Source organism: Mesocricetus auratus, unplaced genomic scaffold (genome assembly GCF_017639785.1).
Source record: "Mesocricetus auratus isolate SY011 unplaced genomic scaffold, BCM_Maur_2.0 Super-Scaffold_100007, whole genome shotgun sequence".
Lineage (NCBI taxonomy): Eukaryota > Metazoa > Chordata > Mammalia > Rodentia > Cricetidae > Mesocricetus > Mesocricetus auratus.
The window spans coordinates 93,662,643-93,784,538 of NW_024429191.1; the positions used below are offsets into that span (position 1 = coordinate 93,662,643).

The 121,896-nt window shown below is 50.4% G+C and overlaps 6 protein-coding genes and 1 long non-coding RNA gene across 22 annotated transcripts in view; 2 read left to right on the top strand and 5 right to left on the bottom strand.

Moving 5' to 3' along the window:
• Nucleotides 1–9,077, bottom strand: part of St6galnac1 (ST6 N-acetylgalactosaminide alpha-2,6-sialyltransferase 1) — a 17,566-nt gene extending 8,489 nt beyond the window's left edge. The window contains exon 1 of one of the 2 annotated variants that reach the window (XM_040750096.1): nt 8,152–9,072. In XM_040750096.1, coding sequence (XP_040606030.1) covers nt 8,152–8,594 — 443 coding nt within the window. In that variant the 5' untranslated portion in view covers nt 8,595–9,072. Of the gene's footprint in view, nt 1–8,151 lie in introns of both variants that reach the window. The other variant, XM_040750097.1, reaches the window with a different exon arrangement.
• A 34,647-nt stretch (nt 9,078–43,724) lies between these two features.
• Mxra7 (matrix remodeling associated 7) lies at nt 43,725–67,615 on the bottom strand. Of its 3 annotated transcripts, none has more exons than XR_005878535.1 (5): nt 67,280–67,615; nt 55,810–55,873; nt 51,717–51,810; nt 50,309–50,398; nt 46,103–47,401 (listed from the first exon to the last, which is right to left on the bottom strand). XR_005878535.1 is itself a non-coding variant. In XM_040750098.1 (5 exons), the coding sequence occupies exons 1-4, from the start codon at nt 67,598–67,600 to the stop codon at nt 50,365–50,367; spliced, it is 513 nt and encodes a 170-aa protein (XP_040606032.1). In that variant the 5' UTR covers nt 67,601–67,615; the 3' UTR covers nt 46,103–47,401; nt 50,317–50,364. The 3 variants fall into 3 exon arrangements, 2 of the variants coding, with proteins under 2 accessions (XP_005069932.2, XP_040606032.1); XM_040750098.1 differs by having other exon boundaries at nt 50,317–50,398; XM_005069875.4 differs by lacking the exons at nt 46,103–47,401; nt 50,309–50,398 and adding an exon at nt 43,725–43,956.
• Nucleotides 67,616–72,615: 5,000 nt separating this feature from the next.
• Nucleotides 72,616–78,908, bottom strand: Jmjd6 (jumonji domain containing 6, arginine demethylase and lysine hydroxylase). 5 transcript variants are annotated; one of them, XM_040750108.1, is made up of 7 exons: nt 78,669–78,908; nt 77,908–78,296; nt 76,402–76,688; nt 75,695–75,792; nt 75,111–75,199; nt 74,261–74,399; nt 72,616–72,999 (listed from the first exon to the last, which is right to left on the bottom strand). In XM_040750108.1, exons 1-7 carry the CDS (start codon nt 78,795–78,797, stop codon nt 72,868–72,870), a joined length of 1,263 nt encoding a protein of 420 aa, XP_040606042.1. In that variant the 5' UTR covers nt 78,798–78,908; the 3' UTR covers nt 72,616–72,867. The 5 variants fall into 5 exon arrangements, 4 of the variants coding, with proteins under 4 accessions (XP_040606042.1, XP_040606041.1, XP_005069930.1 ...); XR_005878536.1 differs by having other exon boundaries at nt 72,862–72,999; nt 75,111–75,204; nt 75,657–75,792; nt 78,669–78,907; XM_040750107.1 differs by lacking the exon at nt 75,695–75,792 and having other exon boundaries at nt 75,111–75,204; nt 78,669–78,903.
• A 270-nt stretch (nt 78,909–79,178) lies between these two features.
• Mettl23 (methyltransferase like 23) lies at nt 79,179–85,841 on the top strand. Of its 2 annotated transcripts, XM_005069871.4 has the most exons (5): nt 79,179–79,464; nt 84,199–84,303; nt 85,031–85,268; nt 85,337–85,421; nt 85,521–85,841. In XM_005069871.4, exons 1-5 carry the CDS (start codon nt 79,381–79,383, stop codon nt 85,684–85,686), a joined length of 678 nt encoding a protein of 225 aa, XP_005069928.1. In that variant the 5' UTR covers nt 79,179–79,380; the 3' UTR covers nt 85,687–85,841. The 2 variants fall into 2 exon arrangements, with proteins under 2 accessions (XP_005069928.1, XP_012968616.1); XM_013113162.2 differs by lacking the exon at nt 79,179–79,464 and having other exon boundaries at nt 84,215–84,286.
• A 175-nt stretch (nt 85,842–86,016) lies between these two features.
• On the bottom strand, nt 86,017–89,240 carry Srsf2 (serine and arginine rich splicing factor 2). The gene is given in 3 exon segments (XM_005069868.4): nt 86,017–88,065; nt 88,068–88,329; nt 88,593–89,240. Coding segments are annotated over 3 exon segments (666 nt in total). The 5' UTR covers nt 88,955–89,240; the 3' UTR covers nt 86,017–88,023.
• Mfsd11 (major facilitator superfamily domain containing 11) lies at nt 88,753–110,179 on the top strand. Of its 8 annotated transcripts, none has more exons than XM_040750099.1 (14): nt 88,753–88,885; nt 90,120–90,296; nt 90,757–90,812; nt 94,414–94,521; nt 95,252–95,331; nt 95,440–95,536; nt 96,992–97,050; nt 97,551–97,695; nt 100,369–100,409; nt 103,028–103,093; nt 103,530–103,655; nt 106,944–107,118; nt 108,533–108,668; nt 109,277–110,179. In XM_040750099.1, exons 2-14 carry the CDS (start codon nt 90,201–90,203, stop codon nt 109,439–109,441), a joined length of 1,350 nt encoding a protein of 449 aa, XP_040606033.1. In that variant the 5' UTR covers nt 88,753–88,885; nt 90,120–90,200; the 3' UTR covers nt 109,442–110,179. The 8 variants fall into 8 exon arrangements, with proteins under 8 accessions (XP_040606033.1, XP_040606034.1, XP_040606035.1 ...); XM_040750100.1 differs by lacking the exon at nt 88,753–88,885 and adding an exon at nt 89,470–89,863; XM_040750101.1 differs by lacking the exons at nt 88,753–88,885; nt 90,757–90,812 and having other exon boundaries at nt 89,885–90,296.
• Nucleotides 110,180–111,033: 854 nt separating this feature from the next.
• Nucleotides 111,034–118,028, bottom strand: LOC121141570. Its single transcript, XR_005878537.1, has 3 exons — nt 117,671–118,028; nt 115,990–116,091; nt 111,034–111,980 (listed from the first exon to the last, which is right to left on the bottom strand). It is a non-coding gene; the product is annotated as an uncharacterized LOC121141570 (long non-coding RNA).
• Nucleotides 118,029–121,896: the final 3,868 nt, after the last annotated feature.

Consider the following 121,896-nt stretch of genomic DNA (forward strand, 5'->3'; position numbering starts at 1 on the left):
CAGATACATACACGTGTATGTATTTACTTTCACACACACTTTTTTTAAAAAGTAAGATTTCGTGTGCCCCAGGCTGACCTCAAAAATCACTGTGTCTCCAAGGATGACTTTAAACTTCTGACCATGCTGCCTCCACCCCCCTAATGCTGGGGTTACAGGCATGGACCACTATGCCCAGTTTGTGCAGTGCTGGGCATCAAACTCATGGCTTTAGGCCTGCTGGGCAAGCCTACCAACTGAGCCATATCTCCAGCCCAAGGGAGTGAGCCTTCTCTATTAAACGGCTCACAGCTGTATGGGAAGATAAAGAGCCACTCTTTGGAATCTGTCTAAAGGTGAGGGTAGCACAGTGACTCTGAGGGACGTTCTGGTTACTTGGTGACTTGTTTAAATTTTATAGGAAGTGGAAGCAATGACCCAGGTAGTGGCAAAATTATGTGATCTAGTTTCATTTAATGCTCTATAATTAAACGTGCCTATAATGACTATAGGTGTGCCTATGTTGAGTATATTTACAGGTGTTCCCTTATTCTCATGTTCAGAGTTCAGTGAAGGTTTGAGAAGTCTTCATGTGATGCTCTGTGTGTTCAGACTCCAAGGGACCTTGTACATGGGCGGGGTCGGGTTGAGAGGAGCACTTTTCTATAAAGCCTCTAACTTAGAGGGACAGAGAGTGCTTGCAGACAGTTGCTAGGCAGAAGCAAGTTGATTACATAATTCTGATCTACACGGGAGATAGAGATACAAGATATTGCACTCCAAAATAAAAATATTGGGATTGGGGGAGACAGTTCACTTGGTGGCATGCTTGCTGCTAAAACAGGAAGACCCAAGTTCAAAGCTCAGCACTTCCAAAGAGCTTGCTGTCCTGAGGGGCAGAGACTGGGGGATTCCCGGTTGCACCGAGGCCCTCATTGCTTAGCCAAGGGCTTTCCTCCTTGGGCGCACACACTGAGTGGTCTCATTAGGAAGTGCTCACGGCTCATGCAGTGGGGCCAGCTGGCTAGCGCTAGGTTCAGGAGAGACCCTATCTCAAAAAACCAAGTAAGGAATGATTAAGGAAGACATCTGATGTCTGCTGCTCATCTCTACACCCGCGTCTGGCCCTGGAGGTGGACTTGGGGATCACCGGAACTTTGTCTCCTTTCCCAAGGTGGTCCTCACAGAAAGACTCTTTTTTCTGCTTTTCACTATTACTTTTTTGTTTTGTTTCAGTTTTTTTTTTTTTGAGACAAGGTCTCACTCTGTTGCTTTAGCTGGCCTGGAAGTCACTCTGTGGCTCAGGAAGGCCTTGAACTTAGAGATCTGCCTGCATCTGCCTCCCAAGCGTTGGGACTAAATGTATGAAATGTGTGCACCACTGCGTTCGGTTTATTATTAATTCTTCTTCTTCTTCTTCTTCTTCTTCTTCTTCTTCTTCTTCTTCTTCTTCTTCTTCTTCTTCTTCTTTTTGTGTCTATTGAGAACAAGTGGTGGTGACTTTTTAGGGATGACAGGACCCAGGCTCTGACCCTAGCTCCAGTAATGTTGTCTCTTACCTAGTTTCAACTTGTTTTACTGGTTGATCTTGAATCTGAGAAAATTCTTGGTTAAGTGGACAGTGGTGCACACTGGGTAGAGAAACCCCAAATGACCCTGGCTCAGCCCCGCCCTGCACGCTTCAGCCCTGCCCCGCCCTGCCCGTAGGGGAGTTCCAGGCCAGCCTGGGCTATGTAGTGACTTCCAGGCCAGCTATATGTTCAGATCCTATTTAAAACAAACAAGCAATATATTGAAGCCATCCCACCTTAAACCACTAACTTGGGCTGGCAGGCTGGTATAAGCACTTACCACACAGCCTGACAGCCTGAGTTTGATCCCTGAGACCCACATGATAGCCAATAACCAAGTCCTGCAAGCCGTCCCCTTACCTCCCTATGTGGACCACAGCACACTTGAACACATGCAAAATGGTTTTTTTTTAACATGTCTCTTGACACTATTGCAAGGACTTTACAAGGCAGTCAACAAGAGGCATTCAATTAGCTGCCTTCTGGTTGTGGTGCCAGAATGTGTGTGTGCAAATGTGTGCACTCGTGCATGTACGTGGCGGCCCGGGGCCCACACAGAGTGTCTTCCTCAGCTGCTCTCCACCTTCTGTATCGAGGCAGCCCCTCACCTCAACACACCCTTACTAACACAGCGTGCAGCCAGCTTGCTCTGGGGAGCCCCAGCCTCCAGTGTCCTGAGGTTACAGGTGGGCTCCATGGGCCTAAGAAGACCCTGAGGGGAAACGGCTACATGCTGATCCAAGGAAGACGGGACCACAGACCATGTCAGAAGATCTCCCACCTAAGCTAGGTGGGTCTGAAGAAGCCCTAAGACAGGGAAAATGGTGGTCTCCATAGCAGCCCAACTAATGGCTTAGAAACTGGCTACCTGTTGGGGCTGGAGAGATGGCTCAGAGGTTAAGAGCACTGACTGTTCTTCAAGAGGACCTGAATTCAATTCCCAGCAACCATATGGTGGCTCACAACCACCTTGAATGAGATCTGGTGCCCTCTGCTGGCATGCAGAAGATTGTATACATAATAAATAAATAAAATATTTTTAAAAAAAGAGCACTACTGGCTGCTCTTCCAGAGGACCAGGGTTTGATTCCCAGCACCCACGTGGCAGCTCACAACTGTCTGTAACTCCAATTCCAGAGGATCTGACACCCTCACATAGACACACATGTAGGCAAAAACACCAATGCACATAAAATAAAGATGAATAAATTGTTAAAGTTGGCCGCTTGTTCCTGCGACACACCAGCTGTCCTGGAGTCCTTGATGGCATCCTGGGATGGAGCAGAGAAGTGTGACCCCCTGGGATTAAATTCTGCAGCTTGCTGGATCAGTGCTCCGAGCTCTGAAATCAGAGGGTAAGGGAAAATTTGCCTGTTTCTTGGCTAGAGAAACGGCTCAGCAGCTCAGAGCACATGCTGCTTTTGCAGAAGACCCAATTTGGTTTTTCCCAACACCCCTATTAGGAGGCTCACAACCACCTATAACTTTAGTTCCAGGGAATCCCACTCCTCTGCGGGCGGGCACCTTCACTCATGTGTGCACAGAGACACACGAACATGCACATACTTAGAAATAATAAAACGACGCATTTAGAAAAAATAGATACGTTTCTTTTTGGGTGTTTTTATCCTGCATGTGTGTGCACCGCGTGTGTGTCTGCTATCTGGGAAAGCCAGAAGAGGGCATTGACTTCTCTAGAAGCCCATGGAATTACAGGTGGTTATGAGCCACCGTGAGGGTGCTGGAAACTGCAGCTGGGTCCTCGGGAAGAGCAGCCAGTGTGCTTTACTGCTGAGCCATCGCTCCAGCTCCATGCACACGCCTTATACGCAAACAGAATAAAACTAAAACGTCCCAGAGATCTTGGGTTCAGGTTCACTGGGTCTCCCACTAGTCCCACGCTCCTGAGTGGACACTGACTTGTTGCATCCTTAGATTGCAATGCCCCCACTTGCTGAAGTGGCCTCTGGGCATCACAGGAACCCTGCTGTCTCCATGATCCTCTGGCACTCCCCATACTTGCTGGGACCAGCTTGCTTCAGCACTAACAGCACCACCACGCAAAGACCTCACACTTTCAGACTCATGTCTTGCTCCCTTCTGTTGGGCTGTATATCTCTTGAGAGCTCACCAGGAAGGGGCGGAGTAAGAATGGCACCGAGGGTCAAAATCCCCTATGTTTTGCAGCCCCAGGTTGGGTGCGACCAGCCTTGACCTTTAGGGAATCTCATATTAATCTTCTTTGAAAAGATGAACAAACAAAAATCATATAGTTAGTTGTAAAGATCAAAGCCACACAGAGAAGGTCCCTGGGGCGCGCCTGATGGAATGACTCCAGCTCTGAATCAGTGTGTCATAAGAGAGGGCGTTGCCACCGATTGACCCCCATAAAGCAAGGTAAGACTTCCATGGCTCTCTTTCATCGTTTTGAACTTTATTAAACTGTCTTGTGTGTGTGTGTGTGTGTGTGTGTGTGTGTGTGTGTTGGCGCATGTGCGCTTGTGTGTGCAGGCAGGTGGGCACCTGAGGTCAGCCTCTGGCGTCTTCCTTGGAAACCTCTACTTTCCTATTGGAGACAGAGTCTCTCCTTGGCTGAGAGCTTGCCGAGTTAGGCGTGGCCGGCTGGCTGTAGATCCCCAGGGTTCTGTGTGGCGATGGCTGACCTCACCCAAGGCTCTCCAACTGCAGCCTCCCCAGTGCTTGGGTCACAGGCACGGCCCTCTCCACTTGCCTGTGGCTAGCTGTCTTTCGATGACTTTGCTGCTTCCGTCCATCGGCCCCTCAGGGGCACTGTGGCCCCTCAAGCTGTAAGACTTGGGGTCATTTTTTGCACGCACGCTCCCACCTTTTGCACTTCCTCCACAACCCCTTCAAAGCATATCTTGAGGTTTACTTCTTTCTTGTCCGGGATCCTCCTTCAGTGGCTGAACTCTCCTTCCTACACTTATTGCCAGAATTAACGACTTAGGTAATCCCTTTGCCCCGCTGACCTTGATTATCACACTGGATGGGTCCAAAAATCCTGCTCTCAAGAGGTAGTCTTTCAGCTCCAAATATCCATGGCCACCGTCTTCTGATCCCGCCCTTGTCCAGGGCCTCCCTGCTTCCCAGGCAAGCCCTCCATAGTGGGGATGCTACTCCCGATTCAGTGAGGCTGATAGGTTGTTCGAGGTTAGCCCCATTCTCTATAGATTGTTCTAGGTTACCCCCTTTCTCTGTTGACTCCTCCCTACCTGCAGGCCGTTTACTGGCCACTCAACCAAACTGCATTCAGTTTTTGAAGTCTTCAACCGAGGCCATCTGGACTTTTTCAGGGACCTCTCTCCCCAGAAACTGCTCCCTCTGTCAATCATTCGGAACTTAATTATATTTAGTTTATTGAACATGTTTCATGTCACAGTCACTTCAGGTGATTTTAAAATTCATTCTAGTTTTGAGTGCCTATAATCACAGCACTTGGGAGGCTGAGGCAGGAGGATCAATGGTTTGAGGGTAGCTTGTGTTACATAGTGAGATACTGTGTCTGTCTATACTCGATCTAGCTACCTATGTAACATCTATCACCTATCTATGTATCTATCTATCATCTATGTATCTATCTATTTATTTATCTATCATCTATCTATCTATCTATCTCTGTATCTATCTCTGTATCTATCTATCATCTACCTATCTATGATCTATCTATGATCTATCTATCATCTATCTATGATATATCTATCTATCTATCTATCATCTATCTATGTATCTATCTATCATCTATGTATATATGTATCTATGTATGTATGTATCTATCTATCTATCTGTCTATCAATCATCCATCTATCTATTCCCTCCCCTCCTCCTTTTTTCTGTCCTGGGAATCAAACCCAGGGTCTCATAGATGCTAGGCACTCGCTCTACCAGTCAGTCACACCCTTCCCTAGCCCCTTTTCCTTTTCAAAGCCTCTTTGGGTCTTGTACTCCACGACCTGGCTTGGGACAGAGATGTCCCTGCTTGCCCCGAGGTTCAGCCAGCTGGTTGGCTGCCCAGCTCTTGCTGACATGGCCTCAACAGTCAATGTCTGAAGTTTCCCTGGGATGGCGCCTCTGCTGTGAGGCCCCCTGAGGGTCTTTCCCAGGCTCCTGTCTCCCATGGCTCCCAGCAACATCATTGGCCACAGACGCTTTTCGGGGAATAAGAGTCCCACTTCTTGACCCCTGACACAGGAAGTGCTAAGCTCCTGATCCACAGTTGCCAGGGCCGTGGAGACTCGAGACAGGACAAAGTAGTTACACAATGCACATTCGGCCTTCAGAACTCTCTAGACCAGAAACGGGCACCAGTCTATTTACCCACGAACTCGGGAGCCTGTGGCATTGGCTGGGTACAGGGGCCTGGAGTGGTGCTCCCGCAGCCCATGCCTACTAGAAGCTTCTCTCTTAGCAGCATTGGAGTTCTCCAACCACCTCCACCTCCCTGTGCAATTCTAGGGATGACCTTTGACACTATGACAGCAATCAAGCGACAAAAATAAAATAAATAAATAAATAGATAAATAATCACATAGGGCTGGGCATAGTTGTACAGGTGTCTAAACCTGGTACTTGGGAAGCAGAGACAGGCATATCTCTGCGAGTCTGAGCCTAGCCTAATCTACATAGCAAGTTAGACCAGGGCTATACAGAGAGACCTTGCCTCAAACAAACAAGAGTCCCAACAGACACAAACACATCTTCATGCCACCAGCAAAAATAAATATCTTCAGCCGGGCGTTGGTGGCGCACGCCTTTAATCCCAGCACTTGGGAGGCAGAGGCAGGTGGATCTCTGTGAGTTCGAGGCGGCAGAGGCAGGTGGATCTCTGTGAGTTCGAGGCCAGCCTGGTCTACAAGAGCTAGTTCCAGGACAGCCTCCAAAGCCACAGAGAAACCCTGTCTCGAAAAACCAAAAATAAATAAATAAATAAATAAAAATAAATATCTTCTAAATAAATTCTTGAAGTGAGCAAAGGTATGGAAGCATTTGCAGGAGACTTAGAAGACGTTTTGCGTTTTGGAGGAGAGCATTGAACCAGCCTTTCCCAATATCACAATCTAATGACCACATAGGGAAGACAGGCAAATCTTTCCCAGGTAAGAAGTGTTCCTGAGCATGGTGGCTCACACTTGCAATCCCAGCACTTGGGAGGTAGAGAAGCTAGAGGATCAGAAGTTCAAAGTCACCCTCAGCTACATCACCTGCAAGGCATCAAGCTCAGGTTACGGGATGGAAATGGTTGGGTTTCAGCCCCAGCTCTGTGACAGGCAGGGCAGTGTACAGTTGAGTGACTACCCTTAGCTGTCTGCCTTCCTCCTGGCGAGCAGTGAGAAACCGGAAGCGTGTAGAACAGTGCCTGGTGCCTACGTACACTGCAGAAGGGTCTGCTGGGATGGTGTGCGTGAGCACGGCCAGGTATTAAGCAGTAACAGAGTCAGGGAGGCCTTTACTTCCTGATTCATTTCTCTGTATTTTTTTTTCTTTTTTAAACTGGGTCTCCTGCAGCACAGGCTGACCTTGAACTTGCTATGTTGCTGAACTTGAATTCCTGATCCTTCTGCGCCTACCTCCCAAGTCCTAGGATTCGCCATCATCCTAGTTTGATCCAGGGAATCAGACTGGGGCTTTGTCCCTCCCTGCCAGTGGAGCTCTCCACTCACTGAGCCAATTCTCAAGGCCAGCTTCTGTGTAATTTCCTCGTCTCTAGAAGACAATGCATGTTTTGTTTTCTTTTTCCTTTCTGTCTGTCTGTCTGTCTGTCTGTCTGTCTTTCTTTCTTTCTTTCTTTCTTTCTTTCTTTCTTTCTTTCTTTCTTTCTTTCTTTCTTTTTTAAAGACAGGATTTTGTCTGTGTAGCAGCCATGGCTGTCCTGGAACTCACTTTGTAGACCAGGCTGTCCTGGAACTCACAAGAGATCCACCTGCCTCTACCTCCCTAGTGCTGGGATTCAAGGTCGCCGCCGCCACCACCACCACCACCACCACCACCACCACCCAGCTTGAATGCATTGTTTTCAAATGTGGACTCTGGAAAGAGGGTCTCACAGCTAGAAACATGGCAAATATTCTAGAAGATCTTGTGGAAGATTCGCTTGGGGCACAGATTCAACGACTCCCCTTCCTCCCCCACCCCTCTCCAGTGGAAGGTCTTAAATTTTCCTGACTCACTTGTCAGGGTGAGAATGCCCTTGAGACACAGGAAATACACAGGCTAAGTCTTCGCCTCAGGTCAAGGAGAAGGGCATGTGAGAGCAAGTCCTTCTTCAGTGGCTCTATTACTCACCAGCCCTTGGGGGCAACTTGCCTGGCGCTTTGTCTGCCCTCTGCAGACTCAGTCCACGGAATTCCCAACTCCTGCCCGCCTTCTTGCACAAGCTTCCTGGTACCCCAGTCACCTTGGTCGCCACCACCACCTCCATCTGCATCCTTTCTGAGTTCCAGCCCTGGCCTTCCTTCCAGGGGGCACTTCGTCCGCAAAGACTCCTGACCCTAACACCTCAAGTGGACCTCAAGGTGGCACGGAGTTCCCCAGGCCTCCCCACTGGGTAGTCTGTCTGGGAATCACAGGATAGGCTCCTTCTTACCTGGAAGGCTTTGTGCTAGGCTCCTTCACAAAGGAGGACGCAATGAACAGCAATGCTAACGCAGTCAAAAACAGGACACCTAGACTCCAGGGATGCAGCCGCCCACGACAGGTCTTCATGGTGCTCGGCTGGTTCCTACAGGCAGGACTGACGAGGGCGAGCCTCAGGATGTGGACGTCACATACCTCGTTCAGGTATCTGGGATAAGAGTGCTGACCTTTCCTTCCATCTGGCCACTTGGGAGAGCAGAGGAGGGAGAGGAAGGGGTGGAGTCTGGCTTTAAGCTGGCATGAATTGAAGGAAGAGAAACTCCTTCTGTTCAAACAAGTTTTTTTTTTCTTTGTAGTCTCTGAAGCCAAATTCTGGGGAATTATATGAGACCACGCATCCGTCATAAACAGCCTCGATCTCATCCGGTCACTTCCTCTCCCGGCCTCATCCATAAGCGAGAGAAGCAGTGGGTGGCACCCAGCACACTCGGGTGCCCTGTAGGGAGCCCACACAGTCAGCACTGCAGGTCCGCTCTCTTAGCTTCTCTGAAACTGTGACTGGTACAGCACCCGAAAGTGGCATGTCTTGAGACTTGCTTGCATCCAGGGGCCGTGGAAGGCTTCACAAATAGGAGCTAACAGAGGGGCTGGGGAGAGGGCTCGGGGCTTGAGAGCACAGGCTGCTCTTACCCAGTACCCACACGGGGGCTCACAACCATCTGCAACTCTGGCTCCAGGGGATCTGCTGCCCCCTTCTGACTTCCATGGGCTCCTGCACACCTGTGCACAGACATACCCTCAGGTGCAGACTTCCAGAAAAACCTAGAAGAATCGTAGATTCCTGCTTCCAGGGATGCTGAACCGCGCAAGCATTCAGCAAGCCAAAGGTCGCTTGGAAGGTGGAGTTCTGAGGGTTCGCGTGCTCGGGCTCATTGCTCACAACTCACTGCTTCTGTTTCTGCCCAAAAGCCCTTGGCCCTCATCCACATCACACACCAGTGAGCACCTCCTCCACCCTTCTAGGGACAAGAGAGGTGCTAGCAGGCTCTTAAGAAGCTGTGACTTGTAAGAGAGCTAATGGGTTTCAATCCCACAATACACACCGCAGCTCCTAGCACCAGAACAACGGAGCCCCTCCCTTCCAGGGAATCCTTGTGTTCTGTCTCCATCTCACTGTGCTCTTTCTTTCTGTCTGTCTGTCTGTCCCTGTGTGACTCTGTAAGCACTTTCTGAATAGCTTCCTGTCGAGTCATCACCCTTCGGGCTGGGGTGATGACCCAGTTGGGAAAGTGGTTGTTTTGCAGGGGTGAAGACCTGATTAGTTAGTTCAGTCCTCAAAAGCCACATGAAAAAAACAAGGGGGGGGGGAGCCAGGGGTTGGGAAGATGGCTCAGCAGGTGCTTGCTATCCAACCCTGACTTTGATCCCCGGCACCCAGGGAAAGGCAGAGTGAAGGAACCAGCTCCACACAGCTGTCCTCTGACATGAGCACCCCACGTCCAGTAGTCATAACAAAGTAAAATGTAGGTAAAGGAGCAAGGCAGGGAGGTGCACATTTCTAATTCTGGCAACTCGGAGTCGGGACGGGCAGATCTCTGGGCTCACAGGACAGCGTAGGCCACTCAGTGGTGGGAGCCCAAAGTGGGAGCCATATGCCTGGCAAGTTAATGGGAGCCCAAAACAGGGAAAATAGAACTTGCAGGCTAAGGGGTTCTGTTTGCAGTTAAAACAGTTAAGAATAAGTTCCGGTTTGTCCTGTGTTAAGCCCTCGCAGGGTAAGGTTTCTATTTGTAATTGAGAAGTTCCCATTTGACTTGTATTTCATCCTAAATAAAAAAAAAAAAAAAACAGAAAACAAGTTCCTGTCTGTCCTGTGTTGAGTCCTTGCAAGGCGAGGTTTCTGTTTGTAATGAAGAATAAGTTCCTGTTTCTGAGATCTGATGTAAGCTGCAGGCAACCCCTAATCACGTGATGTACAGCCGTCCCCTTGTTCCTTCCCCTTTCATCGTGTCTTTCCTAAAAATGTGCAACAGCCTACTCTCTCCCCCTGTGAGCGGCTTGTATCTCCTCCAGGAGGAACTTCAAGAAATCCTGAGGTAGCTGACTGGCCGGTCCCAGGCGCACCCCGAAACACAGCTTGGTTTAGTTTGGCAACTGAGGTTTATGCCATGGGTCTAACAATGGGTACCTGCCGTGGAATAATCCTTCTGTACACTGTGAATACGTATTACTCTCATTGGTTAATAAGAAGCTGACAGGCGGGGCAACCGGGCAGGTCGTACAGGAGAGGCAGACAGACCCAGAGGACGCTGAGAAAAATAAAGGTGGAGTCGGAGGAGTCACCAGCCAGATGCAGAGGGACCAGGAGATGAAGGCACCAGGCTAATAATGGTACCGCCATGTGGCAGAGCATAGATAAGGGACAGGGGTTGACTGAAATGTAAGAGCTAGTTAGTAATAAGCCTGAGCCATTGACTGAGCATTTACAGTTAATATAAGCCCCCCCCCAGTCAATTATTTTGAAAGTTGCTCCTGGGTATTTGGGAACAGGTGGTCGGGACAGCAATAGTCCATCTACATATGTATGGTGTCCAACATTCGGAAAGAATTTCCAGAGAAAACCTGACAAAGATTTAAAAAGGGATCCTAAACACATAAGAACAGGGTCAAACTCAGCTTTTTAGTAAGCTCTTTTCCTCCAGTGGGCTGTTTGCTGGCGGCTAGCAAAGGCACGGCTCCTTTAAGAGATGTCTTCCTGACTCAGTGTTAGCAGCAAAACGAAAACAAAAACAAAACACCCCCCCCAAAAAAAACGGTTCTTTTAAGAGGCCCTACTACCAAACACTTAAATGGGGTTTATCGGCAGTGGGCGGGTCACTACTCAGGAGCAGTGTGGACCCAAAAACTCTTCCGAGTTGGGCAGTCTACGTGACTCCCCCTGGTGCCTCTGCATGGAGGTTGGCACTCAGAAACAAGGAGTGCGGCAGAGCCAGCCACCAAAGCCACCACTTTGGCCCTAGTCACGATGCTTAGCAGATTAACGACTGGTTTGTGATTAGAAGAAGATAGAGAAATACAGTAAAGACAGTCAAGTAAAAAAAACCAAACAAACCTCTAAACAGTTTACAGTGTGTTTAAAAATGTACGTAGGCTCGGGAGAGAAAAGGAAAGGGTGGAGAAACTCCCTTAAAAAAAGATGGAGTAATGAAAAATGCATGAGCCGCATAAAGATGGGAAACCCACAGAGTCTGAGTCCTGTGTGCTGTTGTGTTGTCTTTGAAAACTGTTTTCTTTGCTGCTAAGAGACACTGGGTTATGAAAGCTGCTAGATTAAACCAGCCTAAATATTCTAAATATATCTTGACTTCAAAATGGCAGTCAGAAGATGTATTTCTTTGGGGAGAAGCTATGCTTTAATTTCTACAGGACACGAGATGCTGTGCATTCATTCCACTTAAAGAAAATCAGGTCTGATCAAGGGAGGCGCCCTGATTCTGACTATGGACATAAAGAGATAAACCTAGGAGAACTACAAGACACATGATGGGTATTTTACCGGCTCAAACACATTAAAAAATATCATCTTTGGCTGACTTGTATACAAAGCACCGTTTATGCTTGTATTAATGAATACATGAATGCTACCTTTGTGTGTTTTCAGAGCAAGGGGACCAGACACCAGTGAGAATGGGTAGCCCAGGTGATCCAACATCTCAAAATGCCTGTTACAGTCTCCTCAGAATTCTGCATCCAGAACAGCTTCACGGCTGCTGGCTGAGCGGATCCAGCCTCACAGAGTACTCCAGTCAGGACTTGACCACAATCCTGAATTTTCTGAGGGTCCCCCAAAGATTACCTTTGTGTGATAAAAGTTTCAAACCAGGACAGACCCCTGACAGCCAGGTTCTCCCAGCATTCCTCAGCGCTACCTGCTACAGGGTATGCCTGGCATACCTGGCCCCTATCCTGAACTTTCCAGCCCAGGGAAATGGGCTTCCTATATAATGCAACCATTTTGGTCCCCCCCCCATTTTGTACCTGTGGTCTCCTGGCTGCTGCCCCTGGTTCTTCCCTCTTCCTTCTTGAAGATGGAGTTTCTGTCCTGCTTGGTCCTGCAGCCATTTAGTCCCAAATAAATACACTGAGGTTTATATTAATTATAAACTGTTTGGCTGATGGCTCAGGCTTCTTATTGTCTAGCTCTGTCTTAATTATTAACCCATTTCTATTAAACTATGTATTACCACGAGGCATGTTACTCCTTCGGTGGCTACATGGTGTCTCCCTTGCGACACACTCTCTCTGCCTTCCCTCTTCCAAGAATTCTCCTAGTCTGGTAACCCCACTAATACTTCCTGCCTGGCTACTGGCCAATCAGCATTTATTCATCAACCAATAAGAGAAACATATATTCACAGCATACAGGAGGACCTCCCCCATCACCCTCCTCTCTCCCTCTCCCCACACGGCACAGCGGAGACTGGTCAAGTCCACTCTGGACTCTCCCAGATGCCCCTGCCTCTGGCTGTGCTCTCCCTCACGTCTACAATAAACTTTCCCCTCCACGGTAGAAGCAGTCCTGTCCACCCCTGTTTATTTCCTTCATTCAATAAAACCTTTTTTTGTTGTTGTTGTTTCCTTCTGAGACACGCCATCTCGTGCATCCAAATCTAGATTCCACTTTTAGTAAGTGACGGAGGCTTGCCTCTCCCTCCCTCCCTCTCTCTCCCAAATGCCAGCATTAAATCGCCTGTCACCAGGCCTGGCTGCCTGAAGGTCTGGAAGGAACAGGGGACAGAATGGACAACGTTGTTCTGAAAGTCAGCTCTCTGGAGCTGGTGGGGTCGGGGGTCATCCTCCTCCTGCTTCCTTGTTTCAGCTGGGGCTCCTGTAACGGAAGACTGATCTACGGAGGAAAACGAGAAGTCTGGAATGCACGCAGCTCACGTGTGGGTAGGCAACCAGAGAAAACAGTGACTCTTGGGCTCAGATGGCTGCTTCTGTAGCATTTCCAGTGAGGACACGGGAAGTGGCGTAGAGGCGAGTTAGTTACGAGAAGTCACCAGGAAAGGCCCAGGCAAACAGGTTTGCTGTGCAAATTCATGTTGGGTTTCCCTCTCCCCTGTGAAGCCCTCTTGAGACTTAATCACCCTTCTCTTCCTGGTATAAAAGATCACCTCCATCCTGATTCCCAAAATAAACAGCTCAGAGTGATCTTTATGCCAAGGTGGTTCTTGGAGAGTGGAATCTTCCAGTCTCCTACACAGGGAGCATGTTCAGAGGCATTGTTGTTCATTCTTGTTTCTCCCCTTCTCTTCCTCCTCCTTTTTTTCCTTTTTCTCTTCCTTTCTTTCTTTCTTTCTTTCTTTCTTCCTTCCTTCCTTCCTTCCTTCCTTTCTCTTTCTTTCTTTCTTTCTTTCTTTCTTTCTTTCTTTCTTTCTTTCTTTCTTTCTTTCTTTCTTTCGACAGGGTTTCTCTATGTAGCCCTTGCTGTCCTGGATCTCACTCTGTAGACCAGGCTGGCCTCAAACTCACAGAGATCCGCCTGCTTCTGCCTCCCGAGTGCTGGGATCAAAGGTGTGCCCAAACTCCAAGGTCTTCCTTTCCGCAGCGTTTGATATCAAGTCCAGGGTGTTGAGCATGCTCGGCAGCTACTGTGGCGCAGAGCACCGCCCCAGGCACGCCTGTTCTCTGATTCTGTTCTGCAGGAGATCCACTGCTGACTGCCGCTACGCACCGTGAGATCACGCTTTCTGAACCCTATGGCTTGCTCGCTTGAGGTTCTGCCTGGTGAATTTTCAGCCTGCTTACGCGGTGTAGAGCCATCATCACCTTTAGAAGGAACCCTTCCTCACCTTTAGAAGGAACGTTGTACAGTGCTGCCTGACTTGAGATGGGGCACAGCCCAATAGATAAACGGGTTGCAAGTGAAAACATCAGGTCCAAACGCATTTAAGGGGCTGGGGTGGGGCTCGGCTGGTGAGGTGCTATGTGAACACACGCCAAGTGTAAACGGAGGTTCCTCTGTCCCGCCCCATTCCATAGATGCTCTTAAATACTCACTCGGGGCTTATATTAATTACAGAGTGCTTGGCCGAACAGCTCAGGTTTGTTACTAACTAGCTCCTACTTTTTTATTTATTATTTTAATTTTAAATAGCTTGCTTCACATGTCAACCCAGTTCCCTCTCCCTCCCCTCCTCCCACACCTCCCCACCATCCCCCCCCAGCCTCCCACCCTATCGCCCGCCACTTCCTTCTACTAGGGGATATCCAGAGTCTGTCATTTCACTCAGGGCAGGGTCCAGGCACTCCCCTAAGAGTCCAGGCTGAGAGAGCATCCCTCTTTGTGTTACGGACACACAAAGTCCGTTTGTATGCCAGGGATAAACGCTGATCTACTGCTCAGGGCCCCATAGGTAGCCCAGGCCTCCTAACTGACTCTCACACTCAGGGGTCCAGATCAGTCCCATGCTGGCCTCCCAGCTGTCAGTCTGGGGTCCAAGTCTCTCCCCTGTTCAGATCAGCTGTCTCTCCTGGTTTTGCCAGCCCATTCTTTGCCCATTTGCTCATCGCTCCTCTCTCTCTGTCACTGGGTTCCATGGGTTCTGTTCAGTGTTTAGCTGTGGGTGTTTGCTCTCCTACTTTTAAATTAACCCATTTTTATTAATCTATGTTTTGCCACGTGTCTTGTGGCTTACCTGTGCTCTCATACATTTTGTTCTTCCGGCGGCTGGCTGGCGTCTATCTCCCCCGACTCCTCCCCTCTTTCTCCCTGTATTCAGTTTGGCTTTCCCGCCTAGCTTCATTCTGCCTTGCAATAGGCCAAAGCATCCTCGTTGTTAACCAATGAGCGGAATCCATATTCACAGCCTGCTGGAGGGTTATCCCACAGCCTCACAGCTCTCCAGCCTCAGCACCAAATAAACTGAGTGCGAGAGACCACACCTGTAGCCCAGCGCTGGCAAGGAGGAGGCGGGATGATAGGAAGTTCGCAGTCTACACAGTGAGTTTGAGGTGGCCAGCCTGGGCTAACTAGAGACCCATGAGACCCTGTTGTGATTGGAGGTTTTGTGTCCCACCCATCAGTTCCCCGCAGCTGCTTATATAATAGCACTCCACTCTAAGGCTTAATAGTACATGTAATTGTTTGGCCAGTGGCTCAGGCGTGTTACTGACTAGCTCTACATACAAATTGCCCCATTTGTAATATTCTACATTGTTCCATGATGTCCGTGGCTTTGTTACCTCACATCTTGTTTCCCCGGGGGCTACATGGCGTCTCCCTGACTCTGCTTTCCTTCTCTCCATAATCTTTTGTTTGGATTTCCCGCCCAACTCTATTCTGCTTGACCATTGGCCAACTCGGCTTTATTTATCAACCAATAAAAGCAACACATATTCGAAGCATGCAGAAGGACATCCTTCATCACCGTGCCTCAGATAATATTTCACCTACTGTTTCTGTCAGATGCATATTACATTTCCATTAGAATAAAGCAGAAAAGCTCTAATCCCAGCCATTCTAAGTCAGAGACTGGGCCCAGTCAGTAGCTCCAGCTTCGAGGGATTTCAGGTCTTGTTGGGTGAGGCATCCCGAGACGGGGCTGTCCTCCAAGTGTTAAGGAAACACCATCTACTGTGCTTTTGAGCCTGTCCTAGTTTCTTTTAATATTTCTGTAATGGAACACCCCAACCAAAGCCACTTAAGTGAGGAAGGGTTTCAATACAGCAGGGTCAAGATGACAGGACCTTGAAGCAACTGGTCACATGTGGGAGCCCACAAATTGAAAGGTTCAGGCATCGCCGGGCGTTGGTGGCGCATGTCTTTAATCCCAGCACTTGGGAGGCAGAGGCAGGCGGATCTCTGTGAGTTCGAGGCCAGCCTGGTCTACAGAGTGAGTTCCAGGACAGCCTCCAAAACAATACAGAGAAACTGTCTCGTAAAACCAAAAAAAGAGAAAGGTTCAGGCATCGTACTGGCCTGCCCCTGTTACCTGGCAGAATGCACTCAGGCAGCACTCTGGCCAGCCCAGAGGTCCATGAGACCCAGTCTGCATGCAGGTGCAAAGGACCCCCTTTAAAAGACAGACCCCGCCCACTTACTCTCTCTACTCTCTTCCTTCCCTTCCCTCCATCTGCTTCCTCCTCTCTCCTCTCCCTCTTACCCCCCTCATGTCTGTCTCTCCTTCCCGCTCTCCGGCCACTATAAAAAACTATGATTAATTCACTCTCCATGGGTTGTGCTATGTCGCTCCGGTCCTGGTTTCCATCTGGCAAGCCTTCCTTTTTTTTTTTCTAATTTTTAAACTTTTACAAAATAACATTTTGGTGCTCATGACTCCACAGGTTTTCCTGGCATTTGTTCCTGTGCTCCTGTTTGTGCAGTCTGAGATGCCGGGACCCTGTAAACTTCAACTCGGCCACTTTTCCAACTAAGGATCTCTGGATTCTTCCATCCACCGTTGCCCAGTCTGCTAAGCCCGGATCCGTTTCCCTTGCTTCCATGAGTTTAGGACTCATCGAGATTGTGGTATCTCTCGTTTTTTTTTTTTTTTTTTTTGGACCGGTCAAATTCCCAGTGTTGGGTAACCACACGTCTGGTTGCTTGATGGACCACGGAAATGAGTCGTTGTCTTTCGCGTCTGATCCTCCCTTAGTGTCTGGGACGCCAGATGTTATAGGCTCTAGATATATGTTCTCTGCCCCTCTCATGGAAGCTGCCCCCCCCATATCAAACCATGTGCCGCTTATTGGCGCCCTACATTCTACCAGTGACCCATGGTAGAGTGGATCCTTTTCACGCTCTTGCTTTTCTCTTCCCTGCATGATAAAACTCTTGCCGGCCACCCCGCCACTCCCCATCGTGGCTAAACCTGTCTCAGGGCAGGAACCGCCTTCCACCCTGGGATGTCCTGTTTTGTCTCTCTCCTGCTCATTCTGCTTGAATGGCGAATTCCTCTTCTCCATCCAGCTGTGCCTCTACCGTGTTTCTTCTCCATGCGGATGCCAGCAGCTCGCAGTGGCCTGGCCTGGGTTAGCATCTGCTTGGGACTGCAGACGCTCTGCAAGTTTTTCATTTTTTTTTCCTCCACGAATGAGGTTTGAGGTTTCCGGTTTAGTACTGGCTGGTGCTTTTCAGACCCACGAAGGGTCCCTTGGGTTTTGCGCCCTAGCACTGATGCATCTGTTTCTCAGACCTACCATGGTCACACATCTTTCTGCCTCACTCGTGGAGAAAAGAAGGCCACTTCTGCCAGCAGACAGGAATTTGCTTACGGAGGCTGCCATCTTGGCCATGTGACCTAGCTGTAGGCACGCCCACTCAGGCTGGCCAGCTTCTGGGGACAAACCCTGCTGACAGATACAACCCATTTACTTTTTGCCTTTTATTTTTGCCTCTAATTTCTTCTTTCACTGGCCCTGTTGAGCCTGGCTTGTTTATGGAACACTGTGCCTTCCCAGGACCCCCTGTTCTGTCTGCAGCAGATTTGCCTTGTCCTCAGTGGCAGTTTAAGTTTACTCCGTCTCTTTAAATTTCCTGTCTGTTTGCTACAATGTGCTGATCAGAGATTACACTCTGGGTCCCCTTTTTACTCTTTTCTTTCTCTCTCTCTCGAGACAGGGTTTCTCTGTATTGTTTTGGAGGCTGTCCTGGAACTCACTCTGTAGACCAGGCTGGTCTCGAACTCACAGAGACCTGCCTGCCTCTGCCTCCCGAGTGCTGGGATTAAAGGTGTGCACCACCATGCCCTGCTTCCCCTTTTACTCTTATCCAGTCCTGTTTGATGTATCTGCTTGTCTCTGTACATGTGATTTAAATGTAACTTTATAAAGTCAAGCTACTGTTTAAAAATATAAGCTAACTCTATATACAACTTAAATTTGACTGTGATGTATCTTCAAATGATGATAAACATTTAAAGTTATAAAGGTCTGCTTCAAATTAACAACATTTATACCACCCAGTCCTTCCTATAAGCTGCTTACAAAGGTAAGGCTTCTATTACAAAAGGGGACTTTTCTCTAGCCACCTATGTGCTTAAGGCAAGTCACCAAAGATAAATTTTGTCTGCTGAGATACACCAAGCAGACAGACAGCCCTCAAATGCTCAGAGACCTAGAGAACAGGGCATTTAAATGTTTTATTAAAAAGCTTTTTATATCAGAGAGACAGGCCAGCTGCTGGCCCTGCCCCATTTCCTCCAAGAAGACTGGTGGGCACTGAAGAAACTCAGCCCACAAAAGTGGCAATGCTGGCCACTGAGCAGTCCTGCCTTTCACCTCAACTGCTGCAAAGGACTCTCCAGATCTTGGACAAGAGGACAGTGGAATCTTTTCTCCATGTTGCTTGGGTCAGTATCAGGCAAGTCTTCCTAGAGTTCCTGGTCCACAGGTCCCATGCTATCAGCAGAAGGCAGGTGTGTTTAAAGCCTCGGACTTCAGCAACTGTGGAGAGCCTTGGGGGTGGCTGTCCATGCAGCCAGCTGGCGAGCATCTGTTATTCTTTAATCATTAACTCAGGTAAAATTGTGTTCTTCTCAGGAACTCTGATGCTTTTGATGGCTGGTAGCTTTGCCAGGTTAGGGCAGTGGCCAAGGCTCTAACTGTCACAGGACAGATTTTAGGAACAGGTAGTTTAAGGTTTATCTACATAAGATGGCAATGTAAGGTGTATGAATTAAAGTTATGAATGTCTGAGGATAAAAAGGCTTCAGTGATGACAAATAAAGTGAGTTGAGATATTAAAAAAGAATGAAATATGCTCCAGATTTCTCTCTTCCATTGTGTTCATAGGCTTAACATTAGTCAATAAAGTTCTGATAAGCTACTAATCTAACTCCAAGAGAGTACTAAGCATATATACTACCACAGGGTCATAACTGCAAGGTCAAGATTAAGGTGCTTTTTATTATGCTAAAAAATTCGTCCCTTTTAAAATTGTTAATGCTTTCAGCCAAGTCACTTCTAACACGAATATGCTGCTAATGTGTCTAATACTTATGTTTCACAAACTCAAAGGATTCTTGTAAGCAGTAGGGACCTGAATTGGACCTACCCAAACAGGTCAGATTCACTCCAGATATTATTCAACCTCTCCTCCAGTCCTGGGATTCCCTCTCCTCATCTCGAGAGCCCCCTCCTTATCTTAAAGTCACCCCCTCAGATGCTAGGACTTAAGAAAAAAATTTTCTAAACCTAACCTTGTCCTCTACTTTGCTCACATCTTTCCAGGTCTACAGAGGTGCCAGAGAGTTCCACACAGCCTGGACTGCAATGGAGCAACCAGCTACCCCAGGATGTGGCAGCACCCTAGCTTTCTTAGGTCCCCCAAAGACGGCCGACGTACCCCAGGTCAGCAAGAAGCAGTCTTGAGAACTCGATGTCCTTACTCCCTAACCTGCCATGCCTAACTCCCCACCTTTTTAATAATAAGCAAAGGTGGGAATGAAAGGTTCAGACATTACACTGGCCTGCCCCTGTCACCTGGCAGAATGCAGTCAGGCAGCACTATGGCCAACCCAGAGGTCCGTGAGAACCAGTCTGCGCGCAGGTGCAAAGGACCCCTTAAGAAGACCGACCCCCGCCCACTTACTCTCTCTACTCTCTTCCTTCTCTCCCTCTGCTTCCTCCTCTCTCCTCTCCTCTTCCTCTCACCCCACCCCGAGTCTGTCTCTCCTTCTCGCTCTCCCTTAGCTGTAACAAACTATGACTAATTCACTCTCCACGGCTTGTGCGGTATCTCGCCGGCCCCGGTTTCCACCTCGCAAGCCTTCCTTTTTTTCTAACTTTTAAACTTTTACAAAATAACGACACAAGTGACTCAGTTTCCATCCGGAGTCCGTTCTGACTTCCAAAGACATTAGAGTCTGGGCTTGCTTCTTTCAGCCTCCTTGAGAGACCTGAGAAAGTTCTGATTAAGCCCATGGGAAAGAGCGTATTATCTAAATTGTCTAACTGACGAGTTTCTGATGCCAGCTGTAGGCACACAGAGCCAGGGAAGGGAGCTGCTTGCTGCCAGTGGGACACACGTGACAGGGAGCCTGACTGCTGCTCATCCACTCGAGGACAGGGCACAGAGCTGGTTAACTGGCCGTGCTGCTCTGTGTTCTGCTTTGCCTCTAGTCTCTGTGTAAGCAGGGTCTAAACTAAACTCAGGGCTGTCCGGTGTGCTGGGCAGTCCTCCCGAATCTGTCCTGTGTTTCTGTCTTCTGTCTCTGTCTCTGTTTCTTTCTTTCTTTCTTTCTTTCTTTTTTTTTTTTTTTTTTTTGGTTTTACGAGACAGGGTTTCTCTGTATTGTTTTGGAGGCTGTTGGTAAGCCCGGCCTCAAACTCATAGAGATCCGCCTGCCTCTGCCTCCCGAGTGCTGGGATTAAAGTCATGCGCCACCAACGCCCGGCCTCTGTCTCTGTTTCTTTTATCAGCCTTTTCTGAGTCCATGTGCCCCTGCTCAGGCTCTGCCAGTCACGTTGCCTCCACAGTCAAGAGCAGAGGTTGATGACCGGATCAATGTGTGGCAGTGCTCAGCTTACTCTGAAAGGGGGAAACTAAACTCAAAGGCTTCACTTCTAATGATTTAGAAACAAAGGGACCAGACCCCCACTCAGCCCCTGCTTTAGTAGCCATGATAGGCTACAGGAAAGATACGTAGGCCTCTGACACAAGGAATACAGAAAAGACACGTAGACCTCTGACACAAAGAAACTCTAGATCCTCTGGCCTCCCGGAACCTAGGGCCAAAACTGAACACAAAGAAACTCCAGAACCGCCGGGCAGTGGTGGCGCATGCCTTTAATCCCAGCACTCAGGAGGCAGAGACAGGAGGATATCTGTGAGTTCGAGGCTGGGCTGGACCAACAGCCTCCAAAACAATACAGAGAAACCCTGTCTAATAAAAACCAAAAAAAAAAAAAAAAAAAAAAAAAAAAAGAAACTCCAGACCCTCCCCCCTCAGCCTCCTAGAGGCTTGGTTCCTGGGAACTGTTTGACCACAAAAGAAACTCCAGGGGAGACCAAAACCTCCCCTGTAGTCTACAGGATAAAGTTCTGATAACTATTGGTATCTATGTACAATAGGCCACCTGTAAGTAACAAGACGAAGCCATAGCAACCACAGAACGTTCGCTCTCAGCACTGACCAATGAAAATAATTGGTACACAGGCATTTCATACCAAAAAATGACTTTAAAAAATGCTCCAAATTGTACCCAAATGTCAACCAATCAGAAACCAACCCTTATCTACTGATGTAAATTTTGCTTTTAAAACCTAGCAGTAGACAGGGAACTTTACTCCCACTGGGAGCTGCTGCGTCAGCTTGCTAGATGGGATCCCTGTCATGGTTAGATGAACAATCATTAAACCTTGCTTTTGCAGTTTGGTAGGTCTTCCTGGTGGTCTCTGGGGACTTTGCAACTTGGGCACAACATCTGGGGGCTTGTCCGGGATCCCCGTGACCCCCCATAACCCCTAAAGGTTTAAGTTTTCAACCAGACAGGTAAATGTTCTGTGTTTTTTTGTTTGTTTGTTTTTGTGTTATTTGTTGTACTGGCTGGCAAATTCTGTCTCCTGAATTCTGTGTCAGGTTTATCATTTTACGTTTTTGTGATTGTTATGTTTCTGGTTTTGGTTCGCTGGCAGACAATCTGAAACTGTGAAACTGTAAGAAACAGATCAAGAAGACCTTGGCAGACGTGCTATGAGGTCAGATCTGGAGGAGCTGAGAGACGTCTCAGCTCTTAGTTTCTTGTATGGGTGGGGATCCTGCCATTTGAATTTGAATTTGGGTAAAAATCTGGCTTATTAATGCAACATCTGAATTTGAGTAGCTACTGGGGAGTTTGCCTCCTGACTGTAAATCGGAAACTTGCGGGTCTTTGAGATGGGCCCTTTCTTTTCTCTAAGTGCTGTGTTTGTTTGTTTGTCTTGTCTTGTCTTGACAGTACTGACAGTACCGACCTAATTGGGATGCAACCTAACATGGGACAGATACCCTCCTCCTCTCTAGATCTCTGCCTGACCCATTGAAAGGACATAAAGCAGAAAATCTGAGATTGTGGCTAAAAAATGTTGGGGAAATTTTTTTTCTTTCAGGAACACTGACAGCCAACGACACTCTGTGCTCACCAGCGCTGCTCCCCCTCCTTTCTAGGCTGTATACTTTATGCTTTTGCTTCCACAGGGGGTGTGGGTTAATAGTCATTTATGGTGGCTACACTCAGCAGCTCCCATGGGAGATGGATCACCCTAGCTGCTGGCTGTGGGACAGTACACCCCTGATGCCTGAACACAGTCTTTCTGCGCTGTGCCTTCCCTTGGCAGCTAGCAGCCAACTCAAGCAAAATGGCCAAGGTACAGGTTTTAATAGGGTAACATGATATTACCATCTGTATGTCCTTAGTAATAAGATGTCTGTTCATGTCTTTAGCCCATTTTCTACTTGGATCATTTGTTCATGTCTCTGTTGAGTTTTATATAAGTTCTCTATCAGATGTGTGGTTGCTTAAACTTTTCACATAACTTGTACCAAAAAGCCGGGCGTTGGTGGCGCACGCCTTTAATCCCAGCACTCGGGAGGCAGAGGCAGGCGGATCTCTGTGAGTTCGAGGCCAGCCTGGTCTACAAAGTGAGTTCCAGGACAGCCTCCAAAACAATGCAGAGAAACCCTGTCTCGAAAAACCAAAAAAAAAAAAAAAAAAAAAAACTTGTACCAAAAAAAGTAAGTCCATTTTACCAGCCCTTCATGCATGGCCAACACTGACAAAGAGATATGGGGCTGGGCGTGCGCCTCAGTAGGTAGAGCAAGAGATTCCTATTTCCGACTTGTGCCTTCCCCCTTTTAAGGAGCAATGAAATATACTCTGTTAATTAGCTTTCTGTTCTAAAAAAGTTACATAAACTTTGTAATTTAACAGTCACCCAAGTGATAATGGTTTTAAGGACATAAAAGATACTTTATATTTATTCTCTGTAAGTTACCCCCTTCCCTCAGCCTAGACAGAGGGACAATCTAGTCAGCTTCTGCCCACAAACTCTGCTGCAGGACATAATTCATTTACCTTTTTGCCTTTTATGTTGGTTACTGATTATTTTCTTCTTTCACTGGCTCTGTTATACATGGCTTGTTTGCAGAACGCCGTACCTTGCCAGGGCCCGGTAGGGCACACGTTACACGCAAAAATCCTGCCTGTTCCATCTGCAGCAGATCTACATTCTTGTCACTGATAGTTTTAAGTCTACTCTGTCTCTTTAAATGTCCTGTCTGTCTGCTAAGGTAAAACCAGTTACAATCAGACTCTGAATAAAACATCCCTCCACAGCCTCTCAGTTTGAATCCAGTTCTCCAGACAGATCCTACACTGTCATTGTAGTCATACTAAGTACAGAAAAATTTTATAATAGTGATAAACCTTACTCAATTGTATGTGTTTTCAAAGGTTAAGCTTAAAACAAATAACTGAGAAAAAAAGTTGTCTATCCAGATTTACCTAGACAACACTCTTAATGCTTCCAGAGATCTACAGAATATGGCATTTAAATGTTAACTAAAAAACTTATAATATCAGACAGAGAATCCCCGATCCTGACAGTGACCCAAAGTCTCCAAAGATTACAGAGGGCAGGATGCCCCAATGCATACCTGCTGCCAGGACCTGGCCCAGACCGTGGACAAGTGACAGGACATTGGAGAATTGATTGTACCCCTTTTGCCTAGACAAAAAAAGGTCAGTCTTTTCCATGTCCCTCTTACACAGAGAAAAAAAACCTCTCACCTCGTAGGCCTGGCGAAGATTGATGCTATTCTTTGATATTTCTACCTACTAATGGAGACTTGAGTAAGACTAACTGTATATGGACTGGACCCTGTCATTTTTTTGTTTTGTTTTGGGTTTTTTTGTTGTTGTTGTTTTTTTTTTGAGACAGGGTTTCTCTGTATTGTTTTGGAAGCTGTCCTGGAACTCCCTCTGTAGACCAGGCTGGCCTCGAACTCACAGAGATCCGCCTGCCTCTGCCCCCCGAGTGCTGAGATTAAAGGCGTGCGCCACCAACGCCCGGCTGGACCCTGTCATTTTTAATAGATTCAGAAACTGTATAGAATTTATCCTTCTCAGATCTCTGATAGTATTAATGGTTAAACTACAGCCAGCTTAATAGCTCATTGAATAAAGTTCTAATAAGCTGATAGAACAGTGACTACCTGGTGTTCAGTCACAGGTTCAAGGTTTTTAGATTTATTTTGGTTGTCATCTAAATATGAACTTAAGGGGCTTTTCATCAGGACAAAGTCACCTCTGTCCAATCTATACCTGGCTCACTGGACAGAAGAAAAATGTACAAGCTTCTAACTCACACCTGTAGTTTTCACTAGGACTCAAAGGTATGAGTCTGCTCCTGCTGTTTTACAGATACCTGATCTCTGCTTTTTCTACAATGTAGATTTTGATACAGATTAATAATACTAATATGTCTGAAACTTTTATATCCTTTTGTCTAATGAAGTCCATATAGGCTTCAGAGGATCAAAAGTCATAAAGCTTGGATCCACTTCTCTCAGGTCAAAAGGACTCCAGATAAGTACAGATTTGTTATCTCACCTGTCTGTTCCTAAGGATGGGATTTTCTCCCCTGGTCTTGGGACTCCTGCCCTTTCTAATCACTAAAACTGTGAGCCTAAAAGTTCTGATTGAGTACATGAGTTTTAACTTCTGTTCCAAGTTTAAACATTTCTCAAACAGATTTCTGCTTCTGGTTTCCACTTATGACAGGTGCATCCGAGCATTAGTTGCTGACTACAGGCTTCTCCTAAAGACTGTGAGCTCTGACCTTATGTGAATGCAAACCAGTCCAGCTGATGTAAACACTCGCTGTTTCTTCAATAGAGTCTGCCAACAAGATGCTCCTGATAAATAATGCACTGCCTAAATTCCCTCTTTGATTTTGACTAGCATTTCAGCCTTGGGCTCCTGATGATGACACCCCAAGTCAGCAGGATACATCGCCCCTTTTCCCTGGTTGAGATGCTAAATCAAAGAAAAACTCCCTCACACAGGGGACAAGATAAAAATAAAAATTGTCCACTAGTAACCCAGGATTGGATTACCTATAAAAAGAGGAGGGAATGAAAGGGGTAAACTAAATTTAAAGGCTTCACTTCTAATAATTTAGAAATAAAGGGACCAGACCCTCACTCAGCCCCCTGCTTTAGCAGCCATGACAGGCTACAGAAAAGACACGTAGGCCTCTGATACAAGGAAACTCCAGATCCTCTGTGCTCCTGGAGTCTAGGGCCAAAACCAAACACAAAGAAACTCCAGGCCCCCTCCCCCATCAGCCTCCTAGAGGCTCGGTTCCTGGGAACTGTTTGGCCACAAAAGAAATTCAGGGGGGACCAAAACCTCCCCTGTAGTCTCCAGGATATAGTTATGAAAACTACTGGTATCTGCGTACAACAGGCCACCTGCAAGTAACATGACAATGCCATAGAAACAGAACGTTCCCTCTCAGCACTGACCAATGAAAATAATTGGTACACAGGTATTTCATGCCAAAATATGACTTTAAAAAATGCTCTAATTGTTTCCAAATGTCAACCAATCAGAAACCAACCCGTACCTACTGATGTAATCCTGTAACTTTTGTCTTTAAAACTTAGCAGCAGACAGGGAACTTCACTCCCTCTGGAGGCTGCTGTGTCAGCTTGCTAGATGGAATCCCTGTCATGGATGGATGAACAATTAAAACCTTGCTTTTGAAGTTTAGAGGGTCTTCCTGGTGGTCTTTGGGGACTTTGCAACTTGGGCACAACAACTCTTCTTTTCATTCAGCCCTGAGCCCAACCCATAAAAGAGTGGCAGCCACATTCAAGATGGTTCTTCACAACTCAGTTACTTCAATGATGTCAATTTATTATACTCTCACAAAAAGAAAGAAATGTAAAAAGAAAAAGGCACACAACATCCAGGGAAAAGACAAAAAGGTTCACTTTTTTATGTGTATGAGTGTTTTGTTGCATGACTGGTACCTCTAAGATCGGAAAAAGGATGTCTCCTGGCATTGGAGTTACGGCCAGTTGTGAGCAGTCATGTTGGTGCTGGGAGTCAAACTCTGGTCTTCTTTGAGAACAGATGCTCTTAACTATTAAGCCATCTCTCCAAACCCATAAGTAAGATCTTAAAAAAAAACTACTACAACAAAAACAAGGCATAACGGTGAATGCCTTTAATCCTAGGACTCGGGAGGCAAAGGCAACTGGTTCTCTATAAACTGAGGCAGGCCTGGTCTACAGAACGAGTTCCAGGCTAGCCAGGGCTGTTACATGGAGAAACATCTGTCTCAACCACCAGTAAGTAGACAAATAAATTAATAATTAAATACAAAATAAAACAACAACAAAACCACAAGAGCTCAGCGTTTTATTTGTGAGTGAGTTGATGCCATGTTTGTCGAGAGAAGCGTACAATGCTATAAATCGGTGTGTACATATACAACAGGAAATGTTCAGGGCCATGAAAGCCACACAGGAGAGCTGTCTAACCAGCTCAGCCCAAATACAAAAAGATACTCCATCCCGTGTTCCCATCACGGCAACAAGGCCCATGCAACAGCATGGACCATCCACCCGCAGCAGGCAGAGGATGAGAGTCAGTCAAGTCCTGGCCACATCTGGCCCAGATGTCCTCCATTCCAGCAGGGACAGAAGAGAAGAGCTGGGCTGCACTTAGACAGTGTTCAGTAGCGACAACTACTTTGCCAGAGGCACCTTCGTACTGAGAGCTGTCTGGAGAGTTAACGTAATTCCCTGTCAGCAGGTCCCAGGGGTGCTGTGGACACACAACCTGGTTCTTCCTTATCAAGATTACTGCTAAACTGGAGAAAGAACCAGCCACACAGGGTACCCATTGTATCTGGCATGACCAAAGTGTTGGGCTTATTTTTAGGTGCACCTACGCGCTGAGGAAATCTTTTGCATCTGATTGGTGATGGTTTTCTGTTGTCTCCAGAATGACCTTGACAGCCTTCGCATGACTTTGGTCATACCTGGAACATCTGGCATTATTGAATACTTTAAGGACTGAAATTGCAGAGGTGCGACGCTGTCCTTCATAAACCATGTAGATCAGATCAGGGACTTTGGGGTGAGGAACCTGTTTTGCTTTAAAAACAACTTTTGTGGCCCAGCGGCAGCGGCGGCCCACACCTTTAATCCCAGCACTCGGGAGGCAGAGGCAGGCGGGTCTCTGTGAGTTCGAAACCAGCCTGGTCTACAGAGCGAGTTTCAGGACAGCCTCCAAAACAACACAGAGAAACCCTGTCTGGAAAAAACCAAAACAAACAAACAAAAAAGAACGATTTGTGTGTGTGTGTAACAAGCGATGAATACGGTTTTCGCAGCTGTCCATGGTTCAGTCTGTCGAAGACTGGCCCTCCCTGCTGCTGAGACGCCTTACTCAGTCCATCCTGCAGTGTCTCGAAGGCAGTGCTTTGTGCTGAGAAGCAAGATGCAGAGCCAGGTGAGGGCTGCCGCTGAGGAAGGCCTGTGTGGGGGTGAGGAGGAAATGGGGTGGCTTATAAGGAGTCAGGAGCAGGCCTCCTTCTTGGAAGATTAGCACGAAGCCCGTGTGTCTGAAGCAGATTGTGACTCAAAATCTCCTGACCCAGAAAACCTCCCCACAGAGGAGGAAGTCAAAGACCAATTTGCTTGGTGAACCGGCATGAGCCCTCTGAGAGACGGCAAACACAGAGGGATATCTTGCCGGTCCCGACAGCCAGGAAGGCACAGCTCATCATAGATGTGCTCTCAGTGTGAGCAGCCAGGCCCCTTCCCCAGCAGGGTGGCCTCTGGACCAGACAAGACAAGGTCTGGTGCTGTGGCTTTGCCTGTAGTCCCTGCACTCAGGAGACAGAGGAGGCACGGACCAACCTGACTTAAGAGCTGTCTGAAGAGGAAAAGCCATCTTGGAACTGGGTCAAAGTGGTTCACGCCTGTTTCCTGTAAAAGTTGCATTTGACCCGTCTTGACCCATTTTATAGAATTTGATATGATCCACATCCTGTACCCTCACCTCCACCCTGATAAAAATGTTCCGCCGGATAATTTTGAAGGCTCTGTCAAGTTCCTACATAACTCAAAACCCTTGGAAATTCCCTAGCCTTGCAATTTTGGGGGTTATGAAAGCCCCACTTTTTCCTCTGTTCAGGGCCATTTTTCTCAGATACCACTTTAGGGAGATAACCTTGACTAACAGAAGATAAAGCTTACTTAATTTGACCAAAGAATTTGGGTAATCGCCTTTACTCTAGCGGGATTAACAAGAGAGAAGAGCCTGTCCAAAGACCAGCGGTCTGGGGGAATGGCCCACCTGCTGAGAACTCTCAGAGAGGCCCTGGGATGGGTTCCCTGAACCCGCAGCCATCTGCAACTCCAGTGCCAGGGGATCTGACCGCCACTTCTCAACTCTGTGGCAGCAGCATTCAGTACACACATACATGCAGACAAAGTGCATGTATTAGTCAGACTGACCTCTCAGGTCCTGTTTTTCAAGACAGGGTTTCTCTGTATTGTCTGTATTGTTTTGGAGCCTGTCATAGAACTTGCTTGGTAGACCAGGCTGGTCTCGAACTCACAGAGATCCGCCTGCTTCTGCCTCCCAAATGCTGGGATTAAAGGTGAGGGCCACTAATGCCCAGCTATGCTGGCAATTTTTAAGAAACACGTTTAGACTTGTCTATGAAACTAAAGAGTGTTAGTCCTGTCGTTTCACTGAAGGCCAATCGTATAGAACCCTGCAACCCAGAGGGCTGTGACATGAGGACTAATTTTTAACCTGTATCCTTTAAATTATACAATATATTTTTAAACAAGTTGTATAGGTACAATACCTTAAACAAGAGTAGAAATATGCACATATATAAACAAAAATAACCTTAAATTTGTATCAATAAATTAAAAATCTGTACCAATGATAAACATTTGAAAATAGTAGTAGGTTTTTCTTACCATGACTAATAATTCATAACCAACCCCTCTGAATGGCTGGTTATGAATTATTTGGTTGGTATTTATAACCCACTGAATCTGAATGATCAAAAATCTTGTTTTTCCCCCCTGTGGAAACAAAAGCATAATTTTTCCTGAACATAATTTTTTTACTTTTATTTTGAAGCCAGGACATCTTAAAGTGTATAGGCTGGTTTAATTCCACAGTGTCTTAGGCAGTGTCAGGGCAGGAGAGGGTTAATTCTGCAGTGTCAGAGGCAGTGTCAGGGCAGGAGAGGGTTAATTCTGCAGTGTTTTAGGCAGTGTCAGGGCAGGAGAGGGTTAATTCTGCAGAGTCAGAGGCAGTGTCAGGGCAGGAGAGGGTTAATTCTGCAGTGTCAGAGGCAGTGTCAGGGCAGGAGAGGGTTAATTCTGCAGTGTCAGAGGCAGTGTCAGGGCAGGAGAGGGTTAATTCTGCAGAGTCAGAGGCAGTGTCAGGGCAGGAGAGGGTTAAGGTGGAGAGTTGCAGCAGTAAGGACTTTGGTGGAGGGAGGTATTATCTATCAAAGGCTGTAAACTGTATCAGTGGTGAAGAGTTTGGCTTAGGAAGGGCAGGGGGGTGGTGGCTGCATGGGCAGTGTGACAGCTGGAGGGCACCTGACCCTCAGTGATCCTTCAAAAGACTGCTGCATTCCCCCACTGCACAATTACCCCCATGACATCACTTTTCAAGAACACAAAAGAGGACAAACAGAACACACACACACACACACACACCACACCACACCACACAGAAACAAACAAACACAGCAGCCTGCCCTGTTCCTCAGGACCTTTAAACAGCAGGAGTGGCCTGTGGCTACCACAACCAGATTCAGAATGGAGTTCTCTAACTCCTGAGGACTAGAACCTTCCTGTCCCACCAGAAGGGAGTTCTGAGCATCCTGAGACTCCCCAACCAGGAGGAAGTTAACAAGGCATCCACCCCTCCGCAGCAGGTCTCCAGTTTGTGTTCAGACACAAGACCAGAACAAAGACACACTCAGACACACCCAGACTCGCTGGTGGGCAGAGAACAGTACATGCTCTCCTAACGTGCCCCGATAACGAGCTAGGGGACCCCAGTGTTTCCCCCAATGCACCCAATGTAAGGAAACAGTGAAGGATGACCATTGACTCACGTAGTGTGTAAAAGCGAATCGCATTTATTATACCAGGAAACGTGGGGACGTTTACCCGCACAGAACGGCAAATTTGGAGAAAATACTGTCTCATCTTCGTGAGTCTAAAGTCTTACACCAAATTTACCTGTGGAAATAAAAGCATAACCTCTCTTCCAAAGCTATATATCTTTTCACTTCCATTTTGAAGCTAAGATATTGTAAGAATATATAAAAAAAGCAACTTTCATAATTCAACGTCTTTTCTTTATTAGCTATCAGAACATATAGAGAACACATACAGGATCCAGACTTGGTGGGGAAGTCCTGTGTATATGTCAATAAAGCACTGTTGGCCAATAGGGAAGCAAGATAGGTGAGACTAGGAGTTGAGGAGGATTCTGGGAAAGAGAGACACAAGCAGACATCATGTAGCTGCCATAGAAGTAAGAGGTCTGGACCCTTTCTCCGGTAAGAGAAATACTTAGATTAATAATAATGGAGCAAATACCTAAGTCAGAGATAGCCAGTAAGAAACAAGCAAATGGCCAAAGCTTCATAATTAATACAGTGTCTTGTGTGTTCATTTGGGACTGATGCAGCTCTGGAACCAGGCGGGCGGGAAGAATGCACTGTACACAGACTCTCTGTGTACTTTCCATCTTTATGTGACTTATATATTTTTTTATTCCTTTTTTGGTTTTTTGGTTTTTTGTTTTGTTTTGTTTTTTGAGACAAGGTTTCTCTGTGTAGTTTTGTAGACCAGGCTGGCCTCAAACTCACTCACAGAGATCTGCCTGCCTCTACCTCCCGAGTGCTGGGATTAAAGGCATGCACCACCACCGCCCAACTCTTTATTCTTTTTTTAAGGACTTTAATTTATTATTTTAAACTATTTTTTAATCTGTGACTGTATATATCCTTTATCTTTTCTCTCCCAAGTCTATGTATAGCCGGGCGGTGGTGGCACACACCTTTAATCCCAGCACTTGGGAGTCAGAGGCAGGAGGATCTCTGTGAGCTCAAAGTCAGCATGGTCTGCAGAGCAAGTTCCAGAACAGACTCCAAAGTTGCAGAGAAACCCTGCCTTTAAAGAACCAAGCCTATGTATATTTTTAAACACACTGTGAGCATTTTGAGGTCCCTTTCATCTGGATCCATCTTTATTGGACATCTGTATTGCTCTTTGATTGCATGAGATGAATCTTTTTGGGGGCAGGGGAGGGTTTGAGACTAGGTTTCTCTGTAACAGTCCTGGCTGTCCTGGAACTGTAGACCAGGCTGGCCTCAAACTCACAGAGATCAACTTGCCTCTGCCTCTCAAGTGCTGGGATTAAAGGTGTGCATCACCACCACCTGGCAGGAGATGAATTTTAAGCTGCTGTGGTAGTCACCAGCACAAGCTCAGTATAGCGCATGTGTTGGCCAATAGCATTGGAGGCTGGCTCCCCACCCCCACCCCCTTCCCTGGTAGCCCAGCTTCATGGCAGAGGTATCAGCAGGAGCCACATTTGCAGCCCCAACTCTGGGAAGTTGTTGAGTCCCTGCTGCCACCAGCAGCACACCATGCACTGTTTATAGACCCCATTTAAATGCTCTTAAAGGAGCCACACCTGTGTTAGCCACTAGAACCAAGCCAGGAAGCCACCTCTTTAACAAGCTGTGCCTCTGTTTGCCACTGACACCGAGCCTATCAGATAAAAAGTGGTTATCGAGACACTGTGTTTGACACCATTTGTGTGTGTGTGTGTGTGTGTTTGGAACCTCTTTTTTTCTTTAAGCTTTCTCAGGTCTTATGTGGATCTATGTTGCCTGATGGTGGATACCATTTGTAGGCAGACTTTTCTGTCCCATGGGCCAGTTCCCAAATAACCACACTGAGACTTATCAATCATAAATGCTTGGCTGTCACTTAGTTGTCACTAACTAGCTCTTATAACTTAAGTTAACCCATATCTCTTATCTACGCTCTGTCGCGTGGCTCGGACTTTTTCTCAGTATGGCCAGTTTATCTCCTGCCTTCTCTGCATCTCAAGACTCCCGGGACGACTCCTCCTCTCCTTCACACCCTATCTGTCAGCAAGTCCCACCTAGCCTCTACCTGTCCAGCTACTGGTCGGCCAGCTTCTTTATTAAACCAATCACAGTGACATATATTCACACAGTGCAACAGAGTATTCCACATAGGAGAAAGGAAACTAATGTTTACTTTCTTCCTTTTTTTTTTTTTTCTTTTTTTTTTGGTTTTTACGAGACAGGGTTTCTCTGTATTGTTTTGGAGGCTGTCGGTCCAGCCCGGCCTCAAATTCACAGAGATCCTCCTGCCTCTGCCTCCCAAGTGCTGGGATTAAAGGTGTGCGCCACCACCTCCCAGCTACTTTCTTAGGATAAGCTCCTCTTACGCTTACCGCCAAGTGTTACAGCTACAGAGGGAAAGGTACCCTGACTGTCAGAAGTCAGGTAATACCTACAGCCGTGAAGGGAAGGCATCCTGGATATCTACAGCTGTGAGGAGAAGGTATCCTGGATACTTACAGCTGTGAAGATGTTGTGCCCAAGTTGCAAAGTCCCCAGAGACCACCAGGAAGACAGACCCACTAAACTGCAAAAGCAAGGTTTAATGATTGTTCACCCACCCATGACAGGGAACCCGTCTACACCCATGACAGGGAACCCGTCTAGCAAGCTGACTCAACAGCCCCCAGAGGGAGTCAAGTTCCCTGTCTACTGCTAGGTTTTAAAGACAAAAGTTACAGGATTACATCAGTAGGTACAGGTTGGTTTCTGATTGGTTGACATTTGGGAACAATCAGGAGAATTTCTCAAAGTCATATTTGGCATGAAATACCTGTGTATCAATTATTTTCATTGGTCAGTGCTGAGAGGCTTGCAGGTGGCCTATTGCATGTAGATACCAATAGTTTTCAGAACTATATCCTGGAGACTACAGGGGGAGGTTTTGGTCTCCTCTGGAGTTTCTTTTGTGGCCAAACAGTTCCCAGGAACCCAGCATCTAGGAGGCTGGCAAGGGGGGGGTTGAGGGGTGGGGAGGGTGGCCTGGAGTTTCTTTGTGTTCAGTTTTGGCCCTAGGTTCCGGGAGGCCAGAGGATCTAGAGTTTCTTTGTGTCAGAGGCCTACGTGTCTTTTCTGTGTTTCCTTGTGTCAGAGGCCTACGTGCCTTTCTGTAGCCTGTCATGGTTGCTAAAGCAGGGGCTGAGTGGGGGTCTGGTTCCTTTATTTCTAAATCATTAGAAGTGAAGCCCTTGAGTTTAGTTTACCCCTTTCAAAGGGAAGGCGCCCTGGATAGCTACAGCCGTGAGGAGAAAGGTGTCCTGACTTGTCCCTGAAGCTGGGTTCCAGTGGCGGATGGTCTCCCCGCAGGATGTGGGGACCCTGCTCCTCTGAGAGAGAGTCGCTACAGCTGAGCTCTGCTCTGCTCTGCTAAGAGAGTTCCCCTGCCCACATGTGCACTGCTCCTTGGCTCCACTCTGCTAGCGAGTTTCTCAGCGGAGAGCTCCCTTTCTTCTCAATTCTTCCCCGCTTTACTCTGCTACGGGGGGGCGCGGGGAGGTGAGCCCTGCAGGAATGAGCCTTCTGTGCCAGCTCTGGTGAAAAGAACTTTCCAGCAGAGATCCTGCTCTGCTCGCACCAAAGAAGGGGCTTCACGCAAAACTCTTCCAAGGGGCTTATCCGGGAGGGAGGAATCCAGGAGAGCTGCTGCCTCTGCCAGGGTGGAGAAGGCCAGTTGTCAACTGAACAGGCAAGGGGCTTGCACAGGGCTTCTTAGGGGCGGAGTTTTCCCAGGGAGAAGATTCTCAGAGGGAATTGGCGGGATTTATATCCTCTTGAGCTTGGACAAGCTGAGATTGGCTAGATTTCCTGCTTGGGGATTGGTTGGTTTTGTGCTCAGAGACTGGTTGGTTTTCCTGCTCGGGGATTGGTTGGTTTTGTGCTCAGAGACTGGTTGGTTTTCCTGCTCAGGGATTGGTTGGTTTTGTGCTCAGTTTGGTCAGAGGCAGATTTGGCTCTGGTTTCAGGGCCAGAGTATCTCTCTGGCCGACCTTTTCCCCCTCTACTTGCAGCCCAGGATCCTCGGCCTAGGAAGTGGTGCTGCCCACAGTGGGTGGGTATTCTCCATTTTAATTAAGGCGATGCAGACAACCTGCCACAGAGAACAGCCATAGGCCATCCCTCACCAAGTCTCCTTCCAGGTGAGCCTGGGTTGTGTGGGGTTTTCCGTTGGCATCACTCTTTCTTTCTTTCTTTCTTTTTTTTTTTTTTTTTTTTTGCCACTGTAGAAGACTCCATTTGGGTGAACAGGTCTAGAAAAGAAAAGAGGAGCCGGGCCATTAATCCCAGCACTCAGGAGGCAGAGGCAGGCAGCTCTCTGTGAGTTCGAGGCCAGGCTGGACCGACAGCCTCCAAAACAATACAGAGAAACCCTGTCTCGTAAAAAACAAAAAAACAAAATAAAAAAAACCTGCACACAGTTCCTTTTAGGGTTATTATTTGGGACCATAAACAGCTGTGACCCGGACGGCAGTTGTCACAGCTGGAGCAGGGCAGACTAAAGGGCTTTGAAAACAGTGGGGCTCCAGAAAAGCGTGCATGCACTGCTCTCTGCCGATCTCCCATGATCCTTGGGAGCTGGTGGGTGTGGGGACAAGCCTGGAAACGTCCTGAGACCGCTCAGGACAGGCAGGAGCCCAGGCTAGTCAGGTGGCCCTGGGCCCTGTCTGGGGATTGGAAGGCGGATTGTCAGCAGGATTGGGGAGCACAAGACTGTCCTGTCGGAGGGGATTTCGCAACCAAGGGGAACACGTGTGTCTTGGGCATCCGTCACCCTATGATCAGGAAGCTTAAGGATTGACAGGGCCCTTCCTGAAGACACAGAAGCAGAGAGCAGTTGCTGGGAAGGTGAGACTGTGGTAGAGCCTGAGTTACACACCATCTAACCCCACACCCCTGCCCCCGGAGTAACAACTCACCCATGCTGCTATACGTAACTCCAGTCAATTCCCTGACTTGCCAAATGATTCTTGGGTGTGATCATTTCTTAGGTCTGTCATCGGTGGATGTATGTTTACCTACGTCTCCCTGGGCAAAGCTGTATAACTGAGACCAACAACAATAGATATAACTTAACCCAATCAGGTCTGTGCTCTCCACCTGGGACCTGTCCCTTTCGCCTGTACTGATCATTTCTGTTTCCCAGTGTCCAGCTCAGTTAGGAGCTAGGCCTTCCCAAGAGAAAGAATAAAGTACCTTAGACCTAAACCATGCAACCCCGGTCATCCTCTTTAGCAGTCAGAGAGTCAGCTTGAGCTCGGGGAAGAGGTAAAGATTGTTTTGATACGGTGGCAGGGTGGATCTGACGCTGCCACCTCTAAAGTGAAGAGTTTGCCTAAGACACTGTCAAGGGACAGAGGGAGTTGCAGCTGTTGAGGGAAGTCCAGACTAGAGAATAGGAGACGGCTCCATGTTAGTCTCCCAGTTGGGGGCGGGGCTGGGAGTCAGAACAGAACACACTCAAGTTGTGCAGGGAAAAGTAATACAATCATGGTGTCTATGGAAAAGATGAGAATGAAATAGTTGCTTTTCACTGATTCTTAATTGAACTTGAGTATGAATAACTGTTTTCTAGAAGTACTTCGACCTTGAAGAAATCACTGTGGAAAACAGTGATTGTTTTCTGTTATCTATAGAGTCGTTTTTTCTGAAGCAGCTTTACAGTCTTTGCATGACTTTGGTCACAAGACTCCTCTGACACACCTGCATGGACTACAGTGCCAGGGGCTTAATGCTTTCCTTCAGAAGGACATATAAATTAAATCAGGGACCTTGTTATTTGGAATTGTTTTATCCAAAAAAAAACCAACAACTTTCATGTAACAACCAATAAATACACCTTTGCATGCTGTTTGGGGTTCAGTTCATAGAAACTGTTTCTCCCTGTTTCCAGAGAGCCTAAAATTCATCTCGGAGTGACCCTCCTTCTTCAACCCACCCCTGAAACACAGAACATCCCACACCGAGTTCTCAGCATACAGGAGATTTATTACCCTGGAGGGACAAGCATTGGGTGTCTGGCCTCAGGATAGGACCAAGGCAGACAGCAGGTGATTTTTGCAGGAGTGGCTTAAGGAGAGAAAAGGGAGAAGGCTCTGTTAGGGTCAGTTGGTAAGTCCTGATTAGACTTGGTAGCCAGTATAATCTAAATATGAATCTTGATTTCTGGACCTTGGTATTTTGATAGTTGGACCTTGGAGTTTGCATTAATGAAGCAGCCAAATAAGGGAACAGACCTTGGGAGCCAGATTTAGGAATGTGATCTAACAGTTTAGCAGGGGGAGGGGAGGAAGGAGAAAGGGCAAGGCCTGATAAAGCCAAGTTAGTCATGCTGGGACCTGTTAGAGAGCCCTTCCTTCACCAGTGAGCTGGGCCATCTCAAAACAAAGCCCTGTAGAGCTGGGGAGATGTCTCATTGGGAAAAGACACACGCCAAGCTTGAAGACTTGAATTTGCTCCCCAGGACTTCGTGGTACAAGGCGAGAACCTGTGGTGATCATAGGGAGAAAGGGGCCATTCAAAGAAACACACACTGAGCAAAGCCAAAGAAACACACTTTGTCCCTGCAACCAGAACGAAAGAAATGCACCCTGACACTGAAACCATTGCCAAAGAAACACACTTTGGCCCTGCAACCAGAGCCAAATCTGCCCCGAACCTGATCAGAAAACCAACCAATCCCTGAGCCAATCTGAGCTCAGGGATTGAAATCTGACCAATCCCCACCCTGGAAATCTCCTCTCTGGAAAAACTCCACTCCTAAGAAGCCCTATATGAACCCTGTGCCTGTTCAGCTTGTGGCTGTCTGGCTGCCCAGCTGTCCTCTGCCGCCCTAGCAGAGGGCGGCCACTCTACTGGGGGACTGGAGCCGGCCTGTAACAACTTCTCTGGGGAAGCCCTCCCCTGCCGGAGAAGAGCTGATACACTGGGGAAGCCTTTCCCTGGAGCAGGGCTGTGAGCTGCTACCCTTACTGTGACCTGTGGTATTCTGTGGCTCCCTAGTGCCAGAATCCCTCCCTATCCGAGCTGTAACACTTGGTATTCTGTGGCTCCTGAGGGCCAGAATACCCACCCATGCTTATAGTCATATCTTGCTTGTACAAATAAGGCCTGTCCAAAGGTCAGAGAACGGAGCTTGCCACTAGCTAACCATACCTCGAGGTCTGGAGGTTTGTACAGACAAACAGGAAGAGATATAGTTGGGCGGAAACAGGGTATAAGCAGGGAGAAACAGGAACTCCCTTTTCTTGTCTGCTGACGCTAAGGAGGTGAGGTGTGGCTGTGGTTTCCTCCTTCTCTCTGATGTCTCAGCGTTTTCCTCTACATCTGAATCCGGGTTTTTATTGCTTAGACCGCCCACATTTTTTTTTCCTGACTTATACTCACACATAAATAAAAAATAAAATTAATTAAAATAACAGAAGCAACACCAGAAAAGAAAAAAAAAACTCACAATAAACAACACAAGACAACCGGAAACAAACTAACAAAAAAAAGCACTGAGATTCTCCTTGGACTCAATTCTACTGCTTTCTCTCCTTCCTTGTCCCCAGTTGTCCTCCTCTCTGGCACCGGCTTCATTCTGTCACCTTCACCTCAGGCAGCCCTGCAGGTCACCTCATCATCACCCACTGTCTGGGAACCTTAGAAGCCGGGCTGAGGTGCTGCTCAGTCAGTAGAGGGCTCACCCAGCACGCACCTGAGGTCTGTTTCCCTGCCCTCATGCGTGGCGGAGGCGGCGGTGCACACCTTTAATCCCAGCACTCGGGAGGCAGAGGCAGGTGGATGTCTGTGAGTTCAAGGCCAGCCTGGTCTACAGAGCGAGTTCCAGGACAGCCAGTGCTTCCCAGGGAAACCCTGTCTCGGCAAAAAATGAACAAATAAAGTTTATCCCAGTACTTGGGAGGCAGAAGCAGGTGGATCTCTGTGGGGGTTTGAGGTAATGTGATCTACATAGTGAGTTCCAGGCCAGCCAGGCTATGCAGCAAGACTGTTTCAAAACAAGCAAACAAAAATGATTCTGGCCAAAGCACAATTGGGTGAATCCAGTCTTTAAGTGTACAGAAAAAAATAGAGGAAAAGAAAAGAGAGAGAGAGAAGGAAGAATGTCAGCAGTCAGAGCTAGTTTCTTGGTTTAGCAGTTTAATGCGGTGATAGATCATTTATGATTTATTAAAGGATTCAGAAAGCAAAGTCAGCCAGGCACACACACCTTCAATCCCAGCAGCCAGAAGCTAGGGGGTGGTGGTACACACCTTTAATCCCAGGACTCGGTATTAAGAGATAGACATATCTCTGTGGGCCCAAGGTCACCCACGTCTGCACAAGAGTGAATCAGTCTAAAAGAGAACTATAGCTCACACCTTTAGTCCCAGGACTCATGAGAGGTGTGTATGACTGGAGCGAGGTCTCAGTAGGAGGCATCCGTTCTCCAGCACACGGAGGACAGGAAAGCCCAGCATCCAGGAGGATGGGAAGACATTGAAGTCTCAGGGTCTCGAGCCTCGCTGAGAAGAGGCAGCAGTTTGAGGCTTGGGGAAGAGCTGGTGCATGGATCATCCCTTTCTGCATAAGCCTGAGGTGACAGAGTCAGTGGCCGGCGGCTTTGCTTCCCTGGTCTTCAGATTGAACCTCAGTATCTGTCTCCGGGGTAAACACACTGGCTGTTCTTATCCAGGATCAGGGCTGATTCCCACGAGTACCCACTGGGCCGATCACGCCTGAAACCTCAGCTAATGTGGGCTCAAAATTTAGCAGAGACTCCAAACTTTTGGGCTCTTCACTCGCCTTCCCCAGAAGGCGCAAACCCTAGTGGGCCCTGCCTTACAGCACCTGTCGCAGTGTGTGACAGACAGTACCAATTACCGTTTGAATGTGCGATTTGCGCTCCCGAAGTATTCAAAATCGAATCCCCCGTGCCCAACCCGCTTCCCGTTCTCTCTCGTCACGTCTTTTCTTGCTAGAACAATTCTCTTTAACTTTGCCCCTTGCCAGCTGCCTCCTCTCCTGAAGCGGGGCTGAGGGAGAGCCAGCCTCCGTCTTGCAGGTGAATATGATCAATTATTAAGGGGGCTAGGATGTCTGATTGCCTGTCCGTACCCAGGGTACGGTTTTGGAGCGCGAGGCAAAAGGGGACGAGAGAACTTAAAAGGGGTGAGAAAAATGCTTTTCAAAACCCTTGATTGCGGAGTTCAGCATCATTCAGCGAACCTGGCCTGAAGGATATGGCGTGGAACGTACCCAATCTGCCACCAGATTGCAGTCTGCCTTGGGGGGCGTGGCGTCAGCCCCCAGGGCTCCCGGGGGTGTTGCTGGGTAGAGGGATGGAAACTCTGACCCTGGAGGCTCCACGAGTGATTTGATTTCACACTTAGTGCCTGATTTGATAAAACCAGGACTGAAGAGGCTGGGGCATAGCGCCCAGGGCAGGCACAGGGGCAGATGAAAAGGCGGGGCAAGCATCGGGCCTGGCACCTCGTGAGGACATGGCTGTGCCGGGGCTAGCTGGGTTTCACGGGGTGATGGGACTGTAGGTCGGATTCTTCGGAGGTCTGCGCTCCAAGCTCTAGTCTGCTTAAGGGAGAACGCAGGGGACGGGCTGTGTGGAGAATGGCTGTAACACTCCTGGCGTCGGGGTACATTAAGGAGCATAGTTTGATGGGTTTAGGAACTGGCCTTGCAGCCCCTCCGCGGGTCTGCGGGGTGCAGGACCCGGGCCCGTCCACCCCAGAGCTGCTGGGAGCTGCCCCAACCTTCAATGCTTCCGCTTCCTGTGGGCAGGGGGTTGAGGCCTTGCCCCTCACTGGGGATACGGTCAGTAACTGAGGAAAGAGGACCTCGGGTGTGGCACATCCGGGACTCTGCGCAGGCAGGGGGATGGAGAGGGTGGAGGGATGAAGGTTGGCAGATGCTCACACTGTTGAAGCCTGCAGGGAGGCCTGCACAGCTGACACGTTTCTGCGGAGACCCGCGGGGGAGAGGGGTCCTGCAGGCGGTTTCTCCTGATGTGTAAAATGAGGATCAAAGCATGAATAAGATGCATATTTTTTTTTGGTAGTGGGGGGGGAAACGACACTATGCCTGGAACTAGCTACATATATATCCGACTGGCCTGGAACTCACAGACTCACCTTCTTCTGTCTCTTGAGTGCTGGCATTACAGGTATGAACTACTACCTGGGGTTAAAAAAATTTTTTAAAAATTCTCCCAAGGTAGTAGTGGTGGACACCTCTAATGCCAGCACTTAGGAGGCAGAGGCAGGTGGATCTCTGTGAGTTCCAGGCCAGCCTGGTCTACAGAGCGAGTTCTAGGAGAGCCAGGACTACACAGTGAAACTGTTTAAAAAAAAAAACAAAATACTATTTTGTGTATCTTTCTGTGTGTGTGTGTGTGTGCATACTCAAGTGTGTATGTGTGAGCGTGCACTCACGCCTTCATGTGCACATGGAAGCCAAAAGAGAGCATCGCCTGTCAGCTGTCATTTCCCTTATTCCTATGAGGCAGGGTCTCTCTCTGAACCAACAGCTTGCACCTTCTCTGCTAAGGGGAATACAGCAAGCCCCAGCAATCCTCCTATCTCCACCCTCATCAGAACCGGGGTTACAGGTTTGTGGGAGCACCCGTCTTGTGACACAGACACTAGGATCCAAACTTCCATCCTCATGATTGTGAAGCCAGCTGCTCTGCCACTAACTCGTGCCCTATGTCTCACGGCTGTGACCAAGGATCCGGCAGGATGCAAACTAAGGGAGGAAGGGTTTACTCTGCCAGCGTGGGGATACAGTTGGTTACTGTGAGGAGTGAGGAGGTCACAGCAGGACAATGGGAGTGCGGTCCAGCTGGCCACGTCGTGTCCACGGTTGGCCGGAAGCAGAGAGGTCGGGATAAATGCCTGGGTTCCAGTCACTTTCCTTTTGTCAATCAGGAGCCCAGCCCACAGAACCCTGCTGCCCTCATTCAGCCAGGGCCTGAGCTTCAGTTAAACCTCTCTGGAAACGCCCTCCCAGACACCAATGGGGATGTCTCCTGGGGAATTCTAGGTCTTGCCAATTCCTTCGACAGGCGTCAACCACCACAGCTGCCTCACCCTTTTCGGTGACGCCAATGGTGTTGATGTTTCCTCCTCTTGACACTTGTGAGTTAACAGGGTTTTCCTCTTGGTTTCAGCTCATGGGGTGGAGGGGGCATCCTGCTCACCAGTGACACTAGGAATATTTGAGAACGGCTTCTGAGTCTGCAGATGCTTTTTTAGTGCGCACGAACGCACATGTGTGTGTGCATGCATGTGTGTGTGCGCGTGCGTGTGTGCGTGCACCATGTGAGAATAGTGCTCATAGGGACAAGAAGAGGAGGTTCCTATGCCCTGGGGCTGGAGTTACAGGCGGCCGTGAGCGGCCTGACAGGGGCTGTGGGAACTGAAGGCCTCTGGAAGAGTAAGCAGCAAGCGATCTGAACTGCTGAGGCATCTCTCCAGGCCTCTGCACTCACGTGCACAACCCACATGCACATGGACCCATGCTCGTGTGCGCACACACACGCTCACACACACTCACACACATACATACACATATATACACACACATACACACACTCACATACACACACTCACACACACATACATACACATATATACACACACATACACACACTCACACAGCTAAAAATAAAAATCTTGACTGGGTGGGTAGTTCACACCTTTAACCCCAGCACTCAGGAAGCAGAGGCAGGTGGAGCTCTGTGAGTTCGAGGCCAGCCTGGTCTACAAAATGAGTTCTAGGATAGTCAGAGTATACAAAGGAACCCTGTCTTGAAAAACCAAAAAAAAAAACTACTATAATAAAATCTTTTCTGTGTTGTTGCCTTGATTTTTGAGACAGGGTTTCTCTGTACAGCTGTCCTGGAACTTGCTCTATAGACCAGGTTGATCTCAAACTCAGAGATCTGCCTACTTCTACCTCCCTGGGATTAAGGTGTGCACCACCAAGCCTGGTTAATATGAAGTCAATGTTTGAAAAGTTAGTTCTGCTCTCCATAGTTTGAGTTATGCCTCTATATTGATTTAGTTTATTTTAGCAAATAAAAGTCGGTCTAAAGAGCTTTCCTGCCTCCTGTCCTCAGCATGCCTTCAATTCTGTTTGCTCAGGCCATGAACTTTCTGGCAGAGTGGGGTGATAAGAAGTAGGCCCGGTGGGCACGGGGGACCCGCTGTGACTCAGCCGCATCTTCACTGAGTGGCCTCCCCTGGCACCCCAAGCATTATTCCAGGGGACACTGGAGCGTTTTCCCCAATGCCTTCTGGTACTTTCTCGTTATCTAAAGGCCTTTCAGTCTCACCAGAGGTACAGACCACACTGTCCATTTTGGGGGGTCAGGTGGGGGGAGGGGGGTGTCTGGTGCTGGGGATGGGACTCAGGGGCCTTGAACTTGCTAAGCACACTGCTGTACCCCGGCTCCTGTTGTGTTTTATTCCTTCTGTCTACTGCGTCCAGGACGGTTCTCTGTGTGCCAAAGCTGCTCGAGGTGCGACTGTATCGGAGGTGAGCTTCAGCCGCGACAGCAACTCTCTTAACTGAGCCCGCTGCTCTACCCTGAGCCCGCTGCTCTACCCCAGGTAACTGAGCCCGCTGCTCTACCCCAGGTAACTGAGCCCGCTGCTCTACCCCAGGGTAACTGAGCCCGCTGCTCTACCCCAGGGTAACTGAGCCCGCTGCTCTACCCCAGGGTAACTGAGCCCGCTGCTCTACCCCAGGGTAACTGAGCCCGCTGCTCTACCCCAGGGTAACTGAGCCCGCTGCTCTACCCCAGGGTAACTGAGCCCGCTGCTCTACCCCAGGGTAACTGAGCCCGCTGCTCTACCCCAGGGTAACTGAGCCCGCTGCTCTACCCCAGGGTAACTGAGTCTGCTGCTCTACCCCAGGGTAACTGAGCCTGCTGCTCTACCCCAGGGTAACTGAGTCTGCTGCTCTACCCCAGGGTAACTGAGCCCGCTGCTCTACCCTGAGCCCGCTGCTCTACCCCAGGTAACTGAGCCTGCTGCTCTACCCCAGGGTAACAGCTGAGCCTTTTAATCACCTTATGCTGCCACCCCAGATACTTCCAGAAATGCCCCTAGGGCAGAATGAAGAATGTAGTGTTACTAGATAACACCCATCTCCCCTGTAAGCACCTCGTATTCCGTCTACACAGTGTGTTTAGGGTCCAAGGACCAAGCCCTCGTCAGCTCTCCTGGACCACCTGCCCTGGGTCTGGAGAACATGACACAGCTGGACCCTCACCAATGAGCTGAAGCCAGAGGGGTCAGGGGTCATCTCCCCCCCCAGAAAACAATGCCGATTCCTCGAGCACGATATAAAAATCGCAGAGGCCGCGCCAATCCTCATATATAGCACATGTCTCTGTTTTTACAAGGTTGTCTGGGAACCACAACTGGGTGGGCCAAGTCCCTCGGGGTTGTCAGGATGCTCTTCTGGGTCAGGTCTTGCTGGGCGACAGCCTACATGTCATAGAGTCGGAGCTGCTCCTGCATGTCACCGTCAGACATCTCACCGAACGTCTCTTTGTTGTCCTTCATGAGCTGGAAGATGGCAGCCAGCTGTTCTCTCTGAACTCTGTTGAAAAGAGAGGACGAGAGGAAAAGGGTGCTCCCGACCGGAGGCGGGGTGGGGTGGGTGGTGGGGTGGGGCGGGGCGGGGTGGGTGGGGGATTGGGACCTGTGCCATTGGCCAGGTGGAGACCCTCCTTCCTAACTACTTTTGCTTTTCAGTGTAAGACCCACCTAAAATGCAGGAGGTGGTTTGCACGAACACACTCGGCCCTGAAGTCCCGGGTCTCCGTTTCCTCTTGGGCCTGTAGCTGATTTGCATCCCTCAGTGAGGCAAGGAGAAGGAGACCCGTTTTTTCATTAGGTGGCTTGAGGTGCCGAGAAGCGCGAGGTTAGGGGCGGCCTCAGTTTAGAGGGATGAGCCAGAAGCAAGGGAAATAAATGGGTGCGCGCGCAGATGCGGGGCTGGAGGATGAAATCCGGCCCCCCGGGGCTCCGCTGCCTAGAGAGAGAGGCTCCTCTTCCTCATGGACACAAAGTGGGTGGCGGTGCAGGCGGACCTCGGTGCCGACCACATGGCTCTGTGGCCGCTTTGTGGCTTGTGAGGTTCTGGCACGCCATCAGACTAGCGCAGAGTGACTCCCACAGCAAATACCAAGGGTGAGCTGAACAGCTGAAGCCAGGAACAGTGTGGGGTCCTGTTTGTCCCTCTGCAATGCTCTGTGCTCGCTGTGCTCGTCAGCGGCAGGCCACTGCATCTCCCTACGCTGATTCCCTGATTCTGTAGTTCCTGTCTCTCCAGGACGCAGGACTGCGCTGGGGCCTAGAGACAACTGGAGCCACACTCGCAGCCTCGGATCTCAGCCTTCCCCAGGGCCGTGTCTGTACCTATCTATGCTGTAGGTCCGTCATAACCGAGAAGGGTTCAGCAAAGTTGTCAGCCACTGGACTGTCTGGAGAAGTAGCCCTGATGTGTTAGGCCTTATGCTTTTTCTTTTCTGAGACTAAAAAAAAATACTCCTTTAAATTGTTCTCATAGTGTGTGTGCCCCCAGCACACATGCAGAGGTTTCTCTGTGTGGCTGTCCGGGAACTCGTTCTTATAGACCAGGCTGGTCTCGAACTCACAGAGATCCGCCTGCCTCTGTCTCCCCAGTGCTGGGATTAAAGGCGTGCGCCACCACCGCCCGGCTATGCCTTTTCTTTTGTCTTTATACAGTCCTCACTGTGTAGCTCTGGCTGCCCTGAAAGTTCCTGTGTAGACCAGGCTGGTCTCGAACTCACAGAGATCCTCCTGCCTCTGCCTCTGCCTCCTGAGGGCTGGGATTGCAGATGTGTGCCAGCATGCCAGGCTAGGTCTTGTGCTTTTAATGATATTTCTACCCTCCCATCCCCACATCCTCCACTCAACAAACGGTTCTCTGTCTACCCTGGCATCTAGAAGTTGGAGTACTGATGTCCCGATTCCTACCCTCCTTTGTCTGGGCAAACTAGGTCTACAGTCAGTCCTGCTGGAAGAGGAAGAGGGGATATGCAGGGTGCACTTTGTACCACACTATGTGAAGAAAAGAGGGGGGGGGCGTACCAAGAGCCACGAATGAAACCACTGTCAAATACATTTTGCACCGTCTCTTAATGAGCTGTTTATAATGTTTCGGTGGCCATGATTGTGTATTTATTGTAGTTTTATTACTATTATTATTTTTAGGATTCTGGGGTGTGTGTTGAGATGGTCTCACTATGTAGTCTTTGCTAGTCTGGAATTCACTTTGTAAATTCTGCCCCCAGGTACTGGGATCACAGCTGTACACCACCACCACCCCATACCCACAAGGCTGTGGTATTTACTTACTTATTTGTACTTATTTTTAATGTGTTCAGTAGTTTCATCTCCATGTATGTATGTGTTTGCCTGATGCCCTCAGAGGTCAGGAGGGGGAACTGGACCCCTGGGAACTAGTTACGGATGGCTGTGAACCACCATCTGGGTGCTGGGAACAGAACCCCGATCCTCTGCAAGAGCAAGCGTTCTTAGCCAAACGCCCACCTCTCCAGCCCCGGGCTGTGTGTTTTTAATCAGGTTTGCATACGGCTTTGCGTTCTGCTGGGACATCAAAGGCATCAGAATGAGGGGAGGTTTAAAGTTTGCTTCTAAAGAGATCTCTGTTTTGTCTTAATAAAGCAAGCTGAAGAAACACACGGTAACCAAGGTCCTCTACTTGACATTTTATTGGCGGGAACACAGGCTTTCCACAGCGAGCCAAGCCGCCAGGAGCGTGAGGGGCTTGTGCTCCCAAAACCATGTTTCCACACAGGCCTAACTAAGGGTATCCAGAGCTCACTCCCCTGTGAGGAGGAAATCCCAGTCTAGACAGGAACTTCACTATTGCTATTCAGGAACAAGTGAGTGGGACTCTGTTGGTCACGTGGCTCCGTGTTCAAAGGCATCGAGTTGTGTGAGTTGCCATACTGCCTGTTCAGCCCTGAGCCCCGAACCCAAGTTTTTAGGCATGGGAGAAGGCCGCCAGGCACGCGCGGCTTAGGAGTCGATGCTGGACATTTTTCCAGCTTTCTATTAAATGGAAAGTCTTCTAAAAACTTAGCACTTTAGAAGAAAAAAACATGTTTTCATCAACAAGTCTAAGACTTCAGAGTTGTTTGGTATATAGTATAAATACTGTCAAATATAAAATTCTGAAAAACTAACCTGGGGCTGTTGGGTGATTATCTGGTGAGGTTCAAAGTCATCTAGGAAAAGCCTAGGAAATACACAATCCCACAACCCAGAAGTCTACTGGAAGCTAATACTGCTATTGCAAACGAACGTGGAGACGAGGCTGGTCTGGAAGAACACTAGTGAAAAGGCCTCTTAGTACCAAGACGATTGGACCCAAGACTCCAGGGATGGGGTGGGGGCGGGGGCAAAAAGGGGGGCCAAATTAAAGCCAGTACCTGGCATGAATCATCCCTGCCAGAAAGAGGAAAGCACCCTAGGGTGTGTGTGACCATCTTTGTCAGCACTCGTGGGCTTCACCTTACTTGTCTGTCTCTTCTCAGATCTGGTGATTTGGCTTCCGTGAGAACAAAAGCCCAGGCGGGTTGTGTGAGCAGGGTGTCGGGGGCAAACATGGCTGGTAAGGAAAGCCCAAGGCCGAGCCCATCGTCTTGGCAACCCCCTCCCCAACATGTCAGCAGATTTGCAGACAAACTCTCCCCCAACCACCCCAAGGCTGCATGGGCTCCTCCCTGGGGGGTTCCTGTTTGTTTGTTTGGTTTTTCGAGACAGGGTTTTTCTGTGGCTTTGGAGCCTGTCCTGGCACTTGCTCTGTAGACCAGGCTGGCCTCGAACTCACAGAGATCCGCCTGCCTCTGCCTCCCTAGTACTGGGACTAAAGGCGTGCGCCACCACCGCCCAGCTTTTTTGTTTGTTTGTTTTTAATCAAGCTTTTAAGATGTTAAAAGGAAAGAAAGCCTTCAGGAGGAGGCTAAGGACACCTTCATTATTCTTCCGTTCTGTAAAGAGAAATAGGGAGAAAAAGATCATGTATCCCACTCAGTTTACTTTAGAAGCAGCACAGGACAAGGACGGAGAGTGGGCGCAGGGACCAGAAGGGTGATGGTTGGAATCGCAGAGGCCGTGCTAGACTCTTCTGCTTTCTCAGACCAGCAGTGTGAGCCCCACCTTACGCAGCGACACAGGCTCCACTGGTCAGTCCCCATCCCCACGCCCCACCCCCCAGCCAGGCGGCCACTCTCAGCTTCTGAGAAACAAGAGCAGCTGGGCAGTGAGCTTGTGGTCCTCGGCTGTGTGGTTGCTTACACTCGTGACATCCTATTGCCCTGGGTAATTTCCTGCTTCCTGGTCTGTGTCTCCGGTGAGGACTGCACCTTCTCCGGGAGGTTCCCCAGAAGGGCCAGAAGCCTGGATACCTCCCTGAAGACCAGTGATCGTATATTGTGCCTTTGGCGCCCTCTCCTGGAAGCTGGAGTCAATGCATCCTTTCAGCCGTCAGATTCACTCAAGAAGAGCCAGAACTGGTTAGGGCTGGGACGTCCCTTAAGGCCCTAATATGCTGTTTGCAGCCCTCCTCTTGGGCTCTATCTATTTCCACGAGTATGCACTAGTGAGAGGGCCCAGCCTGACCTGTCAACACAGTTTAGTCTACCAGCTGGGTCCCACGTTCCCTCTGGAGTAGTGGGATACCCTGCGGACCTGAAAAGCCGTGCTTTGTAGCTTGCGGAGTGGAGTGAAAAGGCCTCTTGCTGGGGGAGGGGGTGGTGGTGCCAAAAGCCTGCTAGCCAATGATCCCGGTCACACCGAGGGAGGCGGCACCCCCAAGGGAAGCTTCGGAGGGAGGTGGGGACAGAGGCAGTGTGGGGAGCAGGGGAGGGGCTGTGCATGCCCGCTCAGAGGAACTCAGAAAGGTCAGCGTGCACAGCAGCCAGGACTCCAGCCTAGCCACTCTCCAGGCGCTGGGAGAGTTCTGTGTGAGCAGATCCGAGGGCAGGAGTTCTCAACCGAGATCAGAGAAGAACCCCCTGGGACCTCTAGCTTCCTAACTGCCCTCCCCAGGGACCTGTGAGCAAGCCTGAGGAGAGCAGAGCTGGGAGCCGATGCAGGGCTGGGTTCTAGGTTCAGCTACGGTGGCCCAGCGGGTCATTCAAGACAAAACAGGTGCTCCCTGTGGTCAGCCTAGGACCACACAGAGGCAGTCTGGTAGGGGCGGAGCTTACAGGCACCCTGCCAGTCTGAGGATGGTGTCATTCATTTGATGGCAACCGTGGATGCGTTTCATCATCATTATTATTATTTATTATTACTTTGCACTTTTTGTTTGTTTTTCGTGGACGTGTGAGTAAGCATGTGTTGCCGACGTACATATGTGGAGGTCAGGGGACAAGTCCCAGAGTTGGTTCTCTCCTGTCACCGCATGGGTCTCGGGGATCAAACTCGGGCTTTTATGCCTGGGCTCCTTTGCTCCCTGAGCCATCCTGACAGCCCTACACTTGATGCTGTCTCTCAGGGGACAGTCCTGGGGCAGTTTCACCAAATTCAGTCAGGTCCAGGTCCGTCTTGAACTACCATCTCTCCAAAGCCCAGAGGCAGAAAGGTGAAGCCAAACTGAACAGCCTCTGCAACCCCAAGCATCACATGAAGCAGAGGTGAGGTGGGGGGAGGGGCGGCCCTGGGCAGCTTCCGCTGGGGCCACATGCAGGGGTGGGGGAGCAAGCACATGTCAGATGGGCAGGCACGTGAGAACCACGGGAAGCATGCTGCGTAGGGTAAGGGAATGAACATGAACCCAGGCCCTTCCGGGACTTCCGCTAGCCCCTCCTGCACACAGTGAGGACTTCCGCTAGCCCCTCCTGCACACAGTGAGGGCTTCCGCTAGCCCCTCCTGCACACAGTGAGGGCTTCTGCTAGCCCCTCCTGCACACAGTCAGGGACTTCTTCCTCACCCCGGGAGCAGCCCCTTGGCACAGTCTGTAGCCTACAAACAGCCAAGCATCAGTGGGTGGCCTGGAGGCCCCTGGCGACTTGGAGGCAAAGGCCCTCAGCCACTACCTTGCCTTTTCGTTTCCTGGTCTCTGGCTCTGAATGCAGGGGCAGCGGAAGTCCCCAAGCGGAGGCCTAGCTGCCACCCACTAGCTATGAACATGAGAGACAGCGGCAGACCTAAGGACCTGAGGCCTAACTGCTCTCCTACTCTGACAGCCCCTCCGCGGTGCTTCCCCCTGAGGGGACAGAATGAGGCCATAACACTGCCAAAGCCCCATCTCCAGGAACATTCCAGGTGGTGCAGGGGAAGGGGGGGGGTCAGGCCCTCTCCCGCCTCTCCAGCCAGGGCTGAACCCTCCTCACAGGACCTGCGACAACACCTCAGCTCTGCCACTGGAGTTCCAGAACAGCCTCAGAAAGACTAGTGAACGTCAGTGACCGTGTCTGTCCTCTACTGACACACCAGCAGGGCGTGGGCCACATGCGGCCAAGGCCTGGGTCTGGCGGGCCCAGCTTTCTTCAGAGCTCTCAATATCCCTGCCTACCCTGAAACTTGGGAGGGACTACAGGCCTCTCCCTCTCAAGGTGAGACGTTAGCCGCCGCCTCACAAGATGTATGCATATTCCCACAGCTCCCCAGGTCTCAGAGATGACGGTCCTCCCCCTTAAGTACACTAGCACCCAAACCAGCTGGACCCCTTAGGTCTACCAGGGTCTTCAGTTGGCCTCTGAGAGCCTTTCCCCCCGGGGCAAGGCTCTTTCTGTGGGATTCCCTCGTGCATGGGAAAGACAAGCCAGGTTCAGATGGGACGGAATGCAGTAATCGGTTATGGAGATGGGGGGGGTTTAGACCACATCAGTGGCGTTGGGGACACATCAGCGGGTGAAGTGAGAGAGCACTGCTAGTCTACGGAACCAACCTCCTTACCACAAGGGTTTGCAAGGACATTCATGGCCCCCGGGACTAAAGGACTCGCTACAGGGAGGTGAGGTCAGAGGTCAGCTCAATCCTGAAATACAAACGTGGCAAATGGGGGGGGTTCACGAGAAGAGGCAGCGTCCTCGTCCGAGGACTCGGGGCTTCTTCCTGCCTGTGCCTGCCCGGACTTCCCTCTGCACCCAGGGTGAGGAGGCTTCCTGTGAAGCCAGCGTCTTGGCAGGGAGACAGGCTCTTGCAAGCAGGGCGGTTGTGATACTGGAGGGGTAGCTGGTGGCCCTGGAGCAGCCCAGAGAGGGTGGGTTAGCCGCGCATCCTGCCTCGGCCTTCTTGCTGATGCTTATATGAATCAGGGCTGGGGGGAGGGGGACTGGAGAGGCGGCTCAGAGGCTAAGAGCATCGGCTGCTCTTCCAGGGTCCTGAGTTCAATTCCCAGCAGCCACATGGTAGCTCCCAGACATCTACAATTCAGTCTGGTGCCCTCTTCTGGCATGTAAGCAGAAAACTGTATGTGTGATAGATAAATAAATAAATCTTAAAAAAAAAAAAAGAATCAGGGCTAGGCTAGTCCCCCCACCAGCCCCTGGCTGTCAGGACTGGAAAATGGTGCTGCTCTCAGCGAGACTTCGCTATAATGCAAGGGTTCCCCTCACACAGCCGAGGGGGGGGGCAGGCAGGACAGCAGGTGCACGTGGGGGGTGCGGCTGGGCTGGGGCAAATCCGCTCCTCCTGTGGCCACCTTGGCCCACCCTACTGCTTCAGAGCTCCCCCTCAGCCACCCATGCAGTCCAGACAAAACGCTGAGGGAGACCTGGGGACACACTAGGGACTCTGGGGGGTGAGGGGAGAGTGGCCTGATTCCAGAGCCCAGAAGCCATCCAGCTGCCCTGGGCTGTGCAGAGCGGAGCTGCGCGGAGAGAGAAAGACACAGTGGGTGGGGGCCGGGAGGGGGGAGGCTGCCAGATGGATGAGCACCAAGAATCCTGCTCTGTCCTCAAGTGACAAATTGGTTTTGTCAGGGACTCCACGCATAAGTGCACAGTGAGGCTGATCACTGTTCCTGGCATCTCTCTCTCTCTCTCTCTCTCTCTCTCTCTCTCTCTCTCTCTCTCTCTCTCTCTCTCTCTCTCTCTCTCTCACTCTTCCAGGTTGGGGAGGCTTCGGGCAGAGAGAGCACGAGACACAGACTCCACTTTCCTCTCATGCTCTCCCGTCTGTGCTGCCTGCCCCAGGGGAGCGGCCTCCCTTGATTGAGGCTGGCTGAATATTACCAGGACGAGAATGGATACCCATCCCCACCCCTACACAACAGGGCAGAGGACACGCTGGGCTGGCCCACCCCCACCCCACCTCCGCTTGGCCCTCACACGCGTGTTCCAGAAGCCCCCTACCTCTGCTCCTCCTCCAACTCTTCTTTGGTCATCATCTTCTTGTACTGGCTTCCCCTCAGCTGCCCAGGGCTGTACTTAAAGGAGAAGGCCGCTCCTGTGGGGACAGTGGGTCAAGTTTATCGACAGCTCGGGTGGCCAGGCTCAATAGCGACCCCTGGAGCAGGGGATGAAACTCAGAGCCTTGCCCATGCTAGGCTAGGCAAGCGCTCTTCCCTGAGCTACATCCCGGCTCTCCCTTTGTGCATTTTCAAAGAAACAGACCAGCAAAAAGCAAACAAACAAAAACCGGGTGGTGGTGGCTCACACTCTTAATCCAGCACTCGGGAGGCAGAGGCAGGAGGATCTCTGAGTTCGAGGCCAGCCTGGTCTACAGAGCGAGTTCCAGGACAGCCAGGGCCACACAGAGAAAAGAAAGCCTGTTGTCAGAGATGCCCAACAAGCCACATACAGTCCTTGTACCAACCCGAGAGCAGCCCCAGATTGGGAGGGGCCAGGCTCTCAGTCATTTTCCCAACACAGGCCCATCCTATACTTTCTACACATCCCATAATCCTCTGGTTTCCTAAGCCTCGGCCTCTAATGGGGGTCGGATGGAACGCAGAGAGCCAGGCAGAAAATGTCCCCTGCGCTGCTCCATCTTCCAGATGCCATTCCCTCCCCCGGCCAGTTTAAGCCAGCCTAGGGCTGTCTGCCTGTCTCGGAGCCAACAATTCCGCTGTTGCCTGCAAGGATTCCCCTGCCATGCCAACTCCCACCACAGCGGCCTCCCTCAGCCCCAGTTTATGCTGATCATACCCAAGAGCAAAAGCCGTTCACATCCCAGGGAGCACACGGGTCCGCCACACTGGGTCCCAGGGACTCAGACCTTCCTTCTCTTCTCCTAGGCTTGGGGCAGCCAGGCTCAGGCTCTCTGTCCCTCCCCCGGGGTTATCAGCGATTGAAGGCGCACACATCGGGGCAGAGATGGGGTGCACCAGTGAACGGGCTTGGTGGCAGGCGGCCAGGGCCTGAGAGCGGCCTCCAGTGCCTGCGGCCTGTTAGAAAGGGCAGATCTGCAGGGGTGTGTGTGTGTGTGTGTGTGTGTGTGTGTGTGTATGAGAGAGAGAGACAGACAGACAGAGAGAGAGCAGAGAGAGCAGGTAGAGAGAGAGTGGGGGTGCGGGGAGCACAGAGCAGAGCACGGAGAGAGACGGAGAGAAGGGCCAGGGCACCTATGTGACACAGTGCCAACACAGACGCTGGGGTACCCCAGGAGAGGAAGGCAAGAGCTTCAGGGCAGCATGAAGAAGAGGCGCTTCCTGGTGAGAAAATCTGCTTGGAAGCAAGGTCCTCAGTGTCCCTCAATCCAGCCCGTGTCTGGGGAGGCTGAGGGTGGCGGGCTGGTTGGCTTCCATCTAATGCCTGTGAAGGCAGAAAGCCTGAGGGACATCGACAGCCTGTCACACTGCCATCTCCTCTTCCAGTTGCTATTCTAGAACTTTCTACTGCCTCTCCGAGAGGTCCCACATCTTCTCACAGCAGGACAGGCTCCCCACTCACGTCATCGGATATGTGGACGCACGCCCCAGAAGCAAAGGCCACTGGTATAGCATTTTCTCCTGGCTCGGAGGAAGAAGTTTCTGGAAAGGATCTCAGAACCCACACATTCTGCAAGGGCCAGGCTATCACCTCATCAGGCCTCACTTAGGATTGGGGTCCTCACTAGCCAGCTGCCCAGGACCCGAGGCCTTTCCTCAGGAAAAAAATCCCCACCTTTTATGAGGACTGATTTGCTCCTCAAATCATTCCACAAGCATTTAGAGCGTACCATTCCAGGTGCTGGTGTGATCCTGCAGTGACCAGAGGACACCTCGGACCAGCAGCTGGTCCTAGACAAGGGTGGCTGAGACGGGAGGGGGCTGGGCTGCAAAAGTGTCCATGGAGCCAGGTGCGGGCGGCATACATCTTTGGTCCCAGCACTTGGAAGGCAGACCGCTGTTGAGTTCCAGGCCAGCCTGGTCCAAATCAAGCTTCAGGCCAATTATACAGAGGGTCCAGGACAGCAAGGTGACTGTGTGTGAGGGGACGGGGACATCTGAGACAGTTGGGGTTGGCTTGACTGCGATGAAGGGGTGGGCCTGGGGGTCTGAGGCAGAACTGGGCTATCCTCCTTGCCTTCTCAGAAAGCCCTCCCTCCTCTGCAACCCCCACCGCCACCAGGCTAAGCTCTGCCCAGCTAGACTAATGGAAACTCCACTCCATCTGGGTCATCGGGACCAAGACCTTTGCAAGCCCAGGATGTGCAGAGTTGAGGCTGGAGATCGGGAGCTTCCCCGAGCAACTCCGGTCTGCTGCCTGCCGGGAGCAGAGTGGCAGCTTTCATTCATACTGAGGAGCAAAAGGGCAGGGTCTTTGTTATCCGAAGCCCCAAATATCCTGCATGCCAGGGACAACAGCTGTAGCCTGAGCTTACAAGCAACCCTCAGGGTGAACCCAGAAGAACCGACAAGACCGATGAACCTCAACGCCTGGGCCGCCGCGTTGCTGTTTTAGAAAAATAAGCATGAAAAGTTCTGCCAGCTTGATGCACGTCTGGGCTCTGGTTTATGGGGCAAGTCTTATTAGCTTGATGCTCTTCCAGCCCGCCAGGGCAGCCGGCTGACACAGGCTTTAACTTAATCACACGGGGTGGGCCAATCCAATTTTGTTAGAGCAGGAGGGCTGGGTATGAGAGTCCCCGGGGAGTGTGTACAGGGTGGGGGCTTCCTCTTCCAGGCATCATGAATCTATGAGTCGCTTGGGGAAGTCATTTTAGCGACACTAATCAATTAGCCTGGGAGGCTGAGCTGCTTACTGCAGAGCAGATAGCGTGGGGGGAGGGGGAGGGGGAGCTTGCCTCCTTCTGACAGCTGAGACCTTCCTCCCTCTGCCTGGTTATAGTGGCAGGCCATGAAGACTGGGGGCTGTCCAGGGACAGTGCCTCAGAAGAGAAAGGGCAAACTCAGGAGCTGGCATTGGGGTGGGTACAGGGCTTGCGGATGTCAGCCGAGTTAGAAACGGTAGCCTGTAGATCTCTCACTTTGTTTACACACAGGGGCCTCCAGACTCACTCCAACCTCCCTTCTTCATGCTCAAGTCACTAATAGGACCTTGATACCCACACCAACAGGGACAGGGACGGTCTCTCGGGCCACAGTCGCTGGTAGCTCCTAACTCTATGATCTAGGGGTGGAGAGCATGGGCCTGGCTGGCCAGGGGTTGACATCTCCACTGCCTGTGCCTGGGCACCCTCAGAGGCTATACCAGTAGAAACCCGCAGCTCTGCCGGCTCTCTGGAGGGCCTGGGAACATCTCTGAGCCTCATCTGCTAACACCTGCAGGAGCCCCAGTTATCACATCCCTGAACCCCTGTTTCCTATGGCCCCTGCTGGCAGCTGACTTAAAGCTTCACTTGGTCTTGCTTTGAAAGAAAGAAAGAAAGGAAGGAAGGAAGGAAGGAAGGAAGGAAGGAAGGAAGGAAGGAAGGAAGGAAAGAAGGAAGGAAGGAAGAAAGGTCTCTGTGTGCTCGCTACACTGGTCCAATAAATAGTAACATTTTGTTTTGCTTTTTCCAGTTTTTTTGAAAGAAATAAAATGTGACAGATTAGCCAGTCTGTCTGTTTGTCTAGGATACACAGGCCTCTTGGTTATATATGTTCCTGTGACTCCCTCCCTCCTGTCTCTCCCTCCTCTCCCTCCCTCCCCTCCCTCCTATCTGAACCACCCAGGGCTCAGGAGAAGCAGCCCCATCTCCGAGGAGGCCTCCCCACAAAATGCACCAGAGAGAGCCAACAGGAAGACAGGCGTGGCTGGGAGGGGGAGAAGAGACAGCCAGGGAGAGTTTAGCTCTGAAAGGAGGCCTCCTGCCCCCAATGGCACTTGCTTTACAGACAGGAAAGCAAGGACCAAAGTGAAGGAATGTATGCAGGGAGGCCAGGGATGAGTGGTCTCTGACCTGATCACCCCACAGCCCCTCTCGCTCCCCCGTGGTCCCTCAAGTCTCAGACCCCACTGCCCCCAGAGTGGCCCAGGGAGAGCCAACGTCTGCAGCCTCGTGGGGGAGGGTGCTGCTCACCATCCTCTTCCTCGGGCTCTTCAGTGGGCGGCCCCGTCTCACTGTCTGAGTCTTGCTCTTCATCCTGCAAGACAATGGCGGGGTCAGTGCTGTGTAGCTGGCTGAGCCCCGCTGTCCTCTCAGGAAAGTGAGGTGTGGGCTCCAGAGGGACCACCTCCTAAGCCGGGGAAGCGGAGGGTGAGTGGGGAGAGAGTGGAGTGGGGGACACACCTCCAAGGTCCAGTGTGAGCGTGTCCAGCAGCCGTGGAGGAACCTGCGGTGCCAGGGCAAAGCCAAGGACGAGGAGGAAGAGGCGATAGAGGACCCTGCGTACCACAAGCCCTCAACTTGGGCCATTCTCTGCCCGGGTATTTCAGTAAGTGGCCTGGAACACCCACCCTCACCTTAGTAAGAGACACAGAGAAAACTGGCTGGCTGTACTGCCTAGGGCGTAGGTCAGCTCAACAGCCCAGCTATTCCAAGATAGCAGCCTTCTGGCGGCTTCTAACGTTATTGTCTGTCTTCAGTCAGCTCAGTGATCATTTACCCAAAATTGGAGCTCCACACCTTTAGCCTGGTCTCTCCCACACATGGATTCGATAAACAGAGGGCTGGGAGAGGCATGGCATTCCGTCCTGTCCCGGGATGGCCTTGAGGGAGGGAAGGAAGGAGTGACTTCAACTTCAGGAATGTTTGAGGATGAGAGAGACATGTGATCGGGCAACTGTGTGGGCCTGGAGGGTGTGGGGAGGGAATGAGAGGCCCAAGGAGCTGCAGTGTGGAAGCCTAGCCGGCCAGTGTGGAAACTTCCGGTTTGAGGAGGAGGAGGGCATGGGTAGAGCCTGCAGTGGAGACAAACAGTGATGTGAGTCTGGGCTGCCCAAAATACCCCAAGAAGCAGTCAGTCTCAGCAGAAGGAGGCGTCCCAGCAGAACAGCACGCTGAGCCTGGGAATACAGTTTTCACAAACCCCAAGGTGGTCGGTGGGTCACAAGCGGCCAAGTCTGGGGCCTTGAGCTCCTCAGGATATAGGGCCAGTGCCTACCACGTAGCAGAGCTTACAGGGTCAGGGCTAGCTATGTAGAAGCCGTACTGCCCCATCACAGCCAAGGCTGTGTCCTGACGGACCAGACACCACCCCAGTTTTGCAAAGCAAAGTATCTTTGTAGCTAAGGGAGGTGAGCAGGTCAAAAAAGGAGTCACAGAGGACTCACTCTGAAGAATCTGTTGTCTAGACTAGAAACATTTATCTAGGACTTTTCTACAACAGTGCTAGAGGCTGATGGGGAGTTAAGAACCTCTTGGCTAAATACACTCGGCTCACATGATCTCCAAAATGTCAACCAGTCCAAAGTCACCACAGGGCATGCAGAGGAGGTGTCTGCACACACTGCCTATGAGAAAGAATCAAAAGAATTTATTGGGGGGGGGCTAGGTCACTGGGCAGAGTGCAGAGCTGTGCATGTCGGTAACTCCGGCACTGGGGTGGGGGGGGGGGGAGACAGGCAGACGCTCGGAACTTACCAGCTAGTCAGCCTACACAACTAGTGAACTCTGGAGTCAGTGAGAGATCCTGTCTCGAAAGATAAGGTGGAGCTGGGCTTGGTGGCGCACGCCTTTAATCCCCACACCTACGAGGCAGAAGCAGGAGGATCTCTGCCAGTCTGAGGCCAGCCTGGTCTCCATGGTGAGTTCCAAGCCAGCCATGGTTATATAGCAAGACTCTGCCTCAAAAATAAAATAAGGCCTTCAGGATAGGGTCCCCAGCGTACGTGTGTGCGTGCGTGTCTACAGGCCAGAGAAGGATGCCAGGTGTGTGTGTGTGTGTGTGCATGCATGTGTGTGCATGTGTGCATGCATGTGTGCATGCATGTGTGTGCGTGTGTCTACACGCCAGAGAAGGATGCCAGGTGTGTGTGTGTGTGCATGCATGTGTGTGCGTGTGTCTACACGCCAGAGAAGGATGCCAGGTGTGTGTGTGTGTGCATGCATGTGTGTGCGTGTGTCTACATGCCAGAGAAGGATGCCAGGTGTGTGTGTGTGTGCATACACGCGTGTGCATGTGTCTACAGGCCAGAGAAGGATGTCAGGTGTGTGTGTGTGTGCATGCATGTGTGTGCGTGTGTCTACACGCCAGAGAAGGATGCCAGGTGTGCATGCATGTGTGTGCATGTGTGCATGCATGTGTGCATGCATGTGTGTGCGTGTGTCTACACGCCAGAGAAGGATGCCAGGTGTGTGTGTGTGTGTGCATGCATGTGTGTGCATGTGTGCATGCATGTGTGTGCGTGTGTCTACACGCCAGAGAAGGATGCCAGGTGTGTGTGTGTGCATGCATGTGTGTGCATGTGTGCATGCATGTGTGTGCGTGTGTCTACACGCCAGAGAAGGATGCCAGGTGTGTGTGTGTGGGCATGCATGTGTGTGCATGTGTGCATGCATGTGTGTGCGTGTGTCTACACGCCAGAGAAGGATGCCAGGTGGCCTGCTCTAGCAGTCTCTATCTTGTTCCCTTCGGATCTGACAGGGTCTCTCACTGAACCTGGAGCTTGGCTGGCAGCCATGATAACCCAACAGTCCTTTTGTCTTTGACTCCTCAGTGCTGGAGTTACAGGTGTATGAGCACACGTGTTGCTTTTACATGGACTCTAGGGATTCGAACTCAGGTTCTCACGCATGGGCAGCAAGCACCACCTCCCTAGCCCCTGGAATGGATCTCAATCTAAGCCCTCTATCCTTATCAGAGAGAACCCAAGCATAAAGAGACACTGGTACTCACAGAAGATCACACCAAGAAGAGAAGCTCCAGAAGAAATGCACCCTGCCAACCCCTTGCTTTTGAACCTTTGACCTCAGAGAAAATAAACTGCTGTTGTTTAAGCCCCTGGCCCATGGCGTTTTACTGCAGTGGCCCTGGCAAACCCCTACAGAAGGCTTCCGGCGACAGCAAACCAACCTCATGAAAACTAGACACTGTAACACAGGCTGATGTCATCCTGGCTGGTCCCCCAGCAGGACTGGCTGAGGCTCAAAGCCAATCACCTCACAGGCGGTTCTGCTGCCGCCGTTGCCCTGTCTGCTGCTCTCTGCAGTGCGCTAAATAAGTCTGCCTGCTTTCTAAACAAAACAAAGCAACAGCCAATCACCCCACTGGGTCTCAGCTCAGTGGAACTGAATGGATACTCTGTTTTAACTGCGTGTGGGTTAATTTTCCAGTGTTAGCTTCTTCCAGGGGTGGCAAGAGACGGAACGTCTCCTCCAACGAGCATCCCCAAGGACCCAGGCAGATAGCACTGCAGAGGAAGGGTCAGGCAGGCTTCTGAATGATTAGAGGAAGACAAAGCGTGTGTGTGTGTGTGTGTGTGTGTGTGTGTGTGTGTGTGTGTGTGTGTGTGTGTGTGTGTACACCCATCTGCTGCCCCAGGAGATGCTTCTGTCCTGGATCCTACTGCCTGTGTGTATGTCTGGTCCGGTACCATGTGCATACCAGGTGCTACCGAGGTCAGAAGAGAACATTGGATCCCCCCCCAACAAGAGTTACCGACAGCTGTGAGCGGCCATGCAGATGCTGGGAATCGAATCTGGGAGAGCAGCCAGCGCTCTGAATCATCTCTCCAGCCCCCACAATCTCCAGTCGTTTTGTTTGTTTTTTGAGACACAGTCTCATAGCCCAGGCTGGCCTTGAACTTGCTGAGAATGACACCACACTTCCAGTCCTGCCTCTGCCCCCCATGTGGCACGGGCTGGGTGTACCAGTGGTTAGGGCTTGTGATCTGTCCGTTGTCACTCACTCATGGGTCTCTTTTTGTTGTTGTTGTTTTTGTTTTGTTTTTTGAGACAGGGTTTCTCTGTGGCTTTGGAGGCTGTCCTGGAACTCACTCTGTAGACCAGGCTGGTCTCAAACTCACAGAGATCCGCCTGCCTCCGCCTCCCGAGTGCTGGGATTAAAGGCGTGTGCCGCCACTGCCAGGCTCACTCATGGGTGTCTTGACTCCCTCTGTCTGACCAGGTCTCCCGGGTCACAGGGCCTGACAGCTCATAGCTGTTTCGGTGCCCGGATCTGCAGGACGCCTACGCGGGGCAGCTCTCTTTGTCTCTGTGCACTGAGCTCTGTGTCAGGCCAAAGATGGAGAGACCCACCGTAAAAAGTGCCACTTTCTGTCTGAACACTTCTTGCCCTGGGGAGCTCACTCCCTTACAGAGCAGTCCAGCTCTGGGGAGCAGAAGACAGGGCTCCCTGCCGTGGGGAGCTAGCGAGCAGGGAGCAGAGACAGCTGAGCCTGCCTTAGGCAGAGAGCCAGCCAGCAGCAAGCTTTGTTTGGACTTTCGTGGGTTTCACATGGTTCCTTACTGAAAAAGACCGTCCAGGCGCCTGCTGTCTGGTGGACCTGTGGTAGGAGTGGGGAGGGGGTGGTGAACGTGGGGTGGGTGAGGGCCTGGTCTCATCCTTGCGTGCGTGCAGACATTCCTCTGCACAGACAATGTGCTCAAAAACAAAAGATGACCTCATGCTGGCTAAGTGCTCCGGGGAGAGCCAAATAGGATGATGCGGGGGGGGCGAGAGAGCAGAGAGGAGGGTGACTGACATCTGCTAACATGGTCAAGGGCATGGAGACAGGATGTGCACAGGGCTTGCACAAAGATGCAGGCTGGGCATGCCAGGCAGTCAGTCGACACGGGCGTCTAGACACGGACCCGAGCACAAGGAAGACACCTGGGTGGGGGGGGGGGGGCAGTGAACATTGTGATCAATGGCCAGCAACCTTAGAGGCTGCCGTCTACCCCGCTGCAGCAGAAGCTGCGGAGAGCTCCAAGCAAGGAAGCTGGGATGTTGCTTCTGGGTTACTGGAAGGCAAACTGGGAGCCGATGGAGCTGGGCAGCCTAGGGCACGCGGGCAGCAGGAGCCCGGAAAGGCTATCAGACAGCCTGCAAGAACACAGCGCGGAACGGCGGCCAGCAAGACTGCAGGGGAGCTGCTCCCTCACGAGGAGGCTCTGGGAGACAGGCAAGAGGGGTGGAGAGAAAAGAGGAGACCAAGACAGGCCTGGACTTCAGGCCTAAGCAGTGTGGGGAGGAGAGGAAAAAATCTAGGGAAGAGGGCAGACAGCAGAGGAGAGCGGGTGTCCGCAGGAGATGGAGAGGCCTTTGTGAATGCTTCTGGTGTCCTCCACTATCATCAGGACAACGGTGGCTGTGTGTTCTAGAAGGCAGCAACGGTGGAGCCGGCCCACAAGCCCTTTGGTTGATATTATACACCAGAAGCCTTCCACTAGGGAGAGGGGGAGGGGAGAGAGAAACCCCAAGCATGAGCACACACTCATACACACGTATACACAAGCACACACTGGGCAAGGGGCTAGCTCATGGTGTAGGGAAGGCAGCGAGTGGAGCCGGAGGAAAGAGAGAGAGAGAGAGAGAGAGAGAGAGAGAGAGAGAGAGAGAGAGAGAGACAGAGTGTGTGTGTGTGTGTGTGCGCGCGCGTGTGTGTGTTGGGGACAGACTGACAGAGATAGACTGACCCCTTGTTCTTTTCGCTAGCCCTCACACACACCCCAACTGCATCCTGTCCAGACATCCAGTCCAAAACCACCATCCCAGGCTCTAAGCACAGTCCCGTCAAGGGTACACTCTCCAGCCTGGAGCAAAGTCACTCAAATGAGCGGGGCAGGACTCAATCCCATCAGACTAACAGTTTTGGGCAGTGCTCCCATGGGAGGGTCTAGAGGATTCCAAGGCTTCATAAAACCAGAATGAGACAAACACACGAAAGCCCTGTGGGCAACAGTCTGCACTTTCCCCACCCCCAGGGGAAATGTTGGGCTGAAGCCCCTCTGCCACATTTCAAAACAGGAAGAGAAGGAAATGAAGAAGGGATCGATGAGGTCGGAATGGAGAGGGTTGAGGAACGCAGTCACTCATTGAGGACAGTCAGTTTAAACTGAACACACCCGAGGGTTGGGCTGCGCTGTCACTCGTAAGTACGGTTAGAGCACTCGCTGATCCCGTTCCAGTTCCATCCCAGCAGGCACGTGCACACGCGCGTGCGTACACACATGCACACGCACACACATGGTAGGTGGACAGCTTTTAAAATCTCTTTAAGGCTTTGGCCAGTGGAGAAGGCAGCTTCAGACTCCCTAGGAGTGGGAGTTGTGGGCGTTTTGGCCCAGAGTGAGACTTGCTGCAGACCGGCAGCCGATACTGCTGGCGGAGTAGGTACTTGCACATCTAGAGACTTATCTCCAGACGTTGAGTCCTCAAAAAAATAAGAACCTACGCAGGAGAGAAACTATTCCAGAAATTCCCTTACCCATGGTTTGGGGGTTCAGCAGTGTGTGTGTGTGTAATTAAGAAGATTTTAGGGGCTGGAGAGATGACTCTGAGGTTAAGACCACTGACTGCTTTTCCAGAGGACCAGGGTTCAGTTCTCTGTATCTACATGGTGGCTCATAACCTATCCTTAACTCCAGTTCCAGGGATCCAATGTCCTTTTCTGACCTCTGAGGGCACCAGGCACACACATGGTGTACAAACATGCATTCAGGCAAAATACTCATACATATAAAATATAATTTAAAATATAAAAAATGGTATTATTATGGGGGGGGAGTTCCAGATGGGGTTTCTCTGTGTAACCCTGGCTGTCCTGGAACTCACTCTGTAGACCAGGCTGGCCTCAAACTCAGATCCGTTTGCCTCTGCCTCCTGACTGCTGGGATTAAAGGAGTGTGCCACCACTGCCTGGCAAATTGTCTTTTGCTTTTTGGTTTTTTTGGGGTTTTGTTTTGTTTTGTTTTAGAGTGTATGTGCATGTGTGTGCATGCATGTGTGTGTGTGTGTGTGTGTGTGTGTGTGTGTGTGTGGCCACAATATCACACAAGTGGAGGTCAGAGGACAACTTGTGGGAGTCGGTTCTCTCCTTCTGTCATGTGGCCCTGCAGATCCAGCCTAGGTTGCCAGGGTAGGTGGCACACACCTTCACTCACTGAGCCCTGCTGCTGGCCCACTTCTGCAGCCTCTGCCCACAACCGAAGGGTAAGATGCTTAGGGTATGGTGACACATGCCTGCAATTTCTATGGGGGCTGGAGAGACAATTCAGCAGTTAGCAGCGCTAACCACTCTTCCAGAGGACCCAGGCTCAACCCTCAGTACACACGTGGCAGTTTGACCCCTCTTTTGACCTCTACAGGCCCCTTGCATCCACATGGCCCATTCAGGCGCGTGCACTTAAAACCCAATTTAAGAAGATAACTTCTAGGCTGGAGAGACGGCTCAGTGGTAAAGAGCATTTGGTGCTCTTCCAGAGGACCCAGGTTCTATTCCCGGCACCCACACGGTGGCTCGCAGCCCTCTGTAACTCCAGTTCCTGACGTCCTCTTTGACTTCTACGGTACACACGCAACACAGGCAAAACACTCACATACGAAAACAATTTCTAAAAACACACTACTTGCTATAGTGTATGTGGTGGTCCACGTCTGTCAGTCCCAACCAACATTCAGGAGGCAGAAGTGGGAAACCAAGAGTTCAAGGCCTCCAGGGCGTTGGTGGCAGCGCACGCCTTTAACCCCAACACCGGGGAGGCAGAGACCGGGTGGACCTCCATGAGTTCAAGGCCAGCCTGGTCCACAGAGTGAGTTCCAGGACAGCCAGGGCTACAGAGAGAAACCCTGTCTCAAAAACAAAAAAAATTTTCAAAGTCATATTTGGCTACTTAGTGAGTTCAAGACACCCTGAATCTATACGAAGCCTCGTCTCAACGCAGCAAGAGGCCTGGCAGCTGGCTTGGCGAGACTAGCCTGGTGCTGGCATGAGCTCACGCACGGAATAAAAAAGAGTGGATTAGCAATAAAAGATTTTAGCATACATCGCCCTACCTGCAGGCCTCTCCTTTTTAAGTGCTAGCGGTCTAACCCATGATCTCACCTAAACCACGCAAATGCCTTACCACTGGGGACACCTCTGGCCTTCAAAGACATTTTTCCATATAAACTTAAAGTCAATACTCACACAGAAAGAAAAATCCAGCCCCGAAACAACACTTACAAATGCCTCAGCGTTGGAGATGTAACTGGACAGCGCAGGGCTTGCTTTGCATGCCCTAAGCCTTGGGTTCCACTCCAAGCACCATATGCAAAATAGTCCCTACCATGGGCTGGAGAGCTGGCTCAGCAGTTAAGAGAGCCTGCTGCTCTGCCGGGCGGTGGTGGTGCACGCCTTTAATCCCAGCACTCGGGAGGCAGAGGCAGGCGGATCTCTGTGAGTTCGAGGCCGGGCTGGACCAACAGCCTCCAAAACAATACAGAGAAACCCTGTCTCGTAAAAACCAAAAAAAAAAAAAAAAAAAAAAAAAAAAGAGCGCCTGCTGCTCTTGCAGAGGAGCTGGGTTCTGTCGGGTAGAACCCACAAGGCTGCTCACAACCCTCTGTTAACTCCAGTTCCAGGGGAACCAGACGCCCTCTTCTGGCCTCTAGGCCAGTGTGCATGCATGCGAGCAGGCCTGCAAATATTCATACACATAAAACAAAATAAATAAATGGGTCTTTTTTTTTTTTTTTGGTTTTACAAGACAGGGTTTCTCTGTATTGTTTTGGAGGCTGTCAGTCCAGGCTGACCTCGAACTCACAGAGATCCGCCTGCCTCTGCCTCCCGAGTGCTGGGATTAAAGGCGTGCGCCACCACCGCCCGGCCTAAATGGGTTATTTTTTAAAGCCCCTACTGTGGTGTTCCTTCTCGTCTGAGGGTGTCTTGCTATGCTGCCCTAGCTGGCCTCTGACCCTGGACTCAAGCGAGTCTTAAGTCTCCCAAGTATACAGGGTACCAGATTTCGTTTTTTTGAGTAGGACTAGAACCCACGTGACAGGAGGTCTGACTGGCACAGACTAAACGTCTAGCCCCAGGGACGACCCTATGTCGTGGCCTCTCCGGGACTCTTCCTGTACAGCATCCTTGCTGGCCATCCTAACACCCCAGCACACACAGCACTGCTCCCGGTTTACGAAGGAACAACTTTTGTCCAGACACTGTTACCTCACAGTTCTCTGCGGGAACTAAGTGTGCCCACCAGGCTTCCTGCCCTGCCAGCCCCAAGTAATCCCCACGAGAGAGATGAAAACACATCCTCATAATACGAGTCCTGCTGGGGAGTGGGAAGGCCGGGCCTCCGGACCTCAGGTTGGCTGGCCTCACCCCTGCTTCTTGAGTCTCCTCCGCTCAGGCCTTGGTCCACAACTGTCTCCTCCCACTACCCGGTTCCTGGCCTTGAAGGCACCCAGTCTGCGAGGGGGGGGGCTGCCCAAGTGATCTCCAGCAGCAGCTGAAGGCCGGCCGCCTCCCTGGGCTCCTTTTCAGTAATCAGCTTTGTGAGTCAGAGCCTGCAGCTGCCAGACTGCCCAGGCCTCGCTGGGAAGGGAGCAGACCGGATTAGGAGGGAGGTAGTTAATGGAAAATGAAGAGGGGATGAGGTGGGGAGTCAAGCTAAGCCTCTCATGGGCCGTGGCTCCTGTCCAACAGCAGGTGGGGTGGGCCCTGATCCCTGGCTGCTGCCTTTCACCTAGGGACCGTGTAGGGGGCCTCCACTGAGGACATCATCCCAACCCCGAGTTATATAGGGGCGTATCTCCACCCCTGGCAGCGTGATCAGAAGAAGGGGCTGGAAACACTTGGAGACGCCTGAGTCCATTTCGAGACAACTTCTAAGCAACTCCTTCCAGCACTGAAGCCCACACTTGTGAAGTGTGGAAGGGACGGGCTCCCAAACGCACCTGTGTCTCTCACGTGGGACTCTGCCCACCGGGCACTTCAGGCAGCAGTTCAGGGGGCTGGTCTGTCCCCATGCTCACAGGTATCGGGCCTGATCTCCACATGAGGAAACTGCCTTACTGTTGAGCGGGTTCCCTCAGGGCAGCTTGTCCTCCAAAGCCTGGGCATGGTGATGTGTGCGCCTGTGCTCCTGGGATTCCATTTTGTTGTTTCTTTTGGAATGGGATGGGGGGGGGTTCATTATGTAGGCTAGGCTGGATTTGAACCCAGAGAGATATTCCTCCTCTGTCTCTCACCAGGCTTTGGGAAGCTGAGGTCAGCCTTGTGTACATGGTGGACTCCAGGTCAGCCCAGGCTGCAAGTCAAGAATCCACCTCACCAACCAACCAAAACCAGAAAAATCCAAAATGCCCACTTGGGTTAATTAATGAAGGCATAGTATAACTATAACTATAGTTATAACTATAACCCCATTACAGGACGAGTGTCTCAAAAAGCCTCATAGAGAGTTCCTCAAGAAATCGCCTACTTCAAAGGATCGCGATGGGGCTGTGCCTAACTTTGGTCTAGACAGAATCTGATGCTGAGCTGAGGGGAGCATTTTGAAACAGGGCTGGTGGAGAGGGTCTGTGATGGTCTGAGAGGAACCCCCAGGTCGGAGAGCATTCCATTCTCCCGGGGTTGAACACAATAGCTCTCCTCACAGCCACTCTAATGACACAATTAGTCACCTACTTGTCAAGCAAAGAGCCGCTACCAGGGGTCTGGCAGACTCAGCAAAGAGAAAGGGCCTGGGCCCAGTCTGACTGCCGCCTCTTCTGTTCCCAGAGCTTCAGTCCCGTGGAAACCACTGTGTCCATCAAGCGACAGAGGAGGTCCCGCAGATACGCTGGCCACACACCAAGGCAGCAATGCCCACGGCTTCCACTGTCCTTCGGGACGAAGGCTCAGGTTGAAGAACAAAGTGTTCAAACTGACCAGAGACCGGAACGGGTGGCGTGGCCCTGGCTCTGTGAAATCCCAGTAACCTTGGGCAAGCCAGGGTGCAATCCACAGTGCACCAGAGAAAGAGGGGTACCCTGAAGAAGGCCTGGCCAGCTGATGGCCGGTTCCGGGGAGGTGGGGGCGGTGGGGGGGGTGTGGGGGCGCGGGGGGGCGGGCCGCTTCTTGCACCTTTCATTCCAGGCAAGCCGGGGCTCATCTGCAACCCAGGGATGGGGATTGGGGGCGTCAAAGCCTACAAGCATCCTGAGGACGACGATGACACGGTCCCAGCAAAGGCTTTTCCTTTCAGTCCAGCCCTCCCAGCCTCATGCGACACCCACACTGACTCTGGAATCTGGATTTCAAGTTGACCTAAAAGACAGGCAACTTCCTTTCTCGCACGTCCCATCCCAAAGCACTCGCTGTGTTGTCAAGACTAAGCTAACTCCAATTCAGGCCTTTGGGAAGTGGGGTGCATGTCGGTGGATTCGGGCACGGGAGGGCAAAGGCGGGAGGAGAGGAGGGTGCAGAGCAGAATGTCAACGGCCGTGAGAGGCCCGGGAACGCCAGAGCGGGGAGGGAGGGCGGGAGGGAGGACAGATCCACTTTGGGGGAGGATGGAGCGTCCTGGCCGCAGGAACCCTCCTTTCCTGCCGGCCGCTGGTCGGCCCTTCCTGGGGAGGTTCGGCCGGCAGGCTCGTGGGTGTCCTACCAGGGACCCCCACGGGGACCCGGGTGCCTACCTGCCTCCCCTCGTCCGCAGGCTCCTCTGCCGCGGGTTCCCCCAGCTCCGCCTTGCCCTCGGGCTGGCGCGGCCCCGCGGGTGCGGGCTCCGGGGCGCAGGGCTCGGGAGGCTCAGGCGGCGCGGGAGCCCCGGGGGCCTCGGTCGGGGACGCGCATTCCGGGGCCGGCCCACGCCGCAGCAGCAGCCAGGCGAGCAGCAGTGCCAACGCCGTGGCCAGCGCCGGCAACGCAGCCAGCAGTTCGGCCGGCGCCTCCATCGCGCCGCGGCCGCCGAGTGCCCGCCCGCCGGGACCCCGAGGGAGCCCGCCGCGCCCCGCCATCGGGCCACGCCCCGGGGCGGAGTCCCGCTAGAACCACGCCCCCTCGCGCCCTCAGGGTGACTCCGAGTCCGGGACCTTGGGAGGCGCTGGAAAACCCACCCCTCGCTGGCTGATGCTCTGGGGCACCGACTCAGCTCGGGCTTGCTGGATGGGGTGAAGGGCTCATTGTTCATTGTCTTTAGCTTGGCTTCATTTCAGCCCTGTACAGAGGTTTATCTTAAAGATGGTGGTGCAGACTTGTGATCCCAGCACTTGAAAAGTGAACGGGAGCAGGAGGATCAGAAGTTCAAGGCCGTCCTCAGTTACAATGAGTTCTGGGCCATAGAAGATTCCCTCTCAAAACAACACACATCACACACAAAAATGCTCATCTTAGAGCATTGGTGATCTGGGCGCTATGGAAGAGATGCGCGGAGGCAAGTCCGAGGAGGTTCACGGAAACTGAACACTAATTGCCATAAAAGGAAAATCAAATTGGGACGTGGTTGCTTTCGCCCTTGATCTGAGATCCCAGCACTCCAGAAGAAGGCAGACGGCCCTCTGTGAGTTCAAATACAGTCTGGTCTACATAGCAAGTTCCAGGTCAGCCAGGGTTGCATATGAGACCCTGTCTCAAAGAGACAAGGGAAATCTCTCATGATTACTGGCAGCCATGGCCTACAGCTGTGGCATTCATGAGTTTTTGCTGAAGGCTTCTTTCTCATCCTGGCTTCAGCAAGAGGCTGGAATGACGTGTTTTTCCATATCTTTTCTAGGGCTCTATTGATTAAAGTGTAAAACACACTGTGACCAACTGTGTATTCCCCCAACACTCCCCATCCACCTTCCAATTACTCTGAATAAATACAAGGCAGACAAAGTTTGTCAGAGAAAAAAAAAAGAAGTAAAAAAAGCAAACTCAACTTGTTAATGCAAGCCTGTAATCCCAGTATTCAGTAAAGAGGGTCAGTTCAAAGCCAGCCTGGGCCCAGACTGAGCTAGACCCTGTCTCAAAGGAACAGAAAGGAAGTGGGCTACTTATCCCAGGATAGTGGCGCTCACCTATAGTCCCAGCTATTTGGATTTTTTTTTGAGTTTTTTTTTTTTGTTGGTTTTATGAGACAGGGTTTCTCTGTCTTGTTTTGGAGGCTGTCGATCCAGCCTGGCCTCGAACTCACAGAGATCTGCCTGCCCCTGCCTCCTGAGTGCTGGGATTAAAGGCGTGCGCCACCACTGCCCGGCAATCCCAGCTATTTGGAAAGTCAGTTAGATCTCCTGAGGCCAGTTCAAGGCCAACCTGAGCAGTCTCGGCTCACACACACAGTGGGGTTCCAACTTCAGCAGGATGCTAGACTGGGAAGGAATCCCAAGCGCGCTAACGAAGGGCACCACACCTGAGCTACATCCTCCCAGACAAAGCGCTAATTTACCTGGAAGAAAGAGTACTCACAGCTTGTGAGTTCCAGCTGTGACAGGAAAATCCCCAGCAACAGGGAGAGCTCAGAGCTAAAGCAACAATCACTGGCTTCAAGGGACTGGTGTCTCTCTTAGTGGCAGTTGATGGAAAAAAGCTCAACCATACATCGCAGAAGGGGCTTGTCTGTAGGCTCCTGGTTTTTGTCCTTACAGGACGTGCACACACACACACACACACACACACACACACACACACACACACACACACACACACACACAGAGAGAGAGAGAGAGAGAGAGAGAGAGAGAGAGAGAGAGAGAGAGAGCGCCCCATCACTCCACCACACCCTGCTTTGTTTTTACTAACAAGGTTTCATTCAATAGCCCAGACTGGCTTTGAACTTGTACTGACCCTTCCCAGTGCTGGGACTACAGATGTAAGCCACCACACCCTGCTCACAACACCAGGTTTTTGGTCCGTAGGTTTATCTACTTTTATGAGTGTTTTGCTTTCATGTGTTTTCATGTATGTATGTGTGCCACATGCGACCCTGGTGCCCTTGAAGACCAGAAGAGGGGCCTGGATCCCCTGGAACTGGAGTTAAGGATGGCTGGGAGCCACCATGTGGGAGCTGAGAACCAAACCCAGGTCCTCTGCAAAAGCAGCAGCTGCTCTTAACCAATTAGCTGTCTCTCCGGTTCCCAGTCCCATTTATTTCTGGTGTATTTTTAGCCCAATATAATTCTAGCACCCAGGAGACTGAGGCAGGTGGGTCGAAGGCCAGCTGTAGGCTAGTTGCCTCAAAAAAAAAAAAAGAATAAAGCATGTTATTTTAAAGTTTTTTTTCTTTCTGAAACATGGCTGTCCATCTGGACATAAAATGTGTTTTTTTTTTTTTTTCAAGACAGGGATTCTCTGTGTAACAGCTCTGACTGCCCTGGAACTCACTGTGTAGACCATGCTGGCCTCCAACTCAGAGATGGACCTGTCTCTGCCTCCTGAGCGCTGGGATTAAAGACCTGTTGAAAACCCTTAACCCCAGCACTTGGGGGGCAGAGACAGGTGGATCTTTGTGAGTTTGAGGCCAGCCTGGTCTACACAGCAGGTTTTAGGCCAGAGCTACACAAAAAGACCTTGTCTGAAGAAACAACAGCAAAAACTGTTGTGCTAACAGAGCGTATCTTAAGGACCTTGACCTTAGAACTGGAAAGGATGAGAAGACACAATCCCAAACCCCCTTGCTTTATTTGAAATGACAAACAAGCTCGTACAAGAGCTGAAAACCCCAGCGGCAGAGTCACACGCATTTCTTGGTAGAGCCACAGTGAGAGAGACACAAACCCCAGACTGCTTAGTACTCTAACTACAAGAGACTAGGGTGCTCAGGGCTGCCTGGTTCCTCTGAGGTATCCAGTTACCATGGAGACATCAGGCTTGGGCTTGCTCCCCCTGGGGAGATTCCTGGGGGATAAGTGGTTCAAGTTCTTGAACTAAACAAGGAGACACAGTTGAGAGCCACAAGGGAGGGACCCCACTTTGGGGATGGAGACAGTGTATGTTGAAATAAACGTTATCATCTTGATAAGGATGTGGGGGTGGCTACGAGGAGTTAGACCCTATCTGGAACTCATTGGAATGTACACTCCAAACATTTCTGTGGAATGCCACGCACACTAAGGACTCCACAGCTGCATGCTCACGCCTGCGCCCTTTTACGTCTGCTGCCTTCCCGTTCCATCCCTTCTCTCGCCTAAAGCTCAAGGCCTCTACCCGTGTGAAGCGTCGGCACACGCAACCACCCCATCTTTAGCTCAAGTACCTTCGGTTGCTCTCCAGAGTGTGTTGTGCCCAGTCGAACACTGGCTAGGGTGACTCGTGCTGTTCTAATGCCTACATCCTGGTTAGAGGCTACACTTGGCTTCTGAATGCGGTAATGCTTTTGCTCAAGCCTCCTACCTCACTAGCTTCTTGTGAACAGCAGCAGCCACTGCCCACTGAGCTCCATACAGGCAGGGGCCCAGGCCCGCCCCTGAGGTACCTGCAGGCACTACAAGATTTGCTCAAGGCTTCAACAAGTAGGAATCAGGGCTCTGCAAACACAGCAAGCCGGGACCAGTGCTTCTCCTGTGGTGGCTTTCTCCTCCAGGACGGGACCCTAGGCACACAGGGCTAAGACCACAGAGGCACCTGTGTGGTGAGGGATTCACCAGGCTGACGGTGAACCACGGTCTTGCTTTGCCCAGAGCCCAGCTCCGTAACAAAGACTAGCTGTGGCTCAGAAAGCAGTCTAGCGTTGCTAAATTCTGTTACCATTCCAGCTCAGGCCAAGGGAGGGAAGCGGCGAGAGGCTCCAGCCCCTTGTCCTGAGTACTTGGCCACGATCTACTCCTCAGCCCCTCTGGCTTGCCCTTGCTCTGCTTCCACGGGGGAGTGCTCAGGGACAGTGAGTAGAGGCAGGAGCAGAACCTCTGGCCTGGCAAAGATAAAGGACACACACTAAGATGCACGGCGGTCAGGTGCCCATTCCTGGTGCTGTTTAGTGACTGGAAGGCACCTTTGGCAGCTGGAGACCTGGAGAGCTGATTTTTCCATTTGAGATTCTGTACCTCCCAGTTATGGGCTTAGTGCCTCATCCTGCCCCCTGGTGGCAAAGAGATCTCTTCTTTGGTTGCTTGTTTTATTTCAATTTTAACCCATTTTGAAATAGAATCTCACTCGGCCCAGGCCTGGGCCCCTGCCTGTGTGGAGCTCAGTAGGCAGAAGCTGCTGCTGTTCACAAGAAGCTAGTGAACTTGTTATGTAGTAGAGGCTGACCTAACCTCCCGTGCTCTGTGGTCCAAGCTAGTCTCCAACTGTAGAGCTCAACGGATCCTGCCACTTTAGCTTGCCAATGGCTGCTGGCACACCATATTCAGTGGGATTGTTTTATTGGATTAAAAAAACTTTTCTATTTGTGTGTTTTGCCTGCATAGGTCAGAAGAGGATCTTTGGAACTGGCAACAGGACCGTCACTCACCTGCAGCAATGTCACCTCCCAGGCGCACACAGGGCACCTTCCACTGCCGGCCTGTCACTCTCCATACATGGGGCAGGAGTCGGCAGATTCTTTTTGGTTCTCAAGTTTACTTACTCAGATCCAGTTGTGTCCCACAGCCATCCCTAGGAAGGATTTCTCTGGGTAGCCTACCTAAGCAGTCCTAGAACTCCATCTGTAACCAGGCTGGCTTTAAACTTGAGCTCTGCCTGTCTCTGAGTGCTGGGATTAAGGCACTAGCCACCACCACCTGGCTTACTTTGATCCAGGTCTTGTTTTTCTGTTTCTTACGACTTTTTTTGTTGTTATTGTTTTGTTTTTCGAGGCAGGGTTTCTCTGTGGAACTACCTCTTGTAGACCAGGCTGGTCTGGAACTCACAGAGATCCATCCGCCTGCCTCCCAAGTGCTATGATTAAAGGCGTGCGCCACCAACGCCGGGCTCACTCATACTTTTGAAGCACCTTGTTTTAAGCCCAACAGCTGCTCCAGCCACCCCCAGGACTCACACCAGTAAGACATCCCCACCCCCAACACACACACCACAGCAAAGGAACAAGGAGACGGCAGCAGCCCAAAGAAAGCTGTTCAAGATATAAAATGGAGAGTTTTATTAAATAGGGAAAGGGCGTTCTCGGCACCACACACACCTTTGCCCTTATGATAAGACACGACCATGGATAAAAAGCCACTGTACCAAACGCTGCGATTCCCATTCTGAGTGTCCTCGTTCTCAGGCGTCACCCTCCCTGGTTCTGCAGATTCCGGTGGGCTGCCCTCCCAGGCTTGGGCCTTGCCTACGCTGCGAGCACATCCTTGCAGACAGCTGCCGCACGCGGTCACCTGGAGGAGCTGCGCTCTTTGCTCACACAGTCATCCTGTGAGGTCGTGTCCCCGTTCCCCACCATGCTGCACGTCCTCCTCTTTTTCCTGCGGTGTGCCGTCCCGTCACCTTCAGACCCAGACTCACACTGGACACAGGGAGAAAAGAACAGTCAGGCTGGGAGACAGAGACGGCTCCATTGGAACAGTCTTGACCTAAGCTCCAAGACCCGGGGCTCACATGGAAGGGGAGAACCAACACCAAACCATTTTCTGCCCTCCACAGGTGTGCTCTGGCAAACACTTGCACAGGCGCACCCATGATAAATCAATGTAACATTGGCTCGGAGGCCAAGAGCACTTCCTGTTCTTCTAAAGGACAAAATTCACTGTGAAGCTTGTGTACAGAGACATTTCAAACCAGAGTGTTACAACAGGAAAGAGCCAGCAGGGTGTGCTAATGGACCCCAGCACTTAGGAAGCTGGGGCAGGTAGATCTCTGTGGGTTCAAGACCAGCCTGGTTTGTAGAGCTAAATCCAGGACAACCATAGCCAGAGAGAGACACTGTCTCAAATACAAAAGCAAAGCAAAACAAATCAAATCCTAAAAAACAAGAACATTAATCTCAGCACTCAGGAAGCAGAGGCAGGTGGATCTAGCTTGGTTTGCATAGTGATTTTTTTTTTTCCAGACAGGGTTTCTCTGTATTGCTTTGGAGCCTGTCCTGGAACTCGCTCTGTAGAACAGGCTGGCCTCGAACTCACAGAAATCTGCTTGCCTCTGCCTCCCAAGTGCTCTGCATAGTGATTTTTAAGATAGCCAGGGCTATGTAGTAGAGAGACCTTGTCTCAAAAACAACAAAAAGTCCAGTGTGGTGTTACACACCTTTAATCCCAACACCTTGAGAGGCAGATGCAGGGGGATCTACAGAGGGAGTTCTAGGACAACCAGGTTACACAGAGAAACCTTGTTTCAAAATAAACAAAACCAAGAATTCCACCTGGATAAAACCCCTCTCTCTCTCTTTCTGAATTACTGGGCATTGAGCACATGGTCTTCCTGGGCTGGGCAAACATCAATGATGATGGCGGTGACACCCATGGGGTGTGCATCCTCTCATCCTGAATCAGTGTTATCTACAGCAGGTCACTGGGTTTGCATGTTCCTGGGCTTCTGTGTTACCTACCATCCATAGTGGAAACTTCTAACAAGGGCTTTGTGTTCAGAAAAAAGACCGAAGCCCCAACACCGCCGTCTTGTGTGCTAGCTGTGGTCACAAGGCCACCGCTTTACAACCCTCCCAACACCCAAGCACCTCTGCATAGATATAGCTCACAGGTGTGAGGCTGTAAAAGGCGATGTTACAGGAACGGCCGAGGGCCTGGGCACGGGGCGGTCGAGGGCCTCACCTCTGAGTCTGTGTCAGAGGAGCTGGAGCTAGAAGAACTGGAGGAGTCGCTGGAGCTGTCGGAAGCGATGCCTGTGGACTCTTGGAGGTCAACGGAGTCGGCCAGGACTGCCAGCTCAGGGTGCTCCTGCTTCAAGATCCTGAAGGGCAATGGTAGTGTTTTCAGGGCTGTGACGGCTGGTGGCAACACCCACTCAAAAAACCGGCACAGACGCAAGGTGGAGGACTCCACTGCTTACGGCACCTGGAAACGCCTAGTGCATCGGCTGGCGTGGCTCCAGGAGACACAACTGGGCTGGGACAGACCACACCAGCTGCCCACGCTCGCTCAAGTTAAACTACATTCTAGTGCCACACACCAGCATGAACACCAGTCACACACCTCTGGAGTTTCCTGGGGGAGAGGGAGGTCCTTAAGAGTCTTCCCGGGAGAGAAACGGCTCCTTTTTCTACTTCCCTCCCTAAGCCTTTTCTAGCTGATTTTTCTTTTTCTTTCCTTTTTAAAGCCTTTCCTTCCCTCAGCACAGTGCTAGCAGAACGGGGGGGTGGGAGCTGGTTAGATTATTCTCGAAAGAGCAGAAATAATTAGGGTTATAAGAAACAAGATGTCACAAAGAGAGACCGTCCCCATCACTCAGAAGAGACTGAGCCGACACCTCAGAGCAGCAGCCCTCCCCAGCAGCAACCTGATCTGGCGTCCACTGGGGCCAGCGACAAAGGACCTGTGTGTATGCTGAGGTCTAGGAGTGGCCTACAGGGCAGTGAGTGAGTCCAGGGAAGAGAAGCCACCACCCTTGCTGGCCTCTCAGCAGGGAGGCAGAGCGCTGAGCGAGCCAGAATCCCTCTCTTACCCCGAGAGCTGGTCCCTCCAGGTCAGGGTTGGGACACAGTGGCACGGGGTGACTGGGGGTGGCTTGCACTGCCGCTGCCCGTGCTGTATCTGTTCTGTGGATAAACAGAGGAGCTAAGTCTCCAGGGCAGTTGCCTCACAAGAACTGAAGGTAGTAAGTTCAAATGAATAATGTTTCCGGGGAGAAATAAAGAAAACCTCAACAAAGGCGTTTCTTTTTTTGTTGTTGTTGTTAGTGCTAGTTTTTATTTTTTAAAAATAACAAAAAAAAAAAAAAAGAGAGAGAGCATAAGAAAAATGGAGGAAACAGAGTGACAACAAACGAGAAACACCCAACTGTGACCATATTCTGCCTGTGACTTTCATCATGCAGAGCCGCTCCCTGCCACCTGGAGGCTAGCAGACGACCTGACAACTAATCCTGACCTGGGGCCCTCTCTACCCACAGGTTCCCGAGACCCAGCTGTCCCCAAGCGCAGACAACTCTTCCCTTTTCACCTCTGGGGAAGGAGCTGGAACAAAGCAGAAGAAAGGAAACGTCTCTCACCTGTACCATTTCCTTGACAACTTTGGCCTCCCTCTTACCGTCTTGTGCCACACCACAGGGAAGTTGGTACTGCTGGCAAAGTTCTGGGTGATGGCAATGGTGGTGTCAAGATTAAGAACAACATGCCACCAGCCCCCTGGAATCCAACAGATACACAGTGCAGTAAGGATCAGCCCTGCTGCTCCCGGTCAAGAGTCTGAGGTGACCTGGTGTCTAACTCCACACAGGCAGGCTCTTACTGTTTCTACTGTTTACCGAGGCTTCCCTGCTACCGGGCAGAGTGACAGACTGTCTGCCTCTAATGTGCTGACTCCTGGTAACCCAACGTGACTAATACTGTAAAAGCAAAAGTTTTAAACTTAAGTACTCTCACTTCCGGAAACTTCATCCATCTAAATGTAGCTCGGGCTGGCTGGCATTTTCCAACTCGACCCAGCCAGTTCCGCCACTCTAGCAAAGGCCCCAGAACGCAGGCGGAACCCAGAGCACTAGAGACGCCAGGTAACAAAGTAAATTGTATACAGACTGACACCTAACAGACACCAGGTCCAGACACGTGGAATGTGGAGATACACTCCCTTTGAACTTAAAACCCCAACCCTGTCACCACAGGGAGGAGTACATGTGCTCAACGGATAGGAAGGACTTTTTGTCTGGTTCTGTAACTCTACTCCAAAGTAACAACCCAGTGCAATTACAAAGTAGTCAGGGCTGGGAAGAGGAGCTTCTTCTAGCTCATCTATACCTGGTACAAAGACAGTCTCTCCTGGCTTCTGGAGTATCTCCAGGGGCTTGAACTCAGACGGCCAGGTTGGAAGCTGTGTCCGTGGATAAATAACATTAAACCAGGTAATGGCTTCATCTTGCTGGTTCCCCCCTTCTTCTCGGGTCACCTTGATGAGTTCTCGGGGAGTGCTTGTGGGGAACAGACACCAACGCTTGTGACCTTGAACTAAGGCATTCCAGGCACTGGTTCCCAGAGGGTCGATGTGAATCCCAGTTCCAGAACGTGGTGGCCCCATCACAAACCACCTACAGGATGGAAACATGAAGACATGAAGGGTAACCTGAAATGTACACGACAGCAGAGGCTCTCTAACACACCATCAACATTGTGCTGCACCCACTTCAGAGACTGTACAGGTTCTGTTACACAACATAAATTGTATATGGACTGATGTAGATTATTGCTGAACTTTAAAAAAAAAGACATGGTACCTATCAGCTGGCTGTGGTGGCCCAAGCCTTTTATCCCAGCACTCGGGAGGCAGAGGCAGGAGGATCTCTGTGAGTTCGAGGCCAGCCTGGTCTACAAGAGCTAAGTCCAGGACAACCTCCAAAGCCACAGAGAAACCCTGTCTCAAAAACAAAAACAAACGAAAACCTAGCTGGGCCACATAAAAAACAAACAAATAAGCTGGGCATTGGAGGCACACGCCTTTAATCCCAGCACTCAGGAGGCAGAGGCAGGAGGATCTCTATGAATTGGAGGCCAGCCTGGTCTACAGAGTGAGACCCTGTCTCAAAGAAAACAAATCTTCAGGACCCACGTTTATGGAAGGAGAGAAGTGACTCCCACGAGTTGTCCTCTGAACCCTACATGGGCACTGTGGCACATGTGCCCCTCAAATAAATAACATAGCTGGCTGTGGTGTCAAACATCTTTAATGCCAACACTCAGGAGCCAGAGGCTTGGAGGCAGGATCTCTTGAGTGTTGAGACCAGGCTGGCCCGGTCTATATAGTGAGTTACGGGACAGCCAGTACAATACGGTAAGACCCTGTTTCAAACAAAACAAACCAAAAAAACCAAAACAACAACCAACCCCCAAAGCAAAGCAAAACCTAATAAATCAGTGAATCACACTTGTAAAAATACAAATAAAACTTCCTTTATGAAGCAGTGGTCTCATTTTAATTCTATATTTAAATGTCCTGGAGTTGGATGGCTCACACCTATCCGTGGACCCAGCTGCAGACGAGCTGACGCCTCTGACCTCCTAGGCATTCACTGGCACTAGGCACCCAGGGATGGGGGTGGCGGGGAAAAAAAGGCTAGATGTCTGGAGAATTTGAGGAATCCAGCCAGATGTCTGGGCGGACCCCAGACCATCGGAAAATCAGTCTTCCCAAGTAGGACCATAAATGAGTCACTGTGCAGGGAGGATCCACTCACCGCTTGCACAAGGTCAGACCGAGCTCTGCTAACCACACCCTGAGGTTTCTGAACACCCTGATGCGGAATGCGTTACCTGTAAGGGGGCCTGCGCTTCTCCCCTGCGTACTGGAAAAGATCGTCCGTGAAAAACTTGGGCACCTTGTAGTCTTCCAAAAGTTTCCTTCTCTTGGGGTGTTCGCCGTAGCTGCTGTCAAAGATGTAAAGGGGACTGTCATCACGGGTGCTCTCCATGTACTCGATGTAGTACTTCATCTTCATCTTCACCGAGTAACCGTCATTGTCCTCACCGCACTTGAACTTCTGGTTCCGGTATTTCCTTTTGAGGCGCTCCAGAGTCCATTTCTCCTGCGCGGACCAGCCCTCCTGGGCATTGAGCAGAACCACGGGCTTGTAAGGCCGCTCGTACCGCTCGACGAAGTCTTCCACCGACAGCTGTAAGGCATCAGCCCTCTCCACGTTATCCTGGGGGGGGGGGGGCAACAAAAAAAGACCTGTCCCGTTAACACACCGGGAGAAGCCCGCGGGCGGACCAACGTGTCGTCGTCATCCCCCCACCGGGCCAGTTAGCCACGACACCCTCGAGCCGGGGCCGAGCCTCCGGCTCCTGCAGGGGGAGGGAGGCCCACGTGCGTGAGTGTGAGCACGTCGCACCCGGAGCCACCCCTGCGAGCCAGCGAGCGAGCGAGGGAGGGAGGGGTCGGAGCTGCCAGAAGGAGCGGGCTGTGACAGCCGGGCGGCGGGGCCCCCTCGCCCCACAGGGTCCGGGGACAAGCGGCCTCCGGGAGGCGGGCGGCGCCAGGGGGCAGGGGATGGGGTGGGGGGCGCCCCGCTCACCGGCACGGCCGCCGGGCTCAGCGGGAAGCTCTCGTAGTAGTTGTGCCGGGTCCAGTCGAGCGAGTCCTTGAGCTCGGGCCGCGCACTGCGCTTGGCCTCGCGGATGCGCTTCTTGCTCTTGTGGTTCATCCCGAGCAGGTCGCCGTCCGGCTCCGCCACGACCTCGACGCAGCTCGCTTCCTGCCGTCGTTCCCCCCAACCCCCCGCCCTCCGGAACAAACGCGCCCTCTCCGGCCGGCGCGGCACCGAGACGCCCTTCGTCTCCGGCAAGGCGCCTTTAAAGCCGCCTTCCAGAAGATTCCCTCCCCTGCCACCTCCGGGGCTCCGGGTTGGGCGAGCGGCGTCCGTCCTCCCCGCCCCACCGCCTCCTGCGCGCCGCCATTGGCCTCGGCCGTGCGCGAGGCCCGCCCTTCACGCGCGCCCGCCGGGCGCCATGTTGGGAAGGTCGCCTCGCTGACGTCCTGCCCCTCCCGGCTGCGGCCTCACCACTTCCGGCTGCGCGTCGCGTCCTAGCGGTCCGTTTCCGGCTGAGCCAGCCGCCACCGCCGCCGCCGGGTGTTTCGTTCGGAGAGCGTCCCGCAGGCTCGTCCCGGCTCGCGGCCACGTGGCACGGCCCCGCCGGCTCGGCGCCCCTGCAGTGTAGCGCTCCCCTTCCCCCCCACCGTCGCCGCCAGACCTGGGGTCCCCCCGTCTTCCCTCCGAGCGCGGCCTCATGGCCGTGGCTCAACGCTTTCGGTTCCGGGAGAAGCCAGGCCCTGGAACGGACGGGGCGGTGCTGGAGGTCCGCGTCCCGCAGGTGCGTGCAGTGGCACCCACGTGGGAGCGCTCCCCGGGTGGAGTGTAGGCAGTGGGGGATCCCTCGGGTGTCCGCTCCGTTCACCAGCGGCGGGTTTGCTATGAAGCTCGGTGACTAAGACAATGAGGGGCCGGGCCGGGATGAAATACTGAATACTTCCAGGAAAGCGGCTCTCTTGGCCTGTGCTGCTAGCCCTGAACATTTTTGAAGAGCGTTTATTAATATTTTTTTCTCCCCCGAGACAGGGTTTCTCTGTATAGCTCTGGCTGCCCTGGAACTCACTTTGTAAACCAGGCTGATCTCTCTTCCTCCCGAGTGCTGGGATTTAAGGCACCGCCGGGCTTCCGGCTAATGTATCTTAGCCCCCCGCCTCTGAGTATTGTTAATAGAACCTAGCCTCTACCTGCTGGGCAAGTGCTCCGTCACTGAGCGATATCCCTAACATACTCGTCTTATTTTTGAGCTCAGGCAGGCTTTGAACCCAGCCTCTCTACCTAGGATTGCAGGTGTGTGCCGCCATGCTCTTGTTTTGTGCAATTCTAGGGAATCAAACCCAAGACTTCATACATACATGCTAGGCAAAAGTTATGCCACTGAGCTTATCCTCAACCCCAGAATTCTCACTTGGAAGTTTGGGACCAGGGACTTCCTGTCTCCAACATCCCAATAAAATTTCCTGCATCGGCCGTGGCTTGTTCCTCAGAGATTACAGCTACCGTAACACTGGAGGATAACTATCCCGACACTGGGGTTTTACGAAGGATTTTCAGGTTGTAGTGTTAGCAGCTGGCCCAGTGGGTGTTCCTGACAGTAGTAGCCGAAGCTGAATGTGCAATCCTACGCTGCCACCTGTAGCAGCCTGCATCTCTGCAGAGACTTCTACCCAAGTGATGTGAAGATTCTTTTGTTGGTGTCGGTGTGTAGCCCTGGCTGTCCTGGAATTCCCTCTGTAGAACAGGCTGCCTGCCTCTGCCTCCTGAGTGCTGGGAAGACTGAGGGATAAAGGCTGCCGCCGGCTGCCTCCTCCTCCACCACCCAGCGAAGAAGCAGAGTATCTTGACTATATACTACAGAAAAACACTTGAGGGCAAATCAGTATGAAGCAGAGCGGGAGGGTATTAACATATATAACTTGGGTTTAAGTTTGGAGGTTAATAGACATTTAGGAAGAGGACACAGAAGGTATGGCTACAGGCTTTGCAAGCGCAGGGAACTGCATTTAGCTTTTCTTTTTGTAAATAAGATCACAGAGTGGGGACTGGAGAGGTGGTTCAGTGGTTAAGAGCACCGCAACTCCCCCAGAGGTTCTGAGTTCAATTCACAGCAACTACGTGGGCTCTCACAACCATGTGTGGTGGCATCTGATGCCCTCTTCTGGCATAAAGGTGTACATAGATCTTTGTTTAAAAAAAAAAAAGGTCACAGGATGAGATTAGTGAGGTGCGGTGGACCGGAAGGATTACAGTGACGTCATGCAACAAGGGCCGAAAGAATCTTTGATTATACTTGGTCCCACGGGTGTTGATATACTTAAAATCTTGTTTCTGAGGTTCTCAGAAAGTTGCAGACTACAGCTGGAGAAGCTGTGAAGTTTCATCCAAAGGTCAGATGTGTTTTGTCCACAAGAAGTTCCTCTCTATTTTATCATTTTAAATTTTTTTAAAGATTTATTTATTTATTATGAATACAGCATCCTGCCTCTATGTATGTCTGCAGGCCAGCAGAGGGCACCAGATCTCATTATGGATGGTTGTGAGCCACCATGTGGTTGCTGGGAATTGAACTCAGGACCTCTGGAAGAGCAGTCAGTGTTCTTAACCTCCGAGCCACCTCTCCAGCCCCCATTTTGATTCTTTTTAGAAAATAGTCTCATTCTGAATTTGGTTGTCCCAGAACTGACTGGGCTGGTCTTGAACTCACAGAGATCCACCCGCCTTTGCTTCCTGAGTGCTGGGATTAAAGGTGTGCGTCACCACACCCTGCTGATTCTTTGTTATTTTAACATTTGGGTTTGAAATACCTCTATAAAGATCATTGTTCCTCTGTAGACAGACTTCACAGTGAATTTTGTTAGTTGTACAGGAATTTGACCCTTACCTGGTGAAGTCCCGTCCATACCCTGTCTGTCGGGCCTCAGTAGTTCAGTGTTAAAAAGGAAGACACAGCGAAAGAGGCAAGCCAAAACAGAACTTGTTTGCTGTAGCAACCAAATCGGGGTTATGCTGAGGCAGTGATAATTATTTTTTGAGACTAGATTTCACTATGTAGCTTTGACTGGCCTGGAACTACAAGATCTGCCCACTTTTGCATTTCAAGTGGATTAAAACCAAGCGCCACTATTCCCTGCTTCATTTTTATTTTTTGAGGATTTATCTTTTGCTGGGCATAGTAGCCCATGCCCTTAATCCTCCCCCTTTAATCCCAGCATTCAAGAGGCAGAGGCAAGAGGATCACTGGGAATTTGAGGCCAGTTTATAATCTGCATAGCCACTTCCAGGATATCCAGGGCTACATACTGATTTTGTCTTGAAAACGAAGAGCAGGAAGCACTCAGAACTGCTGAGTCATCTCCCTAGCACCTATTTCTCCCCTGTAACTCCATTTAAATTATGTATGTGCATGTACATACGTATTGTTTTATGTGCATTGATGTTTTGACTGCATGTGTATCTGTGTGAGTGTCAGATCTTGAAGTTACGGTTGTTAGCTGCCATGTGGATGCTGGGAATTAAACCCTGGGTTTCTGGAAAAGCAATCTTTCTAACCCCTATTCATTATTATACTTTGACGTAAGGCTTTGTTGGGGCCTCTTGTCCCACGTTGGAATGAACAGTGTCCAACGACAGCCATCTGCCATGCGCTGTTCTTGAGTGGACTGGTTAAGTTTGGACCTCTGACTCCTTTACAGTTTTGCCCTAGCCCATCGCCCCGTGGGGGGCACCCTTGTTGATTTCTGTTGCTAATGTGCAGCACTTTGTGCCTGGCATTGACTATTACTACCCTATGGAGATCTGCCGTTGAGACTGAAACCCTTGACAAGTAGGTCGTGTAAAATGCTACAGCTGGACCTGGAGTTTGAGTCTGGGGTGGGGTGTTTGGGGGGAGGGATGGAGATGAGGAGGCTCACTGCAGATGTACCCTTCTTCTTCCATAAATGTCCCCCAGATTCTACTTTGCTTTTGGGGTTTTATTTTTATTTTCAGACAGCATCTCAGAAATCTAGCCCTGGCAGGGTTTTGATTTGCTGTGTAGATCAGGTTGGCCATGAACTTAGAATAATGTTCCTCCTTCCTAGTGTATGATAGGATTACAACTGAAAACCACATCCTGAATGACTCCTTCTTTCCAAAGTTTTTCTTTGGTCTTTTGGGATTCACCTCCACATATGCCTCCTTTTGTGGGACATCTACCTAGGACTGCAGGGCTTGTCATTAGCATCCAAGTCATACTTGAGTTTAAATCTCCCCTAAATAGATAGGGACATAGTTGGTACAGTGCTGGTGTAACATGGATGATGGGCTGGGTTTGATTCCCAGCACCTCACGAATGAAACTGGCTGTCCTGGCGCACATCCGCAGTGGCAGACGCTCACAGGCCAGGCGGTGGCGGCAAAGTCAGGCAGATCGAGGTCTATAGAGTAAGTTCTAGGACAGGCTCTAAAAGCTACACACAGAAACCCTGTCTGGAAAAGGAAGTCATCCTAGGCTCCATAGTGAGTTGGAGACCAGCTTAACTACACAAGACACTGCCTCAAAAAAACAATAATACTGAAGAGATGGCTTAGGTAAAACCACTTGCCTCACCGGGCGTTGGTGGAGCACACCTTTAATCCCAGCACTCGGGAGACAGAGGCAGGTGGATCTCTGTGAGTTCCAGGCCAGCCTGGTCTACAGAGAGAGTTCCAGGACAGCCTCCAAAGCCACAGAGAAACCCTGTCTCGAAAAACAAAAACAAAAAACCCTTGCCTCCAAACTGGACAGCCTGACCTGAATTCTGTCCCTAGATCCCACAGGATGGAAGGAGACAACTGATTCTTATGTTGTCCCCTGACCTCCATGTGCTCCATCCTCTAATAAATTAAAAATCTTTTTAAAGAACCCTTCTAACATCTTCTTGTAGTTATAGTTCAAATTCCTGTGGCCAGTAGGATGCACAGGTCAATACCCTCCACTCTCACACTCACAGCTGGCCTGTGGCCAGACCAGGGCAGTTGTTGGGGCAGCCCTACCTGTCTCCATGCGTTACACCTTCTTCATCCTGCTTTACTGTGTAGCATTCATTACCAACAAAATCACCTTTGTTCTCTGCCCACCTTGTCCAGGATGTACTATGTACAGTGTACACTGAAGTATCCCTGAGTCTCAATTTAAATGCTTGCGGCAAGGCTGAGATGGCTGAGCGGTGAAGAGCACCACTCTCTCTCTGCTCTTCCCGAGGACCCAGGTTTGGTTCTCTAGTACCTACACGGCTCAATCATGTTTAACTCCAGTTCCAGGGGATCCAACACCCTCTTCTGGTTTCAGAGGCACCAGGCATGCACACAACACTCATACACATGCTTGAGAGTCTAGCACTGTTACCCACATAGCCCTCTCTGTTCGCTGAGGCCAGCCTGGCATACAAAGGAAGAAATAACAGCATTATGGTGTCAAGGACTGGAGAACAGAACCATCTAATAATGGATGTGACCAACAGAACATAAAGGTAGGTATTCACACGATATTTTCTTTGTAGGTCCTGCATGTCCAATATGGGATGTATGTTTGGCCCTGTGCTGTTGTTCTGGCCCAATACCTGTGGTTTCACAGAAGATCTCTACCAGGCAAAGCTGTCTTAGAGGTAACAGGAGCCCATTTGCAGATGTTGATCTATTAGTCTTTACTATTATTTTAAGTCAGGTAGTTTGGCTGGCTATAAAATTCCAAGTTAGTAAAGTCTTCATATTTTTACTTTTTTTTTTTTTTCTCTCGAGACAGGGTTTCTCTGTGTTGTTTTGGAGGCTATTCTGGAACTTGCTCTGTAGACCAGGCTGGCCTCCAACTCAAGAGATTCACCTGCCTCTGCCTCCTGAGTGCTGGGATTAAAGGTGTGGGCCACCAAGGCTCGGCTAAGAAAGAACTTTTGCTTTTACACAGCTTTAATCCCAGCACATAGCAAATTCCTAAGACAGCCCCTAAGGGACACAAGAAACCCTTAGCCATAATAAAGGCAATACAACAGTGTGGCACAACTGGCTGGCTATGCAGTCCACCTGCTCTGCTGCAGTCAGGCGCTTGTTACAGATCCTGCTAATACTGGCAAACAGGGTAGGTGGCATCTCAAACTCATCTTGAGATACTGGAAGCAACATCCTTTAATGAAACAGGCATGTACTACCACAAGCAAATTACCCTTGAATTTCCAAGTTCAAAATTCAGACTACTAGTCATCTGTGGCAGTGGCACCAACCTTTAGTTGTTCGTAGTTCTCCAATGGGGAGCAGGCAGATAAGTTCGAAGCCAGCCATGGAGCACAAACAAATTAGGGAAGAAAAACTAAGTAATTCTAAAATTCTATTTCCATTTAGATTGGAGCTGGAGTGAGCCTTCCGGGGATCTTAGCTGCCAAATGTGGTGCTGAAGTAATACTTTCTGACAGCTCAGAGCTGCCCCACTGTCTGGATGTCTGCAGGCAAAGCTGCAGACTGAACGGCCTGTCACAGGTACAGGTTGTAGGGCTGACGTGGGGCCACATAACAAAGGACCTACTGTCTTTGCCACCACAAGACATCATTCTTGCATCTGATGTGTTCTTCGAACCAGAAGGTAAACTTAATCTGCAAAAAACTAGCAGATTGTGTTGTATGAAACTCAAAAGTTTTTTCTCCCCCCAGACTTTGAAAGTATTTTAGCCACAGTGTACTTCCTGATGCAGAGGAACCCCAAAGTTCAATTCTGGTCCACCTACCAGGTCAGAAGGTGAGTATGGATAATTTGTCTACTAGTCTTTCAACATGATAATCAATGTATTAAGGAAAACAAAAAGCATGAGTCATGAAACAAATTATTATTTTTAAGCGCTGACTGGTCACTTGAAGGCTTGCTCCACAAGTGGGATATGAAGTGTGTCCATATTCCTCTGAGGTCTTTTGAAGCAAACAAGCAACATATAGCAGAGTCTACCCTCCCAGGAAGACATACCGTTGAAATGCTGGTGGTCTCCTTTGCAAAGAGCAGTTTCTGAATTGTACCTCAAGCTTTTGGGGGACTGTGCCAAGACTGAATAGCCATCCTGAGGTTAAGATCATAAGCAGATGTATGCAATGGGGCCTGAAGCCAAGACTGTGATATCATGCTCATGGGCAATGTTAATTTTTAAGATTAAAACACTTGAAAGGATTTGGACTGCTGTCTGTCATTAACCAGGACACACTAGGTTAAGTGAGACTCTTTCAAGACCAGGAAAATGCTACTGAAAAGCTCCAACTGGCATTTTTTCCAGTGAGAAGGTGCTCAGGATTTTATAATGTCTTTAGATTACACCGAGGAGAAAAAAAAAGACCAGGACATAGTCTCAAAAAAGCTAACACCAAAACACTTTAATCAAACCACAGAAACAATGGTTATGGTACAGAATATTCATAAGCAAAAGATACACCATGTACTTACAAAGTTACAAACCATTTGCTTCCTTAACATTTTCTGATTAAGTTCATACATGAGGGTGATCAGATTTACCATGAGGAATGGGGGGGGGTGTATTTATCATCAGCTAGATGTGCTCACTGTATGCTCCATTATCTATATGCAAGGCCCGGGTGACTGGAAGTGCAGTTGTCAGGCATTTTAATAAACTGGACAGCCATTTGTTTCTGCACGACAAGGCATCTTTACACAGGAGCAATCAGGAGAAAACAGGAAACAGCCAAGCACTCTGCACTGCAACACGCCACCTTAACAGCTAACCAGCATTACTCAACTGCTACACAACTGCGCCTAGTGCACAAAAATACATAAGAGAAGAGATTAGAATTGGATTTGGTCAACAATCCTTAAAAATAAGTCTTTTCACCTGAAAAGTCTTTACACAAATTTGGGTTCAGATTATCATTTAGACCTGAAGGTAAACAACATACATAAACAAATTACACCAACTTTTGTGGGTTTTTAATTTAAGGAGTGAAGGCAATGTTGAGTCAATCTGCTGACAGCTTTAGGCTGTGTGTAATGGCTGCAAATGTTTCCTTATTAAGTCAGGAGGCCACAATTTAGGTAACCAATCTGTTTAATTTCAAACAAAAAAGTCAGCACTATAAACAAAAATGAAATTTTACCTCAAATATCCAATCCAATAATGAAATCTGAAGTCGCTCACCTCACTAAATTACAAGAAATTTGAATAACAGCAACAAAATGGCACATAAAATGAAGATTGCCACCTGAGGCAGATTAAAACAAGTAAAAAGTTAGACAAATGTTACAAAATAACCTTTTCAATAGCCAGTTGCTTGTTCCAAGGACTCTTCCATGGACCGATGGACTGAGTTTGTGGTCCTTTTCCCCCAAAGTCCTCTGTTAAGCTGCTTGCCGATCCATCTAGGTTTGAAAAGAGAAAGGTTCAGCTTACCTTCTACTACAAGGCACCGGAGTGCATGTGGTTTCAGTTCAGACCGTACTTACTAAGGCTCTGGTGAAACAAGTGGTTACAGAAGGTTCCACCCGGCCACTCAGTTCTCTAAAGGCCCCAGTGAGAATCCTCCTAATGGCTACCACCAGCACAAGCTCCAAATGTGATTCTTGGTCAATAACCAAGGCAAAAAATGGCAAGGGGGAAAAAGAAAAAGCGGGAGGGCAGGGTGGGGCTGTATCCAAACAAAAAACTCGCTACCAGAAATTAGTCTACACTTTAAGATGTTTGAAAATGAAACGTTTGGCAGTTGAGGATGTTCTTATCAGCTACTTAGGGCCCTTTCCTTTAAAAAAAATAGGACCAAACAATTTGAGAGTTAAAGACACACTATCCTTTTCCCACCCAGTGCGATACCTGTAGCTCTTTTGGGGTTTTCCAAAAGTTCATTGCTTCTTAATTGCAACTCATTTGCCACATCCATTAGAGTAAGAAGTCCCAGTCAGTACAACAACAGTTGAACTGATTGTTCTCTATGAGGATAGTGCATCTTTAACGTTTAAAGACAAACCTGCTCCAACACACGCCCACAGAAACTGGTCCCTGGAGGATCAGCCAAATCAGTTAAAATCTGCAATACTGGCCAATATTCTTTTATCAAACAGGAGACCGCAGCTTTAAAGGGGGAAAATGCAGACGTTGGATAAAAACAGCAAGAAATAGTCATTTTCATTCATAGGTCTCAAACAGTATGAAACAGCCATTATCATTTAAGCTCTCTTTACACAATCCTCTCTGAAGACCCCTCCTCTTCAGCATCACTCCCAAAGCCGAGTAACTTCAGAGCAGTGCCCCTTCACACGAGTCACTCACGCTAGCATGGCTCAAAAATCCTACTCCAAACCCCACGGGACTCAGGGTGTGTCTCGGATCCCTGCCGACATTACCATTCTCTTAAGAGGACACCGCGCCTTCTTCCTCTGGAGACTTGGGGGGGGGCTCTTCGAGCGCGACCTGGACTTGGACTCCCTCTTGGACACCGGGGGAGGGCTTCTGGATCTCGACCGGGACCTGGACCGCGAGCGGGATCTGGAGACCGACGACGACTTGGACTTGGACCTCCGCGCAGACCTGGACTTGGAGGTGGAGCGCGAGCGCGACCGCGTGCGGGACCGAGACTTGGAGCGGCTGTAGCGAGAGCGGCTCCGGGACCTGGACCGGCTGCGGCTCCGGGACCGGCTGCGGCGACGGCGCCGAGGGCTGCGGGCGAGGTGGATGGGGGTGAGCCGCGGGCCCGGCCCCGCCCGCCCGCCCCTCCCGCCGCCATTATCTGGCTGCCGGGCGCCATTTCCCCGGCCGCGCGCGAGGCGGGGTCTCGCACGGTGCGGCCCTGGCCCCGCCGCCTCTTTCTCCTCCTCCGCCGCCGCCGCCGCCCCACGTGCTCCGCGCACCTTTGTCCCCCAGCCCGCCGGCCTCCCTCCCGCGCCGCCCCCTCCTCCCCCCCGGGCCCCCGCCCCGCTCACCTGCGGCTCCGCCGCCCGTAGCCGCCGCCGCCGTACCGGCGGGGTGGCGGGCCCCGGCGGCTGTGGTGCGAGTCGGGCGGGCGTCCGTAGCGCGCCATCTGCACCCGCAGCTCGCGGCCGTCCAGCACGGCCCCGTCCATGGCGTCCATGGCGTCCTCGGCGTCGCGCTTGTCGTGGAAGCGGACGAAGGCGAAGCCGCGGGACTCCTTGGTGTAGCGATCCCGCGGGATGTACACGTCGCCGACGCGGCCGTACTTCTCGAAGACGCGCCTGAGCGTGTCGGGCGACGTGCGGTAGGTCAGGTTGTCCACCTTGAGGGAGGTCATGCCCTCCACATCGGGAGGCGGGCGGCCGTAGCTCATGGCTGGGGAGCGGCCCGGGGGCCCCGCGGGCGAGACGAGTGGCGCCGAGACCCTGAAAACGCCCTGAGCCGGCCCCGGCTCTCAGCGGGAACCGCGGCTTCTGCCCTGACCGCGGCGGCCGTGAGCCGCGCCTCTCTCCCCCCTCTCCGTCTGTCTCTGTCTCTCGGCGCTTGCCGTCCGCGTGGAGGAGCCGGGAGGCGCTAGGCAGCAGCGGAGCGAATGCAGCCGCACACGCTCCTGGCAGGCGACTGAGCGGACGGGCCGGGCCCCCCGCGGCCCATTTATAGCCAGCCTCACAAAATGGCGCCCGCGCCACCCGGAAATGAATCTCCTGATTGGCTCATCCCGCCGGGCTCCGTAACGTCGCCGCCGCGCGCCCCGCCCCGCCCCGCCCCCGCGCCTGCGCAGAGCGCGGCGGGCGGGCAGAAAGCGCGCAGTCACTGCGGCGGGGAGGGGGAGCGGCCCGGGAAGGCAGTTAAGAAAGCCCGCCAAATGCTCTTTCCGCCGGCCGGGCCCGCGGAGGCGGGGGGAGGGGGAGCTGCTAAGTGCTGCGGAGGGAGGAGAGGGAAGCGGACCCCGCCCCCTTCCCCCACGCCAATGCCCGAGCTCCACGCACCTCTCTACCCAGCCCTCTGCCCTGCCTCTGTCACAGGGTCCCATTTGCCTCTCTGGGGTCCCCCGGCCACCTCAGAGTCCCCATCCCCACCCCTTTCCCGCCGTTCCCGTCTTCAGCTCGCCGCACTCGGGTTCACTGCCCCTCGACCCCCCCCACCACCACCAAGGGACGAGGAGTGCCGCACGCACTCCCTGCCTTGCGCAGACGCAGCCGTCCGCGAGCCCTCGGGGACTACATTTCCCGGCGGGCCCCGCGCCCTCCCCGCGGTCAGCTGACCGGTCTCGTGATCCCCGGTGAGTCAGGCCGGGAGGGCGGGCCCCCAGCGGCGGCTGCTAATCGTCCTTGCCCCTGATTCCACCTCCTGGCAACTTGGGAGTAGCTGTGCTGCGCGCGGGCCCCGGGTCTCCTGCCCACCGCGCCACGTCCCTGGAGTGTCCGAACTGCGCGGGCAGGGGAGAACTTTTCTCCTAAGCCCGCGTTTCCCGTCGGACGACTGGAAGCCGGCACTCTGGCTGCCTGGCGGCTCTCTCATCTCGTTTCTTCCCTCAGGATCGTCAAGGGGGTTCGGCTGGAGGAGGAGAGGTGACTGCCCCCCGGGCCGCTGCCGATCTCCAACCAAGCGGAGCCAAAATGTCCCCGGAATCTAAAAAGCTTTTCAACATCGTTATCTTAGGAGTTGCCTTTATGTTTATGTTCACCGCCTTTCAAACTTGTGGAAATGTGGCGGTGAGTTGGGAATTTGCCCTCCCTCCTTTGACAATACCTCTCAGAATGCACTCCAGATGTGACAATAAACGTTGATGCCCGCCACCACGCCGAGACTGCACCTCCTGTGTTTCCAACCTTGTTTTCTGGGATCTAGTCTGATTTCATGCGTCAGACATTGCTTCACGGGGCGTTAGACACTGCCGTTTATTGCCCAGATGCGGCTTGCAGTTTGATTATTGTCCATAGTTAACTTTCATTCTTGTCCGCATTAAACTCTGCGTTTTAGTGCTTGAGTGGTCGAGGCACGAAAGCTCAGGCTTTTGTTCCGCAGCTGAGTTCTTTTTCTCCTCTCCTGATGGGCTTGGGTGGTACAATAGTGAGCCCTGTGAATCGTAAGAATTTCCAAGTACTTAGGCTTCCCAAGGGGGAGGGAGATGGCAAGGCGTTTTTTCGTTGATTAGTTTTGTCTTCCACACAGCAAACTGTCATCAGGAGCTTAAATAGCACAGATTTCCATGGCAGTGGATACACCAGGTATTGTACTGTGCATGGTTTCATTTTGCATGTCGTAGTCCCTTACATCTCTTCAGGAAAGTCAGCAATAAAGTACTTTCGCTTGATTTTATTCAAAACTCTGGGAAGCAGCGACTGTGTCAAATCTGTCTCTTTTTCTAACTTTAGGGCCAGCCAGATAGAGCCACCCTTGCCTCCAAGGCTGTTTTGAATTTTAACCCCCAGAACCTACATGGTGGAAAGAGAGAACCAACTCCAGATTGTCATGTGACCTCCACACAGGAACGCACCCTTTCTTACACATAAATTTTAAATGTGACAATAAAAAAATAGGCCGGGAATGCCTCCATACCCCAAAATAAGTAACTGATGGTAGAACTTTTTGTTTTTGAGGCGATGACGGCAGGTTTTCTGTAGAATTAGATTTTGGAATTGAAGCCTGGCTTCAGAATTTGGGTTCAACCAGCCCTGTTTCTTTCTGAGATCATGGCACTAAAGACAGTGTTTGTTCCCTGTTCAGTGTGTATACAAGTCTTGTCCATCACATTCTTTTCTTTTCTTTCTTTTTTTTCCCCCCGGTTTTTCCAGACAGGGTTTCTCTGTAGCTTTGGAGCCTGTCCTGGAACTTGCTCTGTAGACCAGGCTGGCCTCAAACTCACTGAGATCCTTCTGTCTCTGCCTCCCGAGTGCTGGGATTAAAGGTGTGAGCCACCAATGCCCGGCTGCCTATCACATTCTAATCCTAATCAGTGCTATAATTGTTGAAACATTGGATCTTCATGGCTTTGTAATTTTATAATCATTGTAATTTCATTCTCAAATTGTAATTGTTTTTTTCTTTTTTTCAAGACAGGGTCTCTCTGTGTAGCCCTGGTTATCCTGGAACTCACCCTGTGGCCCAGCCTGGCCTCAAACTCAGAGATCTGACTGCCTCTGACTCCCTAATGATGAGATTAAAAACCTGTAACTAGGCCTGGCTTCAGAGTTTCAGCCCCTCGGGCCCTCACCCCATGTTTGTCAGGAAGGTGACAGTGGGGCCTTCGTCTACCTGGCTTTACCCACTGCTGAGACTCTGGACAAGTTGGACACAGGCAGTTGCTATGTGGTTAGCGAGGCTAGCAGCCTCAGCTCTGTCTGTCTGTCCTCTAAGAATGTTCCAAGTTTGTCCTGTTGGTTCTTTTAGTCTGTGTGTAAGTAGGACCTCCTCCTCCTTGTTCTTTTTCTCTTTTCTCTTTCTTCTTTTTTGGCCTTGAATTCATACTGTATGCCTCTGCTTCCTAAGTGCTGGGATCAAAGGCGTGTGCCACCATCTCCCGGCAAGAGGAGATGTGAAACTGAATTATACACACACTCTTTAAACGTGATTGATTTTAAAACTTTAGAAAGAGAAATAAGATCTCAGCTGGGTGTTGGTGGCTCACACCTTTAATCCCAGCACTGGGGAGGCAGAGGCAGGCGGATCGGATCTCTGTGAGTTCCAGGCCAGCCTAGTCTACCCAGCAAGTTCCAGGGCAGCCTCTAAAACAATGCAGAGAAACCCTGTCTCGAAACACCCCCCCCAAAAAAGAGAAATAAGATCTCATCCTATAGCCCAGGCTTGCCTGGAACCCGCACTGAGATCACAGCGTGCATTACCATGCCTGGCTACCTTTCTTAATTTCTCTGTGCTTATAGATTTCCTGTTACCCTGTCCCCTAATTTCAAAACTTTTTAAAAAGTTTTATTGTTGTTGTTGTTGTTTTTGAGATAGGGTTTCTCTGTGTAGCCCTGGATGCCTGGGAACTGTCTCTCTGTTGACCAGGCTGGTCTTGAATTCAGAAATGTGCTTGCCTCTGTCTTCTGATATTGTGATTAAAGGAGTGTGCTACCACCACCCAGCCCAACACTCTTCTTATTTTGGTTATTACCTAAATCTAGTATATGGGATATGAGGATGAGTAGAAGTTAGTGTCCTTCTTTTAGGTGATTAGTAATGTCGGAACTTTGTAGTACTGTGTCTTCTGTATTTTAAAGAACAAATAAGAGAATACATTTAATATCTGAGCGGCTTATGGAAGCCAAGGAGACATTTACTTTGAATTTACAGATTTAAGCACTGCCTAATAAATGAAATTGGGACCCTCAAGATGGCTTTAGTGCCACTCTGTTCAAGATATACAGTAAACAGGGTAAGGTGATATAGCCTTTAATCCCAGGATTTGGGAGGCAGAAGTGGAGGGATCTCCATGAGTTCAAGGTCATCCTCTACCAGAGAGTAAGTTCCAGTACAGCCAGAGCTATATTGAGAGACACCATCTCCAAAAGGAAAGAAAAAAAAAAGATTGTGTAGTAAGGGGGAGAAGAAGAAGATACATGTAGTAGGGTTCTTAGGCTGTGTATGTAGATGTATGCAGTAGGGTTTTTAGGTATGCTGTGTATGTTTACATGGGAGGCTCAAGCAGGAGAATCGTGGATTTAAAGCCAGCCCTGGCTATATAGTGCCGTAACAACTGTCCATAGAAATTATCTACATAGATAATGTATACATATAACCAAATTGTGTATATGTAATAGGGCTGAGGAGTAACTGAAAAATGTCTAGGTGAATAAAATAAATTCTAGTGTAAGCAAATTCTAACTCCGCTTATCATTTAGAGCAGAGAGATGCTGTAGTTGTCGTGGTGTAGACTGCTTGCCCTGCCCCTGGAGCAGATCTCCAGGACTGGGCCCACACTCACCTACCTCATGACTGGTTGCACTGAGGCAACTTAGATTCACTGCAATTGTGTTTTCTAGAAGTGTGTAGTAATGTTTTCTCTATAGCATCTGGATTTAAAAGAGGAAGTACCCGTGAAGCCCTTGGCACACTGCTTGCTGACATTCACTGTTGTTAAAACCAATACCTGGAATCATGTTATAGGCAAGCTTGCTGAAGGAAACGTAATGCAAATATTTAATACAAGACAGTTGGTGGTGGCACATGCCTGTAATCCCGAAAGCATCCGGGACAGCCAGCCTGGAGTACTGCTGCAGGTTTGAGACCAGACAGGCCCAGCTTTAGAGACCTTGTCATAACAAACAAAAACCAGCCAGTGTTACGTTGTATGCCTGTGATCCTAACACTTGGGAAACTGTGGTGGGATTGCATGAGTTCAAACTCAGTCTGGGCTATGCAGTGAGTTTCAAGCCAGCTAGGGCTACATAATAGGACCCTGTCTCGACAAAACCTCTATCCATCTATCAATAACTAATGTATTTACAAAGTAAATATGTATTTCTGTATGTTGCACAAGTGAAAACTTCAATGTGGTCTTTAAGGATATACATATAAATTCTGACTAAAGTCTTCTTTGTAAAATTACAAAATTACATATTATGAATAGAGTTTTACATTATCTTATTTTGTGCGTGTATATATGAGTGCCCACAGTGTGAGCGTAGAGGCCAAAGATCAACTTCCAGAAGTTGTTCTTCCCTTCCACAGTGTAGGTTCCGGGGACTGAACTCAGGTTGCCAGGCTTGGCACCAGGTACCTTTCCCCGATGAGCCGTCTGGCTGGCCCTAAGTAGAATTTTAAAAGTGAACTTTGGAGGTGTTACTTAAGGATTTTGTTCTTTTTCCCTTCTGTACATTGTGGGAGCAGCTTGGCAATTATTTACGGCGTGTTCTCTGCTTCAAATTTGATCACTCCATCCGTGGTTGCCATCGTAGGACCTCAAATTTCTATGTTCATTAGTGGCTTGTTTTACAGGTGAGTAGTTCTTTTTTTCCCCTTTCCGTGTTTAATTTAGAACACGTTAGCCCATCTTTCAAGCACAGTGAAAAGTAGTTGTTTTGGGGATTTGGTGCTATGCTTTTTGCTCAGGAACACCGTACTTCTAACCTATGAATGTGTGTCAAGTTGGATTTGTGTTTGAGACAGGGAGGGTCTCACTGTAGCCCAGTCCCAGGCTGGTCCTGACCTGGTGATCCTCCTGGCTTGACCATCAGACTCCTGCATGTCTGGCGAATATCAGCTTTTGTCTCACTGTTAATAGTAAAGTGCAAAACTCTCTTTCTGTTAGGGTTGAAAAGAACCTTCCATGAAACAAGCTTCCTGTTAAGTTGGTGAGCAGATTTATGTGAAATGGAGAAATGTTTCTGGCTTGAGCTTCATCCTGCGTTGAGCTCATGGCAGAAGCTGTTGCAAACCTGTGAAATCTGCATTTACAGGCTTGAGACGGCCAACAGCAATATGTGGCTGGGGCTGCAGCAGGCTCAGTGGCAGAGCATTCGCCTGTCACACACAGAGGTCTGAGCTTGGTCTCTATTCTGGGTGGGGGAAGAAAAAAAATTCCAAAATCATTTCACATTTATCCCTTTCCGAAAGCCCAAACCAAGAAAGTGCTTCCCAGGTGGAAGTTGAGGCTGAGCCTCTGAGAACCTCAGCGCTCTGTGTCACGGACTGTTTGACTGTAATGCACTGACCTGTTGTATTTTAGCATGTACATTGCCGTTTTTATCCAGCCTTTCCCATGGTCCTTCTACACTGCATCTGTGTTCATTGGAATTGCAGCTGCTGGTGAGCATCCATCTTTACCTGCTTTCCTGGGGTGCGGGTGCTGTTTACATGATGCTCAGGAAGCTGCCTGATGTCATCCCTTTGACGAGCTTTTGGTTTGAATTTTAGTGCTTTGGACAGCACAAGGAAACTGCCTGACCATAAATTCCGATGAGCACACAATCGGGAGAAACAGCGGGATTTTCTGGGCACTCTTACAGTCTAGGTAATCTCTTTGGAGCTCAGTCTGTGCTTGGGTTTCTTTATGTCATCATTTACCAGCACTTTATTGTGTGGGTACAGATCCAGACTTTATGAATGGATGTGACTACTTTACTAAAATTTAAAGTTAGGGAACAAAATATTAACCTTCATGCATTTAGCATCCTCTGCATCTTAGACCTTTTGGATTATTTGCTTAAATTCATATTTTCTTTACCAAAACTTAGGAGGTAGAAGGCATTATCTGTATTCTGCAGATGAGAAAATGAATGTTAACCCATGTAAATACGGTTATCTGGAGTCTGCTAGCCATATCCTTCCTGCCAAGCTGGGCTGTCTGATTGCTATTAATAAATACACCAAATTCAGAAAGGACAATAGCACAGCATAGTAGGTGTTTCTAAGAAAGGAGCAGCAGCAGTGGTCACTCTACTTAGGACTGTTGGGTTCCACTAGTATGTCCTGAGCTTGGAGTAGTGGCATGGACCTGTAATTCCAGCACTCAGGAGGCAGAGGCAGGGAGACTGCAGTGAGTTCAAGGCCAGCCTGGAGCAAGCGGATGGCTCCGTGGATAAAAGCACTTACCACCAGACCTGAGGACTTGGGTTCCATTCGTAGCCCCGCGTTTTTAGCAGGAGAGAACAGCTCCTCTCCGCTTGTATATTGTACCTCTGGCACCCCTCCCCATATGCAAACAACTAAATGTGATGCATTTTTTAAAAGAATTTTCATTTTTCTCAAGACTTAAGTGTGAATGTTTAGTTGATGTGTGTGTGTGTGTGTGTGTGTGGTTTTTTTGTTTGGTTGAAGCTGATTGGGAGTCTCACTAGGCTGGCCTTGAACTCCTCCACTCAGTGTAATCATTTTGCTTCAAGCCTCCCAAGTAGCTGAGACTATAGGTGCACCTCACCATGGGTGGTTTAGTCTTAAGAGATTAGAAAACAGGACAGTCAGTGAGTGCCATTCCTCAGGAAAGTCTGCCCAAACAGTTGGATATGGATATTTAAATCCTAAGCCTGTTCACTTACATTTTAGGGTTTTACAAGTGGCATAAGTTTGTTTCCTGTTTCTTTGGAGAGTCCCAGTAAGTCACTTGTGTCCGTGAGTCGTGTCCTCTAGGGTGGTGCTGAGTCAGCTTGCTGTCACATGCGTCTGTTGGTCAATGTGTCAGAAAAGTCAGGTGGAGTTGATAATGTAAAGTAACCTAGGACAGGCAGGTTCTTTAAAATGACCGTGTCCCCCTCTTCAAATAATGGCAGTGATGTTTTAAAAGCTTTAAGTATGAACTGGGCACAGTGGCCCACATCTTAATGCCAGCACTCGGAGGCAGAGGCAGGTAGATCTCTGAGTTCCAGGCCAGCCAGAGACCCTGTTTTTAAGTAAATAAATAAGCAAACATAACCCCACCCCCCCCAGGATTCCAGTGATTCCCCAGCATCTTCTCCCTTTCTCCCCACAGCTTGTTCTTTGGAAATCTCTACATATATTTTGCCTGGCAAGGGAAAACTCAAATTTCAGGTTGGTCTTACTCACGTTGCTTTATTGAGATGGTTTTGAAAGCGGAGCAGCAGTTCTACAGACGCGCTGGTCACTGCTCTGCCATTCAGCACCCTGAAGTTCCTTCAGATACTTGCTTCTTCATAAACTTGTGCCTCAGATTTATTAGGTGAAGGTCAGAGTTCATGGTTGTGCTTTGCAGGGCACCTCCACGTAAGTCAGAAGGTTGTGCTGAGTGTACACGCTAGACAGGCTCCCGAGGGTTTGAGTGTTCAGTTGTTGGACCGGGCCTCCTGCAGTTAGAAGAGACAGTTCTGTTCTGGTACTGTTGCTTCTTTGGCTTGTTAGCTTTCCTCTAGCTGAAAGACGAGCATAGAAGTAGCTGTTTCTTCCTAACTTCTTACTGTGCCTTGAAATAGAAATGTAAGGAGGAAGTGTTTTGTGCCTAGCGCTAACCAGCGGGCATAGCACTGACTGGCATTGTTTCACCAGCGCCGTCTACTCTCTCCTTTTGTCCCTAGAGAATGACCGAAGGACAGTGTTCATTGCCCTGACGGTGATAAGCCTCGTGGGGACAGTTCTGTTCTTTCTCATTCGGAAACCGGACCCTGAGAATGTCCTTGGAGAAGAAGAGTCTTGCGATGACCAGGACATGGAAGCCCCTGAGTAAGATGCCTGGAACATTCTTCTTTGTGTTTGAGTAGATTTTGAGCAGTCGTGGTCTAGGGATAAGTGACATGTCAGACAGACATAGGGGAACGTTCAAGCAAAGATGAAGGAGAGCCATGGAGGACAGAAAGGGAGACTGTGGAAGTGAGGCCGTGACAGGTTCCCCAAGGACTTAACTCCCTCCCCATAGAGTAGCAAAAGTCCTGTCCTGTCTCTAGGTCACAGTTTCCCATGCGAGGCTGGGTGAGACTGGAGAGGAGGGAGGCAGACGCCTTCATTCCTGTGCTTGTGGTCCAGCTGAGCTCCAGGGGGCTGTAATGGGGGCGAGTGACCAAGGGTGTCCTGTGGGGATCTGTTCAGGAGGTTCCCAATACGGTGATTCCTTGAGCACAGTTTCTGATTTTGAGACAGGATCTCACTACATAGCTTAGGTTAGCTGATCCTCCTGCATCAGCCTTCTGCTGCTGGGGTCACAAGTAAGTGCCAGCACACCAGTTACCTCAGCATGTTTCAGCAGTGACATTATTTCAGGTAGGGAAGGTCACCGAGCATAGTAGCACAAGCCTGTAATCCCAGTTCCTGGGGAGGAGGGGACAGAGGCTGAAGGATTAGGTCACCTTCTACTGCACTGCAAGTTCAAGGCCAGCCTGGGCTATATAACACTTGTTTCAAAAGCCATACCAACCAGAAGTCATAGGTGATTTGTCTGCAGTATCATTTAGATTGTTGGCAGGGGTGGAGAAAAAGACTTAATTTTGTTTTTGAGTTGACAAATTATGAAGATTTTTCTTAAAGCTTTTCATCCATTGTTAAAATTTTACATTGAGCATTCTGTGTTGTCATTTATTTATTTGGGTTTTTGTTTGTTTGTTTTGTTTTTGCTTTGTGAGACAGGGGCTTACCATGTAGTCCTGACTGTCCTGGAACTCACTGTGTAGATCAGGCTGGTCTCACAGAGATTGACTTGCCTCTGCCTCCCAAGTGTTAGGATTAAGGGTGTGTGCCATTACTCCCTGCTACTGTATTGCCTTTTTAATAAGCAAACAAACAACGCAGAAAGCTTTCCATTTGAAAATGTCCACTGAGCATATTTAAAGTGAAGGAGAGGTCGTCTTTGGGTTGAGTGTATGTTACATACATACTGCCATGCATCACATGTAGAGTTTCTGTTAGTGACAGACAGCTATAGGACAGTCGAGCCATAATATGATGTCACCTAACACTGCTGACATACTGTGTGAGTGTACTCTGGGACTGGATTCTCAGCACTGTGTTATAGCATTAGTCAGCAGAAATTAGAGATGGGCGTGGTGTACCATGGCAAAGTGTAGTTCTTAGGAACGCCTCTCAGCCTGCTCTCATCTTGAACTGTCCCCTAAGCAGGAACTTCTAGACCTTTGTTTTGCAAATAATGCTGAGCATGCACCAGCAGTAGCAGTGGGCATGCCTCAGCTCTTACTGGACGCAGTTTTAGAGGAGGTAGAAGTAGCATACCTGTAAGAGTGTGTTCATTCTGCCAGGGACACCAGAGTGTCCTAACCGTGGGACTCGGAGTAGTCATGTCTTTGTCTTTATGTCAGGAAAGCTCCACTGATTTTATTTTTAAATGGAAAAAAAAACCCTTGTATTTCATGTGTACAGATGTTTTGCCTACATGTGTATCTGCACTACGTGTGTGCCTGGTGCCCTTAGAGGCCAGACAGGGCATTGGTTCTCCTGGAATCAGAGTTACGGATGGTTGTGAGTCACAATGTGGGTATAGGGAATAGAACCTGGGTCCTCTGGAAGTCGTCTCTCCAGCCCCGCCCCTTTTAATTTTTAAGACATTTATTTGTATGTGTATTTGTGTAGGCATTTGTGTGTTGTGGCATAGGACACAAGTGTCAGAGGACACTTTTAAGAGTCAGTTCTTTCTGCTATTGTGGGTCCCACAGATTCAGGTCATCAGATTTGGTATCAAGTGCCGTTAACCACTGACCCATCTTGCCAGCCCCAGATAGTCACAGTTTTTAAAGAATTTGAATGCTGAAAGGTTTCCTGTCCACACGAGAAGAGCAGTGGAAAGCGCCCAGACCCTCTCTGACAGTTTGAGAACAGCAAGATTAAGAATATGCACCTGGGCTGGGCTAGAGGTTGGAGTGTATGTGCAAAGCCTGGATTTGATCCTAGGTGTGAGTTTTGTGTGTACAAAACAACAAAGGTTTTGTTTTACTTGTGTCAATTTCAAAAAGGAGGCAGATGAGTGAGTTTGTGTAGTGAGCGCCTTAGGAGAGAGTTCTGTCCCATTGTTCAGAATCTGGAGGCTCGGGAAGCATGTTAACACCCTGAAGGCCAGGGCCAAGTCTGTCTCTTATAGCAAAGAACACTAGAATCATTGGGATTACTTGGCAGACCACATAGAGCCAGAGGTATGACTTGGTTTGAGACAGGGTCTCACCAAGTAACTCTGGATGGCCTGGACTCACTGTGTAGACCAGGCTGGCCTTGAACTCCCCAAGATCCACCAGCCTGTGACTCTGAAGTGGTGAGATTATGGGGGTGTGCCGTCAAGCCCAGCTGAGGCCATGGATTTTACAAATCTAGACAGAAGTGGGTGGCCATTAGTCACGTGCTGCTTTTGTTTCCTTTGTAGTTTCCAAAGGGGGCAAACAGTCTTCTTTACTTTCCCAGGTCTGCCCAGAACAACGTGACAAAGGCAGTAGACGCATTCAGTGAGTATTCTCTGTCTGAAATGCAAGAGCTATGTGGGAAGTCGCCCCCTTCCCTGGTAACTTTGGATTGATGGTCCCCAGTGTTTTCAGTCTTGCAGGTATGCGCTTATAAAATGTATCGGTCTTTGCCCCAGTGTCTCTCCAACACGGGGATGTGAGGGACGGATGATCATGCTGTCCACCTAAGGAGGTGCGGGGGTGGGGTGGGAAGAGGCCTCAGGCGTGGGGGCTCCGTGTGCTGGCACTGGGATTTGAGAGCCAGCCGCAGGCTGCTCCTTGCAGCAGTAACTCCAGTGAGCCGGGAGCAAGAGCAGCCACACCTGCTCACTGAGCGCTCTTTTTCTGGCCACAGACTCCAGGGAACTTTCTGTACGGTTTCTTGCTGCCATGCTCATGGGTGGTTCTGAGGGTTCTGTAGTAGGCAGTGATTGACACTTCCGTTCCAGAGAAGAAAGCTGAGCTTTCCGGGACCTGTACGAGTCCACTAGAGCTGTTCACAGCTAACCAAAGAGTTCTGGAGCATGGGGGAGAATTTATCCAATGGCCATAAGATGGAGATGGAGAGCACTCCTTGCTCCTGAGGTTGGGAGTGAGCAGCTTAGTGGTTAGCAGCTGGGAATATGCAATTATCTGTGTCCAAGCTGGGACTTTCACAAACAAGCGAGCGCTGTCTTACTACTGACTGTCAGGAAGGTCCACCGGAGGGCAACCGGAAGATGATTGGGAGGTGCTGGGGTGGATTTGAGCCTGGGCTGACTTGGCAGCCAAAGTCAGTGATTCACGCAGGAGTCAAGCGTTCCCCTGGACACAGGCGGTCTTCTGACTGTGTCTGACTGTTCCCCTGGACACAGGCGGTCTTCTGACTGTGTCTGACTGTTCCCCTGGACACAGGCGGTCTTCTGACTGTGTCTGACTGTTCCCCTGGACACAGGTGGTCTTCTGACTGTGTCTGACTGTTCCCCTGGACACAGGCGGTCTTCTGACTGTGTCTGACTGTTCCCCTGGACACAGGTGGTCTTCTGACTGTGTCTGACTGTTCCCCTGGACACAGGCGGTCTTCTGACTGTGTCTGACTGTTCCCCTGGACACAGGCGGTCTTCTGACTGTGTCTACCCACAGCCTCCCTGCTTCTTTGCCGCCCAGGAGAATCCCTTGCTGAGGCAGTCACTCTCCATTGGAGTAGCCTGCTGTAGGCCATCAGTTCTCAGGACTTCCCAGAGCCTGTGGCCCTTGAAGATTTATGAGTTGTTAGGTCCCTTTTGCCAGAGTGGCAATTCTTGATCTCATCAGCTGTGGCCTCGCTCAAATGGTACAAGGCCTGTTTTTAGAAAGGACCTAGGACGTGGATGCCCTGTCATTAGAGCTGTTTAATCTGGCTTTTATATACTTCCTGTGTTGCAGGGATGCATTCATAATTACAAATTGGGGTTTGGTTATAAGTAAACAGGTTATAGCCAAGTTCCCCAACTAAAATGGGAGGTCACCACCAGTGGAGCTCTGGCTTCCCAGCGTGTAGTCTAGGAACTTGTCAGCCTGAAGATCCACTTGTGGTCAGGAGGTCAGAGGATTGAAGAGAAACTCACAGAAACAGCAATTTAGCAACTTTCTTTAGACTGACTTTCACTGTGTAGCCCAGGCTTGCCTGAAACCTATATATCCTTCCATTTCAACCTTGTAATTCCAATACTTGGAGCACAAGAGGGTCAGGAACCTCAACTACTGAGGAGTTCCGGCTAGCCCTGGTAATCTAGGTCTGTAATCCTAACACTCTAGACAGTGACAGAAGACGGACTTGTTCCAGACCATGTTGGACTACATAGTAAGTTCCAGTACATTCTTTTTTTTTTTTTTTGGTTTTTCGAGACAGGGTTTCTCTGTGGCTTTGGAGGCTGTCCTGGAACTCGCTTGGTAGTCCAGGCTGGTCTCGAACTCACAAAGATCCGCCTGCCTCTGCCTCCCGAGTGCTGTTGTTTTTTTTTTTTTTTTTTTTTTTTTGGTTTTACGAGACAGGGTTTCTCTGTTTTGGAGGCTGTCGGTCCAGTCTGGCCTCGAACTCACAAAGATCCGCCTGCCTCTGCCTCCCGAGTGCTGGGATTAAAGGCGTGTGCCACCAACGCCCGGCAGTTCCAGTACATTCTGAGCCAGCGTGAGCCCCTGTCTTCTGGGCGGGGGCGTTTTCAGTAAAGCATTCTCCCCTGCAGACCTCACCCACACTGCTCAGTGCCGAGGCAGATGGCAAGCTGACTGAAAACCCGGGTCTGCAGTCACACTCTGGTGGTCCCGACCCGACTGACTCCCTGGGTAGCCGGTCCGTTGTGTCTGCTCAAGTGTTTTATTGTCTTGTGTTATTCTGGCTTCTTTCCCCTCCCTTCTGGTTATTAAGAGCTAAAAACGCATGAGGACAGTATGTCTCCAGAACCTATTTAAGCACTTGCAATAAACACTCTATTTACACGACAGACTTAGTTCATGCCCCCTGCATTTTAATCTGAAAAGTCAGGTTCTTTGTTTACCGGCTTCCGTGATGAAAGGAATGCTCTGGCTGAAGGAAATGGTTTTTAGAACTTTTGGTTGCTAATTAAAATCTAGCTAAGGCTGTCCAATTTTTCTCCTTCCAGAAAAGTCTCTGAAGTTATGTGTCACCAAGGAGATGCTCCTTCTGAGCGTTACGACTGCCTACACAGGTATGGGCTGTGTGAAGACAGTGAAATTAAAACAGTGGCTTGGCATCTGAGCCTAGGAAATCAGCAGGTGTCAGCGCGGTCAGGTTCTGGGGAGGGTTCTTGTAGCTGTCATTCTGTGTGGTCACAGGGCAGGCAGAGAGCAGGAGGCAAACCAACCTGGTGTGTCCTGTAGTCACGAGGGACCCCACCTGTGGGCCATCACCTGAAGGCTGTGCCTGCAAAGCCACTCTGGGGAGTTAAGTTTCGTGTAGGCTTTCGGGGAGTACCATCAGGTCATTTACACAGCGTAAAGCTGTCCACCTGGGAAGCGCTTCAGTCTCTGAGTGTGTTTATGGGCTCATGTTGTATGTCGAGCTCAGCTGCTACTGGACACAAGCAGAAGTCGGAAAAGGAGACAATGGCAATGTAATGGTTAAAGCTGGTTTCTCTCCCCGAGGTCTGGAGCTCACATTCTTCTCTGGGGTATACGGGACCTGTATTGGGGCCATAAACAAATTTGGGACAGAAGAGAAAAGCCTCATCGGACTCTCTGGAATTTTCATCGGCATTGGAGAAATTTTAGGTAGGTTGGTTTACATTTTGTTTTTTAGTTTAAAAACATTCACTGGGTGGCGGTGGTGCACATCTTTAATCCCAGCATTTGAGAGGCAGAGGCAGGAGGGTCTCTGAGTTTGAGGTCAACCTGGTCTACAAAACTAGCTGTTACAAAGTAAAACCCTGTCTCAAAAAAAATCAAGGGGGAAAAAAAACAAACTCTTTTATTCAAAGTCAGACTAGATAGCTGGTTCTATAAGAGTTCAAGGTTAGTCTTATCCTGGGCAATAAAAAGAGACATATTTCAATTTTAAAAAGGAGGAAGGGCCAGATATGATGACTCAGGACTGCATTCTTGAGTCTTGAGCAATGAAAGCAGCATGATAGTGGAACTCAAGGTCACCCTTGGCTGTCTAGTGAGTCTGAGGTCAGCTGGGCTACTTAAGACCTTGTCTCAAAAGAAAGGAAAACAAAAGCATTTTGTTACAATAAAGACAGAAATCCTAAGTCTCTGTCCTTGTGTTTGTGTTTTCCTACTTATTTTCAATACAAACGGTACATTTTATTTTTCTGTCGTCACTGTTTTCTAACTTACTCGTGTTTTTACGAACCCAGGCCAGTAGAGGGTATGTCTATCAATCTCCATCTATTTCTTTGAGACAGGGTCTCTCCCCAACCTCGGAGTTCACGGTTTCTTGGGTAGGCTGGAAGCTGTTGCACCAACCAAACCCCTACCCCACAGTCTTCCCTGCCCTCCTTGTGGCTTGTCACGGTGATGGGGCCCGGGCAGGAGGCGTATGGTTAGGCAGCCTTGTTGTTCCAAGGTCAGACTTGCAGTTCTGGCTTTGCAAGACGGTTCAGAGAGTTCCTTATTGCTTGAGGGGACCGTCTGGTGCTCATGGAGTGAGTGCTCCTGCTTGGGGTGATATCATCACAGGTGAACTATCTGTAGGGCTCTGCTGTTTCTACAGTTCAGTTGGGTGACTAGGGACCGGCTGGCATCCTTGTGGGGGACTGGAATAGGACACTGACAGTAAGGTCCCTCAGGACTTGTAGCTTTGTGCTGCCGGCCTCGGAGTGGGACGAGGCAGGCTGGATACCGTCAGTTTTCGCAGGCTCTCATAGCGACTAATGTGTGTGTGCAGGGCTAAATCAAATGCACGCAGAGTGCAGGGCAGAGACTCCAGACAGTAGAGGCCTTCAGCTCCTGTGGGCACAGGTGAGTCAGTGCTATAGGAAAAGCAGGGCCTGGGTGCCTGTGGCAGTCCCGCAGCTCACCCCCACTTCAGACTAACCCCAAGCCTGGCGTCCCCAAGCTACCCTATCTCACTTGGCTTCAGATTAAGATTAGAAATATGGGGGCTGGAGAGATGGCTCAGAGGTTAAGAGCACTGACTGTTCTTCCAGAGGTCCTGAGTTCAATTCCCAGCAATCATATGGTGGCTCCCAACCATCTATAATTCAATCTGGTGCCCTCTGCTGGCATGTATATGTAATAAGTAAAAAATAAAATTAGAAATATCTCAGGGAGTTCAGGAGAGTGGTGTGCACTCTGTTCGTGAAGAAGAATGCAGGCTAGCAGAAGGGACCCCACCCTGTTTTCCAGAGGGCTGTACTACAAGCACAAGAGGTTGGGTGCAGTGTGAGAACCAGATCCCACATCAGCACCTCAAGTAGTTATCATTTCATTGCGTATGGAACCTTCCAGATTCTTCCTGCTAGCTATTCTGCAACCTGCAGATAATTGTCACTGACCATAGTTACTCCACTGTGCTATAGAGTGTTGTTTTTTTGTTTGTTGGTTGTTGTTGTTTTTTGAGATGGTCTTGCTATGTAGCTCTTGGCTGGCCTGGAACTCACCATATAGAATAAGCTAGCCTCAAACTTCGTTATAGGTATGTACCACCAAGCCCTGTTTACATTAGAAGTTTTTTTGTTTTGTTTTTTAAATGTATTTTTACTGCTTTAGTTATGTGTGTGGGAGATACATGCACATGAATTGGTGTGTCTACAAAGGTCAGAAGTGTTAGGTTCCCCTGGGGCTGGGGTTGTAGGCGATTGTGAGCCGTCTGATGTGGGTGCTGGGAATTGAACTCAGGTCCTCAGGAAGAGCAGCATAAGCTCTTTTTTTTTTTTTTTTTTTTTTTTTTTTTTGGTTTTTCGAGACAGGGTTTCTCTGTGGCTTTTTGGAGGCTCTCCTGGAACTAGCTCTTGTAGACCAGGCTGGTCTCGAACTCACAAAGATCCGCCTGTCTCTGCCTCCCAAGTGCTGGGATTAAAGGCGTGCGCCACCAACGCCCGGCTAGCAGCATAAGCTCTTAACCAAACACTGAGCCATCTCCCCAGCCCAACATTAGAAGGCTTTTGTTTTTGTTTTTTGAGATGGTATTTCTCTGTATAGCTCTGGTTGTCCTGGAACTCACTCTGTTGACCAGACTGGCCTCTAATTCATAGAGATCCCACCTGCCTCTGTCTCCCGAGTGCTGGGATTAGAGTACACCACCACTGCCCAGCTCACATTAGAAGGTTTTTAACTGTTAACTTTTTTAATACGGTCAGACTTAAACCTGGAGCCTTGTACATATGAGACCAGCACTGCACCACTGAGTCGGCCACTACCCCACTCCAGTGTTAAAATCTGAGACAGAGTCTCACAAAGTTACCCAGGCTGGCTTTGAACTCACTGTAGTTGGAGCAGACCTTGAATGTTTGGTCCCCCGCACACGCACCTTAGTCTCCTCAGTCACTAGGACTAATGGACATGCTGGCTGCCTTGGCGCTAAGCTATTATGGGTGAACTGTCCTGAAAGCCTCTGTTGCCACTCTGTGAGCTTACAACAGTGTGCAGGCTCCCAGTGATTGCTGCCAGTCATGATTCCTGGACAGGCAGTGGTTATAACAGAAGCTCGGGGTAGGTGACATGCCTCTGTGGTCCCACCATGGGGGGAAGGGGTGGGGGAGATGGAGGCAGGACCAGCAGTTCCAGGTCTGGGCTACCTGAGACTTGATCTTGAAAAGAAACAGTAGTAGTTGTTGAGCGACGCCCTTTTAGGTCTCTATCAGCTACAATGCAAAGGAAGTTGTTTAGATAATGTAACCTCCAGAAAAGAGCAGCAGGAAGGGCGCTGTCTAGAAAGACAGCTGATATGGATGGCCAGCCGGTTGTGAGTGCTGCGGTCGTCCCTGCTGTTGACCTTGCAGGCCTGTTTGGGGGCAGGCATTGGACATCTGAGAGTTTATTCCCTGGCTCCGCGTTATAGCCTGTGACGGGTTTGGTGACGGGTGGAGACCTCTGAAGTGTTTGCTTCACCCACAGGTGGAAGCCTCTTCGGCCTGCTGAGCAAGAGTAGTCGCTTTGGGAGAAATCCAGTCGTGCTGCTGGGCACCCTGGTGCACTTCGTAGCCTTCTACCTGATCTTTCTCAACATGCCTGGCGATGCCCCCATTGCCCCCATGGAAGGGACTAACAGCATTGCGTACATCAGGCCCAGGTACACTGGCTGCCGTTTTCTGAGTGGTGGAGGGTGGGCAGGGGTGAATGGCTGGAGGTCTGAGTGGAGCACTTAGTCCTCCTTAGAGTCTTGTCAGCTTTGTGTGCTCTTCTGTCAGGTGGAGATGGAGCTAGGAGGAGTTGACTCGGGGACCCAGCGAGTCCCAAGGGAGTTTTGCAATGGTTACTCTTAACCTTTCCCCTGCCGGCCCTCCCTTGGTCTGTGCAAGAGTGCAGGAGTGTCTGATCAGAATTTCATTCTCCAGTGTCAGAGGAGGGACAAAGAGGAACGACACGGACCCTGCCTGTGTCATGGCGTAAGGATGTTGGCTCAATACAGATGCAGTGTCTGTGGATAAACCCACAACCCAAGGGACCCCAAAGACAGTATTTGCTTTCCAGAGAGTAGACCAGAGTTTGCTAGAACACAGAACACAGAGATCTGTGCATTTGAGCACCGTTCTTACTGCATGGATTCTAGGACGTGGGCTGGGTTCTGACAGAGTGTGAAATGTCAGCCTGGAATTTACAAGGCCCCAGGTTTAATCCCAGTCGCACAGATGAGGCCTCAGGAATGTTAGTATTTGTTCTTGTTTGGGGTATGTGTGCACACTTGTGGCTTTAGCTCTGAAGAGGCTGAGGCTGGAGGGTCACGCATTCCAGGCCAGCCTGGATTCTGTATTGGAGCCCTGTCTCAAAGCAGGGCTGTGAAGTAATTCAGTGGCAGGGCGCTGCCCGGCATTCAAAAGTCCCAGCAACCCCTTCACCTAATAAAAACAAGTGCACGGTGCTTTTGCTGGGAGCTGTGTTTCTGTATTCTGGTGGTAATAATATTGGTGCTACACATTCATTTGATTTTAAAGATTCATTTTTATTTTTGTTTTTCTGAGACAGGGTAGAAACCCTACATAACCCTGGCTGTCCTGGAACTCACTCGTAGAGGTCTGCCTGCCTCTGCCTCCTGAGCTTTGGGATTTTGTTTTGTTTTGTTTGTTTTTCGAGACATAGTTTCTCTGTATTGTCTTGGAGGCTGTCCTGGAACTCACTCTGTAGAACAGGCTGGCCTCGAACTCACAGAGATCCGCCTGCCTCTGCCTCCCAAGTACTGGGATTAAAGGTGTGCGCCAACAATGTCCGGCTATTTTTTATTTAAGTTGTGTGTGTGTGTGTGTGTGTGTGTGTGTGTGTGTGTGTGTGTGTGGTGTGAATGTTGGAGCTCAGCAGTCGGTGTCAGGTCATCTGATGCTGCAGTGACCAGTGGTTGTGGGCCACTAGAAGTGGTTTCTGGGCACCAAGCTCAGATCCTGCTCCAGAAGCAGCACATGCCCCTAACCATTAGGCCATCTTTCCAGTCCTGCACCCCTAACCACTGAGCTATCTTTCTAGTCTTATATGTATTTTTTTTTTTCCTTCAGCAAAGAAGTTGCCATTCTCTGCAGTTTCCTGCTGGGTCTGGGGGACAGCTGCTTCAACACCCAGCTGCTTAGCATTTTGGGTTTTCTCTACTCAGAAGACAGTGCTCCAGCCTTCGCAGTCTTCAAGTTTGTTCAGGTAACTGGATTGCACTGTAGTCCTTTTCCTTCATGTTTGCATTGGCCACTCTTCCCCAGGGTTTTAAATGAAAGTTGGGCATCCTGTAGAACCAGGTGTAGTGGGCTTGGTTGGGTGAGAGTTGTTTTGTTTTCAAGAGACGCTAAAGTCTCACGCCAGTGAGTGTGGTGGCATGTTCTCCCCATCCCAGCATTCTAGAGACAAAGACAGGGTTTCTCTGTGTAGCCGAGGATATCCTGGAACTCTTTTTGTAGACCAGGCCAGCCTTGAGCTTAGAGGCCCGCCTGCCTCTGCCTCCTGAGTGCTGGGATTAAAGGCTACGCCAGCATGCCTGGCTGGGTGAGAGATTTTAATTCTGGTCTCTGCACTCAGGACCTGTTCTCTCGTCATACAGACTCATCCTCACTCTGGGCACGTTACCGTGTTAACTGTAGCGCCCACGGCTTATTGTTGCTGTCGGGCGAGCTGGGTACAGTCAGGGCTGGTGACCAGTGAAGTCTGTCTCCATGGGCACTGCCAGGCGCAGGTGTCCTTAGGGGCAGAAGCAGCAGGCTGGCTGGAGTTCCGAGGCGCTGGGCTCACTTGATGATCCATCTGGTCTATTCCAGTCGATCTGCGCAGCTGTGGCTTTTTTCTACAGCAACTACCTCCTCCTGCACTGGCAGCTCCTGGTCATGGTGGTATTTGGGTTCTTTGGAACCATCTCTTTCTTCACTGTGGAGTGGGACGCCGCTGCCATTGTGGCCCGAGGCTCTGACTACCGAAGTATTTGATGAGGCCCACATCTCCGGGAAACACATCTGGTCACATCGCAGAGCTGGTTCGAGCGGCTGCCCGTTATAACCGTTGAATGACGTTGAGTCTGGCGGAGTTGGTGTTTACGGATCCTCACGGTTGAGAGTTAGAGAACAAGGGAAGCCTGTCTCAGCTATAACCCTCGGGTGTTTGGCCACCCACCTTCCTCGGCTTCTTACAATCATGTCCCTCTTCCTCATGGGAAGAGTCTGCCTTGAACGCCATGTGTCACTCAGGACTCTTGCTAGCTATGGAGTATGTTTCACTACATAGGATCAGGAAGCAGAAGCCACTCCACGTGTGGATCTGGAAAGTGAGGGTGCTGAGACGCCGTTGTTGTGAGATAGGGTCTCACTGTGTAGCCCAGGCTGGCCTTGGACTTGTCGCCCACCCCCTCCCCACCCCCACCTCCAGTGTTGAGTTAGAGAGTGCGCAACGCACGATTTGAAGTGCACCCGTCTTTTGAGATGGGGTCTTGACATGCAGCCTTGGCTGGCCTGGACTCTGTACCCTAGACAATGCTCCTGCCTTTGTCTCTAGAATGCTGGGACAGCGAGAATCCGCCACCGCACTCTCGTGAGACTTCAGCTTCTCCTGAAATGCTTTGTTGAACAAGTCCTCTTCCTCTGCCATTCCTGCCAAGGAGCGGCCAGTTCCATGTCATGAAATGAAGTAAAGACTGTCGTTTGTCGATTAATAAAAGCATATTTAGAGAAGTAAAGAATGTTTACTGGGAACTTCTGCCATGGTTTTCCTGGCAGTTACAGTGAAGGAAACCTCCATCCTCCTAGTGGCTTCTGTTTAGCTCTCTTGTCTGAGAGAACGCTTAAGTTCTGTGGACTGTCTTCCGTGAGAGCTCACACTTGCTATTGAGATAGTAAATAATTGCGCTCATAGGGCTGAGAGATGGCTCAGCAGTTAAGAGCACTGGCTGCTCTTCCAGAGGTCCTGAGTTCAATTCCCAGCAACCACATGGTGGCTCACAACCATCCATAATGAGATCTGGCGCCCTCTGCTGGCATGCGGGGACACATGGAGACAGAACACAGTATGCGTAATAAATAAATAAAATTAAAAACAAAAAGATCAGCTTATACTATGTACTCCATGGTGGCCTCTAGCTCTTGCTCTTCCAACCTCAGCATCTGACTCAAACTCACCAATGTGGTGTGTGATGTGTGTGTGTGTGTGTATGTGTGTGTGTGTGTGTGATGTGTAATGTGCATAAGGTCGGATAACCATCATCGTATCTAATGACAGCGTTTTATTTTTTAGTCATTTCTGTGTATGTGTGCTTGTCTTTGTACACCGAGTGCTTGCAGAGCTCATGGGAGTCAGAAGGACGCTGGATCCTCATGAACTGCAGTTACGGGCAGTTGAGAACCATCTGATGAGTTTGCAGTGTCTTAGATACCTTTTCTTGCTGTGAAGAGACACCATGACCAAGGCAGCATATTTAAGGGTTTGCTGGGGCTTTCCAGATGGTGAGTCATGGCAGCTGGCAGGCATGGAGTGGTGACAGCACTTACATCTGATCCAACAGAGCTCACTGGAAATGCCTTGGGCTTTAGAGATGTATTTATTATTTATGTATTTTATGTATATAGATGCTTTATTTACATGTGTGCACACCAGAAGAGGGCATCAGATCCCACGGAACTACAGTTGTAGGAATTGGACTCAGAACCTCTGGAAAAGCAGCTGGTGCTCTTAACCACTAAGATACCTCTCCAACCCCTGGCTGGTGCTTCTGAAGCCACAAAGCCATCCCCAGTGACACATCTTCATCAAGGCCACACCTAACCCTTCCCAAGCAGGTCCAGCCTATGGGAGCATTCTCAGACCACAAGCAGCGAGTTCTCTTGGCCCCCAGCCATCTCTACAGCCCCCCCAGCTACAGAATTAATTGTAATTCTTTTCTCAGCCAGCACCCCTTGTGAGCAGGAATCGAACGAAAACCGTCCTCTGTCCCTTGTCACAAGGGGCTATCCTGGGGCAACTCAGAACAGGGCAGCCGTGTTCATCAAAGCAAGCAAAGGCAAACCCTGATCTCTCCCAACTCACAAAAAGGCCGTCCTGCCACTTCTGCCTTCTGCCGGCGTGCCGGTCACTGCTTCCAGCACACACGTGGGGGCAGGGCCACGCAGGCTGTGAACACCGGGGTTAATGGTTGACTGTCACACTACAGCTTCGGCACGAAGAGAAACCAGTCCCGCGTCCCCAAGCTTGCATCCTCCCAGGAGCTTCTTGCTGAGGACAGGCCGTGGGGCTGTGTGGGCGGAAGGTAGCCGAGCAGCCTGTCCCTCACAGCCAGTGACTTCATAGGAGGAAGCCGTATCTCATCACCGCTTGTAGGATTCCTGGACATTACTGTGTCAACAGGGAAGGGACATGTGTTGAAGGTTGGGAACCCACCTCTGGTCTGCTTCCTGACGGCTGTGCCGTGTCTCTCCTTTTAAGCTGTGGGAAGTCAACGCCAGCATAATTCTAGGCCATCTGAAGCAATATGGTAAGGCCCTGTCTCAAAAAGAAAAAAAAAAAAACAAACAGGAAATGTGATTACCACACAGAGTGGAATGGTATTCGTCCTTTAATGGTAGCACATCCTACAGCATGGGTGGGTGAACCTGCAGGGTATGTGTTGAGTGACATAAGCCAGCCAGTAAAGAGTTAACTGCCATATGGCTCCACTTGCATGAGGTACCTACCAGCCAAAGCTTATAAAGACAACAGAATGGTGGGCTGTAGGAGATGGGGCAGTGAGACCCTTAGTGAGTCTAGCTTCAGCATTGCCAAGGAAAAGGCGTGGAGATCGACGGTGGAGGTTACACAGCACGGTGGATACCAAAGATGATAGGTTTATGAGGCTTCATTAGAAGTAGTGTCTCGTGAGGGATCCCTGAAGGTGTCCTACAGGGAAGCGACTGGGGAAGAGTGAAAACCCAGTGCAGATTGACTTGAGCAGTCTAATGCCAGACGTTCATTGTCGGCATGTTTAAAGCACAGTTCCGGGGAAAGGTTTCCAGGCAACAGTCAGTCCAACTCCAGGTGCACAGTAAAGCTCACGGTGTGGCTACATAGGAACTCCTTTATACAGTACGTGTGACCTAGAATCTAGCGTGGTCTCTGGTAATGGTCTTGGGAGGGAGAGTCTGGGATAATCATTCTTGGGGGTTAGGGTGAGGTCTGCCCCTTCAGATGGCAGAAAAGTTGTCAGGCCGTTCACAACCTCCACTCTGCTCTCTGGGTGGAATGCAGGCATTTGGTTTTATCCCCTCCATTGAGGGGACACCTCTGCATGATTGACTTTCCTGGTCCTCTTAGTGCTTCTCTGTGAGGACAAGGACCTCTGTCCCCAACAGTCTTGAGCTGGGTTTGGTGGGGCACTCCTTTAATCCCAGTACTTGGGAGACAGAGGCAGGGTGATCTCTTGAGTTCAAGGCCAGCCTGGTTTACAGAGTGGGTTCCAGGACAGCCTGGGCTTCATAGTGAGACCCTGTCTCACAAATAAATAAATAAATAAATAAATAAATAAATAAATAAATAAATCTTGAAAAAATGCAAGATTGGGTTAGAGCTAGGAAGACCACTTAGTCGCACAGTGCTTGGCTAGTGTGCAGGAGGTCCTGGGTTCTATCCCCAGTGCTGCAGGTAGAGGTGGCGAGGGGACAGTGGCAGCCACAGGGCTCTGGTCCCAGTTGGCTATTTGAGAGGCTCAGATAGGGTGGCTGAAAAGTTCTAAGACCTGTTGAGGTAACAGTTCAAAGCTAATTTGAGCAACTCAGTGAAGCCCTGCCCCCCAAAATAAAATGGGACAGTGAAGAGGCAGAGAAGTCTGATCTGCAAAGTGAGCTCCAGCATTACACGGTGAGACCCTGCCTCAAAACAACCGTAATAGCAAAACTATTGGCTGTGTGGAGCCATATGTGCCTGTAGTGCCTGTATTCGTGAGACTGAGACAGAATGACTGATAGTTTGGAGCCTGCTGAGACTGCATACGACTGCGTGGTAAGTGTGTGCGCAAGTGTGCTTGTTCATGCTCAGTTATCTGGCTGCAGAGATGACTCAGCAGTTAAGAGCACTGACTGTTCTTCCAAAGGACCCAGATTCAATTTCCAGCACCCACATGGCATCTTTCGTCTATAGCTCCAATTCCAGGGGATCTGACAGTCTCTTCTGGCCTCCAAAGGCACCAGGCATGCACATGGTATACAATCATACATGTAAAACCATAGTCATAAAAAGTGTGTGTGCCCATGCGTGTGTGCGTATATGTGTGTGTGTGCGCGCGCGTGCGCGTGCAGGATCGAGTGAGTAAAATAGAAATACAGGAGGTTGGCAACGTGACTCAAGCATGTAAAGGCACAGGGACTCACACGGTGGAGGAGCAAGTTGGCTCCTAAAGTTGCCCTTTGACCTCTGCATGCCTACTCATTCCACATGGGGCACCGACAACACAGCAAATTAGAAGATCACCAAAACCCACCGGGTGGTGGTGGCGCACGCCTTTAATCCCAGCACTCGGGAGGCAGAGGCAGGCGGATCTCTCTTCGAGTTTGAGGCCTGGCTGGACCGATAGCCTCCAAAACAATACAGAGAAACCCTGTCTCGTAAAAACCAAAAACAAAAACAAAAAAAGAAGATCACCAAAACCCAATTTGGAAAACAGAGCACGGGTGAGGGCTGGCTTTCGGGGATGTGGATGACCCAAAAGGAGCTGTTCCACCAAAAAGTCTCTCCAGGAAGGACAGATGGAGCCTCACTTAGCAACCCTTCCACCCAGTGTATGCCCTAGCATCTCCCAAGACCTGCAGGAGCGCATACAGCTGCCTGCAAGGGGAAGCCCGTGGAATCGGCTGAGGGAGCAGTGACCCTCCTCACCCCCTCCTGTGAGGGAATGCCAACAAGCCCAGCTTTCAGGTCTCAGCTGATGGGATGGGGATGATGGCTGAGGATGACATCTGTAGCAGCAGCTTGTGTCCAAGGGGGACCCAAGGACCATCCCCGAACGGGACATCTCCCAGAATGATTGGCAGGACTGACCGAGCATGCAGTCATACTCATGGCTAAGGCTTATTCCAGTTCACTGCCAGATTGCAAGGGCAGCACCCAGCTGTGAGTAGAGCTACCTAGGCGGAACTGCAACTCGGGGCCACACACACAGGTCATACTTCCACAGCCACCTGTACTGTGTGCGGACCCGGCATAGAAGGGTTTCACTGGGGTCTGATCCCAGGTGTTGCGTCAGCCTAGGTCCTGGCTACCTGACTCCCAGAAGGAAGGCAGGTATGTGTTTAGCACAAATCGCGTTGTTTGCACTACCAGTGCAGGCACACAGAGATGCTCTCAGATGCTAGGGACAGAAGTTTCTGGAAAGAACGGCTGCACTGGGCAAGGCTGATGGACTGGTGAGAACCTCTGTGGCTATGCAGAGTGGGAGTGTTGCAGATCCAGAGTCTAATTATCTTGGGCCACCGTTAGCCCGCTCAGCCATTTTTTTGCCCTCCTCTGTACTTCAGCCAACATCTTTGTGACCTTGGCCATTAAGTAAACCCTTTGGTTTGTACAGAAATCTGTCTCCCCATCCACTGAAAGTTCAGTAGCCTCTGAAGTCTGTAGTGGAGATTTCTTGGCTTTGCTTTTAACTCACCCACCTCATAAAAGTACCTCAAAAAAAGGCGGCAAACGCCTTTCATCTCAGCACTCAGGCAGCAGAGGCAGGTGGATCTCTGTGAGTTGGAGGCCAGCCTGGGCTACATAGCAAGTTCCAGGACATCCGGGGCTACACAGTGAGACGCTGTCTCAAAAAACAAAAACAAAAACAAAACCAAAGATGATGCTGCCATCTCCTAAACCATGTTTCTAGGCACATCTCCTAGGACTTAGTGTCCAAGATCAGGTAGCAAGGATTTGAGCTCTGTGTCGTGACACAAAGTTTTTTTTGCTTCTCCAAGAAAATGCAAGCATTGTGCTGATCAGAGTAAGAGCAGCTGTGGCCTGGGGTGAATTTCCTCCTGAGGCCCTTGGCTGGTTAATCAACAGTGAGGCGATGATCGATGAGGATGTGGAGCCTGATAAAGAAAAATTAGCCAGCTAAGGTAGCTCATGTCTGTAAACCCCAGTGCTTGGGAGGTTGAGGCAGGGGAATTGGACTGTAGTCAGGAGTTCCAGGATAGTCTGGAGACCCCTGTGGATATAACATAACTGCTGTGACTTCTTTGTTGGGGCATGCAAAGTAAGTGGACAGTTCTGTTTTTGTTGTTTTAAGCAAACAAATCAAAGAAGTCAGGGGCTGGAGATGTTTTCCAGCCCTCAAGAGTGCTCGCTGCTCTTCCGGAGGACCCAAGTTGGGTTCTCAGCATCCACACTGGACAGCACACAGTGTCCTGTAAGGCCAGCGCCAGAGGGTGAAACGCTGTCTGTCTGACTGTCGGTGTCTCTCTGTCTCAGTGTTCTGTTGCTGAGAAGAGACACCATGACCACAGCAACTCTTGTAAAGGAACCCATTTAATTGGGGCTGACTTACAGCTTAGGGGTTTAGTCCTCTAACATCATGGCAGGAAACATGGCGGCAGCATACAGGAAGACATGGTGCTGGAGAGTTACCTTCAGAGTTCTAGGTCTGGATCTGAAGGCAGCAAGAAGAGAGACACCGGCCTGGCCTGAGCCCTTGAAGCCTCAAAGCCTACACTTCCTCCAACAAGGCCAAGGCCACACCTCCTAATAGTGCATCTCCCTGGTGACCAAGCATTCACATCTATAAACCTATGATGGCCCACCACATCTGCATCCTTAAAGATAAATAGTGAAGTCAGGCTTGGTGGCACACACCTTTAATCCAAACATCAGAGAGAGAGAGAAAGAGAGAGAAGCCTTCCCACCAGCCTGGTTCTAGAGCCCCATCATCCCAAATGAACACACAGGAGGCTATATTAATTATGAAGCTGTTGGCCGTTTGTTTGGTTTCTTACTGGCTATCTCTGACTTAAGTATTTACTCCATAATTGTTAATCTAAGTATTTCTCTTACCGGAGAAAGGGTCCGGACCTCTCACCCCTATGGCAGCTACATCGTGGCTCCCTGTGTTTCTCCTTCCTAGAGTCCTCCTCGACTCCTAGTCCCACCTATCTTGCTTCCCTATTGGCCAACAGATTCCAGAATGACATCTCCCAGAGAGAGAGAGAGAGAGAGAGAGAGAGAGAGAGAGAGAGAGAGAGAGAGAGAGAGAGAGAGAGAGAGAGAGAGAGATTTCTGAGTTCAAGGCCAGCCTGGTCTATAGAAAGTCCCAGGAAATCCAGAACCACACAGGAAAACCCTGACAACAAAACGAACAAAAAAGAAATATTGAAACGTGTTTCTTAGAAATATCTTTTTGAGCCAGGCGTTGGTGACACATGCCTTTAATCCCAGCACTCGGGAGGCAGAGACGGGTGGATCTCTGTGAGTTGGAGGCCAGCCTGGTCTACAAAGCGAGTTCCAGGACAGCTTCCAAAACAATACAGAGAAACCCTGTCTCGAAAAACCAAAAAAAAAAAAAAAAAGTATCTTTTTGTTACTTATGGTATTGTTGTTATTAATGCTGGGAATAAAATCCAGGACCCTAGCCGGGCGGTGGTGGTGCACGCCTTTAATCCCAGCACTCTGGAGGCAGAGGCAGGCGGATGTCTGTGAGTAGTTTGAGACCAACCTGGTCTACAGAGCGAGTTCCAGGACAGCCTCCAAAACAATACAGAGAAACCCTGTCTGAAAAAAAAAAAAAGTACCACCGAACAATGTCCCTAGCCAGTAGGGATAATCAATTGAGTAAATAATAAATTAGATGTATTTACTTATGTGTATGGTGGAAGGCGCATGCCGCAGTGCATGGCTGGAGGACCCAGGAGGACAACTTGCAGGATTTGCTCCTCCCCTGCTCTGTGGGGCCCAGGGATCCAGCTCGGCAGCAGGCAATTTCACCCACGGAGCAGTCTCAGTAGGGCCCTTAAATCTTATTTTTAGTTTTAACCTGCTGAGGTCAGAAGGCCCTTGGTCCTTTGGAAGAACAGCAAGTGCTCTTAGCCCTTAGCCACGGAACCATCTCTCCAGCACCCCCCCCCCCCCCCCGTGCGCGCTCCACTCCTTTAATGGTGGAGGTTTGCGGAGAAGCTGTGCTCTAGCTGCTGCCCCCTCGTCAGCTCCCTGCAGGTGGTGCGAAGGGGTGCACACACCTTCCCCGTGGCCGTCTGGTGGCTGCGGGGCGGCTTCCTGGTTTGTCTGAGCTGGCTGAAGTCTGGAACGTCTGATGCCCTTGGCAGAAGTAGTTCTGCTCAGCTCCGCGTGACCCCAGCCAGGGAATCTGAAGGGCCGATTGCTATCCGCCAGACTAGTGCTTCCCGTCTGTGCCTTTCCTGTGCACTCTTCATTACGATCGAGAGGTCCGTTTTCCTCCTGCAAGCGGCACCAGCTCCCGGCTCATCCTTCAGTCTTTTTTGTTTGCACTCTGAGCCTGATTGCCTATTTCTTTCTTTTTTTTTTTTTTATTGGATTAGTTCCCTGGGCTTTGCTTTTGCAAGGGCTCTGCTGGGACAGTTGTTACACCAGCTGAAAGCCAAGTCTGCCTGACTCACCGCTGATGGGGTGGGAGCGTACTGAGTTAAAACAGCACCGCCCCCGGGGGTGTGGAAATACACGCAGCAAGCGTTCTCCCTTGGTTTCTGTGACCAAATAACTCAAGCGAGCAAGGGTTCGTTTTGGCTCACGGCTTTAGGGGGACAGCTCACCAGGTAGTTGGGAGGAGCTCCTGGCTGTGGTGACAGTCAGGGAGCTCAGAAGGCAGTGGGAGGCTGGGGCCTCTGCTGGCTCTCCCTCCTCCTTTCCATCCAGACCAGCCCCCAGCCCATGGCACCGCCCACACTCAGCTCATCTTCTCTTAAGTCTCTTCACTAAAGAAATAAGGGCCTGGGGTGTTTATTAATTCCGTCAGGTTGAAAATTGAACCGTCAAGCTCGGGTGTCAGGAGAGGTTCGCCAGGTGTGGTGGTTTGAATGTAATTGGCCCCCACAAGCTCATAGGAGTGGCGCTATTAGGAGGCGTGACTTTGTTGGAGTGGGTGTGGCCTTGTTGGAGGAAGTATGGGGGGACGGACGATACAGGACTTCGTGGTTCCCTATGTCCAAGATACTGCCCAGTGCCACATTCCACTTCCTGTTGCCTTCTGATGACAATGTAGCCCGCGCCCCGTCTGTGTACACACGGACTTCTAGGCTCCCCACCGTGATGATAACGGACTGAACCTCTGGACCGTGAGCCGCCTCAGTTAGATGCTTTCTGTGTAAGAGTTGCCGTGGTCACGGGGTCTCCCTGTTACTGAGGGAGTCACACTGTGTGTCAGGATTGGTCCCGCTCTTGCCACTGTACCAGGGCTCACCGTGTGTGTGCAAGCTTGCCAGAGACAGCTCATTCGCAGTCAGCTCGTATCTAGCCTGAAGGACATCCGTTGGGCTCTAGCTAAGTCTTTACTCAGGGGGCATTTTGGCCCATCCCATTATCTTGTAGGGTTAAGTGTCTTGTGTTTTAGTGTCTTTCTTCGTTAGTTAGTTGGCTGGTTGTTGTTTTGTGTTTTTTGAGACAGGGTATCATACGGGCCTGAAGCTTGACAATTATTCTATCCTGGCTGAACAGTGAGCCAGAGTCTGTCTGCCTTCCCAGTGGTGAGATTGCTAGTGGCCACCACTGTGGTTTTTTTGTTTGGTTTTTGTTCTTGTTTTTTTCGTTTCTCGAGACAGGGTTTCTCTGTGTAGCTTTGGAGCCTATCCTGGCATTTGCTCTGTAGACCAGGCTGGCCTCGAACTCACAGAGATCTGTCTATCTCTGCTTCCGGAGTGCTGGGATTAAAAGCATTCGTCACCACTGCCTTGTTGAAATTTTCTTTCTTGTTAGGTGCATTTAGCTTATGTATATGAATATGTAGAAGCACCATTGTGGTCACTGCCCACAGAGCTCAGAAGAGGGCTTTGGTTCCCCTGGAACTGGAGTTAAGGAGTTGTGAGCCACTCACCATGTGGGTGTTTTGAACTGAACCCAGTCCTCTGCAAGATCAACAAGTGCTTTTAACTGCTGAGCCATCACTCAAGCCTCACCCCCCCCCCGCCCCTTTTCAGATAGGATCTTAATATATCTATCTCTGGCCTAGAACTTGCTTTGTAGACCAGGCTGGCCTTGAACTCGCCTCTGAGTTCTTGTATACACCACTACATTTGGCTTTTTTTTTTTTTATTAGACAGAGTCTCTGGTAACCCAGGCTGGCCTTGAATTCTCTTTGTAGTCTGAGAAGACACTGAACTTCTGATTCTTCTGCTAGAATTATAGGCATGTTCCACCATGCCTAGTTTATGCACTGCTGGGGTTGAACCTAGTACTTCATGTGTGCTATGAAAACACTCTACCTACCCAGCCCCAGCCCAGCCCCAGCCCCAGCCCAGCCCCAGCCCCAGCCCCAGCCCAGCCCCAGCCCAGCCCCAGCCCAGCCCCAGCCCAGCCCCAGTCCCAGCCCCAGCCCCAGCCCAGTCCAGCCCCAGCCCAGCCCCAGCCCCAGCCCAGCCCCAGCCCCAGCCCAGCCCCAGCCCCAGCCCAGCCCAGCCCAGCCCAGCCCAGCCCAGCCCAGCCCCAGCCCCAGCCCCAGCCCCAGCCCAGCCCAGCTCCAACCTTCCCCAGGGTCTTTATAAAAATTCGGTGCCAGTTGTAAAGATCAGAGAGAGGCAGAGTGAAGACAGAGGTCTGAAAGCGAGTACCTCTGCTTTTGAAGATGAAGGTACCAGCAACCAAGAAATACAGAGCCTTCCTGAGCCCCTAGACAGTGCAAGTCTGCTCCCTTGGCTTAGCTCAGCGAGGCCTACCCTGGACATCTGGCCAGTAGGAATGTAAGAAAGTATGTAACTTTTTACACAAGATGTTGCCCTGCCGCCCTGCTTGGCCTGGAGCTCTGCATGGTTCAGTGCAGCCTTGAATCCCATCAGTCCTCCTGGCTCAGTTTCTTAAGTGCTGTGATTACAGACAAGCATCCCCCTCCCCACCCCACACCCTAGGTCATTTTGTGTGTTGTTTTAGCTACTAAAGAGTAGCAGTCACAGGTTCTCTGTGTTCATTTGTGTCCTGAACTCAAATACATGCACTCACCGCCTTTCGGGGGGCCTATTGAATTCAGGGCCTCAGGAACCCTGTGTACGCTCTCTGTGACTATATAAACTGGGTATGGCGGCCCACGATTGTAGTCCCAGCACTTAGGAGGTGGAGGCAGGATTTGAGGCCAGCCTGGATTATAGACTAAACCAAACCAAACCAGATTTATTCCAAATGTCGCAGCCATGGCTCTCCAGCTCTTGAATTCCCAATGTGCAGACACCAAGTTTTTGCTACAGAGGCTGGGTGCATATCCTTCCATGCCCTGCAGAGGGCAGCCTACTCTTGCGATCCTTTTTTTTTTTTTTTTTTTTTTTGTGGGTTTGCCCGGGAAGCGACTGAACTCAAGGCCTGAGATGGAAGAGGTGTTGAGCCTGCCTGCACGGAAAATCGAAACATAAACCAAACCTCAACTCAGCGCAAAGGAAGCTGCCCTTGTACTTCCGTCTCCCACTGCCAGGTCTCCAGAGTGTCACGGGTCTCGAGGCTTGTGTCCTGATGTCCTGATGTGAATCCCTGAGTTACAGGTTCTTCTTCGGAAAGAAGGGCCCGCGAAATAGCCCGGTGGAGACTGTCCCGAAGCCCCTGTGTGAGAGGGAAAATGTAGTGTGCGCACGTGTGTGTGTGTGTGTGTGTGCGCGCGTGTGTGTATACATCCCTGGTGTCCTCTGCTCTGGTGAGACCCAGTATGAAAAGAGACTTAGACTCTTTCACGCCGACCAGGGTGGCACTCTCCAGGGATCCTACAGCTCCCAATGCTTTTCCAGCTCCTGCAACCGCCAACAGGCCATCGGGCAGGTGGGCGTGTGGGGTGGGGGTGGGTCAGGTGATGGAGCCTCTAGAAAGGGGACACTGAGATCTGGCCTCTGCAGGAGGTGCTGGTTGCTAAGGAACGGGAGGCCTCAGGGGTGCCCTGCAGGTGAGTGGGATCTCTTGCCAGCTGTCTGGCTTTGCAGTTTCCGTTCCCGTGGAGCACTCGGTGGGGGGAGGGGAGGGGATGGGGAGGTGCAGGTGAGGGCTGGCGACCCAAATCCACCTACCTCTGCAACACTGAGCGCCACCCCAGGCTGGCAAGGCTCAGGTGGGGCCACAAGTTGACTGCAGTTCCAGTTCTTCCAAAGTCCGAGGTTTTCTCCCTGTGAGAGGCGCTCTCCAGTCTCTGTGTGGGAGGGACTGGGTTAATGAAGGTAGCGGTGGTGCTGGGAGTTGAACCCAGGGCCTTTGTGCACGTAAAATAAACACTTTGCCACTGATCATCACAGTCTACTACCTCCTT

Coding starts and splice junctions, on each gene's coding strand:
- Mxra7 (XM_005069875.4), bottom strand. CDS start 67,600: ATGGCGGGGCGCGGCGGGCTCCCTCGGGGTCCCGGCGGGCGGGCACTC. Junction 55,874..67,279: donor CTGCGGACGAGGGGAGGCAG/GTAGGCACCCGG, acceptor ATTGTCTTGCAG/GATGAAGAGCAAGACTCAGA. Junction 51,811..55,809: donor AGAGCCCGAGGAAGAGGATG/GTGAGCAGCACC, acceptor CTGTCCCCACAG/GAGCGGCCTTCTCCTTTAAG.
- Jmjd6 (XM_040750108.1), bottom strand. CDS start 78,797: ATGAACCACAAGAGCAAGAAGCGCATCCGCGAGGCCAAGCGCAGTGCG. Junction 74,400..75,110: donor TGGAGGGACCAGCTCTCGGG/GTAAGAGAGGGA, acceptor ATTGCCCTTCAG/GATCTTGAAGCAGGAGCACC. Junction 73,000..74,260: donor CCTCTGACACAGACTCAGAG/GTGAGGCCCTCG, acceptor CCCTGTGTCCAG/TGTGAGTCTGGGTCTGAAGG.
- Mettl23 (XM_005069871.4), top strand. CDS start 79,381: ATGGCCGTGGCTCAACGCTTTCGGTTCCGGGAGAAGCCAGGCCCTGGA. Junction 84,304..85,030: donor CAGGCAAAGCTGTCTTAGAG/GTAACAGGAGCC, acceptor ATTTCCATTTAG/ATTGGAGCTGGAGTGAGCCT. Junction 85,269..85,336: donor TGTGTTCTTCGAACCAGAAG/GTAAACTTAATC, acceptor TTCTCCCCCCAG/ACTTTGAAAGTATTTTAGCC.
- Mfsd11 (XM_040750099.1), top strand. CDS start 90,201: ATGTCCCCGGAATCTAAAAAGCTTTTCAACATCGTTATCTTAGGAGTT. Junction 97,696..100,368: donor CAGGACATGGAAGCCCCTGA/GTAAGATGCCTG, acceptor TTACTTTCCCAG/GTCTGCCCAGAACAACGTGA. Junction 100,410..103,027: donor AAAGGCAGTAGACGCATTCA/GTGAGTATTCTC, acceptor TTCTCCTTCCAG/AAAAGTCTCTGAAGTTATGT.